This window comes from Xyrauchen texanus, chromosome 1, assembly GCF_025860055.1.
Source record: "Xyrauchen texanus isolate HMW12.3.18 chromosome 1, RBS_HiC_50CHRs, whole genome shotgun sequence".
Taxonomy (NCBI): domain Eukaryota; kingdom Metazoa; phylum Chordata; class Actinopteri; order Cypriniformes; family Catostomidae; genus Xyrauchen; species Xyrauchen texanus.
In genome coordinates, this window is record NC_068276.1 from 52725149 (window position 1) to 52869327 (window position 144179).

The window sequence follows — 144179 nt, forward strand, 5'->3', positions numbered from 1 at the left end:
TAGTCTGAACCCTGCCCCTCCACTTAAAAACTGCTTCACTAAGCAAGGTGAAAATAACTTAAACTATTTTTCATTTCACAGGCAGACAGCAATGTTTATTACCTTTGATGATGTTTGTTGCATTGTGCTGGAATATACATATGGAAAGGGGGATTAGGGAATTTTGATTAAAATTGATTTTCCGCCCCCACTGGGATGTGAAAAGTAAAAAACTGTTACTTGCACATTAATGAAAAAAGATTTAGGCTGTTGACATTGAAGGCTGCTTGATAAGTAATTAAAATTAGACAAGGTGACAGGTACTGCTTTCATTTAGCCTCGAGACATGGAGTCCTTAAGAATAATGACAGTTTTCTACCTCAGATTTTAAGTGGTTGCTGTTGTTATATTCAGCATGTCTGCAGGGAATGGACAGAATTGTTTTTGTCAGCACTTACAGCCACTGTTTATTAAAGACATCACAACTGATAGTCTCTGACAGCACACAGCATTAAAAGATGGCAACAAAAGTCATAATGTTTGTATTACTCATGTTTCTATTTACAGTAGGTATACCGTGAAATGTATCATTTTTAGCTGCCCCAAAATGCAAGTATTACATAAAAAAAAACAATGTGCAATTTGAAACTATTTATTTGTCATGCATGCAGCATTTCTCCTAAGTATTGAAGATTGATGCACCCTGCACAATTGCAGAAATAATGAGTGTTTCCAAACAGGTTTCACAAACACACTCTATGCTGTCTGGCTTGCAAAAGATGGTCTTTATGCACTTCGGAAAGCCTTCTGATTTCAGGCCTAGTATTTGGTGATGTTTTTCAACCTGGTCTCATAGAATCATGTAACTATACCTACATTTTTTCAAAAAATTATTTTACTTGGTTCGGTGTGTATGTAGCACAGCAATTTCCTGGAGAAATAAACATTAGAGGTGCTTTACACAAATCACCATTAAAGCAACAGATTATCAGTTCATAATCAAACTTTTCACCCTGTTCTTCATACAGTGCTGTCTTAGGACATCTGTAATTGTATTAAAAACACTTTTATTATAGCGCATGACTTGTAAGGCATTTTAACATTTTCATTACATAGCCGACTACATTTGCAAGCTTATTCAAATCCAGTCAAATGGTGAGGTAGCTCAGCAGATAGAGGACTGCATTTGCTATGGGGCGAAATCTCCAAAAGAGGGTGGGGTAATTTCAGAAGGGCTGTGGTTACTCCGTAAGGGGGTTGGGCCAGCTCCAAATTGAGGTGACACTTCCACACACAGTTAGGGTTAGGCAAACGTTTGGGTTAGGGGCTCTGTAGGTCTTTGCTGGTGGTTTGGTGCTCCTGCCCCTTTTTGGTGCTTGGCCTGCAGCTACGTATAATTCTGAGCAAAATGTTTTATGTTTTTTTTATTTTTATTTTTATTTTTTATTTGGAATAAAATGCACTGATCCATCATGACAGCTGGCAGTGATGAGGGCAGGGAATTATGGGAAGTGTAGTCCATGGGGAACAGATGACAGAGGCAAAATACAGGGCAGACAACAGTGAATTGTGACAATATAATTGCCATCAATTATATAGTTGATCTCCAAGCGTCACTGAGCCGCACCACATATGTCAACTAGAGCAACTCCTGTCCAGAAAAGGGTATGAACTAGAGAAGGTCATTCATCAATAATTTGTCATTCAAATATTTAAGCTCATAAAAAACGAATATTTGAATATTCTATTATTTAAATGAAGGTAATTAATGAGAAAGAGACGTTGTAAAATAATTTTTTTTGTCAAAAAGGTTGTGTCACCATTAAAAAAAACAAGGTTCTAATTATTTTCAAAACAAGCTTTTATCATGTGCTGTGTTTTTATTTAATTTATTATTATTTAAAAAAAAAAAGAATAGAATGAAAGCATTTAAGCTCACTCAAAATAAACCACTAATGAAGTAGACTGACCTAGTTAACATACAGGATGAGTATATACACTCTGCATATAATAGTTATCGTGTTTATATTGTATCTCATGTCATGTTTTTGTTGAGAAAAACAAGCATATCCATGTGCTCAGTAAACTATACTCATGTATACACACCAGTTTAAATGATGGAATGTCCCTTACCTCAGCTAGCATAGTCTTTCTAGGTAGCCATGTTTATTGTTTACAGAAGCGTTGCGGGGATTACGTTGTTACGGGGACGCTACTTTCTGACGAGCTTCACATATACGAGAGTAAAGTGAACCCAGCTTTCTCACAGTAAGCCACATTCTCACAATAACCTGCTTTTTTGGTGTCCATCTGAACTTACATACAGAACCATTTGCTTAACAAATGTGATCAACTTGTGTCCACACTCAACAGCGCCACCCAGTGCATTCTGTTGTAACTGTGATTTTTAGTTTGTGTGTTCAGGATTTAACATGCATCTCACTGTATATATGACCAGCAAAGCAAAACTTTGCAAAAATCTTAATTGTATTTTTACTATTCGAATAATTATTGCAGAACGAATATTCGACTACTCGTGCACATCCCTAGTATGAACCACTTCTCAAGCGCTCTGATGCATGCGCCGTCAGTAGAGGCTCACGCCAAACTCTCGCGAAAATATAAACGAACAAATATAAACTTTGATAGTGAATGCAGTGCTGGTTTCACTTTAAACAATTGTGTAATGGCAAATGTTCCTGGTCATGGCGGGTTCATACACGTTGTATTAATGACATGTAGTGACACAGACGAGGAGATGCACACTTTATTTCTGTGGATTGATAAAATGATGAAATTAAATCTCAAAAAGGTTTTTCTTCATGATAAATAAGGGCTTGTGGGTTTAATCAAAGAGCATTAAAATAACGTGTGAATGTGAAGAAAGTAGTACTGAAATATTTTACTACTACATAAAATAATATCATATAAATATAATAAAATATATATATTTTTTTGAATAAAAAATATCAAATATATGAGTTCCAAAAACAACAGTGTAAATGCAAAGCTGACCAAGAAAAAAAAGAAAGCGAGACATATTTTAATATTTAGAAATATTTAGATATTAAAACATTTTTAAAACCTTAAAAGGAAATCATATGAACATATTTTATTATTTGATTGATATATTTGAAGGTAAATATGTACAAATGACTTCTTAGAGTGTATGAAGCACACATGTACCTTAAGAAATATGACTATTTATATGACAATTAATCGTGAAAGCCCTAAAAGAGACAATTAATCATTATAATAGCAGTATTAAGAAATTAAAAAGAGTACATTTTGGTTTCAAATTACAGTAGGTTGCATGTTGACTTTAAACTGGGAAACTATTTTAGCATTGAAAAAATTGTAAACTTCACCTTTAAATATCGTGAGGAAAGTTTCATAGAGAAAAGGCCAAGGCCAAGGTTGAAAGGCCAACCTGCAGTTAAAAGGCTCTCATTCCCACACCTCCTGCCATATTAGTCTATAGAGGTGGGGCAGTCTGATTAATGATTCAGCTCTGTCCCTTAGACTGGCCACGAAAGAACATGCATCTGTCACTCACAACCTGCGGCGTCTCCCTGCCGGCTTGCCACCCGGCATCAAGGGCATCCCCAGATGTTCCCAAATTTCCGTTGGTGACTCCTACAATTCTTGTGCTGATAAATGGCTGCCGTGACATTGTGCATGCCTGCCCTTGGCACCTTACTAGTATTACTTGTGTATAAAGTTATAGAGATTTGCATTTGGTGTACTCTGAGGTGGTTGATTTTTGTTTGGTGAAGTTGAAATATTGAGGAAGACTAAGTCAAGTCAATTCATTTTTATTTGTATTGCACTTTTCACAACACACATTGTTTCAAAGCAGCTTTACAGAAAATCATGCACTAACAAAAAATTTAACTATGTGTAAATTGTGTATAAAAATGTAATAATTAAATAATAATTGTATCTATAACCCCTGTGAGCAAGTTGAAGGCGACTGTGGCAGTGAACACAAAACTCAATTAGATGTTGGTTAATGGAGAAAAATAACCTTAGGATAAACCAGACTCACTGTGGGGGCCAGTTCACCTCTGGCTAATCAGCATGAATATAATGTAAATATTAGTTATTTATGTGCAGTGCAGATCATGGTTTAAGATTAGTAAACTAAGTAAGTGTTAAGGTCCAGTGTTTAATTTTTGTATTTTTTTTTATGAACTGTAAGATTAATGACAAATGTCTTAGAAGTCCATCCTGGATTAACTGCAGAAATTCACATAGATGCAATGTCCTTTGTGAGTTGGTTGAAGAAGACGTAGCAGTGGAATATGACACCAAGCAGCAGGAAAGGAGCTGGATCTGGCCGGCTCTGGTAACCTCGGGATATTAATTCATGTTGAGACATATAAACAAATAGAATAATATTAGCATAGATGTCATTCAATTTTATGCATAGTTATAGATTATGATAGATGTTTCTGGCAGCCTTTTGTGAGTTGATGGATAAATTAGGTGTATGCCTGGCTAAATAGATGAGTTTTTAGTCTAGACTTAAACTGAGTGAGTTTGTCTGCATCCCGAACAGTGTTAGGGAGACTATTCCAAAGTTTTGTAGCAAAATAGGAAAAGGATCTTCCTCCTTTTGTGGATTTTGATATTATAGGAACTAGTAATAAGCCAGAATTTTGTGATTGTAATGAATGTGATGGAATATAGCAAGTCAGAAGATCACTTAAGTACTGTGGAGCTAGACCAGTCAAAGCTTTGTATGTAGTTAACAGAATTTTAAAATTAATAAAAATTTTAACAGGTAGCCAATGTAACGATGATAAAATGGGGCTAATAAGTTCATATTTCTTGGTTCTAGTCAGCACTCTGACAGCTGCATTTTGAACCATTTAAAGTTTATTTATTGAACTTGCTGGACATTATACCAGTAATGCATTACAATAATCTAGTCTTGAGGTCACGAACGCATGAATTCGTTTTTCGGCATCAGCAAAAGAGAGCATATGTCGTAACAATATTTCTTAGGTGGAAGAATGCTGTTCTACAAACATAGGAAATTAGATTTTCAAAGGACAGATTGGTATCAAATATAACAACTAAGTACTTTGCTGTAGAAGACAACGTAACAGTACATCCATCGAGAGTCAAATTATATTTTAGCTGCTTATTTTTAGAGGTTTTGGCCCAATAATTAGTACCTCTGTTGTCAGAATTGAGTAGAAGGACATTTCTGGCCATCCAATCTTTGATTTCATAAATACACTCTGCTAATTTGGAGAATTGTGAATTTTTGTTGGGTTTAGAAGAAGTATAAAGTAGGGTATCATCGGCACAACAGTGTAAACTTATTCTATGATTCCTGATAATATCTCCCAGGGGAAGCATGTATAAGGAGAAAAGCAGTGGCCCTAAAACTGATTCCTGTGGCACTCCATACTTAACTTTTGCTTGATTTGACAATTCCTCGTTTACACATTCAAAGTGGTAGTGGTCTGATAAATAGGACCAATATGATGCCTTAAGGACCTACAACATGCTATAGGAGAGGTGAGAAGTGGTGTGTAACAATGACTACATTGAGGCTGCATGCAATGTTAGTTCCTTGACGTATGATCAAGGCAGGAGCCAATAATCACTAATATCTCCTGACAAGAGAATACATTAGTTTGAATTGTGATTTCTCACTTTGTCTAGGGGAGGTGAAATCTGAAACGAAGTAACATGTTACCTTGTTGGCTTCAACTCTGCGCATCTCGATTTGCCGGTTGCAGTCGGGGGAGGAGTTGAAAAGACAGCCGTCAAGCCGGGCACTTTGCGCTTCCCTGAACCTTCACCAGTCACGTCAAATATCGCAATATTTGCTTTCTTTATTGCAGACGAAGTGGAATTCAGATATAACAACCAGAAAAATTGCTCGCTTGAAAAGATTATGTGCTGCTTAATACAGTGCCTGCTGGTGTACAAGTAGAAAGTCTAAAAAAAACCTATATTATATTAATGCTAATGAAAGAGTGTTTAGTATTGTGATATAATAATATCATGTTTATTTTTTATGAATAAACATGATATTACTATATGACAAACATATTATAAAATTATATAAACATGAACATTTTCGCCAAACTGGAGGTTTCATAATCAACACCATGGTAATGGCATACTAATATACTACTGACTATATCTGACAGACTATAGCAGAAGTAGTAGAGTACTATGTGAAGTATGCAAATGCGAACGCAGTCCATGAAACACACGCCACCATTGTCATGTTGTGAGTCTTGCCAATCAAGACTTAAGCTGTGTCGTCATTCCTCTGGTTGCAACGGCAGAGGCTGCACCAGGCGGCTGTTCTCAAATTGTACTCATGGCACTTTGATGGCATACGTAACAGTTACGTAGCATTGACCACGTCTCAAGTCTGACAACATGTCTAACCATCATGCACTGCTTCAGTTTCAGCGCAGATCGGTCTGCATAGCACTGCATGAAGTTGAACACACTTAAGTGCTTGGAACTGGGCATGTTCTTGTGGTGCCATCAGCGAATCTGCATGTCAGAATATCCTTGTCCTGCAACTCCAGAGTATTTGTCAAATGGCATTTACAGGTCAAGTGATTGGCTTAAAAATTTTCAGAATTGAGTGCCCTGCATGTGCAAAAATGGCAGCATGTAGGTTACACTTCTGTGATGATGGGAATATATATAACGGATAACCAGGAACATAAGGGAGGGCAGGGTGGGCAGCCGCCCTAGGGCCCTGGGTGAGAGGGGGCCTGCAACAGTTGACTGAAAGAAACGTCTCGGGTTACATGTGTAACCCTTGTTCCCTGAAAAACGGAACGAGATGTTGCGCTGCTAAGCGCTACGGGGAACAATCTTGCATTGTGAGCAGCTGTGAATTTGTGTGAAACACGTCAATGAACATTGACCTGAATTTATAGCCTCGGCTGGTGAAGATCATTAGATGCACCTGTGGCCAGCCTATAAAATAGAGGCGTCACCAGCATGTTGACAGATACCTTTTTCTGAAGAGCAGTCCTGGGACGTCCCAGTGCGGCAAAGCAGCGCAACATCTCGTTCCGCTTTTTTCAGGGAACAAGGGTTACACATGTAACCCAAGACGTTCCCTTTACAAAAAGCTTCACTACGATGTTGTGCTGCTAAGCGCTACGGGGAACGCAATACCCACGCCGCCGCACTTGGGGCTGTCCGGACCCCTACGGTTGTGCAGTGTACTCACAAAAACGCGAGAGGTCTCAGACATGAGCTTGAGATGTCGACTCAAGGGCATAAGAGCCCGGAGTAGCATAAACATCTAAACCATTCAATTTTGATGAATGTGTGCAGAGAGGACCAGCCTGCCGCATCACAAACTTGTTCAGGCATGAGCTGAGATGTCGACTCAAGGACATAAGAGTCCGGAGTAGCAAAGCATCTAACCCATAAAGTTCGATGAATGTGTGCGAAGAGAACCCTATCGCAACACAAACTTGTCATAAAAACTGATGAATGTGAGCGGAGAGGACCAGCCTGCCGCATCACAAACTTGTTCAGGCATGAGCTGAGATGTCGACTCAAGGGCATAAGAGCCCGGAGTAGCATAAACATCTAAACCATTCAATTTTGATGAATGTGTGCAGAGAGGACCAGCCTGCCGCATCACAAACTTGTTCAGGCATGAGCTGAGATGTCGACTCAAGGACATAAGAGTCCGGAGTAGCAAAGCATCTAACCCATAAAGTTCGATGAATGTGTGCGAAGAGAACCCTATCACAACACAAACTTGTCATAAAAACTGATGAATGTGAGCGGAGAGGACCAGCCTGCCGCATCACAAACTTGTTCAGGCATGAGCTGAGATGTCGACTCAAGGGCATAGGAGCCCGGAGTAGCATGAACATCCAAACTATAAAATCTGATGAATGTGTGCGGAGAGGACCAGCCTGCCGCATCACAAACTTGTTCAGGCATGAGCCTGTCATAAAAACTGAAGAATGTGCGCGGAGAGGACCAGCCTGCCGCGTCACAAACTTGTTCAGGCATGAGTTTGGGATGTCGACTCAAGGACGTAAGAATCCGGAGTAGCAGAAACATCTAAACCATGAAGATTGATGAACGTATGTGGAAAGGACCAGCCTGCCGCATCACGAACGTGTTCAGGCACGAGCCTGCCATAAAAAACTGAAGAATGTGCGTGGAGAGGACCAGCCTGCCACGCCACAAACTTGTTCAGGCATGAGCTTGGGATGTCGACTCAAGGACGTAAGAGCCCAGAGTAGCATGAACATCCAAATTATAAAATCTGATGAATGTGTGTGGAGAGGACCAGCCTGCCGCATCACAAACCTGCTGCAGAGGGACCCCTCTAGCCAAGGCTTTAGAGGCAGCGACCCCTCTGGTGGAGTGAGCCCTGACACCTACTGGCAAAGCTTGACCGCGTGCCTCATAGGCCAGGGCAATAGCATCCCTCACCCAATGTGACATAGTCAGCTTGGTAGCAGCTGCCCCCTTGTTGCGGCCCCCAAAGCAGACAAACAATTGCCCAGACTTACGCCACTGGCTAGTGCGGTGGACATAAGTTTGAAGGGCACGGACTGGGCAGAGTCCGTGAAGACTTTCCTGCTACGGCGTTAAAAATGGCGGGGAGCAGAAGGCTTCAAGAGTGACAGGGTGTAGTGTCGAAAAAGGCACCTTAGGAAGGTAGTCAGGATGAGGATGCAGGATAGCTTTGGCCATACCTGGGGCAAACTCTAAACAGGCCGGCAAAACAGACAGAGCCTGTAGATCTCCGATTCTCTTAAGAGAGGTAATCACCACAAGAAAAACCAGCTTGAGAGTCAGAAGTCTATCAGACGCTGACTCTAGAGGTTCAAAGGGGGTTTCGGCCAGACCCTCCAGGACTATTGATAAGTCCCATGAGGGAGTTCTGGTCCTAACAGGAGGCCTCAGTCGCCTGGCTCCAGGAATGAAGCGAGTGAGTAGAGGGTGCCTCCCCAAAGGCGCCCCGTCCATCAAGGCATGGCAAGCCGAAATGGCGGCCACATAAACCCTGAGAGTAGCGGGGCATATGCCTGCTGACAGTTTTTCCTGCAGAAAGTCCAGAACTGAAACAATTTGGCAGTTAACTGGATCTGCACCATGTACACTGCACCACCTTTCGAAGACACCCCATTTATTGGTGTAGATTCTTCTGGTGGAGGGAGCCCTAGCACTAAGAATGGTCTCGATAACTTCAGGCGACAGCCCTGTGTTCCTCAGTTGGTACCCTTCAGGGGCCAAACATGAAGTTTCCACAATTCGGGCCGGGGATGAAATATTGTCCCCTGTGCCTGAGACAGAAGGTCCCTCCTGTCCGGAATCGCCCAAGGCGAGCCGTCGAGGAGAGATATAATTTCTGAGAACCAAATCCTGTTCAGCCAGTGAGGCGCTATCAGTAAGAGGCAAGACCCTTGCTGGCGAACTCTGGCTAAGACTCCCGGGAGCAGAGAAACCAGGGGAAAAGCATACAGACACATTCTGGGCCATGTATGCGCCATCGCGTCCAGACACAGGGGGGCTGGGTGACTCAGAGAGAAGTAGAGGGGACATTGCGCAGTCTCTTGAGAGGCGAAGAGGTCCACTTCTGCTCTGTAAAATCTCCCCCAAATTTGTTGTACTACCTCGGGGTGGAGTTTCCACTCGCCCCTCGGTATGTTTTGTCTGGACAGCAAATCTGCTCCCACGTTTAGGCGTCCAGGGATGTAAATTGCCCTGAGTGACAGGAGCTTGCCCTGGGCCCAAAGGAGAATCCGACGTGCCAGCAAATTCAGGTGGCGAGAGCGTAGACCTCCTTGATGGTTTATGTAGGAGACTGCTGCTGTGTTGTCCACCCGCACAAGGACATGGCAGCCTCTCAGATGTCGGAGGAAGTATTTCAGGGCCAGAAATACCGCCATCAGCTCGAGGCAGTTGATGGGCCAATCGAGCTGATGACCCTCCCATTCCCCTTGGGCTGGACGACCACTTAAGATTGCACCCCAACCCGTCAGGGAGGCGTCTGTTGTTAGCATCCTGCGACGACATGACGCACCGAGAGTGGGTCCCAAGGTAAGGAACCTGGGTCTGAGCCACATAGAAAGGGAACGAAGCGCTCAGCGGCGTAACCCTTATTTGCCTTAGGGGACTGGCCCTTGGATGAAATCCCCTGGCTTTTAGCCACAGCTGAAACGGTCTCATATGGAGAAGGCCCAAAGGAATTACCGTGGACGCAGACGCCATGAGACCTAGTATTCGTTGATACTGATGAACAGTGCAACTTTGACCTAGCCTGAGATTGCTCAGGGAGTTCTGGATGGAGCTGACACGAGCGGGAGACAACTGTGCCCGCATCGTGAACGAGTTCCATATAATCCCTAGATAGGTAATTTCCTGGGTTGGAGCAAGAATGCTCTTCTGGACGTTAAGTCTCAGACCCAGAGCACCTAGTTGAGCCAAGACGATATCCCTGTGCTGAACTGCCAGTTCTTGAGATTGTGCTAGTATCAGCCAGTCGTCTAAATAATTCAGAATGCGGATGCCCTGGAGTCGCAAATGAGCCAGTGCTGCATCCATGCATTTCGTGAGTGTGCGGGGTGCAGTGGGGATTTCTTTAAGACTGCAAGGGAAGCTCAGCTTCCCCTATAATGTCAAAAAAAATGGTCAAATATGTACTATTGTGTAAACAATTTATTGACTAAAAATGCGTTAGAACACGTTCATCTCGAAGACGAGTTCGTTCAGAACCAGCTACATTACATATAGCAGGTCGGCTGACTCGATTTACTTCTCATACATTCCCGTAGCGTCAGTGCATTTCCCTGTTGAAGCCGAGCCTCCATTGACTTCAATGGGGCTGCTCTGAACAGTTTTTTTCAGTGCTTCGAAAATAGACGGTCATTGGATAAATGCTGCGATTATGTCCCGCCCACGGATGCTCAGCGTCTCTGGGGGTGAATGAGGAGTGGGCTGGCCCGGACTCCGGGTTTCCGCGTGATGATTGGAGGATCTGTCGAAAGACTGCATCTCCTTTTGATTGACAGCGACTCTGTACTATAAGAAGTCACTGAAGCTATTTCGCGCTCAGTCCCATCGCGGATTTCTCAAGTGTAGTCGAAAGACAAACTGCTGCAACCTATTTCTTTATATTTGTTTGGCGAAATTGCTAGTCAATTTGCATAATACATTTCACACAATTATACACCACATTCCTTGTTTCAGTTTTACCAAGTTTAATATATTTTGTTTTAGAGCGTTCCTTCATTCGTTCGTTCGTTCGTTCATTCATTCATTCATACAGTAGGCTAGGCTAGCGTCGTACGGGTGAAACTGCGCACGATGGCAGACGGTGCTAATATTGTCGACCTGATTTTGGCGAAGCCATTTGAAAGTCTTCCTTACGAGGAAAAAATTAGAATTAAACAGCAGGGCAGATCAACACCTAAGATTGATTTAGTGCAAAAAATAGGGTAAATAAGTTTATAATGTAGGCCGAAAATGAGCTTCCCCTCTTTGAAATACCAGCAGCCGCCACTGGCGGGGTGATAGGGCTAGGCCGAATGGAAGAACCCGATACTAGAAGGCTTCGTCCCCGAAAGCGAACCTCAGGAACTTCCTGTGCTGTGGCAGAATTCCAATATGGAAATATGCGTCCATGAGATCGATCGTGACCAGCCAATCGTGATGTTGGATCTGAGACACAACCGACTTGACAGTTAGCATCTTGAACTTGAACACCCTGACCGAGCGGTTCAAGCCTCGAAGATCTAGAATCAGACACAACCCCCCACCCTTCTTGGGAACCAGGAAGTATCTGCTGTAATAGCCTGACTCTTTCTCTGGAAGGGGAACATGTTCTATGGCCCCTTTTGCCAAGAGATTTTGCAGTTCTTTCCACAGTAGACATGCCTGCTCCGGTCTTACGGTTGTGGGAACCACGCCGTTGAAACGCGGAGGGCGGCGAGCGAATTGAATTCTGTAGCCTCTTTCTACTGTCTTTAGAACCCACATAGAAATACCTGGCAGAAGTTTCCACGCTGCCAGGTTCTCTGAGATGGGTACTAATTTCAACACTTCCTGTTGAGGGGGTGTTGAGTGTTCCATGTCCTGGACTAAGGCAGGAAGCAACGGTACACCCAGCTCTTTGTTGGAAGCCTCTATCACCTGAAACACCAAAGGTGGCGGGAGTGAAGAGGTTTCGTGAGGGTATCGGGAGGGCCGAAGTGGATGATACACGCGCCCCGTCCCGAAGGGAACTACCCTCACAAAGTTGGGTACAATAACGTCAGGGCTTCTTTCTTTTAGAGATCACAGTCCTGAGGTCCTTCTTGGGCGGCTGCTGAGGGCGACAAGCCTGTCCCCAGTCCCTACGAGGGGGAGCACGACTCGCCACGCTCTGTTTTTGAGCCTCTCTCCTAGCAGAGGCGGGGCGAGACTGGGTGGCCGACGGCCCCGCCCCCTGAGTGCGGCGAGGAAGAAACTGCCCAAAGGCTTCCTCATGGCTTTTCGCCTTCTGGAATCAGGAGATAACCGTATTCATGGCGTCTCCGAAGAGACCAGAAGGCGAAACCGGGGCATCGATTAAGAAAACTCTGTCCCTATCTCGGATGCCTGACAGGTTAAGCCATAAATGCCTCTCCGTACTGACTAAAGCAGACATAGGCCGGCCAATGGCACGGGCTGACTGCTTGGTCGCGCGAGAGAGACAAATCCGTAGCTCGACAAAGCTCTGAAAAGGCCTCTTCGTCGAGAGTTTTACCCGCACTCAGATCTTTTAGCAGGTCAGCCTGGTACGCCTGTAACACAGCCATGGTGTGCAGCGCAGCACCAGCCTGACCTGCCGCTTGATAAGCCCTCCCCACTAGCATGGAGGTAGTCCTGCATGGCTTAGAGGGGAGAGCAGGTTTTTTCAAGGACGATGCCGAACCCGGCGAGAGATAACCCGCAAGTGTCTCTTCGACCGGCGGCATCCTCAAATACCCTCGCGCCTCAGCACCCACGATAGTCGAATATAACGATGTCGAGGGCACGTGAACGCGCGAGGTATAAGGGTTCCTCCACGAACGAGCAAGTTCATCGTGGAGGTCATCAAAGAAGGGAAGGGACTGATGAGGTGTTCCCTTCCCTTGGCCATCAGACAGAAATCTATCCTCTAATTTGGAGCGTTTGGGGGTTTCTTGGTCACGTGGCCAGTCTAATTGAAGTCTGGCCACAGCACGAGTCACCACATCGAGTAACTCCTCAGAGGATTTTGCATCATGTTTTGAGTGCTCTGATGTGGGTAACTCGAAATCTATAGACCCAAGGGAATCGAGGTCCCCTCCTGAACTGAAGAGGCGCCGAGGCGCTTCAAGAACACGAGAAGGACCAGCCGGATCTGGGGAGAGAGCGAGCGAAAGGGACGCACCCGTCTCTCGCTCCTCAGCCAGATCCATACGAGAACCCCACGAATGAAGTCGCGGTGCTGGCTCTCGGAAGTAAGCTAGGCGAGCCGAAGCATCCCGACCGAAAGAAGGTCACAATCGCGCGCACCGCCCCGCCCCAACGCGAGAGCCGTGTGCTCTTCCCCCAAACAAACAAAGCAAAACTCATGCGTGTCCTTGTCCGTCATGAGACGTTGACAAGGAAACACGCATTGTTTGCTCTGTTTCTCCGTCATTCTCTCTTTTTTTCTTTTTTTTATATATAAATATATATACTCTTTCAGAGCAGGAGAGAAAGTAAGAAAGTTCTGCGCACTGCCTAACAATTTCTAACTCCTAACAAAGAGGGAAGAAAGTTTTCTAGCAGGTTGTGAGACACACAGCATAGTATGCTCTTCAGAAAAAGGTATCTGTTGACACGCTGGTGACGCCTCTATTTTATAGCCTGGCCACAGGTGCATCTAATGATCTTCACCAGCCGAGGCTATAAATTCAGGTCAATGTTCATTGACGTGTTTCACACAAATTCACAGCTGCTCACAATGCAAGTTTGTTCCCCGTAGCGCTTAGCAGCGCAACATCGTAGTGAAGCTGTTTGTAAAGGGAACCATAAAAATTACCACAGGTCAGAGGGGTGTTGAAAAATGACCTATGCCCCAGAAAGAGGAGGCCCGACAGGTTCTTTGCAGTGGGGCCCATTAGATTTTTTTATTTTTTTAGAAAAGTGGTTCTCAACTGGTTATGCTTCAGATGCCATATCTTAAATATTTTATATTTACATATATTACAACAAGTGGACACCAAATATTTTTTTTTTTTAAATCAAACTGGACATTTTACCATGAACGGCATTGTCCCAACAATATGCCTAATCCTTTATATGACTTTGACTGAATAGAAAAATTGTCAATTTTGTAATCTTGTAAACAGCAGTAATGTTATTTACCAGACTAACATATAAAACAAACAAGGGTGTGTCCAATCAAACTCTGCTATTTTTTTGTGCAAATTATCTGTTACTTGTTAACTTGTATAATAATAATACAATATTTGTCCCAACAAATACTGTATTAGTATTATCCATATTAATGAGTGACAGATGAATTGCACCAAAAATACTTTTGACTTTTGAAATCATCAACCAAAGACAAGCCTTTTCTCCTGCCCTTTAAAACTTGTTAAACCTATTTATTTTGCTATCCTGACCCAGCATGAATATACAGTTAGTTTTTTATTATTATTTATATTTAGCATTGAATCTGTCAAAACAGCCCACCAGTTGAGAACCACCTATTTTAGAACTCATTGGTTTGATTACTCACAATCTCTTACTGTGTTAAAGGATTATTCTGGGATCAATGCAAGTTGAGCTCAATCGAAAGCATTTATGGCATAATGCTGATTACCACAAAAAAATGTTTTTGACTCGTTACTCATTTTCTTTAAGTAAAAAATGTAGGTTACAGTGAGGCACTTTTAATGGAAGTGAATGTGGGCCAGTTTTTTAACATTAAAATACTTACTATTTCAAAAGTATAGCCACAAGACAACAATATGTGTGTAAACATGGTGTTAGTGTGATGAAATCACCTTTTCTGTGTAAAGTTATAGCCAATTTTACAACTTCGTTACCATGGCGATTGTGATTATACACACCTGGTCCCTTATCAGGCTTATTAAGCCTCCGAAAGGGATAAAGGCCGATTGCGGTCAGTGGTGTGACGAGAGAGAGATCGTTTACGGACATGTCCGTCATGTGTGTGTGTTTGTCTTTTGTTTAAGTTAATCATTAAAATATTATTTATGTTGTCAAGCCGGTTCTCACCTCCTCCTTTCCGATGTAGTCAACAAACCCTAATACAACTGTAAAAATTACAATTTAAACAACTTAACAGCTCAAATAATTCACAAGTTTTAACAGGAGAATTAATGCAAGTGCTTTTATAAAATGAAAAACTTCACATTTCTGCTTTTAAACCCTCCAAAAATAGGCCACATTCACTTTCATTGTCCACATTCACTTCCATTGTAAGTGCCTCACTGTAACTTTGATTTTTGCTTTTTTTTTTTATATAAAAGGAGGAATGTGTCTAAATACATTTTTAATAATAAAATTAAAAATAATTTGTGATAATCAACATTATGCCATAAAAATGCTGTCAATTGAGCATAACTTTATTGAACCTGGAACATTCCTTAAACAAGAAAAGTACTTTAAAGAGCCTGCACTTTTCGTGTCAAAATGAAATGTCTATGGCAGTTCCAACCTTGCAAATATGTTTTTATTCTGTACCCTTTTCTCATATTCACGTTTTGTATTGAGATAAACCTAGCAGAAATTAAAAAAGCAAATAAACAAAGAATAAAAGGAATCAAATTCAGCAGAGGCATTGGCTTATAAATTAGGTTTTCACCAAGTGCCATAACGTTATTTAGATTTATGTGTACTGAGACCTTGTTTCTAGCTCCCAACAGCTCTGCGACAGAATCAAATGTGAATATAAACTGATGTAGGAAAATTGGTTTGTTATGTGCTGATGCTTTGGAGACTAAGCTGGGGAACACAGTGTGGAAAAAAGAAATCTGTGGTGCAGAGATGTTTTAATTACTTGAATTGGAATGATAACAACATTCCTCGCATGGAATGATGCTAATTAATAGGGTGAGAGAAGAGTCACCACCCTCCGTAGAGCTAGTCTCATTTTCCAAGCTTGTGATGTTTGGGATTTCTCCCTCAAGTCTCAACGGCTTTTGAAAAAAGTCATTTCATATACAGCTTTCAAACTGTATTGTATTTTAGTGTGTGCAACCACAATGCACACTATTAGAACTGGTGATTGCAACCTAAGTATTAGCCATTCATGATGAGTATAACCATTGATGAGATTGTTCAAGCAATGAGGCTTGAATATTCTAATTTTCACATCCCACCTCAATGCCAGTTATCATTTGCATTTGATCAGTTTTTGCCTGTGTAATATTGATGTAAGTGCTGCTTGGAAAAATTTAATTGACATTTTTTTATTTTCCTAGGCAAAGATCAATGCGAAGTAGAGGGTGCATCCGCATCTATAACTGTTGTCACCTTGTACTTTTCGCTGGCAGCAATTTTTCTCAGTGTGCGCTTGTCTTTACTCAAGAGTTTATTGTAAAATGCAGAGCCGTCCGGTCCAAAATTAAGACGAATGAAAAACATTGCCTTCATGACAGTTACAGTGATTTGAGATTTATCCGTTGTCCATGCTGAGTCCATGCTCCACAGATGCAGATGTCCCAGGCAGGCATATAACAAACTCCACGACCTTGGCTAAGACTCCGAAGTTGATGGTCTTGCTCACGAAAAATGTCTGTCCATCTCTCAGACATGGCCGTCTTGTTCATGTTCCACTCAGTGATGCGACGAGTGACAATGTTTTCATGCAAGCCCACTCATCAAAGAGCGTGGTTTCATCATGTTTGAGGCTGCTCTGAATATCTTTCCACTCTGGGATAACAAGGTGTAGCAAGGTTAAGGTTGGGAAAGGAGGCGGGAACTGGCTGAACAGTCAAAATAATATTACATTTAGTTTCCCCGACTCTCTGGGGCTGGGGAGGGGGACGAGGGGAGGGGAAAAAATTAAGAGGAGAGGGAAAGGGCAAGGCGGAGAGACAGTGAGAGAAAGAGAGTCATCTGGTCCTTGATCACTCCTCCCAAGGAGGACCGGAGCCAGTCATCCGACCCCTGATGGATGGAACACCCCTCTGCATTTTGGCGGCTGGTAAGGAACTCCTCCACCCCTGGCAGTGGCTCTACCTCTCCTGGCGGCCAGCAGTGAGCTTCTTCTCCCCTCCCGGACGGCGGCCGTTCTTCCGTGTCCTTGGCCGGCAGCGACTCCTCCATCCCCCGGCAGATGGCCTCGGCTGCTCCTTTGACTGGATGGCAGTGGTATAGACTCCACGACAGCGCATCCCTTCTCCTTGCCAGGCTTTGGCACTAATGTAACAAGATTATGGTTGGGAAAGGATGAGGCGGGAACCGGCTGAACAGTAAAAATAATATTTAATTTAAACATAAAGACACACAACACACAATCTCTCTCCGTGCATAGTCACGGCGCAGCCCTCCTCCTCATCACACCGGGGCATTGAACTGCTTTTTAATGTAAGAGGGTATGAATGATTCCTCCAGCCTGGCCTGCAAGACTTTTCTCAGGTCATGAATGTGCAAAGCTATAGCCGTGCACAACAGAATGATAAGCATAGTCCTTCACTTGCATGCACCTTGTCAGAATCGCTAACACTTGGTGTGGCACACTTACTTTAGCAGCATCCACATGCATTTTTGTATGAACATGCTGTGCGATGTCAGTGCGGCTTCCATGGCCGATAGAAAAGTGAGCTCCACAAATCTCACACCTCACTTACAAGCTGTATCCTTGGCTACCTTTGATTAGAATACTCAAGTGACTGAGAAAGCCACAAAGGAGATAGAGGAGTTTTAGGAGAAAGGAAATACGGGCCAAAACTCAATAATTCAGGACACTAGATAAACTGCTTATATATGGGACTGTCATGGGAAAAATATGACGTCTGGCCACCCTAGTTATTAGCAATATTGTTTTTCAAATTGATTCCTAAACATTTTGGAATGAATTGTATTATACAACATGCAATATTTGCAACTTCTTTACAACGTGAAAATTGTGATCATAAAGCGGACTGTCTTCACCAGTTTTGGTGGCATTCATTTGCATATTAAGACTTAAAGGAATAGTTAACTCTTGTGAACTCTCTTCACTCACTGTTGTTCCTAACCTGTATGATGTTATTTTCCTGTTGAATACTTTAACATCAAGGAAGGTAGGGAAAGGAGGACACAGGAAACTTGGGCTTCAACTCAAAGGATAACTTTTAATAAACAACACAAAGGGCATTTCAGCAGTACACTCTTTAGCTCAACTCAAACTAGTCTTTTTCAGATGGGTAGCTCTCTGTCCCTCATCTCTGGCGTGGTCTCTTTTATCGCTCTCCCCAGTGCTTACTGTAATCAGAATCAGGTGTTAGACATTATAGCTCTCAGGTGTGTGCACTCTTACTGCTTTCTCTCCGGACGAACGCTCGACCACGCCCCCGCCACCACATATCCCTACCATCTGACTCAGGCCGGGGGCCAAAATACTAACCGGTGATCCTCACGTTGGCATCTGTGGTGGAGCCATTGGAGTGGGGTGAGATCTGAACAGAAGGTGAAGGCCCGCCCCAACAGGCAGTACCGGAGAGTGAGGACAGCCCACTAGATGGCAAGAAACACTTTTTCAATGGTGCTGTACTTATTCTCCCTCAGTGAGAGCTTGCGACTAATGTACAGCACTGGGCGTTCCTCCCCCTCCACCACCTGCAAGAACACCGCCCCCAGCCCCCTGTCTTAAGCATCCGTCTGTAAAATCAAAGGGAGAGATAAATCGGGTGAATGAAACCTTCTATAATAGCCAGCAAGCCCCAGGAACTGTCTCACCTCCTTTTTGGATTTGGATCTCAGGCAGGTCGCAGTCGCTGCAGTTTTATCAATTTGGGGACACACCTGCCCATGGTATGAGGTTTGTATGACTCAGCAGAGGAGAAAACATGTCTGCAAATTCTTTCAGCAACTTGGCAACCTCTGTGACTTGATATGGTGAGAGGTGGTCTACACAAGTATAGTTTGGGGCGATATGATTGGCTTTTACGTTCACCTCCGGTCTGAGCTCCGCCATCTCCGAAACTACTGTTTCGTCACAAGGATCAACTCCCTCCATAATATCAGGAGGTTTAGGTGGTATATTTGTCATGCGTCACCTTTATCTGTTCGTTTTACCTCATAATTGAGATCTCCCACTCGTTGTGTAACCTCAAAGGGTCCTTGTCACTTGGCGAGTAATTTAGAGCTCGATGTGGGAAGTAATACGAGCACTTATTATAGGATATAGGAAAAAGTCCCTTGTCTCTGGTGTGGTCCCTTTTTATCGCTCTCCCCAGTGCTTACTGCAATCAGAAACAGGTGTTAGACGTTATAGCACTCAGGTGTGTGCACTCTTACCGCTTTCTCTTTCTCTCCGGACGAATGCTCGACCATGCCCCCACCACCACAAATGCAAACAAAGACATTTTGAAGAAAGTTTATGCAAAAAGAGACTTGTAACTATTTGTAAAAAAATCATTTTCTATTCCATGGAAAAACCTAATAGTATATGGGTTTATAACAACATAATAGAAATTTTATTTTAGGGTTAACTATTCCATGAAAGTCTATTCCTCAAGTTTCACACCTTAATGAACGTCATGAATCATTGAAACAGATCTCACTTGAAATCAAGCAGGAAAAATCATCTCCAATTATTCCAATCATAAATGTGGAGCCCATAGCCTGTATGGATCTGTCTGACCTTAGCTCCATACTGTGTCCCTAAAACACATCTGTCAGTCAGCCCTTTGGAACCAATATCCCAAAAAGAGAGAAAGGTTGGCTTAGACTGGTGAGTGGTAACAAATGGCCTGTTTTTAACAAGTGCAGTCAGCTGAGTTGGATTCAGAGCCAAAGTGACAGCATGCTGAAACTGCTTTAAAGGAACACAAGCAGCAGTTCTTTCAGAGCCACTTGAAAATAACTTTATACTGTGATGCATAATATACTGAGGACCGCTGCCAGGAAACAGTGGCTGATATGCACATCAAGTCAACAGTCACTTTTTTTCTCCAAACCTCAGCTCTCCACCAATGAAATGTCACAGACTAAAACTTAGAATGCGCTAAGGTGTGCCAGAGAATACAACAAAAAGAGGATTATAAAGCTCTCAGACTCTAAAAACAGACCGCATATTTGTGCTCTCAAAAACTGCAATAAATATTAGAATAGCTGCTTTTTATATAAACGCTGTTGATTGCTGCTGCCCAAAAATGTATATATATAAAAGTATATATATATTTTACTATATAACATGTAGTGATATTTCTTTAAAGGTGAGACCTAAGATATTGGTAACACTTTACAGTAAGGTATCCTTTTGCTTTAGTTTACTGAATAGTTGACATGGTCATTGTTAGTTAATAAAACCTTAATACATTTAACTTTTAACAAACAGAACATGATTGTAAAGTGTTAACAATTATATGAAATGAGAATGCATTTTTTAAGACAGACAATATTGCCATTTGTTTTTTTTTTTAAATAAATAAATCTTAATTAATTAATAAAATTGTGGTTGTACAGTCACATTTGCTACCAATTGCTGATTGTTCAGATTAATGCCTTACTAGCATGTTGGGAGTTGCTGCCACCCATGCATAAGATGTGAACGTGTAACCCCTCTAGACAACCATCTTATGACATAACATGTTACATTATAGTATGGATTTTGTGCCTTCTCTGCCTTCTCGCCCTCTTCCATTAGAAAGTTGTTTGATGGCAACTCTGCTTTTTGAGGTTTAGGCCAAAAGTTGCTCACGGCTAATTCTGATCCTCCATTTATAATATTTAAGCCCTGCAAAAATTGAACTCTCTCAAAACTAAAAAGAGAAATCCAGTGAAATGAATTCAGTGAGATGGATTACATCTCTTGGGTGATGTACATAACCAATAGACAACCCACATTGACAGTGCAGGGAACTCTCTAAGGATGCAAGTCATTAACTGAAACCAAGAGTCGGAAATATATTCAGTAAGATATGTAAATGTCTGAGCCTTGACTGCTAGTAGTGGATTCACTCATTCTCAATCATAGTATGCAGGACTTTGATTCTCTCTAACAAAATAAAATTGGTGGCAAGATGTCACTCTTTAGATGAGGCCTAATTTTTTGTGGGTGGATTTAATCAGAATCAGAATGAGCTTTATTGCCAAGTATGCTTACACACACAAGGAATTTGTCATAGTGACAGAAGCTTCCAGTGCTAAGAGAATGCAACTACCTATATATACATACAAATACATTTAAAAATATATACATAGTGACATAGAAATAAGAAATAAGTTATAACAGATAAATAAAAAGATAAATATACAATAGAGCAATACTGTTGTTTGAATATTGTATATACATACGGTATATACAGTTATGTGCAGGTGATGAAATATATTGAAGAAGAGGTAGGATATGTTCAAAAATATTAATTAAATATAGATATATGTAGGAATGGATGGATGGATGGAATATTGCACATGGTTGTGTTGACAAAAAGATAAGTATTTGGGGGCAGTTTTAACTGTTCATGAGGTGGGTAGCCTGAGGGGAAAAATGGTTCCTGTGCATGGCTGTTCAGGTGCTCAGTGCTCTGTAGCGCTGTTCAGAGGGCAACAGTTTGAAAAGTGTGTATGCTGTGTGAATGGAGTCAAGAGTGATTTTACCAGCCCTTTTCATCACTCTGGATGTGTACTGTTCTAGCAGGGTGGGTAGGGGAGTGCCAATAATCCTCTCCAAACTATTCTTTGAAGTCTTTTGATATCTGACTTAGTAGCTGAACCAAACCAGACAGTTACTGAAGTGTAGAGGACAGACTCAATGACTGCTCAGTAGAACTGTATCCATTGGCAGGTTGAACTTCCTCAGCTGGCAAAGGAAATGCAACCTCAGCTGGGCCTTTTTCAAAACTGAGTTTATGTTGGTCTCCCACTTCAGGTCCTGTGAGATGGTAGTGCCCAGGAACCTGAATAACTCCACTTCTGCCACAGTGCTGTTTAGAATGGTGAGCGGAGTAAATGCAGGGGTGTTCCTCCTGAAGTCCACTAACATCTCCACTGTTTTGAGTGTGTTCAGGTTGTTTTGACTGCACAAGATGGCCAGCTGTTGAATTGTAATGCACACATTAGCAACAGAGGCAAACATTTGGACAACTTTAATGGACCTTTGATACCTAATGTTTAGAGGTTTCAAGCCCCTGATCACTGTCTACTCTCATTGTATGTAATATACCAACTTGAGCATTCTGTCTACCTTCTTCTATTGTGTTCCATAGAAGAAAGAAAATCATACAGGTTTGAAAAGACATGAGAGTGAATAAATGTTGACAGAAATGTCATTTTTGTTTGAATAATTAATTTAATTAATTAAAACCATCATGACTGAAAGACTCTTACAAACATTTTGTGCACATGGTGTAGATTGTGGCCAGGCAATCACCTTTTTTTTTCCATCAGATTGGGAATGGGCCAGGAAGACCTGGGCCTGGCTTCCCGTAAGACTCTTATCTTATTTTTCATCAGGGTGGCCAATCACTGAAGGTGCTTTTAAGAGTGTGTTTGTGCCGTGGACAGACTTAGTCCCTCATCAGCGCAGACAGACCCCTCCACGTTCATCAAAATCAGAGATTCTCGGTAGTGAGCACTCCTCTGCTGCAGACTCAATAACAGCCTGAATTGAGGTACACGATCAATGCCACAAACCTCACCCTAATTTATTTAATCAACATGGGAAGAGCACTAAGGAGACAAAGTACTGCAGGATTTCCTTTTTTCAGACTTGCATCCCCTCAGATTCCGAGAATTTTTTTTCCAGCCCTGCTGAAAAGACCAGCCTTGCTAGTCATTACAAGTTTTATGTTGCTATGCTGGTTGACCAGCTAGAACAGCACTTATCCAGCATTAATCAGTGGAATCATGATCTGAATCTAAAACATGATTATAGAGTGATTAAGTCGCTTGCTAAAATTTTCTGTCTAAAGTTACACTTTATGCAATGTCACAACATTTATATCTGCATGAATTTTTGGCCAAGATCTTGTATTGACGACGGGAGAGACGAACAACTACACAAAGTCTTCTCCAGCACAACACAAAGACTTTCAATGTGTGGAAATGATTCCTCATGCTCCCTGAACCACTCTTTCACAATTGAGGACCAATGTATCTTGGCATTCTTGTCCAGGGAATATGCCCGTGCGGTCAGGGATGAAAAAATCCATTGATGGTATAACCTGGTCATTATGTACATTCAGGTAGTCAGCTGACTTCATTTTATTGCTGCAAAACATTGCTGAGCCTAGACCTGACCAATTGAAGCAACCCTAGGTCACAACACTGCCTTAAATCCAAATGGCAACTTTTTTTTGACAGACAGTGTATATCTAATTTTGCAACTTTGTTGCCATGACAGTGAGTGACACTGTAAACCCTAAAATAACAACTGAAAAAATAAAGATTTTACACATTTGTGTAAAAGTCCTTTAATTAAATTATAAGCTTTACATGTCTGCCTTTAAACCAAATGAATGGGGCCAATTTAAGCGCCCAATTTAAGTGCCTCACTGTAACCTTGATTTTTACTTTTTTTTTTAAAGAAAAGAGGGATAAGTGAAATAATTTTTTTGTGGGATCAAATTTATGCCAATGCTGTCGATTGAGCGTAACATATATTGAACCCAGATTTAATTAAGATGCTGGTCTCCAGCATGGAATACTAGTGTGCTGATCCCAGCTTCATCAGAAAAGAAGTTTCCATTGTTATGCTGATTGACCAGCTAGAGCAGCACCAAACAGCACTAACCACCATTACAGTGGAACCATTTAGATGGGGGTCCCCAGCATAGGATGCTAGTATGCTGTTGTCCTCAACACTAACTTAACCAACTAGGGCAGCACCACACCAGCATTAACCAGCTTTAACTAGTGGAAAAATGCTGGTCTAAGATAGTCTTTTCAGCAGTGAGATCATCCAGTATTGAGCTTTAACGAAACCATTGCAAGTATAATTTACCACAATATGGAATAAAGATGTAGAAGAAATGCCATACACTAACAATGTGCAATGCTAACAGTTTATTAACCATCACATATGTTATTATGGGCTTGTTGTACATGAGGCTGTGATCCACATTCAGACTGCAGGCTCAGTGGATAAATATGAGTGCCGTAATTACAGAGGCATTGTGAAGATGTCAGATCAGTAATTGCTGGAGGGACAGTGGGTGAACGAGAGGCACGTCTCAGGCACATGTTCCTCACGACGGCATGTCTAACTATGATTAGATGGAAAAGGGTGAGAGGAAGAGGTTATCTCCACTCCGTTCATATGTCTTATTACGAACAGCCTTGCCTATTTAAAAAGAGATAAGATATGTGCAAGAAAATTAAGATGTATAAATACACATAATAATCATCCTGCTTCCCAGTTCTGCCCTGAGAAGCTGTCATGTACTGATGTTTAGAAACATGTAGTTCTTGCTGTAGGCTATCTGTTCTTTTCTGAAAACTTGTTCTCTTTTCTCCTTTTGTAGTCAAGCTGTGAGTATCTGACTGTCCAGTGGAGAAGTCCACGATAATGAATTATGTCCCATTTTGTTTGAAGGGTGTCCTATTATTATTTTATATTTGAAGTTAGCTTTTCCATAAAAATTACTTTAGAAGCTGGCATGGCGTAAAAAAAAACACAAGAGAGTTCACAGAGGTGCTAGCATTGGTTGCAGACCCCACAGCGGACTATTCTGCCCACCAAGGCAAAACGCTTTTTATAAAATGTCAACCACCTTAATCAGAGAGAGTCCACTATGTGCCTTGGATTCCTGTTTAAATATTTTGCATTAGATATAGCATATCTATTAAATAGAAGATTTAAATTGTGTTGGGTAATGTTCAGCAGAATTGCTCCACTTACTGTCATGGATTGGTAATTTGTGGGCCACTAGGGCAGTGGATAATAGAATAGAAAACTGAGAGTATGACTTTAAATGAATATACACTTTTTTTTTCACAAAGCAAAGATTGAATGTGAAAATTGCCTGTCATAATGTCATCAGACATTGTAATGGGAATATGAGTATAATCAGTGCCTAATCAGTGCTGTGCAGTGTGGTGTGATAGTTTAGGCTCCATTGCTATTCTGTTTGCTGCTTTCTCCTTAGCTGGTAATTGCGTTGGACAACCTAAATCACATCAATTTATGCTTGAATGCTTAACATATAGCTACCCTTGTCTTATATATCTTATTATATCTTGATATACTAAAGTGATGTGCACAAAATTAATTAAACAATAAGATAGACACCCTTACTTCAATTAGAATTACAAAATGCTAATACAGCATTAGTCATATAAGCACAATAAAAGTTTGTGGTAATGTCATTTTGACACTGTAAAGGTTAAATAGAGATCTCAAAGTTACTGCACGAGCAAGCCGCCAAAATATCTATCCAATGCACTCTTAAGAAGAGCACTGACCTTAATCAAAAGTGATATACAATTGGCTACTATTAACTTAGCATGAAATCTACGATCTAAATCATAAGCAGAGTTGTTCAAAAGTCTCAGAGTGAAAACGTTTCCTAATCCAGTTTTGCTAAAAAGGCAAAACTTGGTGAGGTACCAGCCATTGAATCTTAAAGGAGTAGTTCACCCAAAAATAAAAATTCCATCCGAGTTGTTTCTTTCTTTATTTCTTCTAACGAATATAAAAAAATATTTTAGAAGAATATATCAGCTCTGTACGTCCATACAATGCAACTTAAAAGTGACCAATTTTGAAGCTCCAAAAAGCACATAAAGGCAGCATAAAAGTTATTCATTCTCCAGTGATTGAATTAATGTCTTCAGAATAGATATGATAGGTCCGAGTGAGAAACAGATACATATTTAAGTCCTTTTTTACTATAAATCTCCACTTTCGGCCAGCCCTCCTATGCATATTTAACAAGAGGACTGAGTTCTTCTTGTTTTTTTGTTTTTTTTGTTTATTTGTGCATATTGCCATCTACTGGGCAGGTTGGAGAAATAAAAGAAAGAAGGGAAGGATGAAGGAGAGGAAAAGAATAAATAAATCATATTCGCACAACAGCCCAATAGGTGGCAATGTGCACAAAGAATGTGAATTGCCAAAGATCTAATAGTGCATAGGAGGGATGGTCAAAAGTGGAGATTTATAGTAAAATGTTTTGGTCAAAGTTTTGGTCACCATTCACTTGCATTGTATGGACCAAAAGAGCTGAGATATTCTTCTAAAAATCTTAATTTGTGTTCTGCAAAAGAAAGTCATACACAACTGTGTTGGCATGAGGGTGAGAAAATGCTAAGATAATTTTCATTTTTGGGTGATCTATACCTTAAAAACCTTTTGATAGATGGTTGAAAAACAGATTTGTCCCATTTTTAATGTTAGTTTGTTTTATCTACTGCAATATCTGGCCTTCCGCTACTTTTATTCAGTGGATAGTAGATAGAGAATAGGAAATGATTTGGAAAGAGAGAAGTGGAATGGGGTTGGAAATGTTGGAAGCTGGATTCGAACGTATGTTGCCAACATATGCGCCACAGCTCAATGTGATTGAGCTGTGGCGTCACAGCTCCATCATCACTACATATGTAAGGGATAATGTACAGTGAGCCAGTCACCAGAAATCATACACACGAAATGGTGATCAGAACCCCTAAAAAGAGGTATTTTATCATCCTGATGGGGTTTATTTTACATGCAAAAAGTGGACATGAAATATAGATTTTAATTAAAAAAAATTATTTACTATGTGAGAAGAACTGAAACACTGTGGAGGGATCCGAGTGACATGAAACTTTTACTGCTATTTAGTAAATTGGTTGCTTGAGACAATGGTCAATTATAGTGTAGCAGTCGTTTTATGAAAACATTTGACCACAGAATGCCACGCTTAACCAATCAGAATTAATTATTACATAGAGCCATTTTCTAACTGAGTGTAAGTCATTAAAAGGCCTTGGTGGATTATAAGCTGTTCAGCTTTTGACTGTTTAAATAATTGTTGGATATATGTATGAATGCCTTTGTGTCGGTTGCTCTTCAATGTCTATTCGGAGTCGTTTTCTGAAGGAAATGATCTGAAGTAGTTTTTATAAACCCATTTTCTTCTGTGTTTCTCTGTGACAAGTCTTCTACTTCGCTCAAACAGTTGGCTCTTTTTCCTCGCCAGCCAACTTATTACCAGAGACACTGGTAGCCGCTTTCCACAAACATAATGTTTTCACACATGGGTGACAATAATTGTGATCTCCACAAAGCATGGGCGCCTTGTCGCATTTGCAGAATGCCGTTCCCCTTGTCTCTTGCGAGGTGGAAGAAAGCCTCTGTTTGCGCAGCTAAAGATGAAGGCAGGCACGCTGTCACGGCAACCTAAACATTTTTGATTGCATTTCTTTAAACACCGCTTTTTGATCGGCTTGTTTTGAACTGATGTGCTGTTCCAAACAGATAAGCGGCAACCTCGTGCCACGTGCAAATGTAATTCCTGCTTCTTAATACTGTTGCCTTTCCATTTCAGATTTTGTTTAACCCAGTCTGTCTTCACAGGTGTGCAGCCATTGTTTTGAAGACTGAAACCTCATTTTTATTAGATAAGAAAAATAAAACCTCTATTTTCTTTCTTCAGAGAGTTGTGATCATAAAAATGTACTATAAACTATATTTCAGTCATGTATGACCAGATCCCATAGTGTGTGATGTTTTTTTTTTACTGCTGGTATAGTTTGATTCTAATGCTCATACATGATGTTAGGCATGAATGTTAGCATCTGTCACCATTCACTTTCACTGTATGAACAAAAGATGCAATGGAAGTGAATGGTGAGTGAGGATGTCATTTTACCTAACTTTCCTCTTTTTTAGTCAGTGTGTTCCACGGAAGAACGAAAGTCATAGGGGTTTGGAACAACATGTGTGTTAGTAAATGATAACACAAATGTTTGTGTGAACTGTATTTTTGAAGATGCAAAACCTCAGTGTGTAAAAGTGATGAAGCAACACTACAGTATACTTATTTTTTTTTCTCAAACTACTCTACTTGAAGCACACACACCAGGTATGTAATGGCCAAACAAATCAGAGTGAGTTTTTATAGACCCACATGATGGATGGAGTTGTTGATTGTATACAGAGAAAACCAGTTTAATGACATGGAACATCTAAGACGTAATATGAGTTGATATGAGTCGCCTTATAGTCTCTATGGAGTGAGAAAAAATAAAATAAGACTGCCATTTATTGCACATATGAACGATGTTACAATTTAATATATAGGGATATAAATTGGAGACCACGTTTAAAATCTTTATGATTTTCATAAATTTGTTTTATGATTTTTAAAATTTAACAACAAAGAAACTCTAAGATTTTGTACAATTTAGCTAGCCGTCCTTCTCCTGAAGGAAATAATGGCTGTATGTCTCGCTGTGTGTGTCGCAGTCTGGGGCAGTCTCTATTGTATTTTTTTTGCAAGGAGACTGTGAATCTCTGCGTGCAACACCGGCACATCCTGTGGTCAGACCACAGATTGCAAAGCGCCGATGAAATGAGGTGGCCGACATACAAACTGAATCGTATGACCGTGCTCGATCGTTTTAAACACCCAGTCTACACGCCTGTGAGGGCTTGCCACACATTCAAGCAGCGGTAAAGCAGGCTTATTAATTCATCTGAAACAACCTCTATCGTGTTCTTTCCGAGACGATTGTGTGTTTCGGCTTGTAATGGAAACGTGGAAGACAGAACACCATTGAAACGGGGTGGCCGATGTGCAAATTGGGTCGTATAACCATATTCAATCGTTTTTAGCACCCAGTCGGAAATCCCCATAAGGGCTCTCCACGCGTCTGTGCAATGGGACAGAGGGCAATTTGGTTTGTCCATTGTATGATATAATGCACCTCTCACCATTGGAAAGCGTTTATGCATAATGTGTGGGCTTTGAAGTGGGAAAGGGCTCTTTATTGAAAAGATGTGAGCCTCTCGTGCATGTGCAACTAATGGTGTAATCGTTTTTGCATTCTTTATTGCATGTGATTGAATGTGAGATAGAAACAACATATTGAACAAAAATATTCCTGTCTTGACAAACAGCAGTGGGGAAGTGGGAAACAGAATTGTGTCACCAATCGAGCCTAGTTCAGGAATGGCAAGCTCTGCATTCCGCTTCAAGACTGTAAAAAGATGGACCAATGAAGCAGAGCTGGAACTACAAGCCTGTTTTGACTGCACTGATTGGAGTGTTTTTTGATGCTGTAGCCACCAATCTGGATAAACTCACAGATACTGTTGACATTAATATCAGCTTCTGTGGGGACATGTGCATTCCTACTAGGACTTCTTTAACATCCAGCAATGACAAACCATGGTTTACATAAAAACTCAGTGAGGATAAAACTCAGTAAGAGGATGCTTACAGAAGTGGGAATAAAATCTTGCATAATCAGGCCAAAAACACACTGACAAATTAGATTAGAGCAGCTAAAAGAAGTTACTCTGAAATGCTGGAAAGCAAGTTTTAGCTAACGACACTGCATCTGTTTGGAGTTGCCTGAAAGACATTAACAACTTTAAGACATCATCCCCCAACACTGTAGGGAATCAACAACTGACTGACGACCTGAATGTGTTTTACTGTAGATATGAAAAGCCCAGTCTCACACCCCACACCCGCTCTGACCTTAACTTCACACAAACATCAACACCTGCAACCCCCCTCCTGCCACTCCTGCTACTCAACCTGCACTTAAGATCTGTGAAGAGGATGTGTGCAGGGCCTTCCTGAAACAGAAGACAAGGAAAGCACAGGGCCCAGACGGTGTTTCACCCACTTGTCTAAAAGTCTGTGGTAACCAGCTGGCCCCCATCTTCACACAGATCTTCAACACAGCACTGGAGCACTGTGAAGTTCCCAGCTGCTTCAAACCCTCCACCATCATCCCTGTCCCAAATGAAACCCAAGATTGCAGGACTTAATGACTACAGACCTTTCACCCTGACATCTGTGGTCATGAAGTCATTTCAGAGACTGATGTTGGCCCACCTGAAGGACATCACTGGGCCCTTTCTGAATCCTACAGTTTGCGCTAACAGGTCGGTGGATGATGCAGTCAATATGGGACTGTATTATATGAGGAGTGGTGGTGGCGTAGTGGCTAAAGCACAGGGCTGTTAATCAGATGGTCACTGGTTCTAACCCCACGGCCACCACCATTGTGTCCTTGAGCAAGGCACTTAACTCCAGGTTGCTCCAGGGGGATTGTCCCTGTAATAATTGCACTGTAAGTCGCTTTGGATAAAAGCGTCTGCCAAATGCATAAATGTAAATGTAAATGTAAATGTTATATACTGCAACATCTAGACAGACCAGGGACTTATGCAAGGATTCGATTTGTGGACTTTAGTTCGTCTTTCACCACCATCATCCAGTCTCCTATGTAATCATTTAACCCAGCTCTTGGTTCCCACATCTATCAGTGATTCACCAGCTTTCTGACAGATAGGTAAGAGTTTGTGAGACTGGCAAAATTCACTTTCAGCACATGTACAATCAGCTCTGGTGCCCCCCAGGGATGTGTGCTCTCCCCACTACTCTTCTCCCTGTACACAAATGACTGCACTGCCAAGGACGCCACTGTCAAGCTCCTGAAGATTGTAGATGACACTACATTCATCGGCCTCATCCAAGATGATGATGAGTCTGCTTACAAAAGGGAGCTTGAACGGCTGGCTCACTGGTACAGTCAAAACTACCTGGAGCTGAACATGCTCAAAACAGTGGATTTGATAGTGGACTTTAGGAGGAACATCCCAGCATAGACAATGCTCACCATTATAAACAGCAACCGATTCATTCAGGTTCCTGGGCACTATTATCTCACAGGACCTGAAGTGGTAGAACCACATTGACTCCATTGTGAAAAAGGGTCAGCAGAGGTTGTACTTCCTTTGCCAGCTGAGGAAGTTCAATATGCCACAGGTGCTGCTGATAAAGTTCTATTCAGCATCATTGAGTCTGTCCTCTGCACTTCTATTCAGCTTCCAAGTCAGACATCAGAAGATTTCAAATGATTGTCCAGACTGCTGAACGGATTATTGGTTCTCACCTTCCCATCCTCCAAGAACTGTACACCTCCAGAGTGAGGAAAAGAGCTGGAAAAATCACTTTGTACCCCATTCACCCAGCACACTACCTTTTTGACCAGAAGAGTCAGGCACAAGAACAGTTTCTTCCCTCAGGCCATTCACCTTATGAACAGTTAAAACTGCCCCCAATACTCTGCATTGGTACATTCATGTGCATATTCTACTATTTATTCATATTTATATTCCATTTATATTTATTTGACATATCCTACCTCTTCTGTACAATACACTAAATCATCTTGCACATAACTGTATATGAACAATATATAACATATTTGAACAACATCATAGCCCTACTGTAATTTCCTCTATACATTTATCTGTTTCATCTTATTTTTTATTCTTATTTCAATGCTTATGTACATATGTATATGTGGTGATGGGGGCAAGGCTGAGCGACGTCTGTGGAGAGCGAGGCCTCAATAGGAAGAACAGTAAGGATTGACACCTGTAGGAAATTATCTCTAACAGCTGTTTGTGTTTGCAGTGAAAGCTGAGAGGGATATATAAAAGCAGTCCATTCCATAAGAGGAGAGAAAGAGAGAGAGAGAGAGAGAGACACACACACACACACACACACACACACACACACACACACACACACAGTGGGCAGCCTGTCTCATGCCGCTGTTGAAGCCCAACTTGCGGCCCACCAACTACCTGCGTCCAACCTCCTGGTGTACGAAGATCTGAAGAAAGCCATCCTGCCACGGGTCAGCCGAAGCCCAGAGCAACATCGCCAACACTTCTGCTCGCTGACGCTCTGCAAGCTCTGTCACCCGTTCGCATTCACTTGACAGCTCCGTAATTCACTTGGCTGCTGACTGAAGATCACGGCGCCGAGGATGTACTCGATCTGGGTCATCTCGAGAACACTGATCTGGTAGTACTGGAACAGTTCATCACCTGGCTATCGAATGCACAGTGGAGTGGGTCCAGTGCCACCGACCGGCATCGCTGGATGGGGCGGTCCAGCTGGCTGAGGACCATATGGCTGCAAATTCGGGGGCCGGCGAGCACCCTTCTTTGCCTCTCTCTTGCCCTCTCTCTCTCCTTCCTCCCAGTCTCCTTCCACTCATCTTGTCCCTGGTCCTCGGAAATGGGGAATTCCTACCCCAAAACCAGTTTCCCAGTACCGTGGGACTAACCCTCTCAACTCTCCCCCACAGGCTGGTGAATTCTCTGCCTTGGGTATGGGCTTGACAAAGCGTATTGGTGTGTGATGTGTGACTCGCTAACTGGGGAGGTGGAGCCAGGGCCTTCTATGTCAGCTCCACGTCAGGAGGACATAAAGGAGGGGGAAGTCTCGGCCTTCAGTTTCTCTTCTGGGGATTTTACTCTGGAGCAGATGTGAGATGAGACACTTAGACACGCCTTTGATCAAGTGAAAGTGATTGATGGTCAACGCTTCCAGCCAGACGTTGCACTCGCATATCTGTATTTTTCAATTATTAAGGATAAGCTAATTATAATCTGATGGTGGGTCACTTAGGGCAGGGAAAACACTAGACTGTCTGATGGCCCGTTTCTATTGGCTAGGCATTCGCGGGGATGTTCGCAGGTTGTGTGCGGCATTCCGTGAATGTCAGTTGGTGAATCCCGCGGCCACCCCAAAAGCATCATTGTGCCCCTCCCATTGATCAAGGTCCATTGATTTCAGTTAACCTTTTAACTGCACACTTTAATTTGTCTTTAACAGATTGTAGTAATTTCCTGTGATGCTGAACCAGTTTAAGCTGCTCAAGCTGATACAATATGGTGAGTGTTAAAAGGGTTAATTTGGTATTTATTTATTTCTTTTTCTGCTGGCTGTTAAATATAATCACTGAGTCAAGTATAATCTGTTCTGAGGATAGAGTAGCACTGCAGGGAAAAAGCTGGAAAACAGACAAAGAAATTGGCAAATCATGTCTGTGCTTTGTTTATGTTTACATGTCGGTTTTTACAACTTGTTCCATTGGTTCCTCAGTCTGTTTTCAGTCTCACGGTGCAGACAGATGTTTTATTCATATAAATATGGCCCCTGTGTTGTCAGATAAATTGGTCATCTCACGAAACACTGCCAGTGAACTTTTCAGGCTGGGGGGAATTTAAAAACCCAGCGACCCACATTTAGCTAAAGATTGGACATACCTCCTGCTGAGAGACCAGCACATAACCCTAAGCATGAATAAATGAATGTTTACAAAAGCTTAAATTCAGGGATTCATTTGTTTTAAATTCTACATTAAAAACCTTGATAATAGTCAGTTATCAGTTCATTTGTAGTGAGAATACCCATTTTTTTCTTTCTTTCTTTTTTTTTTTTGTATTTATTTGATGCTGTATTTCGGTGGCCCTGATGTAGTGGCAGTAAAAGATGGTGCCATTTGGCTTTGTTAATTGTAATTGTTATGAACAGCACACCAAAAGTGTTTTGTGAAATGGTTCACTACTCAAATCTTCACCCAATGCGATTCTCTTCTCTTCTGTTGTCTTCTCTTCTCGTCTCTTAATAGTACAGTAAATATATCATATACTGTAAGTATTGCAAGTAATACAGTATTCATATCTGTATATTCAGCTCTTGCATACTGTAAAAATACAGTAGTCCAACTGAAAAAACCCAAAGAATATTCTAAATGAAAAACTCATGACAGTAAACTCAAAAATGTTGTGTAACTGCAAAATCAAAGTTTCCATCCACCTTTCACGCTATTTTGTTATCGCCAAAGAGAAAATTTGAAAAATGAAATTGCAACATTTGCCGCCTTCTGCCCATTTCCATTCAAATGGCCTTTTATCAATTAAAAGGGTGTGCATGAGGATGTCATGCCTAAAACAATCTACACACTACAACTGTGTTGTAGTTCTGTTTAACTTTGGGTTTGAAAAACTGTTTGCAGGAATTATTATTATTATTCACTAATTAGTCAGGAATTATTAGACATTAGTAGACAGGACGTCATGGGGAGCGTAAGGGGTAATGGAATGGGATTATGATGCTGGCTAGATGTGAACCTGCACTTTTCACATCAGCTCATCTTGTTGGAGATATGCACTAACTGCTGCACAGACCAGGGTTTCCGCTTGTCTTAAAAAAGTTCTTATTGGCCCTTCCGCAAAATAAGGACTTAAAAAGGTCTTAAATTGGAGCAAATGTTTTGCTTGTTGCTATGTGTGTCAAGCTTTGGCAAATCACTATTTATTAACACATATGTATGAAAGACAATGAAATTAGTTAAAAAATGTTAGCTGCTCTTTTTGCCTAATAAAATAAAATAAAATAAATGGAATTCGAATGAGCACTCTGCTTAGATAATTATTTACAGAGGGTGCTAACAAATGCAAAAAATTTTGAGATGATAGCTAAATGCAAATAATAATAATAATAATAATAAAAATCTAAAATAAGCAGTAATTTTGATGAATTTAAATAATCTATTTCTATATTTATATTTTTTGTGTCTATTTCCCTAGATTGCTAACTATTAGGCAAAGCAAGGTTTCATTGAACTGAATTTCTTAAAAATGTTTTCATCTATATTATTTGATTAGACCCAAGACATAATAAAGAATGACAATTAATTGCATAAGAGCATCTCGGATGTGAGATATTGCTTGACTATAATAATATTACAACTGATTTCTTCTTCTTCTTCTTCTTCTTCTTCTTTCTTCTTCTTACTTATTATTATTATTATTAGTAGTAGTATAACAGTGAATATTTCATAACTATAAAGTAGTGATATATTTCTGTCTTACTTTTTCCATTTAAATTGAGCTTTTATTTTGAAGTGTTTCTGTTTTGTCATGACCAAGGAGCACTGACATTATGATGGTAGCTTCCCACTCTGAAAAAGCCGGTCACTACATCACTCAAAGTGATTATTAAACTGCAAAAGTCTACTATTTAAAAAGATAAATATGTAGTCTGTATGTGTCTCCTGCTAAAAAGTGAATTAGTACTCTACCTAAGAGACGAGGATCTCTTAATGTTATGAGCACTATGTGTCTTTATGTCTGCACAACACTGGCTGCATATATTCACAAGCTCTCACATTTAAAATGCTGCACATCCAAACGATATATTTATCACATTAAATCGCAGCTTTTGCAGTCAAATAATATTAATAATACTAGGACATGACGTAATTTAATTTGTGCGTGAAATGCTTACACAATGACATTTGTACGTCAGATGTTATCTTGAAGGAATGTAACTGTTATTGCCTGACAAATGGTTTTCATTTAGTAAAGCTTACAAATATATAATTTATCTGTAATGCATACTGACTAAGGTTTAATGACCACACTTTAAATTGTGATAAATAAGCAATAAAGCTTTTCATACCTGAATCTCTTGACCAGTTTAGGGTTGGATTTTCTGTGTTCAACTGTCTGTGAATGTATTAAACACACAGTGTTTCTCTAGTCTCTTCAGGCTAAAGCTAAATCACTACTGGCATTCCATCAAGTTTGTCTCTTTGAAGCTTGCTCCTTGATCCACCCTTTTCATTTTTGTTTTATGTGGAATTCACCTTTACCTATTTTATATACTGCCATAAGGAATATTAATGTAGCATCTGTCAGAAAAGTGGAGCCTCATCATTGGAGAGATAACATTGTTTGGGGGCCATTGCCAAACAATAGTGCAATGGAGGGCTTTTTTCACTGGCATTGCAATAAATGCAACTTGGATCAGGATGGAATATTAGTAGTCCTATTGGTTGGTTTTCCCCTGCTGATGAGAGAAACCAAATCTAATCTTGCTCACAATTTCTTCACACAAGTGGGATGACAGCTATTACCATGCAGGATAACATTTGTTGTCGCTTGATTATGCTAATGAGTATGCACACGATATGAACTGCTTAAATATTATTGAAATTAGGCTTAATTGCTGATGGCACCTCAGGTTAATTTGTATTCCCTTGCCCAAATGTGGTGTTTGTAAATGTGGCTAAGAGTTTGTTACAGCCAAAATGCACTCTTATTCAGTTGTAAGGGGACTCAGATGGGGGCTGAGGGCATATGTTGGGGATGGGGTTCGAAAATTGGCCAGATATTCATTTACACTATGTCCTAACTAGGGGAAATGCAAGAGACTAATGATAAAAATCTCTTTCATTCAAATCAGAGTTTTTGTCCTAACCAGCAATAACAAGCAACGATCAAAAGGACCCGCCCATCGTGAAATATTCACGCTTCTCATTTTGTATATCATTTATATTGACATTTAAACATCAAACATCTTCTGATTGGCTGTAAGTGTGTCACATTGCACCAGACTGAACTCACAGTGAATTTGGTGAGAGTATGCTAAAAGATGAAATCAGTCGAATCACTATCCCCAGTCTGGACTGGGGAAGTTGCAAATGATGTTAGTTTACAGGAATGCACATTTTAATAACCATACACCCAAACCCCCAAACTAAACCTAACCGTCAATGAAGTAAAAATTTAATCTAAATTTTAAATGTTTTCAGTTGGATTAGAACCCATGTCCTATGTCATCTGACCTGTTAATGACACAATCTTAGAGTTAGAAAAGGCAGATACAGGGATGTCTATGTTGCCTCACCCATAACCAATACCCTTAGACTAGACAGGTAAGAGAATATTACAGTAGTCAGTGGAGGAGTTTCCTTTCTATATTTTGATGAGCGAAGGATCTCAGGGAACAAAGAAAACTCTAAGAAAAATACTAGACAAGGATCAGTGCTAAACCTATTGCAGATATTTCCTTGTGATAAGTGTCATAGAGTAGAAGAAAGCTGCTGTATTAATGTTTTTATTGTTTTTGTTTTGTATTGCCTCTTTAATTATTGATGTGTACTGCCTTTATTCCCACTAAGCTCCCATCAAAGAATAATCATTAATTGCAAAGGGGGGAAAACGTTCTTTGATTTTTCTTGAGAGTCTTCTGATTCCTTGATTCCTTTTAAAGCCAGAACCTGTGAGAGAAGGATAGTAGATCTCCTTGGCTGAAAACAGAGTGCACGTGAAATTGAAATATATATTATACATTAAAAAATTACATATGTGTGTATAATCAATAAACCTTGTTTAAAAGGTTAAAGAAACTGCATTTGCAACCCATTTAACCTCCAAGATTTAAACATATTTCTCAAACAGGATATTTAGCAACAAAAACATTTTATTCAACAGGAATTGATTTGATTGTGAAAAAAATTTACTAGGTTCATTTGACATGTTTTGAGTTGAGGAAGTGAAAATAAAGAGGGATTGGTGAAAAGTAATTTTAGAGGAGGATCAAGTTAATTGAGCAATGACTTGATGTACCAGCGGTACTTAAGTGTCCCCAGACCAGGCCTCAAACCATTACTGTGCCTCGAAGATTATCTCTGGGATTTTCCCAGACCGAAGGTTAACTTTTGTGATATCATCAAAATTATGAATGCACTTTTGTAACGTTGCCTTGAGAAAACATGGAATGACCCATTCATCTGACAACTACTATTGATACCCTTTCAGGCTTCCTTTGATGACATGCTACACATTCCTCATTATCATATTCTTTAATGCTTTGAAATACAGGGATGAATGTTATTATCTGTAAGGTCAAGGGTATAATGTGAAACGATTTGAAAAAATGTGTTGTGCTTTTGTTAGTTTTCATAGAATTCATGTCTCTTTAATAGGTTTGATTTGACAATAATGTTTTGTGAAGTAAAATGAATACATTTATTCACAAAGAATCAAACCTGAATTGAAAAGATAAAGTATACTTTGATTATACCTCTTAAGACAAACTCAAGATAAGATCTTATTATTACACTTCTCTTTTTACTATGGGGATTGTAGACCTTCAAACAAGTGCATCATGCGTGCTAAATGGAAGCTTTGATACACTGGCTTTTATCCAATGACTTTTCTTTTGTTGAACATCACAAGACATTCATTGTGTTGTATCAAAGTATTAGTGAACCGCTCCTGTTTAGGTGGAGACCATTAGTGTCTCTTGAATGAAGACTGAAACTATGTTTAAATGCACATGATTTGAACAATATACTGTATAGTTTATTATCTTCCTGAAACAAAATTGATCTATTTCTGTATTTCTCTCTATTCCTCTATCTGCCTGTGTACCAAGCCGAACATTTGGTTTGTGACCTGACATGAAAAGTCCAGTCTTCTTTCAACTGGCCAACTTGAGGCCATGTAGGTCTCACAGTGGGGGCACAAACAAAAGTTCAATGTTTAGAAATAGACATCTGATTATATTAAGGCTGAGTAACCTTCTTTAAAACACCTGCAAACACCTGCAAAATCCAAACATATTGTTCTTTCAGGGAATTTGTGGCTGACCACAGAAATATTCATCAAACAAGTGGCAACAGGCACTTAATGTTATTTTACTAATAACATAAAAAAAACTATTATAAGCTCTGCCTTAACAATCCAAGAATCATCTCAAATGACCGCAGTACACTGTCACAATGAAAAGTGCTCCACTTCACATCTTTAAAGCAGCATATAACTTCTGCACCACTTGCAGCATAAAATGGAATTGCAAATAAAACTGACCTTGTACCAGTTTTCAAAAGGTTCCCCAAGCACTTGCCTAATCTGGCTTTGTTCAGACCGAATGGTCAAGTTTTAACTACGTAGCATGGCCCACCTTACTGTAGCTGCTGCTGTAACTTCAACTTTGAATACCAAAATGACTATTCTGTTACTCTGCATGTGCAATGACCCAATCTCGACAGAACCTGAGAAAGGGGTCAGTTTTTCAAGTATAGGCCGAGTTAGGGGCTGTTCACATGTTTTTGTGTTTGTGTGCACTGTTATCCCAATCGTTTTTTTATATAAGCGTGCTTGATGGACGTCTTTAACTGAATTGCAAAAAGGGTTACCATGCACGTCCCTAATGTTTACTTTAACTGCTTTTCTAGATGCTGTAACTTCACCATTCTGTTGTCTTCATTGATGGCACTTTAAATATATAGTCATATATTCTGGTTATATAATTTTTCGGAGAAATCAACCTATGAATGGCTTACTTACAGTCTCTGTAGTTAAGTAGGGATAGCAGAAAGTATTTTAATTACATAAACACAGCAGCTTTAACTCAGCAGCTATGTTTTTATATGAAACCTAAAGGAGCATATTACTTTCCACAGAGAGTTGTGTTTAGAAAAGTGTAGACAATAGATAAGAGGTGGTTGCAAAATATGATTATTCACTTACATTTAATCATCATGATGGCTGCTAAAAGAGCCCCTTTCAAGCGATAAGAATAACTCAGAAAAGCCACATATCCTCTAAATATTTAGAGACATGTAGCCTCTAGTATAGAGTGGGTGGGAGGTGTTGATTATGTGGCCTTGTGTTCAGGGGAGGGGGCTGATTTTCTATTCTGGTGAGGCACCAGGCGAAAAAAAAAAGTTGCATTTCTAGTTTCAATAGCATTTGCATGAATTGTAGCTGTGTAATGGCCCAAGCCCAATTCTCCATAACAATAAAACAGGAAATGCAGACAAATATAGCGCACCCATAGATTCAGATGAGAAAGAGGAAATGTAGAAGAAGAAGAGGAACTGCTACAATAACATGCAATCTGCGAACACAACACTTTTTCTGCCTCACAGGGGCGGCAGCTGCGCTACCTCGCTATTCCCGAGAGATTTTAATGGATTCTCCCTAGCAGGAGGAGGCAGCGAATTCTGGACTTAAACACAGCGCTAGTGGCAGCCGAGCTGTGCTACATTTACACAGAAATGAGCTGCAAAGATGCCAAATCATGTAGCAGGACTCTACTTAGGCAGATTTATTTTTACCTGACTGGATTCAGACCGTTCTTAATTATGCTGGGCAGATGTTTGTGGATACTGTCAAAGGAAGTCTGCAGTTCAGATATTTACTGATACCTGCTCCCATCTTTTTTGTAACCTGCCTGGGTCACATTTTACCCCAAAATCAAATTAGTGCAAACATAGTTATGCTTAAAAGCAAATTAAACCTATTTTTAGGTCGATTTAGATTTTTTTTGCATTGTAAAATAAATTTCATGACCATTTTCATGACAAGCTAAAAGAGTCTGATGAAAATAATGGGAGTTACAATACAATGAAAAGTAAATTGTTCTGACACATTATATATATTTTTGTGATTGAAAATGAGGCTGTAAGAGAGAGATGTACAGTCGTTTAATAGCTTGTAATATCAAAGTATCATAGCCTTGGAACTTTTTGTCAACTGGATTTATTTATGGCATTATCTGTTTTTAGTATTTTGTCAACTTAAAGGGATAGTTCACCCAAAAATATTCACCATTATATCCCAGGTGTGTATGTCTTTCTTTCTTCACCAGAAGACATTTGAAGAAAAATAAAAAAGTTTCTTAGCTCAGTAGGTCCTTAAAATGCAAGTGAATGATGATCATCATCGATATGACTCCAGAGGTTAAATTAATATCTTCTAAAGTGATATGATTGCTTTTGGTGTGAAAAAGATAAATATTTAAGTTATTTTTATAATCACTTTAACTTCACTAGAGGGTGTAGTCCAAATGGTCTCTCGTGTGACGTATTCGTGTTGCCATGATATAGAGGTGATCTCACGTTCTCATCTCGGTTGAGACATCCAGGATAAGCACACAATCGCACCATTGTGAGTAAAGAAACAGACCAATACAGATCTAAACCAGAACCAACCAAGCTACTGTACAGTGTTCCTCCTTTTCACTTGTAAATAGTGCTGCTCTTCTGGCTGTGACACACGTGCATCAGTTCTCGCGTTTCAAATGCCAACTCGATTACATCACACATGCATGTTGGGCCTCATGTATAAGACATCAGATATAAGACACAGTCGTAAAGCCTGACTGAGGCCTACAAACAGTCATAAAACCTTACTGATAACAGCCGTGCCAAAATCAAACAAAGGGTGTCCAAAACAGACTACAAATCCCATGAAGCCCTGCTCACTTTACATCTATGTATGAAATTACAAAGGATCGAACTCTCAACTCCTATTTTTACGAGGCGCATGACAGAACGCACCCTCAACCATGATGTCATCGGGAGAAGAAAAATCGGTAACACTTTAGAATAATGGTCCGTAGTTAACAAGTAGCTATGCAGGAAGTAATAGGTAGTACTGCATTAACACCGAACTTAATACTATTAACTAATATGGAAGCAATATTAACTAAGCAGTAAGTAATAGGTAATTTAGTACAAAGGTAGTTCCTTGGTAGGTATTTGATTATTACTAAAGAAATATATCCTCATTGAGAACTACTTGTGAACTAAGAAATAATAACCAATTAATTACTAATCACAAAAGTAACATGTCTAAAAGTGAACAATTGTGGGGGTATGGTCATCATGGTCATAACATTTCAGAAGCATGTGCCTCAATTGGGTTCTTTGTGGAAACCAGTTTATGAATATTATCTCCCCCCAAATACATTAGCTACAGGTTGAGATTGTGACTACTACTCTTGCCAAAGGATGGACGTATGTTCTCTGTTTATTTCAAACTAAAACATAGAATAATACTAATAATGATATATTTTTTTAAATCTTAAATAATTAGGAAGTGATGTTGACACTCTCATGATTGGATTAGTTCACTATCATGAGCTCTATTGAGTGTCAGTTCAATATATCTCAGACTCCAAAGACCTACCTTTATGTTACAGTAGCTGCCTGAGGAGGACTTCTCTTTAGGATATGAATATAAACATTGATGTTCTCTTGTCAAAAACAATTTGCATCTTTATTGAAGAAATTGGCTGCATTTATGTTGCGATAAGCGTAAAACCACATCTTCCAGATTACAGTGTTTGTTATAGTGCCTCACAGAACCTGTACAGTATGAGTCAAATATAAAATTAAATAACTTGGGTAACACTTTAGAATAATGGTCCGTAGTTAACAAGTAGCTATGCAGGAAGTAATAGGTAGTACTGCATTATTCACAAGTAGTTCTCAATGAGGATATATTTCTTTAGTAATAATCAAATACCTACCAAGGAACTACCTTTGTACTAAATTACCTATTACTTACTGCTTAGTTAATATTGCTTCCATATTAGTTAATAGTATTAAGTTCGGTGTTAATGCAGTACTACCTATTACTTCCTGCATAGCTACTTGTTAACTACGGACCATTATTCTAAAGTGTTACCGAAAAATCTTCTAGATCCTTCTGGGCGTTGCTTCCAGCAACATTGTAGCTCATTTCTGCTCTCAGGTGTAGCCTCATCCGAAACTGTGGCCATACACACGGATCCGAAGGAGACTGCTGAGCAATCTGCATCTTCATCTGTTTGCCTGCAGATGTGAAGAAAGAAGATTTCTCTTCCCTCTTCAACCAAGTCGACGTCACTGATTTCTCCGCCAGCCCGCCGAGAATCAGCAGCCTTACTTCCCACCAACAGAGCGAGGAAATGGCCTCCCGTCATCACCCGAGCTCTGAGGAGTCGGATTCAAACACTGGATGAACACACATTCTACCTGCGTCCTCACGCGATCCAAGTAACAGGTTTACGTCTGGGCAGAGATATATTATTGTCGCGCGTGCACAACCACACACATCCATTCACACACACACACATACCTTCCTCTCGTGTATTATAGGCTCATTTTGTTACCATATCTAATCATGTCTCTGTTTAGTTTGTAGTTTATTGACTGCATTGAATTGATTATTAATTGATATTACTGCATCAATAAACCTTATCATATTTCAAGGAGAAGTGGTTTAGTTTGTTTTGCAGACACCTATGTCAAGGCATTCAAAACTTCAATGTTTCCCTTTTGAATGTTGATGTTTTCCAGACATCGACTTTCCTAATAGAACAATCCTATATTGAAACTGTTATACTGTCTTATTATAACTTCCTGATTCCAGGGTGGTGCCCCGGTGATATTAATCCTTATTAATATTCTAAGAATATTCGATTCTTATTAATTATTGCTAATAACCAAACCCGCTCCTGAACTTAGTGCACAACAGCGTACTGTTGCATGCCCGGAAGCATGAATTAGATTCTTTTTCACGTCAAAAGCGATCGTGTTGCTTTAGAAGACATACATTTAACAGCTGGTGTTGTATGGATGATGTTTATGCTGACTGTCTGTGACTTTAGGAGCTTCAAAAGAGAAATCTCCATTCACTTGCATTTTAAGGACCTACTGAGCTTAGATATTATTCTTCAAATGTGTTCTGGTGAAGAAAGAAAGTCATTCACACCTGGGATATCATGGATCTAAATAGTTATAAAATCTTTATTTCTGGGTGAAATATCCCTTTAACAATTGACACCAAAGTGTCTTTCACAGCATTGTTTTAATTTGTCAAAAAATAAATATGGTTAAAATATGTAAGATATTAAATTAAAAAAGGTGTATTTTCATTAAAATAATGTCACATTGCAAAAAATTAAAAATATTTAACAACATCCTGGAGATGTTTTTGTGAGATTCGTCAGACACGTACACTGAATGAACTGTAATTTTACTCCATTCTTTTTTGTTTTGCCCTCAAGTTGTCTAATTGATTGGCATTCTTGACCTCAAGCAAATCGTGTTGTACCACTCCCCAATTTGATTTCCCAGAAGATGGGGTGTTCATGTTTTGATATCCTAGCTTAGGTTGTTATTGCCATGGTCTGCCACTTCATTTACTTTCCCTTAGTTTTTCAGGCTAGTTACACGAAACAATGCCATAACCAATGTGAACAGAATTGCGGCACATTTCCAGGAGCTGAGATGTAATGGCTGCCTAATTTCTGGAAGAACTGTCAGAGACATCATTAAAAAGCACTTTCATGCTGAGAGAATTCTCATATGGTTTATCCACTGACAACATTTGTCAATTAACACATGAACAACCCATATCAAGGACGTGTTCTGTGTTAAGTGAAAGCAAGCCTTCTAAAACCCATGCATTATTTAAAATGGTTTCAATATTCGTGTGCTAAATTTGGTGTAATTTAATGAAAAATAAAAACATACTGATGTCTCCCTTTACGAAAAAGTGCCCAACAGATAAATAATATATAGGATGGTCAACGACTAGGGACAGCTGATACTAAAGGCAGCCTCTGGTCCTGAGATTACAGTAGACCCGTTGACATCCAGTCATGAAACATTTACATCAATGTTATTGAGCTGACTTTATGCTTTATTTAGTCTGTATTCATATCATCTCTCCCACAGTGATGAGTTTGACTGCACTTAAGGTTGTAAGTATATACATCGATATAAACTGGTATCCAAAAGAGACCACTATTGACAGTGCTCCGATTTTGTATTCTTCTAATTTAATTTTTCGTTACAAATGATAGTATCAGTATAACAATTTGAGTGAAAGTTGAACTGAGAAAAACATCCATCCATCCATCCATCCATCCATCCATCCATCCATCCATCCATCCATCCATCCATCCATCCATTCATCCATCCATAATATTACATTCTTTTAAGACACAAATCAACAAGTAATCCGTCCAATAGAATCTGCAGTTTCCTACTAGCAAAAATGTATAATTTTTACAGAGACTTTTCCTAAGCAGTCTGTTTAGAGCATGTAGTCCTTCTAAAAATGTATCTGAAACTCTTTAGGTGTGACATCTGACCATCAGAGATGATATCTGAACATTTTAACATTGTAGAAAAACAAGAACTAGTCCAATCCCCTTTGTTACAGAATGAGATATACAGATGAAAAATGCCACATTAAACAATGACGATGTCAATCTGTCAGTAAGGTAATGAAGTTGGCCAACACCATTTGTCTTATTTTGTCACGGCTTTTCCCCATTAGTCATAGTGCCTTGCTATTAACTCCTCAGAAACCCCCTTCACCCAAGGACACTTAAACTCACTTTCAGTGTGCATACATACACTAATGTCTCTAAAGTGAAAGAAGAGAGGTAAAGTGTTACAGAATGTAGTCAAAATTACTCAGCAGCTAAAAAGAGGAGTATGTGATTAATTCAAACATGTTACTCCTTGAAACTTTTATTATTCTTTCCTATTCATACTCCTCCCCATCATCTATTTACTCTTTACATTTTTTCTTTTTCTTATCGAAAGACCAGGGAATGATCATCCCTATCCATTTGAGTTAGGAACTGTTCACACATTATTTTCATTTTAGTTTTAAAACAACTAGACTCTAATCTCTAAAAAGTTTAGTTCAAGCAACTGCATTTGTGTTTATTACCACAAAAATGAATTACTTACCATTTCTAAGTAAAGTTATATAAAAAGTCCCATTCACTTCAATTGTAAGAGCCTCAATTTAACCTATATTTTTGCCTCTTTTTAGACCAACAATTAAAATACAGTGCATACAGACACAAAAATGGGGCCTGTGTGAACAGCCTTTTAGACGCAGGACAGTAAAAATGAACTCTTTACTTCTGAACTAATCTGCAAATTAACAAAGAGCAGCCAATTAAAGTCAAGTCTCTTATCCTGGTATTGTTATGCTCTAAATTAACTAATATGTTAGTTTAAGTGTCTGAGTGAGTGTTTGTGTGCTTCTCTCATCAGTGTGTGCGGATGCCGTTAAATAAGGCGTAATGAATCTTATTGATGTGTGTCCCACAGTGCTGGCTAAAGGCCACCATCATGAAGTGGGTCTGCTCTTACAGATGCCAGGGGCCAAGCACCTGAGAGGGGATTAATTACCAGACAGCTGCCCAGAAGCTCTTAGCTTACTCTTGGGAAGGCCATAGCATCCACCCCCTTCAGAAATTAGCCTTTTGTGGATCCCCACCTAAATGACAAGGGTGTAGAACGCTCTCTCTTATTGCAATACATTTATGGTTAATCATTTAGCATACATTTTTATCCAAAGCAGAATACTGCAACAGACGCATTTTATTCTAGGGAGTCAATAAAACGAGAAGTGCTGCAATACAAAGTTACAGAATTGTTCTGAAAAGTACAAAAGTGTGTGTTGGTACAGAGATGCTGTACAGAAGTGAGACTGTTAAACAGAAGAAAGAACATTTTCAAGTTTTATTCCCCATTTGCATTAGTGCAAGTGCTCATGCAAGAGTTACGTCTTAAAGGCATACTTCACCCGAAAGCGATCCCATTTGGTGCAAACATTATTAATTTTTAAGTACTTTTTTAACTCTAAATCATGCTTCCGGTCAGGAGCGGTATACACGTGTGACGCAATCACATTGGCATTTGAAATACGCGAGAACTGATGCACGTGTGTCACAGCTGGAAGAGCCGTGCTGTTTACAAGTGAGAAGGAGGAATGCTGTACAGTAGCTTGGTTGGTTTTGGTTTAGATCTGTATTGATCTGTTTCTTTACTCGCAATGGTGCGTTTGTGTGCTCCTGGATCCTGGATGTCTCAGCCAAGTAGAGAATGTGAGATTACTTCGGGATCATGGCAATGCGAATACGTCACATGAGAGACCACTTGGACTCCACCACCTTGTGGACCTTACCCTCATTCATTTAACCGCATTCGCCGTATTGATGACGTTTATGCTGACTGTCTGTGATTTTTAGAGCTTCAAAAGAGAAATCACAATTCACTTTCATTTTAAGGACATACTGAGATAAGATATTTATAAATTTTTCTTTAAATGTGTTCTGGTGAAGAAAGAAAATCATACACACATGGGATATCATGAGGGTTAGTAAATGATGAGAGAATTTTCATTTTTGGGTGAACTATCCCTTTAAGGTACTTTTTGAAGTTAGAGAGGGTCTACCTGTTCTGATGGAGTTGAAAAATCTTTCCACCATCTAGGTGTTCAAGAGTGATCTTGCCTCTTTGTGTTGGTACCTTGAGGAGTCATTCACTCACTGATCGCAGATTTCTGGTGGGATCATACATAGATTTGCAGAAGTTGGTGGAGCTAGGAGGGTGCATATCTATTGAGTGTTCTGTACACAAGCATCAGTGCCTTGAGCATGCAGGCATCAACTAGCAGCCTGTGGAATGAGACAAAGAGAGGGGAAAAGTGCACGCTCTTCTACATTCTGGATCATTTGCAGGGATTTGTGTGTTCTTGAAGGCTGGCAAAGACCCTGTTAACACCTGGTATTAAGATGTGTCTTGGGTGATCTGATCATATGTGGTCAGGCGAGACATATCGCTGTTTACACCTGATCGCTTGAATGTGTCTCCTATGACCGTGTGTTCGGATTTCGAGGGGAGGGCCTCTGATTTAATGACGACATGCATCAATCACTATGTCTTTGTGCTACTGCATGATAATAAACTGCATGATAATAAAGTCATAAAAGACAAAGAACGGGAGAAAGCCACTCTGTTTCTCCCGGATGCAGTTTAAATTTAATCTAAGCACAATGGCATCATTTCTAGCAGTATTCTCTGTTATTTTATGGGAATAACTGAATTTGCAGAGGGTGCTTCTCACCAGTGTCCCTGCATGTTGATGTCAGACATACTGAATAAGATCCATTAAGTTCTTGTGCTTATATATATACTATATATAATAATTTTCAATCTGACAGTTATTTCCTTTTAAAGCGGCTCGTAACAGGCAAAGTTTAAACTCTTGTTATAGCGAAGCGGTTGATTAACAAGTGAGGTGGTGGTGGTTCACTGCTGTCTGGGACACATTTAGGATGGATTATATTTTACACCTCAAATGTGATGTGGCCACTTACATTTTTGACTACCTCTGTATGTAGTTTTTGTGATCCTATTGTAAAACAGCGTTCAGGAGCATGTCCATTCTTTAGATGAGCACATATGTTTGCACTCACAAAGTCTATTTTCCATAATATGTTTACTTTTCTTAAAATAATAATCCAAAAAATTACAAAAAATTTATTAGGCCTTCAATCAATCCAGAATATCAAGTACCAAAAAAGAAGCTCAATACCATAATTCATATTAAGTCATAATTAAGTCATAATTACTAGAGAATAAAGTTGACAAAAATACAATATCTTGTGATAATATATGTATTGTGAGAGATGTACAAAATATTTTTGTTAGGTGGTAACACAACACAAGGGTTAACAAGACAGTACAAGACATTTTGGAAGGAAAAAACATTTTTTTTTAAGATACATGACAATTAAGTTCAATTAGGAAACTCTACATGGTGCAAGCTAGGTCAACCAGGCACACCTCTCTCTACTCACCCAGATCTAGTCCACCAGTACCAAACCTACTGTACTCCACTGTCATTACCAAAATAAAAACTTTGTAAAGTTTTTGTAAAATGTATTTCCAAGAGTTGTCCTTACTGAACTTATAGTTAACAATGGAAATCGGTATTACATTTAACATAGGGTTGTCAATTTTCAGACATTTTCGTAACCGATCGTCATGGAAATGAACGAGAGCAATATAAGGTGATGATGACAGCTGCATGTGCCTTTGTGCTTTCCCGGCAATCGCTGATGTAATTTTAGGTTGGGATGAAACAAGGAGGTCAACAGTGCTTGTTGTCATGTTTTACTTAACAAACTATCACGGTGTGTGCAGAAAACATTAATGTTCATTTATAGAGAAGCGCTGCAACACTTTTTACATTGGGCCCGTTTCATCTCTGATCTGTGCAAGTAGGTACAGTATAGCTGCAGGCATCAAATAGGGGCGGAATCTCCAAAAGAGGGCAGGGTTACTTCAAAGGGGCGTGTTTCTCCAAAAGGGGGTTCTGCCAACTTCAAAAGGGGGGTCACTTCCACTCACGGTTAAGGTTAGTGAAAGGGTTAGCTAAGGGGCTCTCAATATCTTTAATGACGGTTTTGAGGGACCGCCCCTTTTTGGAGCAATGCCTGCAGGTATACCCTTCTCTATCTGGGCCTCGTTTCCCAATAACAATCGATCTTTGCAGTTAAGAGCGTTTTCTACAATCGATTTTATGAACGTTCGTTATTTTTTATGTGCATTTCCCAAAACTGCACTTAACTTGAACATGCGAGGATGCGATTTAAGTGCAACTTAAGACAGTCGCTGTCCGTACGACAGTGGTGAAATGTTAATGTTTAGTGCTGTTCGTCAGTGTAACTTTATTATATTTGTGCATAACTTTACAATCATTTGTAAATTACCTTGCTAATATTTGTTTAAAAATATTTTTTTTTTATATTCAACCTAATTAACTACATCTTTACATATTGTTGTTATACAATAATTTTGTGCAGAACATTTTATTTCTTTTACACAATCTGCTGCCATAATCAGGCGTGCATGTGTAATATTTAGTTTTCACACATTTCTCTCTTTATGAAAGTTTCCAGGATCAGTGAAGATAGTGGAGGCCCTGTGTATGATCCTGCTAATTACAAGCATTCATTGAATATTATGAGGTTCAGTGTGTTATCATGCGGCGCAAAATAAGGAGACGTTTAGACGATGGCTTGAAGCGAGCCACAGCGACACCGGCAAAAGCTGTAATGATCACGAATGTGTAGGGAAACCCAGCGAGGTGACTGTCTGCAACAGAAATGCACATTAAGGTTGTGCCGACAGACAATGATCTCGGGGATCGACGATGGTCAGAGTGATCACCAATAGCTTATGCCTTTGACCATGTCAAGATGATATTTGGCTCATTTTCCCATCTATTAAATTATTATTATTATTAGACTACTATTATCAAATTAATATTACAAATAATTTGCCCATAGACACACGGACACGTGCTTGAAGAAACACTTTATTATATTATTAAGAACAGATGACAGAAAAGCATCTATGTGTATATATATGACGCGCTGATACGGAGGCATGTAAAAGGTTCTCACTCTTTCTTTGTTTCTGTCTTCTGAATATTATTTTATTTATTTTTTTGAAAGAACAGTATCGTGTAACTATGTAACTATGAGAATGTTGCAAATGACCTCAAACATCTCAGCTCAGAAGGTTTGCTTTATTTCCACAGAGCAGTTCATTGTGACCACAACTCTGCAGCTGTGATTAAAACAAAATAATACAAAAACACGTTCACCCTGAACCAAGATTTATAATTCAGTGTTTATTATCATCATTATAATTATAATTTTTTATTTGTGTGAGTAATTTTCCACCTGCATGTTTAGATGGATACTTGCCTGACGGTAAATGGAAAGGTGGTTACTTATATATATATGTATTAAAGCAATATGGCCCTACATCAGCACTACTGTGATTCGGCCATAGGTAATTACAGCAGTGCTGATGTAGGGCCATATAGCACGATTGTGAGTGTGATATTGCTTATATACAACAGTTCAATGAACAAGTAGATTTAAAAAAATTTGGAAAAACCAAGTAAGGTCATAAAAACGCATTTGTGCATGGAACTACTTTCTTATGCGACGAATCAGAATCTGCCGTTGGTGGTTCAAAATACATGATGCGTCCAAGCCTCCATTAGTAATTCAAAATGTTCACTTCAGAAATAGTATCACGGCTTGTGCTGTTTCTAACAAGTCATTGGATAAACAAGGATAGACGGATGGATGTGTGTGTTTGTCTCTGTGTGTGTGTGTGTGTGTGTGTGTGTGTGTGTGTGTGTGAGTGAGTGAGTGAGTGAGAGAGAGAGAGAGAGAGAGAGAGAGAGAGAGAGAGAAATGGAGCATGTGCGATCGATCACCTGTTGCCACACCCAATCAGAGATGCTTACAGCTTTTTCTCAGTGGAATATAGAGGTCCAAGTGGGGTATTCCTCTCTATTTTGGCGTATCCATGTCCTTCTGCATTTTAAACAGTATGTATACAATTTGGAAATTAACAGAGAGCTGTTCTATGTAAACAATGACTAACGGATTCACTTTACGTCACTTTATTATTATTATTATTTATTTTTTTTTATTATTAGACTTGTCTTTTAAAATAAAAAAAATCAAACATAGGTATCCTGATATTAAAGTTTTAGCATTATAGGTTTTTAAATTGTAGCAGGTGTATTTTCTGCATAAGTCTGTGTGCTTACAATGCTAACGATTACTCCAGAATTAATCTACGAGCATTTCAAGTACTACTTAAGTTACGATGAATTTGGGAAACGGGCCACAAAACTAAGATGAATCGTAAGATGGATCCTACGGTCTACTTAGGTTTACGATGCTTTTGTGAAATGAGGCCCTGTGTGGGACTGCTGTGATTTGGATTAGAAGTGACATTGATTCAGCGCCAAGTGCCCTCTAGTGGCTGATGACTGTATAGACAGCCTTATCAAAGTCTGCCATCATGATTTCTGAACGCATTTGTCCTGAAATTAATTAATTGACAATCGATAAACTGAATCGATCAAATTATTAACATCAGTTAATCGATTTTCAATTAATCATTAACATCCCTTGTTTAACATGAAAATACTCATATTGTTGAAATTAAAGTGAAGTTACAGTTTCCAGAAGTCCCTGCTTGACCCATCACATTTATATTGTATTGAAATTTATGCTTCTTTAATTAAAGTTTTTTTTTCTTTCTTATATTTGATATCAGAAATGTACATTGCGGTGTTTTATGTTACATTTTATCTAGTTTAGTTTATTGCATTTTGTTAGCGTCACATGTGTTACCCTGTTGGTGTTTTGTGTTTGTGTGGCTGACACTGCACTGTCAATACATGTTTATCAGCCTTGTGCCACTATGCTATTTGCAAGTACAAAGCAGATTTTTTGTGTTCTGGTAAATTGGCATGACATAATATGATTTAATCATATATATAGTTGTGAGCTATAAAATATAAAGGGCTGTCATTATCTGTATATCGCGGCGTAATTTTGCGGTCCGTTCTGCATAACATGGCGGCTCATTTTAGCTTATCGTGACCCATTCGGCCCGTTTCGCGGCCGACTCACCGGCCCGCACGGTTCTCCCGATGGCCAGTCCGGCCCTGATCGGCCCCAAAGTGCTTCGGCCCACTGGGAAATGCCTGGTATGCCAGATTACCAGTCATGCCCTGGGTTGTAAGGGCCCTTGAAGGGGACATACACATTTTTTTTTAATCTTTTAATTAACTGGTTGGCATAGCAAGAGTGAGTAAGAAACTGTAGGAAATTCCAGAATAGGAGGCTAGCATGTGTATCCGAAAATTAAACAAATTAATTTGTTTTAGGATACAATTTATATATTTTGGCATTGAACTTAAGACCATTGCCTCTATCTGCTATGTAATGGCAGCAAACCAGGAAGCAATAGGTTAAAATGTAATGCCTATAAAAATTGTGGCCCTTGCCAATGCAGGGGTAACAATAATTAAGCGGCACAATAAAAATGATTGGGACTGCTTTTGACATTCTCATTGCAAGTAACTTTACTTTGATTGCAATTACAAATTTTAATGCCAGTTTTATGTGCCAGGACTATGGGCTGTTTGAAGTTCAGCAGTTATACTCTTTAAATCTGTCCCATTTTCTTAGGTGAGCGGGGAGAGACTGAGACAATGGCAGTCATGAATCCCCCCTGAACATTAATGGAGCAGACTTGCGGCTACGGCCAGAAGAAGGCCTGCTCTGCTCCAGGCTAGTTAGCTATTCAGCCGCAGCATCTGTTGAGGGCTAATGAATGTTATAACCTCATAAACATCATGAAATTGGACATTATCCCTTAATTAAAAGAACAGAGATGCATTGCAATGATTACATTGGCATCGCACTGCATTTCCATTCAGTTGCACCACAGCGCTCGAAGCGAGGCTAATGTTTCTCCGCTACGTGGGGTGGGGCATGATGGGGAAGATTTCAAGCCAAAGGGGGATACGGCAGCAAACTTATTAAGCACCTTCAGAGACATCCAACTGCCTCTGCAGAATACACATGGGTTAGTGCCACTTCAGTTAACCTAAATGCTTTATCTTAACATTTACAGATGTACAGTTTTTCTGTAAAATGAAACGTTTATTTTTTTCCAATTACAAATGCATGGTGGTGGCAGGGGTATAGATTCCAGGGGTGATGGAGGGGAGGTAACCCCCTCAATAATCAAAACAAGCAAGTACAACCAACCCCCCCCCCCCACCAATGATCAATGGAAACATGGGTAAATGCTTCACGCTGCAACCCCCCCAATGTTCAAGCCAAATCTACGCCCTTGGGTGGCGGTAACTTTTGATTGGCGCCAGTGGTCTCTATCATCAACTTAAGCTTGTGATGCTTTTGGGAAATGCAGCCCAGATCAGTCGGATCATGCCCCTGAGCCTTACGATCAAGCCGGTGTGTGTGTGTGTGTGTGATCTGCATTCCCGCTGCTGTTTACCAGGAGAGAGGGGGTAAAGCGGTTGTAATAAAGGAACAGCAGCTCAAAACAGTCTTTTCAACGTTACAATATCTTTATTTTTGTGTTGTCCAACATTCAAATAATCCCAGAAATAAGCCGTTGCTGTTTGAACTGTCTGTTTTGATGCGTCAAAGATTTATTTATTTATTTTTACATCAAACTAAGAATGTATTTCTCCCTGCCTTCTCCCCGTTTGTTATTTTCACCACTTTTGGAGCAACAAGTGGAATGGCTAGTTTTTAGGAACCACTATGACAAAATGTATTAAGAATTAACACTATCGTGTGGTATCATGATACTACTTGGTATCGTGATACATTAGCTGTTATAGTATTTATGGTTGCTGCAGAGTTTTTAAAATAAAATTTAAGAAGACAAGAAATGAATACCATATCCCCATACCAAAACAAACCACACAATCTCAAAATAAATCATATATCACAGACCCCTACTTAAACAGGCAGGGGCACACATTTAACATGGCCTTAACATTGTTTATCAGTAAAACTGGGTACGATATCAGCAAGTTTTAAATGCTCAAGACATGTTTTCAACATATATATCACATTAAATTGGTGTATGCACCATTATATAAAAAAATACAAATTAAAAGTCGACCGATATTGGATTGTGCTGATTCGATACAGTGTTAAACGAAGGTTAATCAGCCAATATATATATATTTTAATTAGTAGCCTATATTATATGTTCTTAGTCTTTTCTTCCTGTAATGGGTAGGGCCGGAGAGAGGCTACAAGAGTCCAAATTTAATTAAATACCAGATGCACTTTATGGGGTGCATAAATAATCTAATCGACAATAATTTAGTTTTTACTTAAAAAAAAATGCTTTTAAAAGATCAAACTACATTTTCTTTCATCTTCATTTGACAAAAAAGGTTTTATTTAAAAATATATTGAAAACTGAATGAAAAGTTAAATTTCACTCCAAGGGGTGCTTGGCCACTTAGAAAACCGAATCCTCCATTCATCCACATTTAACTACCAGACAGTTTTATATCTCACTGGATACAATTTTACACTAGAATAGTTTATATATATATATATATATATATATATATATATATATATATATATATATATATATATATATATATATATATATATATATATTTATATAAACTGATAATTGCAAGGATTCATACCTATGAATGGAAATAAGCTTCAGCAGTCTCTAAATGTTTTTTTTTAAATCCTCATCCAGTAATAATAAATGACTGTGATTATCGCATCCTAGCCAGCGCTAAAAAAAGTAAGAAGTATCACCTGACAGCGCTGTCTATGGGCTGTTTCGGTAGCAGTCAGAACTTCTGGACAATAATTTGCACCTGATTAATGATACTGATAAACTTTAATAAAAACTGACCTTTCTGCCTTCATTTACTCACCCTCGTCTTTCAAAATCAGTATGACTTTTCTCATCCACGAAACACTAGATTGAGGGACGAGAGGATCGTGTTTGTGCCTTTCCAAGCTCTGAAAGCACTCATAAAAGTTCCAATAAAGTAACCCATATCACTCGTGCCTTAGATTTAAATTATTCTGAAACCATACGATAGTGTTGTGTGAGGAACATACCGTAATGTACAACTACAGTATCGCCTTCCAAAACTGTCAGAAATCTAGGTGTAACCATCGATAACAAGCTAAATTTCACAGACCACATCTCAATGACTGCAAGATCATGTAGATTTACACTCTACAATGTCAGGAAGATAAGACCCTTCCTCTCTGAACATGCCACACCACTTCTTGTTCAGTCACTTGTCATAACTAGACTGGACTACTGTAACTCTCTCATTGCAGGCCTTCCTGCATGTGCTATTAGACCTCTGCAAATGATCCAGAATGCAACAGCACATCTGGTCTTTAATGAACCAAAGAGAGCACGTTACACCACTCTTTGTCTCACTCCACTGGCTGCCGGTTGATGCACGTATCAAAATTAAGGCTCTGATGCTGGCATACAAAACAGTCACTGGGTCTGCTCCAGCATACCTAAAATCATTTCTGAAGAACTACAGGCCCACCAGAAGCCTGCGTCACCTTGTTGTACCAACACAAAGAGGCACCAAAACACTTTCCCGGACTTTCAGTTTCATCATACAACATTGGTGGAATGACCTTCCCAACTCCATCCATGGAGCTGACTCACTGTCTGTCTTCAAAAAACGACTTAAAACACTTCTTTTCCAAGAGCACTTAACCAGTCACAAAAAAAAATGTTTTGAAAGTTGCACTTACTATTATGCTATTCTGATGCTAGTGAAACTTTGTAATATGGCACTTTTGTACCACTGTCTCCTTAAGATGATTCGCTTATGTTTTCCTCTTTCGTAAGTTGCTTTGGATAAAAGCGTATGAATAAATGTAAATGTAAATGTAATGTAAGTGTTTATTCACCTCGTCACTCATTTGAAACTGGCGTGCATGCAAGAATGACCTTGTTTACGTGAGCGCACCTGACATCAGCGTTTTGGGCTGTCAAGAGCTGCGCATGCAGGATGCGCTGGGGTGCCATATGAAAGTTTAAACAAGGAAGAGTATTTTAAAGTACAGACATATCTGAGACAAAGGTTAGTGAGACTTTTTGGAGTTTACTATCAAAGACACATCAAAGATGTATTCAGGTTTTTAATTTAAGTGTATTATATTCTGATATTTCATCAAAGGATGGCCCCATATCCACAGAGGTCTGGGCTAAGCCCTGAATGTCCACTGACCCTAGTACCACCCCTGGTGATAGAGTGTCATACATTTCCGATATGGCCTTATGATTGTGAACTGCTCTGCAACAGCTGGAAACGCTCACATGCCCCTGCGTGCTTGGAGAAAATACAACAGTGCCACTTTGAAGGAAGCTGCGCATGCATTTATTTAATTAAATCGTATTCTTTAAAAGTCTAATAATCATATAAGGGCATATCACGATTCTTGTCTTTCCAACCTCAAATTTAAGACCTTTAAATAAAAATTAATACTTTTGTTACATCATTCAAGCTATTTAAGACTTTTTAAGGATCCATGGGAACCCTAGTATCGTAATATATTATTATGGTGTCGTGACAACCCTAGCACCTGGGCCAGAGAGGCTTTAAATACTTGATGCCCACTAACCTGTCCAGGGAGGTTTATTGGGCTCAAAGTGCATCAAGGCTGCATCTGTATGTGTGGATGGATGTTTATGTCTTGAAAGCATGGATAGCATGGTATGTGTGACTGGACAAATGCTCATCCTCTTTGTAAAAACTAGCCCAGCTGACTCATAGGGCCAACCATTCTTACACATCACTGGCATAGAATTGGGGAGACAGTGGCACACACATGGAGTGATTTGATATAGCTTGCAATTGTACAGCTGTGCATCTGTCATATTGAGACAAAAAACTGAAGTCCCCCCCCCCGTTGAACGAGTTGGCATTGCCCAACTAGATGGAGGAGTCATGTGGTACTTTTGTTACCACAACTTCTGTTACTTTTCTCAGCACTGGCCAGGATGCATGAACTCATTATTATTACTGGATGATGATTTTTAAAAATACTTTTATAGATAATGCTGAAGCAGATTTGAATCCTGGTATGAAACCTTGCAATTATCAGTTTTATTAAAAATAACTGTCCAGTGTAAAATGTCTCCAAATGGATATAAAGCATTCTTAGATTTAAATGCAGATGAATGCAGGATTCTGTGTTCAAGCGTCAAGTGCCCCCTGCAGGAATAAAACACCACCATGTTACCCACACAAAACTTTCATATGAATTTAGATAACATGAAATACATCACATGAGTCATATGTGGAGTCAATGAAGATGTTAAAGGTGTCCATAGAAATGATCATTTGTTTTACATGGTGAGGAAAGCAGACAAGAATAAGAATTCAGATAAGAATTAAGAATTCACATTTTCTGAAAGGGTACATTTTTTATGAAACATTAACCCTAATGCTTGTTCTGAATATTTAAGAGTATGCATTGAATTAGGGATGATGCGATCATACGGTTAATTTAACTGCATTAATTTAGAATCCATGGTTAAAAACCATGAAATAATTTATATACAGAACATGTGACAAATTGTTTTTATAAATAATGTATAAATATAAAATATAAAATAGTTTTTCATAAGATTTTGGAAGCTTAAATGGGAAAACTCTTACTACGGACGGTGGCGTGTGGCTTTAATGGCCAGGTGTCGTGAACTGAACATGAACTTTCATTTGATTTGAAACTGATGCTTAAACACACAAATTCAGAAGTAATAGAAAGAAACACATCCTTGGGACAGCATGCTCCGCTAATCATCCAACAACAAACTAGTACATTTAATATTTTTAGCTGTGTTGATTTTAAATTGATGAATTAAAGATTCCACTTTTTGTAATGTTTAAGTGTGCTGACAGTGTGCGGTGCATTTGCATGTAAAAGCAATGCATTGCTTCAGTACAAATTCACCACATTCAACAATAAATGGAAATTTTATGTCACGATCCAACATTAAATTGCCTGCTGTAAGCAATGTTCCCATTATTATGCATATTCCAAAAGGTTTATTTTGTGTTGTGGACAGTATTTAGAGTCGTTTGTTGCCGATTCTTTATATTGGGGTGTCTGACAGACAACGGATTGCTTTAATAGACTAATGCAGAAGAAAAAACTGTTTAATGCCATGAACTACATGTTGCGCACCCACAATAATCTTATATTAATGCACTTTTGAAGCACTCTGGTTGCATTAGCACATCACTGAGCTTGGGATGTGCATAAGCAGTTGTTGTGCCAGAGATTAAAGCGTGTCTTATTACCTTTTATTTAAATTTTTGGTGTGTGTGTGTTTATCAGTTTAGCATAACCCCCAGAAATACATCTACTTAGACGTTTAGACAGTTGTTATGTGATATGCATTTTTTTGCATCAGTGCTGTTGCATAATTAGCAAATGTGCTTCCCCCCGGACCCACATTTGGCCCCCCTCAATGTTCAAACAAAATATAAGCCATATAAGGCATTGGTTATTATGCTGGTTTACAGTTGGCCAAAAATGAACCCTATACATTAATTTGTGACCATGACCTTGCAAGTTGATTATGCAAGCTACATTCAGTCAGTAGGTGACTGCACTGCCCCCACCCTCTATTTACATACATGAACATCTGGCACATCTGAATGAATTAAAGTCTCAGAATCATCCATCCTTTTCAGAATCATAATGCATTTCCACTATTCACATTGATCCATGTTTATCCATGACTTTCTGTATAACTTCTATTTTGCATTCAATTGAATACAGTACCATAATTAAATGTGCTTGAAGCATTTTCTTTAATCTAATGGCATGCATAATATATTAATATTGAATGACAGATATCACTGAATTAAATATAGTCTTCATGATAGCCTTAGGCTTTGTTAACAGAAACATGCTCACACTCTTTGTTTAGACAATCAGAAAACCTTAAGGTGCTTTCAGCCTGTCAATAATTTTGAACATTCATGGGGCAGGTAATATATGGGCAGCAGGAAGTTGAGAGAGTGTAAGTTTAAGCTGATCATAGACCTAATTTACAATTCCGGGTTTTGGAACTCTTCCTCGACTTTCTACAAGAGGAAAAAATAAAGAGTGGTGGATTACATTGTCAAACTAGCAGATTTAAAGGGATTGTTCAACCAAAAATTTACATTCTCTCATCATTTACTCACCCTCATGCCATACTAGATGTGTATGACTTTCGTCTTCTACAGAACACAAACAGAGATTTTTCTCAGATCCATAGGTCCATACAATGCAAGTGAATGGTGACCAGGCAGTTGAAGCTCCAAAAATGAGATAAAGTCAGCATGAGGGTAATCCATAAAACTCCAGTGGTTTAATCCATGTCTTTTGAAGTGGCCCAGTTGGTTTTAGGTGAAAACAGACCAAAATATAACTCCTTTTTCACTATACATCTTGCCATTTCAATCTCTTAGCACAATCATGATTTTAAGCTTGATTGCAAATAAAGTAGTGCCATAGCAAGGATAATCAAGCTTGAACCCATGATCGCAAAGGAGACTGCTGTCAAGAGTGTGGGGGTGCGGGAAATGAAACAAAATGGTTGCTCATTCAAATAATCACTTAATCTGCTTAAAACAGTGGCTATTCTTTAATATCTTTCTAAGTTTCAATGCCATAAACTTTGCAAGGTTTGGCAAATATAATAGCAAGTTTTAGACTAGTTCTTCCGAGGTGCTCATTGTCACTCTCTGGTAACGTTTAAGCAAAACAGAACTGATAAAAACCTGCACACCTGTATTAAAAGAGTTGCCTAAAGCATGCCAGCCAGTCAGAAAGGATTTTCATGCCATTTTTGCAGCAATAAGTATCACACTTGCAGTGAATGGTCCGTGGACATATAAACCTGAGATTAACCTTTAGCATTGAGCCTTTCGCATATGTAAAAACACATATCCATAACACATTTTTAAATAATAATTACATGTTTTATTACTATAAATATAAATGTTAAGACAAATGATAGCAATTTCTAAAACTCCACCACAATAAAGAATGTATTTTATAAATTCCTGCTTTGTAATAAAAAAACAACAACAACAAAAACACATGAATACATACATTTGTAATGAATGATTTTATTAACATATACATCATAATGGTATATACTGTAAATAGACCACTGAAGAATCCATATCCGTCGACCACTTAGGCTACATCTAAATTAATCCGCATACATTTGAAAACTGTGTTTTCATTTTCGAAACACTCTCCATCCAGACTGCCATTTTCAAGTGTTTTCCAAAAGTTGCTCCTACACACTGAAATCTATGAAAATGCCTAAATCTCCTTCCTGCGCATGTGGAAAAATTGTCATTGCATGTACAGTCTGAAATGCTATTATCCTCATGTTCTGTTGCTGGACACCAGTTCCGAGTAAACTTCCAGTCGCTGAAGGAATGCAATGCGAATGTTGTAAAAGTAACACTTATCTTTAACAACGCTATCAAAGTGAATATCAGGCACAACAGCGACACTGCAACACGGGCCGCTACCTTACATATTTTGGTTGAATGGATCACATGACAGCATCACATGACAACAAAAACATTATCGTTTTCAGATACATACATTTTCCCAGTCCACACTACAATATGAAGACGGCATTTACAAATGTATCCAGTTGGGAGAGCATTTTCAAAAGGTTCAGTTTTTGCTGACAAAAACACCATCTCAGTGTGGACGGAAGCCCAAAATGTAGAGAAAAAAAAATGCATTTTCTAACTAAAGCATAGTGGATGTAGCCTTCCTGTATCTGAATAGACTTTTTGAGGAGCTCATCTCACTGGGGTGTTTCTCTGAATCTCAGAAACATGAAGAATACATTGTTTTTCAGCTCACCACTCTTAATACTTGTCTTCTAGAAGACAAGCATCTAGATATTATTTTATTTGATCGCCTCGCAGTTTCTGCTGCTATCTTTTATAATGTGTTCAGTTGCAGTACATAAAATTGTAGTTCGCATCCAGCACGTTGCGCAGAGGGAACGATACTTCGACACTATAAATGTGTTCATGGCCATGTGCTAAAGTTTGAGCACTTAAGATTTCACAATAGAAAAGTAGACATAAAAAGAATTGTACTAATTGTAGGCCTAATGCATTGATTCGTTGTGCATGTTTTTATTACAATGCTCTTAATATGAATTTTCAATATTCCCTATTCAACTGAGGGTGCTCCAATGTTCATTTCAGGGTGCTTAGCACCTCCATAGAACCAGACCTGGCACTGCTGTCTTGGGGTAACCCGTACATTACAGTCCAGAGAGAGCATGCGCTGTTTAACCACAGCCACTTAGACGTGCATAAACAAAACACGCCGATTCTGTCAACCGCTGCAAACTAAACATTTTCGGATGATAATTCATCTCTGGTGGATAATCTCTTTGCTAAAAAAAAAGTGAACACAAAACAGATTAAACTGGTGGTATTCGTTATTCACAGGTGCGAGATGTTGCATCATTGCTATTGTTATCACTTGTCAGTCATCGCAATTGCGGGAGCCAGTCCTGTATTCCATACACATATGGAATGACAATTTAGGGGATTCACTCCTGTGTGTATGTGGCCTATGTCTTTTCCAACAGATCATACTAACTGTATGTTTATTCCTGTAGTGGAATATCCAAAAACTCAAAAATCACATAGATATACATTGAGAAAATGTTTAAACAGGCCAAGACTATTGAAACACCAACTGTCATTTTTTTTAAAAATGTAAACAAATCCACAAAAGGCCTTTGATCTGCTTTCAAACTCTACCTTTCCAGTTCAAATGTATGGCCATATTCAGCTTCTTAAGCAGTTGTCAGTTGTTAGTTTGTCATGCTAGTACACTATTTTACCAGAGCTGCTTAAAAAACTGTTAACTACTGTACATAATTTAATAGCATTTAGATAATATTTGTGTCCATAATATTTTATTAAGCAAATTCATGCCATCCTTCTGTTAGAAAATAACATCCGAATCCCTGACTTAATATAACTTTTCTATGCATCAATTATAAAATTTGCTATGAGAGTTACAAGAGACTATTAAGCAGAGATCGGCCACAATGCCCAACCATGGAACTCTAAGCACCCAATGGTCAATGGATGTGGAAAGGACGTCCCACCTTACTGGTAAAAGAGCCAATCACCTTTTAGATACAGACTTCGCCTGTCAATTAACTCGGGAAGGCTCTTGCGCATTTGCTATACAAGCCGGGAAAATTGTTTTTTAGTGTAATATGAGGTAAAGAAGCACAATTTATGATACCAGTGTTTGGTTCGAATCCACATTAATCGGGATGGACTCAAGACCGAGACCATTACATGCCGAGTGGAGAAAGCTCTTTGAAAACAGCTAAGGTTAAATATGTAAGCTATATAAGCGTATAAGTGCATATAAGTACAGACCATTTGTTCACATGTCAATTATATTTATAACAATAAAATTACAATATACGTATACAATAAAACTGGAAATGCACATAGGACGATGTTAAATTCAGATAAGCCAGACTGAATAAAGGTATTAATCATAATTGTAACTCAGTTGTAATAAGTAAAAGAAAGCACAAAAATGTCAATTTATAGTAAATGTTAATGTGTATATACAAGTGTTAGTCAATTAACAGCACATCATATGATTATGAAGCACAGACTTTATTCACACCACCAGATTACAATGTAAATATACAGTATTAGTCAAATACATTAATATGCCTCGGTTGCTTTCTGTGTATTCTTCACGAGTTAAAATCAGCTCTTACATTTATACAGACTCATCGTTACAGAAATTTTCTGATATTTTGACCAAAATCAGAGCAGAAAACAATGGCGACAACGTTTGTAACTTCTGAATTAGAGATGTTTAAGGTGATGTACAAGTTGGCAATACTTGTGCTGACTTCAGACCTGTATAAACTTTACTTGGTACTTGACATGGACCAAACACACACACACACACACACACATATATATATAAATATTTTCTTGATATCGATTCATAGGTGTTTTTTCCATACACCGCCATTGCTTCCTCCTGCTGATGGTCACGAATATGGCAGCTCCGAGGAAAAAGTGACGTCACTGAAACTGGTCAATACTGAGGATTTTAGCAATACTGGAATGCTGTATTCACCAATCAGCACATCCCAGTATGGAACTATGTTTTATAATAATAATAATAACCAAAAATGTCCAGTTGTACAATACTTAAATATGAGTAAATAGACATAACATAAAAATAATAGTCACAGACAAAATAGCCATTTTTATTTGGAAATGTTGCTTCCCATGGAGAAAATGAATATAAAGTACCACTCCCTGGCAATGCAAAGGCATTAAATATTAATATATACCCAACAAGGGCAAAAAGCATGTAATTTAAACAGAGATGGCTGAAATTATACTAGGTGTCCCCTCGTTTTACATTTGGTGGAAGGACCTTCAGAAGGCATTTGTTTCAGGTTTCTTTCCTTGTTAATTGCCTTTTTGCATGTTGAAAATTCACATTGGCAGTGTTTGGTTGCTGCTGGCATATTATTTATAACCTCTAGTTTCTGACAGGAAGTTTTTTTTTCTCTTTTGCTCACTCTCTCTCCCTTTTGCCTCATGGACAATGATTGATTTATTCAGTTTAACCTTGATAAGGAAGGCAATAGAAAAACAAATTGCCATATTGACACAGACGTGATGGCACGCCTGGCTCAGGTGACGGGGGAGGTGAAGCAGAGGTCACTATGTTTGGAAATGAGAGAGGAAGTCATACATGTGTCTTAAAATTATTGCCTTTCGTGTCACTCATCCCATGAACACATAATATCTGTTTTAGAGAAAGACAGTTGACATTTTTTCTGTCTGTAATAGTGGAAGGAGTTTGTATTCAACCTGAGACTCAACTCAAAATACTGCCAACAACATATTTTATGAAATAGGACAATCAGTTCAATCTTTTCCAAAGTCTTTCACAATTTTTGTCACAAATTCTGTGCAGAGTGTCAAATATGCATCTCTCAATCAATTTGCATCTGTTTTTCAAAGATGGGTTGGTAACTGGGTAAGCAGGCCCAGACAGAATCAGTGGAGTTTTTTTGCATTTTCTGAGATTTGTGGAATGCATTTGAATATGGTTAAAATGTGTTAAAAGAAGCTGAGAATACTACACTTTTATTATTGGCACCTTTTTAAGCGAGTGACAGTTGTCAAGTATTCTGTTTTCAATAGTGAAAAGAGTTAGCAGATTTTGAAAGAATCTTAGGCCAGAGTCAATAAACAAACTACATTTTTTCATGTTTTTTAAAACATTGCAAAATTTGACCTGATTTCTGTGGTGTCAAATACGTATCTCTGAGCTGGATGGTTAGCAGGCCCAGACAGAATCAGTAAATGTTTTCTCTGGTACTATACTATATTTGGCCAAAAGTGTGGACACCCAAACAGTACATCAATACATGTTTGTAAAATATTTATAAACCCATGAACATTAATAATTGGTTAGATCTCCCTTTGTTGCTATAACTGTTTATACTCCTCTGCAAGGGTTTTTAATTTGATGCAGGAACATGGCTGTTGGGATTTGTTCCCATTCAGACACAAGAGCATCAGTGAGGAAAGACCCTAATATTGGACAATGGACTCTGGCTTACAGTCGGTGTTCCAATTCATCCCAAAGATCTTCAATGGGGTTCAGGTCTGGGTTTTGAGTAGGCCAGTCAAGTTCCTCCAGACTCAGTGAACCATTTTATTGTTGGTTATCTAAAGACAGTGCCATGTCAAAAGTCACTGAGCTCTTTGGTACACCTCATTCTACTAAAACATTTTCTCTAAGGAGATTGCATGGCTGTGTGCTTGGTTTTATGTATCTGTTAGTACAACATGATCACACAGAAAATAAACATGTTGCTTCTATAAGTTCATGTACCCTGAAATCAACCCCATTCTGCTGAAATACTGACAAGTGCCATGCCCCATCTGACATTTGTGCATCCATTCAAATGTGATCATCTTTCTCTTTGGCGTGACTAATGTGCAGTACGCGGACAACGTTGACCTGAGTTCTGGTCTCTTGGGAACCAGGAAGTAATGAGGCTCATGTAAACAATGTTGAGCGTGACTCAGAGGTTGCATTTTCTCTTTAAAATTACTCCACTGACGGTTAGGTTTAGGGTTGGGTTTGGGTTAGGGAGTAGCGCTCATAAAATATGCATTCCTGTTGACTGTATTATATAATTTAAACTCGCTTTTGGTGCCATTTTGTGGACATTGTACCCATAAAATGGCGCTCACACGTCATGTTTGACAAACTTTCAGCTTCAGCTTAACTGGGGCAATGATTCGAATATCGGTAAGCACAGAACGATTTTAGTAGCAGAACAAATAACCTACTGTTGCCGAATTCACAGTGAGATCAGTCTGGGTAGTAATGGGTGTACCTCAGACAGCCAAACCCATTAATTAGAATGGGATGTCCATTTCCATGTGGCCATCTATCAAATTATCCACAATATTTAAAGGAATATTCCAGGTTTGATACAAGTTAAGCTCAATCAACAGCATTTGTGGCATCATGTTGAATAAAAAAAAATTTTTTTTGGCTCGTCCTTCCTTTTGTTAAAAAAAAAAAGCACAAATCAAGGCTTGAACCTGGAATATTCCTTATTAAAGGATCACACAAGAGGTGAGGGATGTGTACGTAGAACTTTTAGGAATGATGGGTGTACCAATTCTATGCTAATATGTGGAGCTTTCTGTGGAGCTCTGTGGGCACACATTCTGTGTGGGCCTACTAGTAAGGACTTTTTAATTTCCACTCTTTGATAAATTCATGCGCTTCATTTTAAATCTTTGTTCTCCCCGTTCATCCACTGATCGTATCACCATGATCATTACAATAACCACAGCAATCCATCACAAAACCAAAAACGATTAGCATATTGTATTGCTATTCTGCTCATAAAAGACCAAACGCTTGTAATGTTGTGTCTCCTACACTTTGGCATGCATGTAAATATGCTACCAGTCCCATTTGCTTTCTTGTGCCGTGTGGAGTGTCTGTGTTTGAAACACCTGCACTGCATATTGTAATATTTTGCTGTATTTTCCCACTGCTATTTCCATGCATTGTGATTTGCTATCAAGAAAAAAACCCTTTTTTCACCCAATGGTATATGATGTTAAGACATTAAGACATATGCTTATCATTCAAATACCTTGGTAGGAGGGGGGATCAGGCGTGAGCTATTTTGAGATGAGACCAGGACCAGAGCCCTCTGGCCCTTTTATGGTAAAATGGGGGGTGCTAAACCTCTGTGATCCAGTTAAAACACAGCAGGGAGGCATAGTTACTTGTTTGCCCCCTCCCATTTGGAGGTATACCAGTAGCCAATAAATGTCAGCTGATTTTTTTATTCCGTGCCATGTGCTGCAATAGGCAGGGCTTCCATTATGGCCCCAGAGTGAGCTGGTTCTGAATGATTTTTCTCCTGCAGAATGTGTGCTTCGGGTCCATTGTGCGGGAGAGAATAGCTCCATCTTCTTTTCTTTCTCTTTCTGACTGTGTGTTAGCTGCGGGCAGTGGTGGATGAAGTATCTAAAAGCCATACTTGAGTAAAAGAACAGATATCTTACCAGAAAATAGCTGGTAGAAGTTAAAGTCACCTATCAAGTATCAAAAGTAATTTTCTGATATTAAATGTACTCAAGTATTGAAAGTAAAAGTACAAGTAAATGCTGTTAATGGAAAAGTTTATTCTATTTAAGCATGTACACCTCCATAAAAATGGAGCCTACATTACACTTGATGAAAATGAGGTCTTCAATCTGAAGATTTATTTGACTTCCTCTCGAAAGGTACAAAGAGCTCAGTCTCTACAAGCTTTGTCAGGGGCAAAATGTCAGTCATTTGACCAAATTGCAAAACTTTCAGTGTAAACAACTCACCATAAAGCTGAACGTCTGTCTTCTGCTGTATGGCAGAACCTTAATCTCGTACTATACACAGTTTGAGCAAAAAACAGCAACAAGATTGTGTTCAGTTTTAACTCAGTTTCTTCCATTTGGTTTTCTGTTAAATAAAAAATGGCAAAATGTTTATGGTAAGTTTTATGTAGTAAAGAGTAAAAAAATATTAATAATGCAGTTTCAAATTAAAAAAATTAACTGTTTAATTTGAATGTGGGAAGACTCCATGCAAGATTGTTCATCTAAAGATTTAGAGTCACACACTGCTGCTAAAACAGGCTAAATAGTCTAAACTACTGTCCATCGAGTCCATTGTGTGACAAAAAACACAAACAAACAAGCACACAAATGACATGCAAACAGTTATTTGTCTTCCAAAAATCTTGCGTCTCTGCATAATGGATAGCAAACACACTGATGTGGAGCATCTTTGGCTGCTTCTGCACCCCGTGCATGTGTATGCATAACTACAAGACTGATTGTTTGCTCAAACATGTCAACATGACAAAGCCATGACTGAAATTTACAACAGGAATAAAACAAAAATATCAAATGTTGTTTCAGCAATCATGTCTTCATGTCTTCACAACTGAAAGAATTTGAAGAACAAAATAAAATGTTTTCTTCCCTCCCATTCCTTAATTCTTCTGTCCATCCCTCCCTCCTTCCTTACATCCTTCCCTACAGTAACAAACCAGTAATTTCTTGAAACTGAAATAATCTGCTGTTCATCAATTCAAGTTCGAGAATTCAGTCTCGCTCTTCTTGGGCTGAAGACAAGTCCTGCGACGCTAAATAGCCTTTCACGGGCCACTGAGACAGGTAGAGGAGTGTTCAGCTTCACAGACAGCTTCCACACAGCTGGGAAGGATTTCAGCAAGTCTATGAGATCTGCTGAACAGGCCAAGTATCTGTCCAGTTGTTTGGAACTGTCTAGTGCTCGAGACAAGTGCAGGGCAGAGAAGAAGTCATCTTCATCAGATAAACTGGATCTAGTTTCTTCACCACGCTGCAGGGAGGGTTCATCCATGTGCTGCTTGATGTAGTCTATTCCTGAAATATAGTGAGGATGAAAATATAAATTATAGGATTAATACAACTTTCTAACATGCCATGAACTCAACCTAAGGTTTTGTACTATTTTGTTTAAATTTGAGGTTTAAAAATGTAGTTTCATGCACTATGCATGCATCCATAAATGATTTGTGAATTTGCCAACATTACAAAGTGTCAAAATGTACACCCATACACTTATTTGTCATAATCCCCATGTTGTCTTACCCATTCTGATTGTGACATCATCCTTTGTCCAAGTTGTTTGGAATTTTGGAAGAAGAATTGCGGCTGTGATCAACTCAGGTTTTTCTAACATGTGGCCAAAACAATTCTTTATTCCCACCTGTAGAGCATCCACCAGAGGATTACAGTACTTCAATGGCAACTTGACTCTGTCAAGTTTGACGGTCAGCAGGTTGATTGTTGGAAGTAGCCACCCCATCTGGACATTCGCTTCTGCTTGCAAGATGTTGGTTGGCTGGGCGACTGGGCTCGTGGCAGCAGCATACTCTGTGAGGAATGCGAGTTCGGCTGGATTAAACCTGTGATGAAAACAAAAACAACAGCAACAATGTTGCTATATAACCAGCAAACACTATATAACCATTTCATTGGATTCAAAAAAACATTTCTGGATGAGTAATGAACTAAAATGGGCCGATGATAAATGTAAGTTGGGATACAATGTGAAACTGTTAGTGCCCAAGAAAGGTTGGGGAAACACATTGACAGTTCTAAAGACATTCAAGGCATTATTTTCATGTTATGATGACATAATAAAACATACATAATTCTTACTTGCATTGGAACCTTTAAGTCTATGTAGATGACTCTGATGGCCCACTCACCCTTGTCTTTGATTATCCTCAGCAGTATTTCCACTGCCAGGAACAAGGAGATCCACTTGGTAGTATTCGGGCGCAGCAGCTGGAGGGAGCTAGCATCTTCAGCAGTTTCGGCTGCAAGTGTAGATCTTCAAAAAAACTTCAAAAGTGAATTACACTTGCCAAATGTTAAGCGGTACACTTTCTTGTATGCCTCATTGGATGTTACTTTTATGGATTCAACAGTAGCTATTAGGTTGAGTAGGTGACAAGCACAGTGCTGGAACATCAACAAACACCACTTCTTCACCCCCCACTTCATCCTCTCCACCTGGTTGAGATCCTTCACCATCACTTTCGACTGCAATGTTGATCTCATCTTCTGTAATTACTTGTAAAGCTTTTATGAAGTTAGAGACGTAATCTGTTGTTGTTCTCAGAATCTTCGCCCAAATGTCAAACTCAGAATGGATGTCACTCAGTGCACTTGCCAATACATCAGATGTGTTCAATCCTCTCAGTTGTTTAAAGGCTATGGCTGCTGAGCATCTTTTGAGACATTCGGGGTCAGTCCAATGGGCAGTAACACCAATGAAGCTCCGCCTTCTAAAAGACCAGCAGTCAGTTGTGGTGGCAATATGGTCATCTCCCCTCAAGGCCTCAGTCACCGCCGCCTTCATTCCTTTGGAGGCATCATCAATCATGGAGCGCATGGTCAGCTGTGACATAATTTTTGCATTACGCTGCAGTTCTTTCACAAAATATCTAAATGGTTCTTGTTCAACAACACAGAAAGGCTGGAGATCTTGGAAGAAAAAAGCTACTCAACAGCACTAACAGTCAATGACCATTATTTAACATATTACATTTACCCAATCTGTAACTGCAAGCAAGTCAGTACTGTGCATCAATTTGCCCTAGTTTTATGTCACTGATGTAATCATTGTTTCATTTTTAAAAAAATTATTAACTTTGATTAATAACATAAACCTATATTCGATTCATAGATAAAGCCCAAACCTATAACCAATGAATTTTGACAGTATGGCACTTTTGAGGACATGCATAATCCTGAACACTCTTCTGTAACCTGCAACTTCCACAAATATTTCCTCCATCGGTGTAAAATATAAGTTACATTATGCTGCTGATTACAGCAACGATTAGCTAACATTGTTGGTTACATATCTGACCAGGCTTAATGTTAACTAAATAACATTAACACTGCAGCTTCACGGGCGTAATCTTAATTTACCTCAATGTGTTTCTTGAGGTTGGACGGAGAGTATTTAAATGCCAATATTTCCGTATCTTTGGGTAAGCATAAAAGCCACTTCATCCAGTACGAAAAATCTTTCATTCCAATATGAGAAAACATTTCTTGCAAATATGGCCATGGGTGTGAGTGTTCGTCTTCGTTACAACAGTCGTTTGTCACCGAATTAGCAGGGGCTGCTGCTTATTCTGCTTCCATCATGAAATCGGTCTCATTGTCATTGTCCATTGGAACTCTACTCATGTAGTCAGGACTCGCTAGCATCTGACATGCCTGGGCTTGAGTGGAAATTGCACCTTTGAGATCACTTGTTTGCACTTGCGCATTAATGTGATTAATCAATGATCTAACTTATCAGCTAGGACCGGACCACATATAAAAACTCAAGTAAAGTACAGATTCTCCCAAAAATTACTTAAGTACTGTAACAAATTATTATTACTTTGTTACATTACACCACTAGCTGAGGTTTGATCTTTTCTATTCCATTCTGCAATTAGTATTCACATGAAAATAAACTAAGTTTAACAAAGCAGTATCCTTATTAATAGGGTTACCAATTGATAGGGCATAGACAGGTTCCAAAAGGAACACAAGCCAAGCACCAAATATGAGTAAAACTTGTCTCTGGTGAGTAAATAAAATGTTACATACCAGTTGGCCGGTAAATAAGAACTGCAACATAATATATGGTTTAAGTCGACATGTAAGAATGATCTGTCACTGATGTAAGAGATGTGAGAGACTCAAATAAAATGCATACAAAGAAAACATCTAGTAGAAAATTTACCATGAGAAGAAATCTAGGATACTTATATATTTTTTTCAATAACTCAATTTGGCATCACATATGTGATATATTACTCGCCTTTAGCAACCATATGTGTTATGAGGAAAATATGAGGAACAAAATCAAAATCATGGAAAAATAACTAAATAGTCCCATTGAAATGCCATAGAGGTTGTTGGGGGAGGGTTAGTGGATGAGCTCATGGGCACTAAATTAGGCATCTCCTTTAAATGTTCATTTGATGTACATTAATCTTTTGACAGTAGACTTTATATTAACTGCTAATTAACACCAACATTAAGGACCAAGAAATGTAAGTACATCCTAACAGGGGCTAAAAACTGTTTGATGGGTTCTAAGGTAGTAAATTATTCAACCTAATTGTAAAAATGTATATTAAATCAATTACAGTTTTGGTAACAATAATGATAAAGCATAATTTGCAGTAGTAATTATAGAGATTTCATTAATTGCTACTGTTTTTCCACTAGGGTTGTGCAGCGAAGCCATTATCTGTATCTTTATATGTATTTGTTCAAATGACAAAATTATCTTTATCTGTCTCTGTATTCGGATACAACCAGGTGTGGGCGGGGCTTAAATGCCCGTTTTTAATGTTACTCTTACATTTATAGTTTCTTTCAATATAATATGCCTTGTATATGCCTTTTCATAATAATAGCCAAATAGTAATACAACTACTGCTAATAATAATAATAATCATTATTATTATACAATTATTATTTAATTAAAAAAAATTCTTACCAAATGTAGCTGAATTTGTAGGCCACATTAATTGTGGAATATGTTGTTAACGGTGGTTTCTCTTGATATTTTTTATATTAATATCTGCATAAAACAGAATGTTTGTTTGTCTGTGCTATAATAACAACATTATTCTGTAGGCAAGAGGTGTAAAGCAAAATGTGAAATGTCAAGCTCACATTTTGCCATGAATAAAAAAATGCAAATTCAAACACTAAAAGAACTGAAAATAAATCAATATAGGCTACAAACTGATGAAAGTTTGGCAAGTCTATCAGGATTTGTTTATGATAGGACACCAATATTTTGTTAAATAGTAATAATAATAATAATAATAATACATTTATATAGAGCCCTTCTGGAGCTTAAGAACATTCAACATTCTCAAATTTAGCACAGTTTAAAGAAGAATAAGATGTATGTTTGTTTAACGTAAACAGGTATGTTCCGAATAGATGAACACTCTATGGAGCATTTAAACCTTTATGGAGCATTTGAACTGTTTTCTAAATAAAGTCTTAACCAGATAATTAATTGAATTGCTGATGTTGATATAAATGTGGTCAACTTTAAGAGACGGATCACAAGCTCTGACTAAATACATGGGAATCTCGTGTGAATCGTTTGATACATTAACATAAACATATGATGTTGTATCGTAATGTTACTCTTGACAAGCTCCAGATGCACCAAGTGTCGAGACCATGCCCATCCGATCTGAAATCACACTGTGTGTAACGATGCTGAATGATGAGGTAAACAAAGAGACGATGGAATGAAGAACCCAAGTGCAATTTGTTTACGTAAGTGATATCCAAAACCCTAACTATAAACATGAACAATTAATATGAGAGTTGAGTTGAGTCGAGTCGAGTCTTAGCATGAAACATTACCAAGCCCAATACCTGACAAAGGACAATGGAAAACATGAGGGCTTAAATACTTGGACATGGGAAAACACATGACAAAGATGACCAATGGCAAGACTAAACTATAAACAAGATAACAAGACTAAATTAACTTTAACCAATGAAAAGACAAGACTAATAACAAAGTAATCAAACAATGAACCAATGAAAACAAGACACATTAACAGGGGAACCACATGACAAGATCACATGAGGGAACAGGAAATCACATGACATGACACCACATGACCTGAACAGAAACTAAACTTGAAAATAAAAGACATGAAAGCAAGAACAAAACACATTATAATGAATGTGTGTTGTATTGGAAGGATGTGTTACTAGGCTTTGTTGATTATGATCAATCTAAAAAAGGTCAATTTTATGTAATTAATCTGATCTTGTTACTCGCCAATTTCCACATACATAAATCTAAATATCTAAATGCTAAACCTCTCTTTCTTGTTTTTATGAAAGAACTTGAAAAATACCTCATTTCAATTAAATTGTCTGAGAACAAAAAAGCCTTAAAAACATTATCTGTTTGCAATTCTTTTCCTTTTTTAAATATCATTTAATTCTCATAATTTGTCAAGTTGCTCAATTTATATTATGTCCCACCCCCAGCTTTTAGTTTAGTTTTTTCTCTTTTTTTGTATGTATTTTGTTGTTGACAGTTGTTAATTATGTACTTATGTAAAAAACAAACGTGACAGTGTGCATTTTCATTCATAAGGTTTACACTTATAATGATTAAATATTGAAATATTGGCTGCACAGATTCATAAATTTGTTTATTTAAAATGTCACTTTATCCTTGTGCTTCTTGGATTTTCAGTAAAAAAAATATTTGTTCTATTATTCGGATGAATCCATTATATATTTTTAAGTCATTATTCGTGCCTTTCCGAATAGGGTACTTGGTTCCCTATTTTCACTGTATTTTGATTTAGTTATAAAATAGGATGTTTATATTCAATTGAATTTTGTCAGCCTATTTATTCCTTAATCCCAACCATGACTGTAGTAACAATGATTAATTTTGTAGATATTTTACTTTAAATACCATGGTAAAACTATGGTTACTGTAGTAAAACAATGGTTAATTTCATAAGGAAATGTACATAACAATCAGGTGATAGTATTGAATTTTGCAATCAGAAGTGAATGTTAAATTAAATAATAGCTTCGATTGTTAAATATCTAAAAATATTTTCATCTTTAAATAGCTCCAATGTATTTAGCTTTTTTTGTTAGAAACTTAAAATGTACAGTAGCTAACTACTTCTTTTAAAGAGTAGTTACACTTTATGGCCAAAAGTTTATTGACACCCCATTTAAATAACATGTTTGGCTATTCCATTAGTTCCAGTGTAGACAATTCTTAATGCTGCAGCACAGAGTGGCATTCTAAAGAATTATGTTCTTCCAACTTTATGGTAACAGTTTGGGGAGGGCTCTTCTTTTGTTGCAGCACAACAGTGCATCTGTGCACAAAGCGAGGTCCATAATGAAATAATACACTGATTCTGGTGTTAGAACTGCACAAAGCCCAGACATAAACCCTTGGGTCAATAACCCAACATCAGTGTCTGACCTCACTGGACTTTACATTTTGTATTTATTGCACATTTTACAATATTTTAACTGTTAATTTTATACTCTTTGGCAAGTCGTAGTTGAAGCAGTCTGGTCTGTTAATTTAGAGTTTTTGATTTTAATATAATTTATTAAATATAAGAAATATTAAATATATTAATTTGAGTTTAAAACAAATCTTTCTTCATCCATACATTGTTTGTCTTAATCAAATGTATCACTAGTTTGCATGAAATACGAATAACAACATTACCTGCCCCCAGTAGTAGGATTCACTCACAGAAGACCATTGTGCATGCTCAAAGATTACAATTCAGGATTTATGGTGGCCCTCAATCCCCCGTGAAATCCACAGGGATACAAAGGGATCATGTGGAATCAATGGATAAAGTTTATGTAGCTGCCCACCTCTTGGCCTTTGGCTCATGCTCCTCTGTGGAGGTTGTGGTGGTTTGTAGGCTTCCTTCAATTAATTAAACAGAGTGGGCCATGCTATTGAAAGCTTTAACATGGAATAATGCAGCAACTGTCTTTTTTTTTGAGGATCAATGGGATCTAATTTTCAAAGAATTGTCATATGGGCTTCCCAAAACTTTACAGAGTGAGAGTAAAAATTATTTCTTCAGGTACAGTATTCAATAGGATGTTAATGCCATCTTGCAGTTGGCTGATATATTATGTACCTAAAACAAGGGCTAAGTTAAGAAGGGAGGTGTTCACATCTGTTGCCTTAAAAAAAAAACTCTAAAAATTACACTCTAATGTCTTTAATGGTAAATGGTCTGCACTTATATAGTGCTTTTTTATTAACCTTAGAGGTTACCAAAGCACTTTACGCTGTGTCCCAATCACCCATCCACACTCACATTCACACACCAATGGCGGCAGAGCTGCCATGCAAGGCACTAGCCTGCCATTGGGAGCAACTCAGGGTTCAGTGTCTTGCCCAAGGACACTTCAGCATGTGGAGCCGTGTGGGCCAGGATTCAAACCACCAACCCTGCGATTGGTACCCGACCTGCTCTACCATCTGAGCCACAGCCGCCCCTAATGGCTTTAGGGTTACCGTTTTTAAACATAAATTATGGCCAGTGACAGTGTTTTAATGTATAGTTAGTCACTATTTTTCTTTTCATATAGTCCCATGTTTTGTGCTTGTTTTCACTTCCGTTAGAAAAAATAACCTTAGTTTTACAACAGTAACCATGATATTTTTGTAAAATTATAGTAACCACAAAATGAACAATGATTACAATTAGTTGTAGACCGATATATCGCTGAGGCCGATAAATCTGACGATATTCTTACTTTTGTAATTATCAGCATGATACATTTTCCCATTTGGCCAATTTGTTTCTTGAGGGCAGTGAGAATTGCCTGCTTGCATGTGAAGCGTCTGTGACATATAAACGATCAGTCACGCTTCGTTTTGTTGTTACGTGCCATCTTGTTACTACAATAATAGACTGGTGTGCAACACAGTGTCATTTAAATGGTCCACATATCAGACATACGCATTTGAGCTCATAATGTTAAAGTGCTCTCCTGTTTCATTCTCCCTCTCTCTCCTCAACAGTTCCCTGTAACTTTTAACTGTCTTGACTAATGATAAAAAGGCAAACATCAATAAAATGAATTTCATATATTGTCTGCAAATATGTGCATATCTCATTTAAACAGATGTAATAAACAAACCTCACAAAACTTGAGCAGATCCAGCATCCTGTGGAGCGCTCAAATATTTACATCTAAAGCATGTATTCTATCAGCCTCACCTCAGCAGTTAAAAGTGACAGGGAACTTTCTTTTCAAATGATAAAAAGCAAAAATCAATAAAACTTCTATTATATGCCATTTGCAAATATGCAGATATCTTGTTTAAACATTTACATTTATGCATTTGGCTGACGCTTTTATCCAAAGCGACTTACAGTGCACTTATTACAGGGACAATACCCCTGGAGCAACCTGGAGTTAAGTGCCTTGCTCAAGGACACAATGGTGGTGGCTGTGGGGATCGAACCAGCGAACTTCTGATTAACAGTTATGTGCTTTAGCCCACTATGCCACCACCACTCCACTAAACAGATTCACGAATCTCACAACAATCCATCGTTTAATAATATCTTCCTCTGAAGCATGTATTCTATCAACCCGAATCAAAACTTCAGGATCAAAAAGTTCCTTGCATACAGTGCACAGACAAGTAAATGTCTGCACTGTATGTAAAATTGGTTTGATTCTGTATTTTTTTTTAGAAAATGCAATTGCTAACATGGACATGCCATCCATGGTTGCTGGACTACTGTGTGTAGTGTCATTACTTTATTCCTAATATTTTTAAAATGTCACCAATTTGATGATTATACAGAAATCAGAAGACACTGCTATATACCATTTAAAATACAATATAATTTTGTTATATTCTTTTTAACAAAATAAAAATTTTCTGTGAAAATTTGTAAATGTAGTGCTAAATAAGGGTTTGTAAATTGTTTTGCAATTTTATGTTTAAGTTATTTTCTATATTAAATTGTGTGATATTTCAGCATTGTATTGGCCTATCAGGCACCCTGCTCTCTGTATATTGACATTGGCCATTAAAAAACCCATATCGGTTGACCACTAGTTACTATATTACAACCATATTACTGTAGTAACACCATGGTTAATTGCATTACAACTATGGTTTCTGCCAAAAAAACATGGTTACTATAATATTAGGCCTACTATAGTAATACAGTGATGCAATCTACACACAAGCAATGCCGAGCCGTGGGAGTTCTCTTCACTCCCCAACATTCACCGTGACAAAATGTTGTAATGCATAGTTGTAGAGTGGTAGTGGCGTAGTGGGCTAAAGCACTAAACTGTTAAGCAGAATGTTGTTGGTTCGATCCCTGCAGCCACCACCATCTTGTCCTTGAGCAAGGCACTTAAATCCAGGTTGCTCCAGGGGGATTGTCCCTGTAATAAGGGCTCTGTAAGTCGCTTTGGATAAAAGCGTCTGCCAAATGCATAAATGTAAATGTAGTATTGAAGGAAATATTAAGAGTAGAAACAAGAAATCAGATGGTAAAAAAATGTGGGACATAAGGTGGAATCGATCTAGGGTTGCTAGGACGAGGTCCTATGTCTTTACACCCCACGCTACTGCAGCGACACCTATTGTCAAGTGTGTTGTATATTTTTGTGGTTCCACCAGACTATTGGGGTGCAAATAACTGCATTGTGTGGCAGATGCTATTTACACCAGGGTGAAAATAGTCATTCCGTTGTTTTTTGGTATTATATTTAATGCTGATATCGTGGCAAAGCCTCTCTCAAAAAAGAGGTTTTAATCTCAAAAAGCTAACCTGTTAAAATAAAGGTTTAATACTTATTAAAAAGTTTAGTTTCACTTCAGTTTCTTTAGTAAATTATTGACAGATCAGATCATTAACCGTTGACCCAACGTGTCTTAACTCAATGAAATGTTGAAAATTGATGCTCTCATAGAATGACAATCATGATGATATGTACAGTGCATAATTACCATTATTAAACCATTCTCTAATCACAGTAATAATCATCTTCCGTAATTCTATATCTAGAGATTCTTACAACACAATGGAGCCAGGAAAACATTTAATTGCTGTAAACACATACTCTAATTATTAGCCAAATAAATAAAATTAATAACCTATCACCCAAGATGCTGTGGGAGGCACAGTCTTTTCATGGTTCAACTTCACAAAGCAGATGTCTCAAATTTGTTTTCGAGTCACCAACCTGCCATGATGTTTTCTCAGAAGCATTACTGCAATTACAACACCTTAGATCCTTTTATTGTTTTGATGTATACAAAGTGTAGATGGAAAGGTGTGACATGCTCATTGGTAGATCACTGAAGATTTAATGTTACCTGGAAAAGATCTGGAACAATCCTGGCCCATGATAAACAAGCAGGTGTACGGGGTGCAGGGTCGTTAAGTTCAGTCACATCATTGGAAATTGACTTGCTCTTTGAACACATCCAATGTGGCAAGCACTAAAATGGATGCGGTGCTCCCCCACACAGAGCACATGTAAAATGATGCCTTTGGAAGCAAAACAGCTGCCTTCACTGAAATGCACTGAAAAACACATGATTTATTTTACCACAATCTCTCATTGGTGGAAAAGCTGTGTTGTGTTTTCTCAGTTTGTTAACAGAAAGGAATATACCTTATTCACGCTAGCACCATCTTTGATTTTTAATGGAAATGACAACAAGTCTGTGATGGATAGACTTACAGTCTCTTCAATGGGCTATACTGCAGTTTAAAGTGTTTTTGGATCATTCTGCGGACATTGATTAAATAAAACATTGATAAAATATCTGTCCAAGAACATCCAGTAAACAAGAACTCCAGACAACATTAGTTGTGGAAAATCAGATGTGATCTAGTAGCTTTATACAGCTTTATACCATTCGTGCCATTGAAGAGATGGTAAGTCTATCCCTCACAGTCATTCCCATTAAAAATAAAAGATGTTGCTAGCGTGAATAAGGTCTGGAGAAAAAACAAAAAGGCTGTTTGAGTTAGTTTTCATCATTGGCTTTTTTAAAATACATTTGTACTACTTTTTCTATTACGTTTTGTATTCTTACTATTATTAGGACTATAGTAATTAATAGAATATGTTGTTATGTTTCACTATTATTATTAAATCTATTATATTTCTACTATTTTCTAAATTTAACATAAGTCAGAATTGACTCCACTAACTTTCTTAATACACATCCTTTGTTTTATTGTGAACAGTTAATCAGTGTACATGATTCCATAGAAGAAAAATGTCAATAGCATCAAAATGGGATAACTTCCTCTGCCTCTGAAACAACTTTTCTTTTCTGCTGACGTTACCAAGCCTTCTGATTATTCCTATCCACCTTTTTCACTGGCAGCGAAATTACCCATTATGCTTAGCATGTTCTTCCAATGCGGATGCTACAGACTTCCGCTTCGAAGCTTATTCCCATTACCAAGCAATGCCATATCAATAACAGCAATCAAAAACAAGTGAACAGTCTGTGTTTACTTAACATAAATCCCTTTCTCACTAAAGGCCTTGTGTGGACATTCGGTTTTGATGGCAGTCCCTGAATAGATAAGTGCACAATCACACACATTTACATGGTAAAGTTACTGGGCTCTAGCGATCTCTGCACATGCCCTATGTGTGTGTGTGTGTGTGTGTGTGTGTGTGTGTGTGGCGTATTTATCACTTTGGGGACAAATGTCCCCATAAGGATAGTAAACCGAAATTTTGACCTTGTGGGGACATTTTGTGGTCCCCATGAGGAAACAGCTATAAATCATACTAAATTATGTTTTTGAAATGTAAAATGCAGAAAGTTTTCTGTGAGGGTTAGGTTTAGGGGTAGGGTTAGCGGATAGAATATAAAGTTTGTACAGTATAAAACCATTATGTCTATGGAAGTCCCATAAAACATGGAACACACTAGTGTGTGTGTGTGTGTGTGTGTGTGTGTGTGTGTGTGTGTGTGTGTGTGTGTGTGTGTGTGTGTGTGTGTGAAAGAGAAAGAGAAAGAAAGAGAGAGGCAGACATACAGCACACAGAGAGATAGAGAATTCATGCCGTTTATGATGCGCTAGATTTAATTACGTATTTTGTTGAGCAGTTCAATATGAAAACAGCCAAATAGTGGACATTTAGGGAATCTAGAAATCTTGACTGGCCACTTTTTGAGGTTCAAAAAAAGAGGAAACATCCAAGATTATAGGTTCCATTTAAAAATCTTCAGACACGCACTCTGCCGATAACAACTTGTTCTCTCCCTCATTCACATACACTCAAGCGCGACATGAGATGTGAACCTTGTCAAAATTATTAATAAATCAAAGGCTCGGTTTAAATGTTTTTCATCCTTTTTATCTTCCAAAATGATGGACTATTTGGAATTATCTGTCAATGTTTTTATTTTATTTTTTTTTAAAGGCAAGTGATGGAAAATTACTTTAGTGCAACCTCTGATTATTAAATCAGGTTCAACTCGGAATGTTTCAGCACTGGCAGCTTTTGGGGGGCTTAACATTGTGACATTCATTTTACAGTAGTTTTTAAGCCACCTGTAGTTGTTGTAACACCCTATAACAGTGTGTAATTATCCAGACCCATAGCTGCTCGCCATCACCAGTAATGGTAGTCTAGCTGATAACAACAACTAAGGGGAAGTGTGGAGCATCCGAGAGGAACTCTCTCACTGCAATGGCTCCACCCATGGAGGAGTCAGGAAAAAGATGGAGAGTATGTCATACAGAGACACTTCTGTCTCGATCCGATCATTTCTAGATAGATAAAATCAAGTTTTTGTCTGCATTTATTTTCTTGTTAAATCTCCTGTTCACTTTAACTGTCACATTAAAGAAGTAAAAGGGATTGTTACTTTAAATGTTGACTTTAAATGCTGAACAAATCTTGGGTAACATCTGGACTTCCCTGTTTTTTTATTGTTACATAATTACTGAAATATTAATCATTTCTCAATCAGATACTCAAATTGATCAGAATTAGTGACAATAGCATGGCATAGGACAAAAACCTGCATAGTCTGTACTTTTGTGCACATATTTCTATATTTAACACTTTGCTGCTCTGAGCCTGTGTGTGATTTTGTTAATGTGGCTTGACTGAATTACAAAACGTCAATGAATCCTCATTGTGGATGTGTTTGAGACATCTCTTTTATTCCAGAATGCAGTCATATGCTGTGAGGCTTTACAGAGAGACAGTGAGAGATAAGAAAGAGAGAATTAAGGACATGTGAGAAAAAGGTTTTTGGGAGCAGGGGCCAGCACCTGGTCGGTGAAGTGGAGCGAGTAGGAGAGAACGGTGAGCTTTGGGAAACAGATCACTACCTTGGAAAAGGAAAGTAATGCTTATGTGAACATGCTCACCTGGGGACGACATAAATCACTGATTGGCCAGAGGAGCAGACAGTAGGCTGAATACACAGCAAGAGATAGAGAGGAGAATGAGGGGAAAGGATAAGAGGGAACTAGAGTGGCTGAGTAAGAAAGGGTCCCTGTGTATGTGATAAAGAAAGAAAGAGAACAAAAGATAGAGAAGTAAAATGTTTTAAATAATGAATTAAAATGAATAGGTCCCTGAGGAACATTATTTTACTCAAAGCTTGCATTATTATGGCTCAGGATACTTAAAGGAACTCTGTAAAAAAAAATTATATTACATTTACAGTAAAAAACTGGCAGCTGTGGTTGCCAGAAATTCACCGTAAAAAATACGGTAACCAGGTGAGGCTTTACGGGATGTAATTTTGATGCCTGTATATTTTACAGTGCATTACCATCATTTACACTCACCTAAAGGATTATTAGTAACACCTGTTCAATTTCTCATTAATGCAATTATCTAATCAACCAATCACATGGCAATTGCTTCAATGCATTTAGGGGTGTGGTCCTGGTCAAGAAAATCTCCTGAACTCCAAACTGAATGTCAGAATGGGAAAGAAAGGTGATTTAAGCAATTTTGAGCATGGCATGGTTGTTGGTGCCAGACGGGCCGGTCTGAGTATTTCACAATCTGCTCACTGGGATTTTCACGCACAACGATTTCTAGGGTTTACAAAGAATGGTGTGAAAAGGGAAAAACATCCAGTATGCGGCAGTCCTGTGGGCGAAAATGCCTTGTTGATGCTAGAGGTCAGAGGAGAATGGGCTGACTGATTCAAGCTGATAGAAGAGCAACTTTGACTGAAATAACCACTCGTTACAACTGAGGTATGCAGCAAAGCATTTGTGAAGCCACAACACGCACAACCTTGAGGCGGATGGGCTACAACAGCAGAAGACCCCACCGGGTACCACTCATCTCCACTACAAATAGGAAAAAGAGGCTACAATTTGCAAGAGCTCACCAAAATTGGACAGTTGAAGACTGGAAAAATGTTGCCTGGTCTGATGAGTCTCGATTTCTGTTGAGACATTCAGATGGTAGAGTCAGAATTTGGCGTAAACAGAATGAGAACATGGATCCATCATGCCTTGTTACCACTGTGCAGGCTGGTGGTGGTGGTGTAATGGTGTGGGGGATGTTTTCTTGGCACACTTTAGGCCCCTTAGTGCCAATTGGGCATTGTTTAAATGCCACAGCCTACCTGAGCATTGTTTCTCACCATGTCCATCCCTTTATGGCCACCATGTACCCATCCTCTGATGGCTACTTCCAGCAGGATAATGCACCATGTCACAAAGCTCGAATCATTTCAAATTGGTTTCTTAAACATGACAATGAGTTCACTGTACTAAAATGGCCCCCACAGTCACCAGATTTCAACCCAATAGAGCATCTTTGGGATGTGGTGGAACGGGAGCTTCGTGCCCTGGATGTGCATCCCACAAATCTCCATCAACTGCAAGATGCTATCCTATCAATATGGGCCAACATTTCTAAAGAATGCATGTTCGATCACCTGTTGATGATGCTGTAGTCTGTTAGTAAGCTAACAGACCAGCTAATCACCAGCTAATTTTGGTGAAATCCATCCTATTTTCTCAGTGGTAAAATAGCCGTCCAAGCGGGGATATTCCTTCCTATTTCACGGTGACTGGTGCGCATAAGTCTTTCACTATAGAAACCGCAATGTCCTCCCCCATTTTGAACAGTGTTTCCTCTCCAATGTGGAAACTCCGGTTTGCTCCGGTGTAATTAATCAGTCTGTTGTCTTTCAGCTGTGATGAGCCTTAATTCTGAAGTTGTTAATTTAAAGCTGTTTTCTAGCTTTAGTAGTGTAGTAGTAATACGACCGATCATGGAGTGCTGTTGATTGTAAACACTGACTGATGCTGACTGACTTTACGTCACCAACTGGCTCATTTTACACACAAAAATTGTCTTTTTCCCCCACCTGCTGGCTAAAATATGTAATGTCACAAAATTAAATGTAAAGAGACAGATAACTCTTAACATATCTGCACTGCTCTTACACTTTAGTTTAGAACGGCATGAATGCAAGCGGAGTGATACATAAAGTGAAGTGTCCAATAGTGATGGGTCGTTCGCGAACGAGTCGGCTCTAAGACCCGGCTCTTTTAGGTTAATGTTGGGAGCCGGCTCGCATATCAGAAGAGCCAAATCTATTTATAAAAATATAAAAATGATGATATGAATAATCAAAAGATTTAAATGAATAGATTTAACTAATTGAAAGTACGAAAAAAGAAATAAAATAGTATAGGCCTAAATGCTCAAGCGCACACACATTCGTTCTGACTGTCTGCTCAGACTAACAGCCTCATCTGTTGTTCCTGTCAATCAGACAGGCAGTGTCAACCAATGAATCAAAGTTGCCTGAGGGAGGGCAGAGCCAACTTATTATGTAGTTCAGATTGTATTAGTTTTGAATTGTTACATTTATATGCCCTTTGTTTATATACATTTTAAAAAGTTATACTTGCAGTACCGCCGCTCCCTATAAACAGATTATGCAATTTGCGTAGGGCACCAACTCCCTAGGGGGCCACCAGAAATCCACCGGCTACCCTTACTCTCACGTTATACATTATTTAAGGACCCGAAAGCAATTACGGAACACAGATGATCGCTTCACGCTCATATCATGCCGTTTGGGAACCAAAAGAGCCAGTTCTATTTGGTGAGCTGAGCCGAACGATCCGGCACACTTAAAAGAACCGGAATGTCCATCTCTAGTGTACATAACTGATAGAAAAAATAAGAAGAATCATAACTATTCCCATAAAATGTAATGGGTCATGCAGGGAATTCTGGGAACACCGATTACTGTTTTTTTACCTTAATTTTAACAATAATGTACCATAAAAATACATGTCTACTTAACGTCTGTTTGCTTCATGTCAGACATGACTTTATCCTTTTTTTATATTTGTTTAATAAATAATGTAACAGTATTATTTTTCTTTCTTTTTTATTTTTTATTATGAACCAAACCTCCCTGTACTCCATAAATACAAAGAATGTTCAAAAAAGGTTTTGAATCGTCTTACAATTGTGCATTCTTCTGTTCAACACAATGCATTACTGATTAATTTCTTATTCACAATTACGTTTTTAAACCAAATAATGTAACTAAAACCTGGTGTATTTTTGTACAGTTTTCTGTATTGTGAAAATTGTACCATGATTTATATTTGCGTCTTTAGAAATAATGATGAATCATTCCAAAAAACAGTTTTAATGACGAATTATTAAGCCTCATATTTTGATATATTACCAGGCCTACTTACTCCATCTATTTGTTTTTTTTTTAAGTCATTTAAACATAACACAGAGCATAAAAACGTATAGCCAAAAAGAAACTGATGCAATGGTTGTTAATGGTAATTTTATTATAGTTCACTTAATTGTGCATTAGTTCTATCAGGAAGACTTGCAGTCTTGAGTGAAATTTAAGATGACATTTATTTGATGAATATAAAACAGAAATGTAATGTCTCTCTTTGGCGTAGGCCCCATATGGCGGTCCGAAGAAGTTGTACTCTGAACATTTCTTGCACACCCAAAGTTTTGTTTGGTTGATATTGGGATATCTGACTTTTGATTTTAGATTATGGTACAGTATCTTGGCAAATCTGAGCATAGTGTAAGACATTGTTGAGATCTCTTCTGAATTTCTTGAGGAGATAAATAAGAGATGACAGGGGTCTTTTTCAGAAATATTTCAAAAGTGAATTCCTCTCCATTTGATCTCATTACAGTCTAGGACAGAATATTTAATGTTAAATTCATCCAAAGTAACTAAAACCATGTCATCATTTACTCACCCTTATGTTGATCCAAACCGTGAGATCTCCTTTGTTATTTTCCTTTTCTATGCAATGGTTTGGAAGCAGCACATTTAAGCAAGTGTGATTGAAAAGAGAAATCAGCAGAATGGCAGTCAATGAAAAGGAGGATGTGATGGAATAAATGACTAGGATTGTTTTCTCACTTCCTACTGTGAGTTGATCACATTCAAATAGTCAGATGCACTGGGCCGGTTGCATAAACTTGAGCCTATTACTCTGCATGTGTTTATTTGGTGAGCATTTACCACTCCTGAGAACAAAGCATGACTCATAGTGATTGAGTTGATTTTACAAGCATGTCTAGCATTAAACAACCCCTCTAGTCATATTAGACTGAAAGAAAATGGCCACTGCCACCACACCAGTGGATCATAATTATGCTCCAGAAGTGTTTTCACACAGTCTGGTTTTGCGTTTACTCGAATTGACTTTGCCCAATAACACAGTCAATAGCACTACCTGGCTATCCATTTCCACTGTCAATTACTGAGAACAAGAGCATGGCATAATACTAATGCTGGACAGAGGATTCAATAAATCAAAAGCATGAAGCTATTTCCCAAATTTAATTTGGAAAAATACTGCATTTTATTTGCAATCTTGTTTACAGTCAATGTTACAAATATTTTGTAGGACACATGTGTTCTTTGGCTTTATTAGTTGCAGTTTATGTTTTAAATTTCCTTTCGGACATTATTCAAAGAGGGTTTCTGAACGAATGAGAATTTATGGTCCATAAATCATGTTAATGAGAACGATTAGTTTGCACTTCTTTTTTCCCTCACTCATAAGTGGTGTATGTAGTCCCCTCTTGGCTTTATCACTAGTGGAATATGGAACAAATGGCACCAGAGTGGTTAATCATGCTTCTTTTACCAGGGTGAAATGGCAGCAATTTATAATTAATCCATCCAGCTTTACTTCCTTGCTCGGCATAACTCAGTCAGTGCTCATTCTGCTCTCTCTCTCTCTCTCTCTCTCTCTCTCTCTCTCTCTCTCTCTCTCTCTCTCTCTCTCACATCACACGCACAGAAGGATTGTTATGTGTGTTGGAGGTCAGATGTATAGTACCGCTAAGGTCACAGGTTGCCTGTGGGCTGCTGTTGTAGATAAGAGACAAAAGAGACACAGGGAGAGTATTTCTGCTGATAACTCTGCTCACTGCTTCCATACGGATGAACCAGTGATGAATTTGTGCTCAAGATACACAGGCAAAATCCACTTCACCTTAAAAGCCATTTGCAGCCATATAAACCATTTCAAGGACTGTTTGTTGGTTTAAGGAAGTGACAACTTTGAACATTTCCGGCAAATTGTCGAACTCATTGATAACAACAGCGGGAGGCACTTCATTCACAGTGACTTTAACATGATTAGTGTTAATTATTTTAATATGATTGTAATAGAATATCATTATTAAAATTTGGACTGTGTGTTGTTTTGGTGGCTGGATGCTCCCTGGTTGCCTGAAACTAACGAAAAATTAAAGTGTTTAGATTGCCAAAAGAGCAAACACATATGGATGCATGAACCACTGCAATGACACGAGACAGCTGTATACACACAGTACTAACAACTGAAGCACACATCTTATCTCTAGTCAGTGTGCTAAAGTGTTGCCAACTAACAGTATGTTAGTAAGGAGCGAGCTAATATTCCCGACATTTCCACTGAGGAAATAATTACAAGCATCTAAACTACGAAACACTTTCATCTCCTCTCGCGCATAGACGCTGCGTATCAACAACATGTCTGGATGATATTCTAGTCTGGATGGAAGTCACTAGAGGCAAACAATTGATGTTTTTTGAGAAAATGTGTTGACCCAAACTCTTATTTAAAGGATCCTTTAATGACACCTCATTGTTTATTTTCAGTGTTTGCTCATATCTTGTTTGTTGTGTTTTAGCTAGACTCTAAAAGTATGTGCTAGTCATTTTATTTTGACAGTTCTGGGTTATAAAAATTCCGCTACTGGAATGCTTCAGGGCAAGTCATGCGCAGTAGCTTTCTAATTCCTTTTTTTATTGTTCACGTCCATTAAATGGTCTATAGAATAATGTCTGCTTGCAAAGCATATGGTTTAAGCATTTACTCTGGTTTTCAGATGCTAAACATAAAAAAAAGAAAAAATGGTAACACTTTACAATAAGGCTCTTATTCATTAAGTTAATGCATTAGATATCCTGAACTAACTATGGACAACAGTTTTTATAGCATTTACAGTATTAATCTTGTTTAGTGCTAATTTATGAAAATTAAAGGTCCCCTGACATGCTTCTTTTTGTAGGCTTTGATATAGGCCTTAGTGGTCCCTAGTACTGTATCTGAAATCTCTTTTACAAAATTCAGCCTTGGTACAGAATTATAGCCACTACAAGCCAACCCATAATGAGCTTTCCTTCAGACGTGCCGTTTCGGTGTCTGTAGTTTTAAATGCTAATGAGGAGGAGAAAGATGGGGCAAGGTGTAGTGTGGGTGTGGTCTTGACCAGCTTGCGGCAATGGTACCATGCATGTTTACATTGGATATATTGCAATGGCACTTAGACACGCAGTCGTTCAAGCGTTTCAGTTTGAATCAGAATCAGAATGAGCTTCATTAGCCAAGTGTGTGCAGATAGCATGGGGAAAAACTGTTTTTTTGTGCCTAACGTTAGATGTTCTAGTTCGCAGAGATCTGAAACGTCTGTAATTTTGTAAACATATCACCAACAGGAGAACGGATATCCAAATAAAAAAGAAGTGTACAACACTTGTGTTACAGTGTGTGTATTCACACATATACCTGATGCTATCTACCTTTACATTAGCGACAGTAACTCGGCTGTTAGCTGCATAGCTAATGTTACAGCCACATTCTACGTGTAACAAGCTAGGTAACCATAAATAGTAAAGCAACACAATTATATATAATTAGTTGACTTACTTGTCCGAGGTTTGTAGGTGAGCCAAAGAGAGTTGGTACTGATCCAGACTTCAGTTTCAGACGTTCAGCATGCCCAGCTCTGAACTGACCCATGTTGTGAAAACAGTCGTCTGTGAAATGTTTGGCGCAGACATACAACAATTTGGTGTGTTGTGTCGGTGCATTCCCAGAGTAAATGAAATGTATCCATTGATCCTTCTGGGGATTGGATGAAGGAAGTAAAAAAAGACTTCTGTGATCATTTGTGCATTCAATTATTGAGCAACTTTTGTGCTTCGATCGGTCACACGCCATGATATCTCTCGAGGATAAAATAAAATCGCGCGTGTCCGTACTTCCTAGCTCGAATTCTCTGGGCGGGCAAAGCAGAGAAGGGGGAGGTAACCTTTCCCCCGTATGACGTCATACAGGGGAGATTCAAGATCAGCCCGACTGAGATCTCATTTTCTCACAGGCAGAGAAAGATAGCCAAAACTCTGTTTACACCGACTGAAATTTCTAGACACGAGGGGACCAAATACAGGCTAGGGGAACTAATATTAATGTTAAAAAACCTCAGAAAGTGAAAATTTCATGTCAGGGGACCTTTAAGAATTTAATTACTTAAAAATATATTGTGGTGTAACCATCAAGTAAAAGGTTTTTAAATATGTTCCTTGCACCTTGAAAACAAGAGAATAATTCATTTCAAAAAGGTTTTCAAACATATTTTTCAAAGTAAAAAGTATTTTTTACAAACATTGTGAATTATTGAGTCAAGAATATCAAGGCGTTTACTCTTGGTTACGCCATATGACGTGAATAAAATGCTAAATATTATGTTGTCACATGACAACAACATGGCAACCTACAGTACATGTTGGTAACGCAACAGGACTTTGATTTTCAGTTATTATTTCAATTATTAATGATATTTTAAAGTAAAATTCTTTCACTGCTTATTTGTAAAAACAGTATTAATGAAAGATTATTCTGCACTACTGTTGCCAATAATTTCTAATTTTTTACACCACATGCCATTTTTTTACTTTAAGCCCCAAAAGAAAAAACAATACTATATATATATATATATATATATATATATATATATATATATATATATATATATATATATATATTTAAGCAATATCACACAAGCAAGAGTGTGAAATGGCCCTACATCAGCACTGCTGTGATTCGGCCGCAGTTATGTAATCACAGCAGTGCTGATTTAGGGCCATATAGCACGATTGTGGGTGTGATATTGCTTATATACAGTACATTTTTAAAAAAAATTGAAAAACTGAGTACGGTCATAAAAACACATTTGTGCATGGAACTACTTTCTTACGTGACGGATCGGTATTTGCCGTTGCTTGTTTAAACCAAATTATGCGTCCAAGCATCCGTTAGTAATACAAAGATTTCCCTTCAGAAATAGTATATCGGCTTGTGCTGTTTCTAACAAGTTATTGAATAAACAATGATGTATGTGTGTGTTTTGTGTGTGTGTGTGTGTGTGTGTGTGTGAGTGTATGTGAGAGAGAGACAGAGAGAGAGAGAGAGAGAGAGAGAGAGATGGAGGTTGTGTGATCACCTGTTGCCACTCCCAAGCAGAGATGCTGTCAGTTTTCTGAAGATCAGCTTTCTCAGTGGAAAAATAGCATCCAAGCGGGGGTATTTCTCCCTATTACAGGGTAGCCGGTGCATAAGAGTTGATCACTATAGAATCCGCAATGTCCTCCACCAATTTAAAAAACACCCATTGTGTAATTAATCAGTCTGTTGTGTCTCTCAGCTGTGATGAGCCCCAATGCTGTAGTTGTTCGTTTAAACAGTTTAATGCTATTTCTTAGCTTTAGAAGTAGTAATACAAGCGATCACGAAGAGCTGTTTTATGTAAACACTAGCTGACATGGATTCACTTCACATCACCTAACTGGCTCATATTGCACACATAAATTGTCTTTTGCCACCACCTTCTGGCTAACATATGTAATGTAAAAAAAAAAAAAGACAAACAGAAGCTCTTAACACATATGCACAGCTCATATACTTCAGTTTAGAACCAGATTAGAGGACCGGAACTAACTGTTTTATATATATATATATATATATATATATATACTGTATATATACACTGCGTGCACAATTGTATTCCTCAGGATTGATTTTATTGTTGGACAAACACAATGCTCTCAGTCAATTCAAAATATTATTGAACCTTAAACCTGAATGTTTAACAAAGGAAAAGTTAGTTGTCTTTCTCAGGGGGGTATATAAGTGTGCACAATTATTAGGATACTATTAGTGTGCAAAATTATTTGGCAACTAAATTACAAAAATAATTTCTCCCAACTCACCCAAATGTTGATTTACTCAACATTTTTAGAGTAAGTGCAAAAAACAAGTAACACAAAATGACAATTAAATGAAATGTTTGGCCTTTCAAAAATATTCATTGACCACTATAGCCACCCTTCTTTTCAATAACTGCCATGAGCCTTCCATCCATGGTTTGTCAGTTTCTTGATCTGTTCACGATCAACTTTCACCGAAGCAGCAATCACAGCCTCCCAAATGCTGTTCAAAAAGGTGTATTGTCTTTACTCACAGTAAATATCACATTTGAGAAGAGCCCACAAATTCTCAGTAGGATTTAAGTCAGGTGAGGAAAGGACCAAGTCATTATTTGGGCATATTTGAGGCCCTTGCTGGCTATCCAAGCAGTGGTTACTTGGATGCATGTGATGGAGCATTGTCCTGCATAAAGATCATGGCCTTCTTGAATGCTGAGGCCTACTTCCTGTACCAGTGCTTGAAGAAAGTACATTCCAGAAAGTGGCAGTAGGTTTGGAAGTTGAGTTTCAATCCATCTTCAACTCGAAAAGGTCCAACTACCTAGCAGCCCATACCAGTACCCCTCCTCCACCTTGCTGATGCCTGACTCAAAGTGGTTCCCTGTGTCCATTAGTGATCCAGCCATGAGCCCATCCATCTGGTCCATCAAGAGTCACTCTCATTTCATCTGTCCATAAAACCTTTGAAATATCTGTCTTTAGGTATTTTGTTTCCCAATCTTGACGCTTCAACTTGTGAATCTTATTCAATGGTGGTCGTGCTTCAGTCTTCTTGACCTTGGCCATGCCTCTTAACTCTTGACACCTTGTACTTCTGGACACTCCAGGTAGGTTGCAGTTCTGGAATATGGTAGCACTGGAGGATAATGGGTTCCTGGTAGCTTCAGGTTTAATTCTCCTCATGTCTTTTGCAGTTAATTTGCACCTTTTCTACTCCATGCATTATATGCCACCCAGTTGAATATTCGGAACAAAACGTTTGATTGTCTGGTGGTCACGCCTCAATAGTTTAGCTATTTCGAAAGTGTTGCATCCGTCTGAGAGGCATTTTATAATATTTTCCCTGTAAGTCTAGACTTCCTTTCTAAATACCTTGACTGTAGGCTGCCGCCAGTCCATTTTAATAGAAGTCCCCCATCTCTGCTGTATAGTCTCTGTTTTGAAAAGCAGGGAATGTTCATGGAACAATGACGTAATTTGATATCACCAACAAGCAGTCCTTGAAATGGACTATAGACAGGTATGTGCCTTCCAAAATCATGTCCAGACAATTGAATTTGCCACAGGTGGACTCCAATCAGTGTAGAAACATCTCAAAGATGATCCAGAGAAATGGGATGCACCTGAGCTAAATTTCAAGTGTCATAGCAAATGTTCTGTATACTTATGTCAACGTGATATTTCATTTTTTCTTTTTAATACATTTGCAAAGTTATCAAAAATATATATTTTTTTGCTTTGTCATTATGGGGAATGGAGTGTAGATTGAAGTGAAAAAATAAATAATTTAAAGCATTTTAGCATAAGGCTGCAAAAACAAAATATATATTACAGCTCTTTAGGTCCATACAATACAAGTGAATGGTGTCCAGAACTTTGAATTGCCCCCTAGATTTGACCCCCCAAACTTCTGATACCCCTGCCCTGACCGACAGCAAAACAACCATGTGCTACTCTGCCCAGTGGTGGTGAAACTAGAAACTTGCATCCTAGTGCAGGCCCTGGTTGGAGGAAAGCAATTAAGGAAATAAGTTGAACAGAAACTTGAGTGCATTGATAATGACAGGGTGTCTATGGCCCACAAAAACATAATGGCTTCCTTAATTTCATTGTGTGGCTCCCTCACCCTGCTGTTTGTAAACAATGAATTGGACTGGATAGCCGCAGCTCCTTTTACATTTACAAGGAATTATTTTTATGCACCCAGAATCAGAATTCTCATGTTTGTCTTTGGTGATTTTCCCTCTTTTATTCTGCTTGTTCTCATGTGGATTTTGTTTGCAGCTTAATTAATTCACATTTTTTCCCCTCAACAAAGTGCTTACAAAAAGATATGTTTGACTTTATGAACAGTTTCTTTAGCAGCAGATGGTCTTCTGCAGGCCTGCCATGTTAAATTAGTGATGACGTCTCTTTATGTGCTCTCTGCTGTGGCAACCCATAAAAATCCTCATTAGGCCACTAATTAATAGTACCTTTTTCCCCAGCATTACTTTTTTTTCTTCCAGAAATTAGTGCAAAAAATGTGTTAAACTGTGTACATGACATCCATTCAAATCCATATTTTTTACTAATAGTAATTGTATTAGTAGTTATAATCATTCTTATTATGTGCTATATTAAAGGTAATTAAATACATATTAAAGATGCCAAAACATTTTTGGCCTCATTTATGTTTGTCTTGCAAAAGAACAAGGGCTTCCTGGCTGTTTAAATCACAATAAAGCTCTAATCGCTTAATCCTCACAGCGTTTGTTTTTTATTTTTATTTATTTTTATTTAACACAAATGATGTCCTACTGTGCCACCAGTAATCCAGCATATTAAGTATCGGTAACCCCATAAAGGGAACGCATGAGGGCTTTAATTACACGCACAAATATTGAGCCGGCAATGTGAGGGATTAACATGTTTGCTTGAAAATGTTGGTTTTGTTTGAAATGTTTCTTTGGATGCATTCCAGTGCACAGTAACTTTACATCTGTTGGCAGAGATACAGCACTGCATGTGGAGGTAGATATACTGAGTCAAGGAATGTATAAAAATGGGCAATACTAAGTGCTCTCCTGTGCTGTCTGTGAGCCACCTAGTTGTCTTGCAGCAACAGATTACAGATTGTAATATTGTGACGTAATGTTGATTTCTTTAAGAAATTAAGAAATGACAACAGTAACGCTTAAACCGTTGGTGTTTATGTAGCTGAATTATAAGAGCATGGTGATACACTGCTGCAAAACCAAGATCATGGGTTTTGATTCACAGGGGACACTGTGCTGCGATAAAAATAATATCTTGAATCCACTGTAAAGCCTGGTTTATACTTTGGAGCCAAACTGTTTTCTCTTGGTCAAACAAACGCACCCTAGGCAAACAAAGCTGGTGTTTGTTCTGAAGCGTGGATTCAATTTAAACTTAGTTAGTTTAGGGTGATGTCACATGGCTAAACATCAAGTAAAGCCAATAATGCAGGGTTTTCTCTCTGTGGACCACCACTTTTAGTGCTGTGTTTCTTTGTCACGGCCCCTTCCACTTTTAAAAATCTCTCTACTGATTTGTCGTGGCTGCGCTGTCTTTGTAGAGTTTGTGTTGCAAATCATATAACAAATTTATACTCTCGCACAATCTCTGAGAGACTGGCTACAAAGTTATCAATTTTAAGACAGTAACCTAGGTAACAACTCCTCAGCTGGCATGCGCAATTGTAAATAAAAAGCATTACATCCAAACCACACCCACAATTAGTTTTAACCAATCATCAACGCTCTTCGATGAGACGAGTTCTCCTAGGTCAAGAATTTCAGAGATTTGTGCGAACAGGAGAAATATCAGCAAACGAATACAGAACATAAATGTCACTACATTTCATCATCATTTGTTGGTGAACTGTTCGACAAGTAAGTATTAATTAACCTTAAGTCACTTCAGATAAAAGCGTCTGTCCAATGCATAAATGTAAATCAAATTTAACACAGTAGTTAACATAAACAAACAATGAGCAGTAGTTTTACAGAAATTATTTATTTTGATTAATGTTAATTTGTAGGATCACATTTTTAAATTAAACTTTGTATACTGTATGTTAAAATTAGTAAATGTAAAAAAAGGGTTACCATGTATTATTTAGCATTTAACCAAGAATGTATTAGGCTACATTAACCAAGAAGAATATATACAGTTGTCACGATCCCTTATTGTCTGTCCCGTGTTTTCTGTTTCACTCGTCACTGCTCATGTTCCATGTCACATTTTCCTTGTTGTCCGCCCCGTGTTTCACTGTCTTTGCATCAAAACTACATTTCCCATCTTTCCCGGCTCTCTCTGCCAGCACAGTGTTATTGTCCGCACCTGTTCGTGATTTTGTTATCACCGTGTCCAGTCTATTTAAACCTGCTTGTTTTCCCGTTCCTTTGTCGTTTGTTGAATGTTGATGTTCGCTCCCATGCCTGTATTCCCGTGTTCCCAGTTCCTGTGTTTTCGTGTCTTGTTTTCATTTTGCCCATCGCGGTAGTTTCAGTTGTTATGTCTGTTTATCTCCTTTGTCAATAAACCTGCGTTTGGATCCTCATCCCTTGTCTGCCTCCGTCTGCATTTGTAACAGAACAAACGACCAAAACAATGGATCCAGCGGTTTTACAAGCAAGCTGCCGTCTGCTCAGCCATATGCAGGGAAACCGTCCGGTGGAGGACCACATCCGCGATTTTCTCGCGATTGCGAGTGCCACCGACTTCCCTGACTCCTCCCTGGTGGTGTTTTTCCAGGCCAACCTGAATTGTGCGCTCCAGGAGCGGTTACCACCGGTGACGCGCGGCTGGACGCTCCGCGAGTTCATTGAGGAGACTCTGCTGGTCTGCGCTTCGCCGTTCACTGTGGGCGTCATCGAGGAGAACCCTGCCACTCCTCCCACAGTGGTAACCCTCCATTCGCCCGTGGTTCGTCCCTTCACACCTGCCTTGGTCAGTGAGCCTGCACGGTCCATTTCGTCTGCCCGGAGGAGGAAGAGAAGACGGGCTTCCGCCTCCCGGCCCACGCCTGCCCCGGTCTGCATCCAAGAGCCAGCGCCAGCAGCCATGACCGTCCAAGAGCCAGCGCCAGCAGCCATGACCGTCCCAGAGCCAGCGCCAGTAGCCATGACCCTCCAAGGGCCAGCGCCTGTAGCCTCGACCGTCCAAGAGCCAGCGCCAGCAGCCATGACCGTCCCAGAGTCAGCGCCAGTAGCCAGGACCGTCCAAGAGCCAGCCTCCTAGGGCTCCGCCTCTCAAGTCTCTCGAGTCTTCCAGGGCTCCTCCTCCCGAGCCTCCTAGGGCTCCGCCTCTCAAGTCTCCCGAATCTTCCAGGGCTCCTCCTCCCGAGCCTCCCAGGGCTCCGCCTCCCAAGTCTCTTGAGTCTTCCAGGGCTCCTCCTCCCGAGCCTCCCAGGGCTCCGCCTCCCAAGTCTCTCGAGCCTCCCAGGGCTCCTCCTCCCGAGCCTCCCAGGGCTCCACCTCTCGAGCCTCCTAGGGCTCCGCCTCTCAAGCCTCTCGAGCCTTCCAGGGCTCCTCCTCCCGAACCTCCCAGGGCTCCGCCTCCCAAGTCTCTCGAGTCTTCCAGGGCTCCTCCTCCCGAGCCTCCCAGGGCTCTACCTCTCGAGCCTCCTAGGGCTCTGCCTCTCAAGCCTCTCGAGCCTTCCAGGGCTCCGCCTCTTAAGTCACTCGAGCCTTCCAGGGCTCCGCCTCTCGAGCCCCTCGAGCCTTCCGGGGCTCCGCCTCTCAAGTCACTCGAGGCTTCTAGGGCTCTGCCTCTCGAGCTTCCCGAGCCTTCCAGGGCTCCGCCTCTCATGCCTCTCGAGCCTTCCAGGGCTCTGCCTCCAGAGCCTCTCGAGCCTTCCACGGCCCTTCTCCCCGGGCCTCCTACGGCTCAGCCTCCAGAGTCTCCTACGGCTCCACCTCCCGTGCCTCCTCCGGCTCTGCTCCCAGAAACTCCATAACTTTCTAGGGCTCTGCCTCCTGAGCCTCCTACGGCTCCGCCCCCGAGCCTCCTACGGCTCCACCTCCTGAGCCTCTTACAGCTCTTCTCCCAGAAAGTCCCGAACCTCCTACGGTTCCACCTCCCGAGCCTCCTACGGCTCTGCTCCCAGAGACTCCCGAGCTTTCTAGGGCTCCGCCTCCCGAGCCTCCTACGGCTCTGCCTCCCGAGCCTCCTATGGCTCCACCTCCCAAGCCTCCTACGGCTCCGCCTCCAGAGCCTCCTACGGCTCTTCTCCCAGAAAGTCCCGAACCTCCGATGGCATTCCAGGCCTCCGCCTCTAGAGCCGCCTGCGGCACCATCTCCCTCGGCTCAGTCTCCTGAGCCTTCCACGGCTCCACCTCCTGAGCCACCAGGGCTTTCAATGGTTCCGCCTTCCTTGGCTCCGCCTCCTGAGTCTCCCTCGGCTCCAGCTCCTGACCCTCCTACGGCTCCGCCGCCAGAACCTCCTTCAGTTCCACCTCCTGAGCCTCCCCTGGCTCTGCCTCCAGTGGCTCCCTCAGCTCCGCCTTCTGAGCCTTCTAAGCCATCACCTCCCTCGGTTCCACCTCCAGAGCCTTCTAGGCCTCCGCCTCTAGGACCTCCTACGGCGCAACCTCCCTCGGCTCCGCCTCCAGAGCCTTCCAGGCCTCCGCCTCTAGAGCCTCCTACGGCGCCACCTCCATCGGCTCCGCCTCCAGAGCCCTCCAGGCCTCCGCCTTTAAAGCCTCCTACGGCGCCACCTCTCTCGGCTCCGCCTCCAGAGCCTTCCAGGGCTTCGCCTCTAGAGCCTCCTATGGCACCACCTTCCTCGGCTCCGTCTCCCGAGCCTCCCTCGGCTCCACCCCCCGAGCCTTCCTCGGTCCTACCTCCTGAGCCTCCCACGGCTCTGCCTCCTGAGCCGCCCACGGCCTCCCTCGGCTCCGCCTCCCGAGCCTTCCACGGCTTCGCCTTCCACGGCTTCGCTTCCCAGGCACCCCGAACCGGTCCTTGCCCTACGGCCACCTCCTAGGCCACCTCAACCAGCCCCTGTCCTGTGGCCACCTCCCAGGTCCCCGGAACCGGCCCTTGCCTTGTGGCCAGCTCCCGGGCCACCCAAACCTGTCCCCATAGCGTGGTCGCCTCCCAGGCCACCTAAACCAGCCTCTGTCCTGTGGCCAACTCTCAGGCCCCCAGAACCGGCCCTTGCCTTGTGGCCAGCTCCCGGGCCATCCAAACCTGTCCACCTATTGTGGCCGCCTCCCAGACCACCTAAACCTGTCCTTACCCGGTCAATACCTCCCTGGCCTCCTCAACCTGTCCCTACCCGTTGGACACCCCCAGGCCACCTGACCCGGTTCCCTTCACACACCCCCAGAGTCTGCCTGTCTGCCCCTTGTACCCCCATGGACTGCCTAATTGCCCCTTGTGCTCCCCGTGGACTGCCCTCTTGCCCTCTGTGCCCCCCGGACTTCCTGTCTGTCCCGTGTGCTCCCCTTGGACTGCCTCCTTGCCCTTGTGCCTCCTTGGTTTGTCTCTGTGTCCCCTGTGCCTCCTTAGTCTGTCTTTGTGTCCCTTGTACCCCTTTGGTCTGTCTGTTTGCCCCTTATGTACCTTCTTTGTCTGCTAGGACCCCCTTCACTTCTTGGATTATTTTGTTTGTTTTCTTTTGGATCGTCTAGAATCCGATCCTTTTGAGGGAGGGGGCGGGGTTATGTCACGATCCCTTATTGTCTGTCCCGTGTTTTCTGTTTCACTCGTCACTGCTCACGTTCCATGTCACGTTTTCCTTGTTGTCCGCCCCGTGTTTCACTGTCTTTGCATCAAAACTACATTTCCCATCTTTCCCGGCTCTCTTCCAGCACAGTGTTATTGTCCGCACCTGTTCATGATTTTGTTATCACCATGTCCGGTCCATTTAAACCCGCTTGTTTTCCCGTTCCTTTGTCGTTTGTTGAATGTTGATGTTCGCTCCCATGCCTGTATTCCCGTGTTCCCAGTTCCTGTGTTTTCGTGTCTTGTTTTCATTTTGCCCATCGCGGTAGTTTCACTTGTTATGTCTGTTTATCTCCTATGTCAATAAACCCGCGTTTGGATCCTCATCCCTTGTCTGCCTCCGTCTGCATTTGTAACAACAGTAGGTAACACTTTACAATAAGGTAAACAATGAACAATACTTTTACAGAATTTTTTTGTTGCTGTTTTCTTTAATCTTGGCTAATGTTAATTTCACCATTTACTAATACGCATTTAAAATAAAAAGTTGTAACATTAGTTCATCCACTATGGACTAACATTACCTAACAACGAACATTTGTGTTTTAAGATTAACGAAGAATAATAAATACTGTAAAAAAAAAAAACACATATTGTTCTTTTCCATTTGCTGTGCCAGACTAGTCAGGATGCCACTTTTTAGGGGAATCAACCTATAAATTGCTAACTTATAGTTTTTTTTGCATAAAGGGTAGAATAAAGTATTTTAATATGGAAAAAAAAAACTGTTCTCAAGGCAAGGAGAGTTATTTATATAGCACATTTCATACACAATGGCAAATCAAAGTGCTTTACATATAAATTTTAAAGAAAATAAAAATTGTAAAAAAAAAAAATATATTAAAATTAATAAGAATAAATAAAATTAAAGAAAGAGTAAAGCAAAATGATTCAGTTAAATCAATAAATGCAGCACAATGCTCAGTCAGAAAATGCACAGCTGAACAGATATGTTTTAAATGTGGCTACTGTTGGGGCACATTTAACCTCTACTGGAAGTTCCAATTGCAGATGGTATAGTAGCTAAATGCTGTCTCACCTTGTTTTGAGTGAACCCTCTGTATGTCTAACTGACTTAATCCTAATGATGAGAGGTCTGTTAGGTTTATATTCAACAAGCATATCTGAGGATTCCATTGCTGTAGTCTACCCTTCAGGTGATGAATGTATGAACAAGTTTCTTTAAGTTTGGCTGAATACAAAACATTTAATTCTATCAGGAAGGCTTCCAGTCTTGAGTGAAATTTAAGATGACATTTATTTGATGAATATAAAACAGAAATGTAATGTCTCTCTTTGGCATAAGCCTCGTCTGGCGGTCCGAAGAAGTTGTACTCGGAACCGTCATATCCTGCCAGAGATAGGAGGCAGGGGCGAGGAGCCTACCCCCAAAAGAGAGAGAAAGTAGAATACTACTATCAAAAGAGAAGATCCAGTCAGGTACGACCCAGGTCTTGTGTTCATTCTGGAGAAGAGGTGAAAGAAAAGAGATGTGAACACCTAAATTTGACATGAAATGCGCAATATCTCTGGTATGGTTGTGCAATACCTTTACAATAGGAAAAGTAGTGTGTTTTTTTTAGTTTGATTTTGTCCTTGTGATTTTTTTTTTCTTCTCTTTTCCTTGAGTGTGATTTTTGGGCTCTCCGTTGAGGGCCCCTGGTTGTGCAGAATCTTTGCCAAAGACAAACAACGTGGTATGCAGCCTTACATTAGGCCAGCGTTGCTGTGCAGTATCTTTGTTGAAAGATAAACAACATTTGATTATGAAAACCCTCCGACAAGGGTTGAGTTGTTTGATGGTTATCTTTGCCGAAAGGTGAACAACATGCGTAAAGCCATACGATAATGGCGGCATTGCGTGCAATACCCTTTTGATAAAGCCCCAATGCTTGAAGATCCCCATAGATTGAAACATGGTCTGAACAAAGATGAGTGAATGATTTACCATACACATTTCTGCACTTTAATGATGCCTGAATGAGTAATAAAACATAAATATGCTGTGAAATAGGAATGACCCACTGTATGACCTGATCATATGGCGACATGCATTACGATGGTAATTAAATAATCTGATGAATAAGGGAATGCGGTGCTGAGCCTACCGCTAGGTGTCAGATGTGCGCCACAACAGTGGTGCTTCTGATGAGAATGTGGATGTATAGAGTAAGAAAACGCTGCGTTTTACGGATCGGCATTAATGTACCCTTGGAGATGCTCGGGTAGGGAACACAGCTCGAAATGTTGTACCGAACGAAATAAGTTATTTATTTCACCAAGGACCCTTTCACAAGATTTTAGTGAAGGCTATATTAAACTGTGATGCCATGCTCTGTCTTTCCTAGCAAGTATGGCATATGGATGATAAATTGTATTGGAAAGCACCCACTACGTGATTTAGAGAGAAGGCGACCAACACAACAGGGATATGTTACTGAATGGAGTGATGGGACCCCGTTCAATAAGCACTGACTTTACAGGATGATATGCCTGAATAATGATCTTAATTCGCCGATGGGGAACACTCGGAAAGGGAAGGTGGGCTTCATCCAGAGATGTTCTGTGCACTGGTTCTCCTGTGGCCTGGAGAGGTCGGAACATATCTATTATGATTCCAAGAGGGCGCAATCCCACTGAGAATCTGAAAATTTGCAGACGTGTGTTGCGGCTTGGACTGCTGATACTGGATAAGAGGTAAGGAGCAGTGAATAAGTCAGTGTACATGCTGGATGTTAACTAGTCAGAGAGCGAATTGGACTTGATGTCAGACAGTGCCATAGAATGATGTTGCCGGGTTGGCACACTGAAACAGCAATGTGATAGATTGTGAGCAGATTTATAAAGCAATGTCTTACACGTGATTGGCTAGGAATTACCCAGCTAATGGTTCGATGATGTACAGCTGCTAGTCTTCCCGCTAGAACTACGCTGCACTTACATTTCTGGCTATATTTTTTAGATGATAGTAGGCTTATTTAGTTATTGCTTTCATGTGACCACTGAAACTAATGCCTGACAACAAAATTACACCAATATTTCTTACTTGATTTTTTTTGTCTTTAGGCCCTTGGAGTCAAGGTATGTATTCAACTTTGGAATTTCACCTTTGTTGCCAAATACAATGACCTCTGTCTTGTCATTGTTTAACTGAAGGATGTTTTGGCACATCCAACTGTTAATTTCATCAATGCACTGACACAGAGAGTCTATGGGGCTGTAGTCATTTGGCGATAGGGCTAGATTTATCTGTGTATCGTCTGCATTGCTATGGTATGCAATTTGTTTTGGCAATTTGGTTCTCAGGAAAAGTGATTACGATTAGCTCTGTATAGATGATTGTGTTGAATTGAACTCAAATTTTGTTTAAACTTAAAACAATAAATAAATAAATACATACTACTATATAAATTCTTGTTACAGTTAGCCACACCATATAGAAACCTTCAACTAGGTAATTTCCCATACCCCGATGAAGGCTTTGTAAGCCACAACGCATCAGTTTATGGTATGTATGAATCCAATAGCCATGACTTATTCAAGGCTTTTTAAAATTTAAACCCTACTTGGAGTACCTTGGACTTCTAGAGCATCTGAACAGAATATTCTTTATCCAAAGAGCACCAGTCGGAATTATTTTACACCCAAGTAGCACTCCTTGCATGCTGTGTTTCACTGAAACATTCCTTTAATTAATGCATTGTTTTAAATCAATCTACACTGACGTCATGACCTCCATTCTCACTCGTTTATTGGTAAGTCGTGACTCAAGTCTTTTCTTCTGATTGTTGTCCTTAATATCACTCCCTAAGTCAAAGTTATTAAGATTCAACAAAGTCACTAATATAGACTGCTCTTCTACTGTCTCACTGAGCCAAAAATAATGAGAAATTATATCATTAGAGTTTACATCAGGATTTTAGAAAATGTTTTCCCATTAACAGAAGTTTTGTGATTAGCTCCTCACAGATTCTCTCCTGCAGAAGGCTATATGCAAGGGTATAGAAGCATTTACATGTTTCCATTGATTACTGTATAAATATTGGGGGGGTTGTACTTGCTTGTTTTGATTATTGGGGGATTACCTCACTCCATCCCCCCTGGAATCTACGCCCTTGGTTATATGACTTATTCATAGCTGTTTTCTTGTCCATGTGCTAGAGGAGCGGGTGATGTGGGGCTGATTCTTCTCAGAAATCGGGCTGCACTTCTCCCCTCTGATCTTCAAGCAGTAAAAATCAACTGCATCATTAAGTGCCTGCCGTTTCATCAAAGTGGGAGTCAAGCAGAAAGATTCTGGGGGCATGTAATCACTCTGAGCGAAGATACATTTTATTCAAAACAAAATGAAATGATGCCAGTCTGTCCGACTGGTGTTTGTAGGAACACTAGGTACCAGTGGCGTCATTGTTTACATAATAATGATGCTAAAACAGTTTGTCAAGCACTTTAAATTCTGACTGCAGCAGACAGTACCAAACACACACTAAGTGATTGTGAATATCCTTTGGTTTATTTTCTTTCGTCCATTCGTTCTTACTTCAAGTAGCCTATTCCTATCAATTATATGACTATGAGCTAAGCCATGGCTAAGCAGAAATTTTACTGTGAAATGATATCCTTGTCCATTGTGTATATTCAGAGTAGCGGAGTACGAAGCACCACCCACACAGAGATCAAGGCCAAGGCTTCCTATTGATTGCCATTTTTGACCTAATATTGACCTTAAGACATGTCAGTCCATTGCATTCGGTGGCAATTAAAAACAAACACAAAGACAATGTTAAGCTTCATTTAACAAACCAAATATCACACCAAATAGTTTGATATAATGGCAAGTGATTTTCGAGTACCAAATTAGCAATTTAGCTTGATTACTCAAGGATAAGGTGTTAGAGTGATGGCTGCTGGAAATCTTGATCAAGATTTGATCAAAAATGACTTTTTTCAAATAGTGATGGTGCTGTTTTTTTACATCAGTAATGTCCTTACAATACTTTTTGATCAGTTGAATGCCATTTTGGTGAATTAAAATACCAAATTCCTTCCAAAACAGCAAAATTTGTGCATTATTCCAAATTTTGGCCACCAGTGTGTGTATATTTATATATAACAGTTTGTACAGTATATTTAACCAATATCACAAGAGCAAGAGTGGGATATGGCCCTACATTAGCACTGTTGTGATTCAGCCACAGGTAGGTAATCACATCAGTGCTGATTTAGGGCCATACAGCACAATTGTAAGCTTTGTTTGCTTAAATATAATGTTATATACAATAGTTCAATGAATGTGTGTGTGTGTGTGTGTGTGTGTGTGTAAGATTGACCGTGTGTGATTATATGTGTCCGTCTGTTACCACTACCTATTTTCTCTGTGGAAAAATAGCCGTCCAAGCGGGGGTTTTCCTCCCTGTTTCGCGTAGCCAGTGTGAAAGACTCATATAGAAACCTATAGCTATTGGTGTTTTTCCTCTAGAAAAATTTCAGATCCTCAAGTTAGGATTTGACGACCACAATCTATGTAGATTGAACATAAAGAAAATGAAACAAGATTACAAGAGAATAAAGGATCATAACATAATTTGGATTCCATGATTATTTTGTGTTCAATTTGCATTTTGTGTTTATTTTGTATGTATTTCGCTCTTGTTACCGTTCAGTGATTTGAACGTTTTACTTACCTTTTTGTATTGCCTCGTTTGCGATGTAGTTTGCACCTTTTAAAGGCTTCACTGATTGCATTATGCAGTAATAAAGACATTTTTACTTTCCTCAATGTTATAAATGAAAATGTTTACATTTGTAATGTGTACATACTATTTATCCTACCTATCACTGCGTTGATTTAAATGCTAGTTACAATAAAAGCTTCATACACAATAGTTTCTAGTGGCATTGTATTTATTGAAGGCACTTGTTTGATCACACAAAGAAAAAAATCAAACTACAAAATGCAGTTTACTTCAGCTGAAGGTAAAGCACTAAAGCTGTCCCCTCTTCTCTGTATTTTCTTTCATGTTATTTTTCATCTTCTCTGACAAATCGGAGCACATCTTGTCCAAGTTAAGTTTTACATAATAAAACAGGATGATAAAATGAGTCATCCATTGTTTTTGTTTTGAAGTGAGTTGGTTTTGCCGTTGTCACATTAAGTTCAGGCGTCGCTGTTACAACAGCGTCACATACTTACCTCAAAAAATATTTGAATAAAGTTCTTGCTTTCTGTGTCCCTGGTGCAAAAACAATGTAGTCATTTTATCGGAACGGGAAGAGTTCCATAAGAAACTGATATTTGTTTAGGTACTAGTTCCACAATTTATCCGATTTATTCTCCAATTTATTATGTCAAAGAATGCACTTTTATAAATAATTTCTGGGCAGTTTTCCATCTATAATTTCTATAAAATCTATAACATTTTTGATCTAATTGGTCAAAGTCATTACATTTGTATATATGCTGTCAAGTGTTGGGGAGTAGTTAACTAAAAGTAACGATGCTACAAGACTATATTTTTCAGTAGTGTGACAGTGATCTGCTATTTTCACAATAGTATAGATTTTTCAGTAACAAGCTACACTTTTCAACAAGTAGGGCTGTAGCGTCACAAAATGCCACATTTGTCACAATGTATTGTGAATGCAGCAACTGAGCTGTGGCAATAATCAAACGTGCTCACATAAACCATCCTCTTTCTCTTATGTAATGTTGGGAAAACCAAATCATTTAAGTGAATCATTCTTTTAGACAGTTCATGTAAATGTACCGGTTAAAATTAAATGTCCTTATATTTAGCATTGTGTCTGAGCTTTCGGCCGTTCATGTAAATTAACTAGTTCACATAAATGATTCACTGATTCACTTGAGCCCTGCACAGCTTTAAGGGACTTTGCTTTCTTTCTGGATATAGAATTAATTGCTGCTGTTTTTCACTGTTAGTTGACAACTATATACAGTACAATTAGTGTATATACATGATCAATTTATGTTTAATTTAATTTTGTCACCCTATTTGTTTAACTCTTATGGAAGAGTTATTGTTTTAATAATAATATTGTAGTAACCAGGGCTGGACTGGTATTCTGGCATACAAGGCATTTTCCCGCTTGGCCGATGCACTTTGGGGCCGATCAGGGGCGAACTGGCCATCGGGAGAACCGAGCTGGCCGGTGGGTCGGCCGCAAAATGGGCAGAATATGCTGCGATAAGATAAAATGGGCCACTGCGTTATGCATAACGGACCACAAAAGATATGCAGAAAAGCACCTGCTCAACAACTTTTGGGCTAGTTGCTATGTAAAATCACAGGCCGGTTTCTCTTCCCAGTCCAGCACTGGTAGTAACCATGTATAACCATATTTGGGTTTTCTTTCTTTCCTTTCTTTTTTTTTTTATGTTTTAATATAGAAATATTGTAGTAACCAGGACTGTATTAACCATCTTTTTAATACAATTAACCATGGTTTTACTACATTAATACTGTAATATCCATATAGTAACCCTGGTTTATTTTGTTAATTTTGTAAATATATTGGTTAAACTATGGTTACTGTACTAAAGGCATGGCTCATTTTCTTAAGAGAATGTCAAACTAATTTTAAAACAACATGTAACAATCAGGTGATATTACTGAATTCTGCAGTCACTTGCAGAATTGAATAATATCACCCGATTGTTATATATTTCTGAATATTTTCTTCTTTATATGGCTTTAATGTTGTAAACTACTTTTGTTAACTGCATTTTAATAGAGTAGCTTGACTGTAATTTTACTTCTTTAAGGTATGAGTAGCGTGTTGCTAGGGAAGCTAATGTTTTAAATTACTGTAGCTTCCCCAACAACAGTGATGTCTAACGTCTACCTAGATGTTGTATTTTATATATTCTACATAGAGAGATTATAATGCATATAATATATTTAGACAGAGAACAGGCCAAAAATGCCTCCAAGAAGTATAAAAAACACATCACTAATCTTAGATACACCTTCTTTGTCTAATTCTGATTTTTGCATCCAACTTAAAAGGAATATTCCGGGTTCAAAACAACTTAAGCTCAATCGACAGCATTTGTGGCATAATATTGATTTACACAAAAATTCATTTTGACTTGCCCCTCCTTTTCTTAAAAAAAAAAAAAAGCAAAAATCATGGTTACTTTAAGGCACTTACAATGGAAGTAAATGGGGACAATGTTTGAATGTCAAAATACTCACTTTTTCAAAAGTATAGCCACAAGACATAAACAATATGCATCTAAACATGATTATAGTGTGATAAAATCACTTGCTAACTTTTTCTGTGTAAAGTTATAGCCCATTTTTAACAAAATAATTAATGTAAGTGCTTTTATACAATTATAAGCTTCACATTTCTGCCTTTAAACCCTCCAAAACTTGACCACATTCACTTCTATTTTAAGTGCCGATTTTTGCTTTATTTTTAAAGAAAAGGAGGGATGAGTCAAAATAAATCTTTGTGGCAATCAACATTATACCAAAAATGCTGTTGATTGAGCTTAACTTGCATTGAACCCACAATATTCCTTCAAAGTGGTAGAATTAAGTATGCTGTAATATAGCAGCAGACATTATACAGCACTGTTGAGTGTATTAATCCAGTTTAAAATAGTATGTGAGGTTTGCAGTTGGGGAGGAATCTTCTGCAATATGTTTCTCACCTCATTTAATTGATGACTTTCATGATGTGTGAAAATAGCAACTGTTTCCTAATTAAAATGAGTGTTTGATGTTGTGGCTGTGTTTGCAAACTGTTTGCACTTGGAGTGATGCTTTAGAAACCCTTGAATGTTAGTAAAATGTGGCTGTTAAATGGCAAGGATTGAAGAATGGAAAAAGACAGGAGATTGGAATATCAGTATTTGTTGTAGTGTAGTAATATACAGCTCCTCCCCACAGACACATACTGTAAAATGTTGAGAATCTCCGCCCATTATCGCTTCAATTTAAAGTCACAAATTAAAAGTGCAATTATACTGAGGGATAAGTTGTCATGCATAGAGGCATGCACCTCATATCTACACAGATCTTCACAAAAAGCCCTTTTCCCACTGCCTCAGCCTCCCCGCTTCCCTGGCCTTTTTGTTTGTTGGAGAAGATAAATATCCTCATAACAGAAAGGGCCCTGCTCTTGATGCATTTTCAACAGTCCACTGCTTCAATTACATGTATTTACTTACAAGTCAGAATTTATTTTCTGCTCGGTGCAGTCCGATTTGTTTTCATGGGTAAATGAAAAGGTCTCCGGCACTATTGTGCGGGCCATATTTTAATGTGGTGCTGGCAGTGTCGATTACCCTAACTTTTTACATGCAAATGCCTTAATAAATCAGAGTGTCGCATGGACGTGTTCACAGCCTTCCATCTGTAACTGCACCTTATATACAGCGGCGCATACCTGTGTAGGACTTTATGGGAGAAGGCAACTTGGTTGTTGCCATGGAGATGCACTGACTTCATATCATTCTTTCGGAAGATAATTTGAAGGGATTCTCGTAAAGTAATACACTATCATTTATGATGGACTTTTTCCAGCAGCCGAGTAAATGAGGTGGATAAATGAGGTAACTGCATTTATTGAACTCAGCCAAAATCTTGCCGATTGACCGGGTATGGCTGTTACTATTGGACAAAGCTCTTGGTGATTAAGTCGCCCTTCCAAATCGCCCAAGCCAATGTTTCAGTCTGTCAATTGGCTCATCCCTTCTCACTCAGTATTTTTCAACCTGGTTTCATAGAAAAATGTTACTATACCTACATTTTTGCTAAATTATTTTTACATGGCTCGTTGTGTGTATCGTGGCAGTTTCCTCAGTTTCATCAGTGACAATATCAGTTCATAAACAATTACTTTTCACCCTGTTCCTCACACAATGCTTGTAAGGCATTACATTTTAACATTTGCATTATATTATCAACAACATTTGTAACATGTTTTGTCCAATTGCAATCAAACTGCATGGTAGCTCAACTGATAAAGCTTTGCACTCAGATGCAAAAGACCAGGGTTTGAGCGTAGTTGCTTCAGCTATTGTGTTTTTCATCTCACACATAATTTGTACCCCACTATATGGGTTTAAGGTTTAGATTTCGGATGTCAGTTCTGTCTGTTTTTTTGGAACATGTGCACAAAAGCAAGGCAAGTTGCAGTTTAATAAACGTCTATACATGCTGGACAAAGCCGAGCTACAATTGTATTATCAAGGTCTGTTAGTTTCAGCTGGACCAAAGCATGACATTAGGCAAATTGTTGTTTTAGTCTGACTGAACTGAACTCGAAAGTGCATGTAAGTGTACCAATTGTCTTAGACCACTAATCACACTTAAAATACAGCACTTATTACCCACCAGTCACCTTTCCACCTCACAGATACAGCTAGTTTATTTGGGGCTTAACGTTGATTATCCAATAATAATTTATTTTAGAACACTTTGTTTAATTGTACAACTCGATGACGAATAGAAAGAAATAGAAAGAGAACAATGAAGGGGGGTTAAAAAAGGAGCTTGCAAAATCACTTTAAATATTAAAGTAGTTGCCAGAGGGCTAATGGAATTAACAATGCAAGAAAACAGCCCGGCGTGTGCCACCTTATAGACACTTAAAAAGCCTCATTATGGAGGATTTGGCTTTGGGGGATTCTGGGATAGCAGGAGAGGGGGGTTGGAGAGTGCCTCAGTGTCAGTTACCACAATATGACCATATGTATACCTCTTGTCGCTCTTCTTTGGTTTATAGCTTTCTTCTCTTAGGTTGTAGAATTAATATGGAGTTCTTTTCTACATTTCATTGCACTTGTTCTCTATCCCTCTCTCTCGACCCTTCCCCCTTTTTAGTATTTCCCCAGTTTTCTTCAATTAGCTCAAATTATTGCTATGTGTCATTCAGAATATGAGGTACATCTTGACTATAACTCATTTCGTGGTTCTGTCTCCATTAATGAAATCCAACAGCAGTATAAATAATTTTACTACATTCTCATGTTTTATTCAACAGGTTTCATTTGAAGAATTATGCTTTTTTTTTGGCTATGTGTTTCCATTACATATGTGCTCAGCCTATAATTTTCAAGATGAACCATTTTATGAAACCATATTCAGTTTTACCTCTTTTGTCAATGCTTGAAATGGCTGTCAGTGCTATTGAAAGAATGTATTGAATCTTACTGTTTAAAGACCGGAATGATTTTCAGTGACAGATCCAACACACTTATAGATGTACAGCAAATATATGACTTATTGGTAATACTTTACAATAAGGATCAATTTGTTTATATTAGTTAACAACCAGGGCTGGATTGGTTATCTGGCATACTGGGCATTTACCCGGTGGGCCAACGCACTTTGGGGCTGATCAGGGGCGGACTGGCCATCGGGAGAACAGAGCATGAAATGGGTCTAATGAGCAGCGATATGCAGAAAAGGACAGCAACCCCCCGCCCCCAAACAACTTTTGGGCCAGTTGCAATGTAAAAGCCCATGCCGATTTGTCTTCCCAGGCCAGCCCTGTTAACAATATTACATGAACTAACAATGAACAATATTTTTATAGCATTTATTAGAGTTAACGTTAATTTCAACATATACTAATACAGTTTTAAAATCATTATTTGTAAGCATTAATTAATGCACTTTGAACTAACATGAACTAACAATGAACAATTGTATTTTTATTAACTAACATTAATAAAGAATAATAAATGCTGTAAACAATATATTGTTAATTTTTTGTTCATGACACCTAATGCGTTATCTAATGTTAACTAATGGAACCCTTTAGTAAAGTGTTACCAATTTTCTTTTTAAGGTAATTGAAAATGTTTAATTTGGCAGTTTATTTTAATTGTATATTTTTACTATTAGTTTACAGCCACTATTTTCTTATTACTTTCTCATTTAAAAGGACTCTTTAGTTGTATTTCCCTAACAAACAAGAACTGTGATGGTCCCATGGTACAGTTTTGGTGCAATGTAAAAATAAAAAGATACTTGAGGCTCCCTATGGGGTTCCTCAGATTGCAACATTGGCAGAATCCTCTAGAGAACCTCTAGGCACCCTTTCAAAAAGGGCACTTCTCTGGAGAACTTAAAAGGATTAAGTGTTTAATGGAACCCATAAGAGTTACCGCAAGCACTCTAAACACTGTCAATTGTTCCTCCAGTTACCCCAATCATAAGATTTTTTTTTTGAGGCAATTAAAATATGTATTGAAGTTCCTTGGTTACACAATAGTATATTTGAGACACATTAGATTATATGATAATATACAAGATACACATTGAAAAATCAGTAAATGATCCATCATAGTCATAGTTATAGGTGTACTTCAATAAAAAAAAAAAAAATAGGCCAATAATAGAAACGTGGTTCATCTCACATGACCTTTTTGCAGTTGCTCATTTAGTTGCAGTGCACATGTCGGCCATACTGTATGTATATATAGACCATTTCAAGAATGTAAACAAAAACAAAGCAATTAGAACAATCCAACCTTATTTCCAGATGCTTTAAACAAATTCTCCTTTTTAATGTAAGTCAGTACACTCAGCGGCCGTCTTTGGAAAGCTCTTGGGCAGTTTGGGCAGCTATTTTTATACAGTATGTAAACAAGTGTCATGAAAGTGCAGCTCCTATTTACTTGAATGGGGAAAGACCGAAATCTCTCTCTCTCTCTCTCTCTCTCTCTCTCTCTCTCTCTCTCTCTCTCTCTCTCTCTCTCTCTCTCTCTCTCTATATTATCGTTTTCATTGGACAAGAGGCTCTCAACATGTACATTTGGTTACTTATTCATCTGATTATTTATTGAGCATTGGGCTTTCAATTACAATGTTTTGTCCAGCCTGTAAACCTGGCATCTAAGATGATTGAGAGAGTTTTGAAATTGGCAGTACTTTGCAGCAAACTGCCAATTTTGTGACTGATGCAGTTAAAGAAAGGAAATGTTAAACCAATGTTCGCAATCTGTCATAACACAATTGTTTTACCTTTCATAATCCTTAAATTTTACTGTTGGCATTTTTAAATATTGCAAAAACACTTCTGAGTCTGATCAATTATTTGCATCAAGTAATTTAATGGTTTTGAGTAGCTTTTGGAAGCAACATTGCAGACACCAAAATAATACTGTAATAATAATACTAATAAAGCAGCCTGTGCTTCATCTCTGTTGACCAGAAAAAACTGCCACTGGTGTAGGATACTGATGCTCAATAGGAACGTTTGGGTCAGAGGGACACATGCTCCTCTTTGACAGGACGTACTCTAGACAGATGGGCTTTCTCAGGAGTGAAGGTAAATCCTATTTGACTGGCTCTATGCTGAGCAGAGAGAAGCTTAAGAAATCAATTTCAGCCCCATTAATCTCCTTTTTTCTGCTTTTGTCATCTGTGGCTCATGTCTAGCCTGTTTTGTTTAATGCAGGGACTGACACGCTTCACAGTTTTGTGAAGCGTATCAAGAAAATGTTTTATTTGTTTTGGGACAATTAACACGGTTAGTTGTACAGCGGTGCCAAGCAAGTGTGCCAATGTCATTTCAAATAGATGGCAATATTTTAGCCTGTTGTTACTGAATTTGCATTAGTTTGGCAGAATTTGCAATCAGCTTCAAGACTTCAGTATGTTTGCAGCACAAACGAAGAGACTACACGGAGAGCTAAAACTGTGACAAGTGCACAACCAAATGAATCAAATTATTTTGTCATTGTTTTCCAAGCTATCTGACAGCCCATTTCAATACCTCCTAGTTTGCTATTCAGCTAGAGCAAACACTCTGACTAATTGGTGATGTTGTCGTATAAATATTCAAAACTTCTAAAAAAAACCCAGCTCCAGCTTGTGGACTGGGGGTCTTTTAAGGTACACATAAGAAAGAACTGAACTAAGTACAGGAAACAAGGGATCTGTATTTTGCACCAGGTGTTTCCTGACTGAAGATGCAATAACACTATTTATTTTTACTAAGGCACATTTTTGCAGAGCTGAGGAGTGACAGAGGGATGCTACATAATTTCATGCTCATTATCTTGTGTGTTATTGCAACTGGCATGTTTAAGTATGTGGATTTTCAAGTATTTATGGACTTGTTCCTCAAAGCTGCTTGTCATATTAAAGGGTTAGTTCACTCAAAATTTAAATTGTGTCTTAATTTCTCACCCTCATGTTGTTCTAAACCTGTATAGCTTTCCGTGGAACACAAAAGGAGATATTAAGAAAAATTATAAACTAAGTTACCATTCATGTCCATTGTATGGTTAAAAGATGAAAGTAAAGGGTGACTAAGACTGACATTCTGCCTAATATCTCCTTTTGTGTCGCACAGAAGTCAGTCAGTCATACTGGTTTGAAGCAACATGAGGGTCAGTAAACTGTGGGAAAATGTTTATTTTTGGCTCAACAGTTGCTGTCAAGAAACACAGTTGGTTAAATGTCAATGTGTACAATTTCATCCTTGTGAGGATGTCAGTAATACTAAACAGCATATCCATAATCCCTTTGTTTTTCGTTCATATCACAGTAGGAGCAACATTTCATAAGGCCCATTGAGCCAAGTCAGTCTGCCAAATGAGGTCAGGCTCTGCTGGAAGAGCCCTCAAAACACAAGCTGTTGATGTAATAAAGTGAGTGTACGGAGTGTGGAGCTGGAGAACCTTCCAGCACTTCCTCTCCATCTGGAACTTTAGGTGGTCAGGGGGATATCAGGTCGAAGGTTATTGTCAGTTTTCAAAGCTCCCGCTTCGTGCCCCTCCCAAAAGAGCTGCACACGCTCCAGGAGAACGGAGACTAAAACTGGGTTCATAATTGGCCACACAGAGCTAGATCTGAAAGATAGTTGACAGATAAGATAGTAGGTAGGAAATTCATTGGAAGCACAGGTAATGATTAAAGAGGAACTGCTCTTTGGTATTATAGGAAAGAAAGTTAGAGTGTGGATAAAAGCTATTAGCTTTCCACATACAATAAGTATTGTGTAATTATTTATTCATTAGCACAATTGTGTATTTTTCACCTGTTTATCCAATAAACACAAGACAGGATATACAGTAGACTTTCTGTCTATTCAATGGAATGCACTGAATAAAATTGTATAAAGGTCGTACATCAAATATTACAACTCGAGTTTTCTGGAGTTTTTTGTCTAATGCAAAAACTTTTTCAATGTTTTGACAGCGGAAAAATAAAAAAACAATTTAAATAACAGAACAACCCATTGTAGAGACTGTACTTTTTTCCCTCACAGCTTCATTTACATTCCCATAAAAAATTAGATATGACGTTCTCTGAATATGGTAAATTCAGAGTTTGTATTCACTATATATTAATTAATCAACCCAAATTAGATGTTGAGCCAAATTATTAAGTTAACCGTGCACTTAAATGGATAGTTCACCCAAAAATGAAAATTCTCTAATCACTTACTCACCCTCATGCCATCCCTAATGTATATGACTTTCTTCAGATCACAAATTGTGATTTTTAGAAGTATATTTCAGCTCTGAAGGTCCATACAATGCAATTGAATGGTTACCAACATTGTAACGCTCCAAAAATCACATAAAGGCATCATAAAAATAATCCATATGACTCTGTGGTTTTAATCCACATCTTCAGAAGTGATATGATAGCTGTGGTTGAGAAAAAGATCAATATTTAAGTCCTTTTTTTGCTAGAAATTCTTCTCCCTACCAGTAGGGGGTTATATGCATGAAGAATGTGAATCACCAAAAAACACAAGAAGAAGAATGTGAAAGTGATCTGTTTCTCACCCACACCTATCATATCGCTTCTGAAGATGTTGATTTAACCACTGGAATCTTATGGATTACATTTATGCTGATTTATGTGATTTTTGGAGCTTCAAAATCTTGGCACCCATTCACTTGCATTGTATGAACCAAAAGAGTTCAGAAATTATTTTAAACATCTTAAAAATTAGAGTTCAGCAGATGAAAGAAAGTCATAAACATCTGGAATAGTACAAGGGTGAGTATGTGATGAGATAATTGTAATTTTTGTTTAAAGATTCAACATTTCTTGGTGAGCAGAGTCTCCTCTCCTTTTTGACGTATTTCCTTTTGAAACAGGAAGTCTGGGTGGGAAATACTAAAGGACTTGTGTAGCCAATAACTTATAATTTGAGCTCCAAGATTGTTTATTGATGGTATATGCCTCTGTTGAAGTGTTCATGTTATTTCAACTTTATTGTTTAAAAATCATGTGTATTAGTGGAATTCCTTGTTAATAACTACATTATTCATGATCCAGCAGAGAAAGATCCAACAATCTTTGCGGCCAACAAAGCACACAAAATGCGGCCAACAAAGCACACCAAACAAGCTCATAAGCGACTGCCTGCTCTCATGATTCACTGTGAAAGACGGAAATGAGTCGGTCCACCTTCACTCTCAAATTACTTATACTGTATATTTGTAAATATCTGAATATTGTTCCAACAACTTTAAATTAATTGCTTAATTTTTTCCACTGTCTTTAATTGGATTATGTCATTTGAAATGCCTCATGAGATTGTAGCTAGTACCTTAAAATATAACGCACACTGATATATTACTTTTATTGATTAAAAACATCAGCAACGTTTTGATCTATTTGATCATCGTCAGGCCTCATTAATGGTTTTTCCTTGATCCAGCATCTGCTGAAGAAGTGTTGGATTTGCGTACATTTTTCCCCTATTGAAATCTGTGCCCTCATGAAAGACGGTAAGTACACAATCTTGTACCTTTGTCTTTTGTTTGATTTCTAAATACTTTTTTGCTTCAAATCAAAGTTGTATAATCTTGTGATTCACCTTAGAGCTGGTTGGGTTGGTTCATGGCTTAGAACTCTTTTATAATGGATTTCATGAAATCATTATTGAAAAATTAATGGGAAAAATACTTTCGGAACCAAGATGGCTGGAAAAGTGGGTGGGCACTGTTGTGCTCTAAAGGCTTAAGTTGCATCACACCCATACAGATCCATGATACAATACAACATGAGTAATCAATATTTCCGGCCCCTTTTCCCCAGAAGAGAAAGACTGTTAATTTGAAATGTGTATATGAGCTAGAAGTTATATAGATGCCCTCAAAGCTAATAGACATGCCCTAAAAGCCATTGCCACTTTTTGCATGTTTGACTGCATGTTTGTGCAGCTGTGCGCATTTGTTGGGGTATATAATCCACGGACTGGGACACCAAGCTTTTACATTAATAAATGCATGACTTGAATGAGTGCTCCACCAATTTGCAATTCCTTAGATCTTCACAGCCATATTTTCCATTAGTAAGACAGTGACTTATTACCCTCACATGTTTATGGGCTCAGATTAGCATGGCACAGTTTTATTTCTTCATCTGATAGCTTTCAAATGTCTCTGTATTGAAATAGAGGATTGAATTTTCACGCTACATTAGACACCAGTCAAAATGAAGATGCAGCCGAGTCTCTAGGGAGGCAGAACTACAGGCCTCTCTGTAAGAAGAAACAGAGATGGGACCTGTGTTTCTCATGTTGATCTAACTGCATAGAGCCACTTATACCTATTTATTTCTCCCCTCATTCCACTCAAAACATTTCTGAATTAATTTGCTTGTCTTGACTATAGAGTTAGAGGAAAATACACTTTCATGAAGAAGAACTATTGATGGAAATTCCCAAAGCCATCAACATTCATTTTCCTTTGCGATCAGAGAGGAAATAAAAATGGAACATTATTTATTTATGACTAGCACAGATCAACTTAACCAGGGAAAATGTTCTGTTTGAAGAAATGCTGGTTGTCAAAGAACACAATATTTTGGGGTCACTTACTCATTCTTTGTTATAATTTTTTCTTCACATTTTAGAATAATAGTGAAGTCATCAAAACTATGGAGTAACATAAATGGAATTATGTTGTGACTAAAAAAATAAAAAATAAATAAAACATTTTAGCATCTTCAAAATAGCCTCCCTTTGCTTAGAATTTGCAGAAATGTACTCTTGGCATTTTCTCAACCAACTTCTTGAGGTTTCACACTGGGATGCTTTTAAACAGTATTAATGGAGTTCCCATCTATGCTGGGCACTTGTTGGCTGCGTTTCTTTATTATTTGGTCCAAGTCGTCCAAATAAATGTAAATACAATTTTTGTTTTGTAATTAAATAAATTTTTATGTTAACAAATTTCTTTTTTGTATACAAATATAATTTCAAACATTTAAGCAAATGCCTTCAGATCAAAAGGTTTTTAAGATCACGTGAAACATTTCAGTCAATTGACCCCAAACCTTTGAATGAGAGTGTATACATTATTCTATAAGGCATAAAAGTGACAGAGCTCTAGCTGTCAAAATGTAAATGTCTTTTTTGACAGATCTTAAGACACTTTACTTGTCATTCCTTTCACATTGTAAGAAAATGTGACATTGATACTTCTGGTATGCAAGGCTCTATTTTTGTTGTAAGATACATTTGCTAGCTCATTGCGTTTGGGGTCAATCTGGCAGTTTAACCCTTGTGCATGGTCGATACAGCTGGGCAGGCTTACACAACCCCTGACCACATAATTGACCTGTAAGGTCACCCCATTTGACCATGACTGTTGCATGGATTTTTGCATGACAACATACAGATTTGTTTATAGCAGAAATAGCATAATATAAAAAGCTGCAATTCATAGTTTAATATGCTTGGTTGCAGTTTAATTTGATGATCTGAAAGACAGCATGACTAAATTAATTGCAAACAAAATTTATATTTCTTTCTGTTCTCGGATTAATTCAGATTTAACTTAAAGATCAATAATTTTAAGGATCACTTAATAGAAATCAAGGATGCATTTTGATTTGGAACTTTACTGAATTTTACACTTTACAACTTTAGACTTCAAGAAATGTTTAATTCATTAGCATTAGTAAATGTATCATGGACTAACAATGAAACAATTTTTCACAACATTTATTCATCTTTGTTAATGTTCATTTACACATTTACAATTGTTCATTGTTTGTACATGTTAGTTCCTAATGCATAAGCTAATATTAACATTTACAACTTAAAAACATTACAGATTTCTTGCTGATGTTGTATTTAACGTTAACCAAGATTAATAAGTGCTGTAAGAGTTTAATACCCAGCACATACTGATTTCTGGTTCAGAAATGCTTGTCAGGTGGAGACAATGCAAGTGCATCAGCCCTCTTGAACCCTACATACATCCCCCAGGTGAAGTTTCAGGTTAAGGTGTAGTCAGGGTCTTTGTATCAGTTGTGGAAAGCTCCCTGCTGATGTCACAAAAGGTCAAGGAGTCATTGAGGCTTTAACTATAAAAGCCTGAATCCTTCTGTACAAGGCCAGGGGAGGTTCAAAGGGTAATGAAACTACAACTCAGAGGATCAACATCAGGAAGTCAAAAATACATGGCAACAAAAATAGTTGACGCATAATATGTTTGTTTGTGGCCTTCATACAGAAACTATTTGGACAACCAATGACTATGAGTTTTCTGAAATAAAATAAGAATGTATTTTAAATATATTAGTGATATTAAAGTGAAAAGAAAACTTCTCCGGTATCTATATGTTGATTTCTGTTCTGTGTAGAGGGAAAAAAAGTGCTAAAGCCGTTATCAATATGAAATAAAACAAATTATAATAATAAATTAGGCAGATACTATTTGCACCCTGGTGCAGATAGTGGTGGATACTATTTGCACCCATATTTAAATACTAACATACAGTTTATGGGCATAACTGCATTATGTTTGTTGTGTTTATTTAGAGTTGATTAATTGCATTACATTGCATTGCCCACAGCCACCACCATTGTGTCCTTGAGCAAGGCACTTAACTACAGGTTGCTCCGAGGGGATTGTCCCTGTAATAAGAGCTCAGTAAGTCACTTTGTATAATAGTGTCTGCCAAATGCATATATGTAAATGTAAATGCATTAAAACTATGGTTTCTATAATATTACTATATTAATACAGTGCAATCTACAAACAAGCAAATGGAACAAGTGCGACAGATTCGACAGACCCCAACTCTACATCAAACACTTTTCTGCAATCCCCGACATTCACCATGACCAAATCACTGCTATGAAATCAACATTTAAATAAATTTTATTTATTATTGTAAGTTGTATTAAAGGAAATATTAAGAGTGGAAACAGGTAGGTATGCACCGATACTGATACTGCTATAGGAATCATGTCCGATAACATGCTCATTTAGTTGTACTCGTACTCGTACTCGTACTCAACATGTTCTGATACCAAAAACCGATGCCATCTGACGTTCGAATGTCACAAAATCACATCATGTTCAAGTGATATTATTTAACAGCAAAAGCTGCGATTTAATGAGATAAATATATAGTTTGCACATTCAGCGTTTTCGGCTCATCCATCTAAACCTGTCCAGGCCCGGTCAACACCTCCCAGACCACCTAAACCTGTCCCTGCCCGGTCGATACCTCCCTGGCCTCCTGAACTTGTCCCTTTGTGCCCCAGTGGACTGCCTAATTGCCCCTTGTGCCCCCATGGACTGCCTAATTGCCCCTTGTGCCCCCGTAGACTGCCTAATTGCCCCTTTTGCCCCCATGGACTGCCTAATTGCCCCTTGTGCCCCCGTGGACTGTCTCATTTCCCTTTGTGCTCCCATGGACTGCCTAATTTCCCCTTGTGCCCCCTTGGTCTGTCTCCGTGTCCCTTGTGCCTTCTTGTACCTTCTGCTCCCTTTTCTCTGTCTGTGTTCCCCCGGGTCTGCCCCCTCACTCCTTGGATCTTTTGTTTTTGTTCTTCTTTGTGGGGTTTCTGTTTGCGGTAGGACCGTCTGGAATCCGGTACTTTTAAGGGGGGTTATGTTACGTTCCTGTGTTGTCTGCCCTTTGTTCTCGGTTTCACTATCACGATTATTTCACGTTTCCATGTCCGCTCCGTATTTTTCATCTCACCCGTCACTGATCCCGGTCCATGTCACGTTTTCCCTGTTATCCGCCCTGAGTCTCACTGTCCGTGTGTTAAACTACATTTCCCACAATTCCCGGCCTCCCTCACTGCCTGCACTCATCATTGTTTCCACCTGTGTCTCGTTCAGTCTCCACTTTGTCTGTGTATTTAAACCCCGGTTCTTTGTGTAGTCTCTGTCGATTGTTTTTCGTTTCTTGCATGTTGTCAAGCCTGGTCCGTGTTCCCTCCCCGAGTTCAGAGTTTGTTTCATCGTGTTTATATCTGTTTCGTGTGCATCAGTTTCCTGTTTTCCCCTCGTGGACTTTCGTTTGTGTTGACCTTTTGTTTCTTATTTGTTTATCTTTAATAAACACCACGTTTGGATCTGCACCTCTGTCTGTCTTGTCCTGCTTCCACACCCAGCATAACAGGCATCAGTTCATCCTCTGAAGTCCATCGTACTAGACTGAAGTGATGTCTAGCTGGCACCGGCTGCATTTAGTCGTCATCACTCAGAGACACGTAGCAGTGGAGTTCGACACCAAGCAGGAATGGAGCTGGATCTGGCTGGCTGGGATATGAATCCCGAGGTTGAAACAGGGAACAAATAGAATAATTTAAAGTTAAAAATCCTGATAAATATTTCTGGTTCCAGCAGACCTACCTAAAGCAGCCTAATTGTGTGTTGATGGATAAATTAGGTGTATGCCTGGCTAAACAGATGGGTCTTTAGTCTAGAATGAGTGCGTTTGTCTGTGTCCCAAACAGTGTTAGGGAGACTATTCCATAGTTTAGGAGCTAAATAGGAAAAGTATCTACCTCCTTTTGTGGATTTGATATTCTAGGAACTATTAACAGGCCAAAATATTGCAATCTGTCACACCACTGGACATGTCAACTTTCCAAAGTTATTTCATCTCAGCTACCCTCATACACAGTGAGTGCAAGTGTTTGTTTGTGTGTGTCTATACAAGCTGTCAAAGTTCTTGTAGTCATTAGGAATTAACTCATTGTGGACCATTTATGGAAGTAAAGCCATTGTGGAGTTTGCTGGAGGCAACACTAATGCTACCTCTCTGAAAGAGTCGTCTTTGTCATTCACTAATTCTGTTGTGTGTGTGTGTGTGTGTGTGTGTGTGTGTGTGTGTGTGTGTGTGTGTTATAGCAGCATTAATGTAACATCTTTCTTTCCCCCCATATTACTTGAGGGCTTTCAGAGACATATATAGCATACAGCCAACCAGTGGTTACATTTGTCATGTAAGTTTCAGAAGCGTGCAATATAGTCATTACTTAGGACTTATGTTCCCGCTCGTCAAGGATTTGCTGCGCTCCTCACGAATTGCTACATTTTATGGCACTGGGGATACACTAGGTTCATTAGGGTAGCAGTGCTTACGTGGGTGTCAAAATTGCATTAATTTTTGGCCATTTCTCAGGCCTTTTTCCAAGTCAATTTGTTGCTTTTGTCAATCCCAGAGGAGCTCTAAATGTGTCACGTCAGCTGTAATTGCTCTGGATGCAGAAAATCCCCCTGCGGCTACGACACAAATGCGCCCTTACAGTTCTCGCTCTTGCTTTCTTATACTGTGTCCCAGCTGCTGCTACTCTCCATAAAAGCTTGAGAAACCGCCTGCCTGGCTGTCCGGACGATCAGACGCCATCTTGGCTCTGGTTTTGACAGGTTACAAGTTTTACATAACAAGGAATTCACAGCAGGCTCCTGGTTGTCGCAGCTGATGCAGTGAGATAAGCAATAATGAGAGACACTCTCCTGAATCATATGCTGTTCCTGCGAGTTTCCTGTGCCCGAGACAAAGACACTACATTGAGGTCTGTAGGAAAGAGGAAACACAGGTAGCGAAGGTTCGTGTCAGTCTGCAGGAGCCCATGTCGCCAGCGAGGGGCCTTTCTGCACTTTTTAATTAAGCATGGAGGAAATTTAACAGAGTGCTCCATGTCCTTAACAAATCCCTGTAAGGTCATTGCTGCAATCCCTAAAACTGAGCCAGGGGCTCTATTTAAGATTTAAGAATATGAGCATCCACTCATTTAGTGGTCATTTTATGCCAAAACTTAGCTGCTTCCTGTATCTTTCATAATCTAATGCAAAAAGTATTCAGCCATTGTAACTACCACAACGTCAATCCTTTTAGTGATGACCACTGTTGGGTAAGTTAAAAGTAATTGTTCCATATAATGAAAATGATTAAATAAAAATCACTTGGCTATGAAATCATTAGGCTACTGCTGCAAGATGTGGAAAAACAGATATTCACTGATTCACTGAATGCTCCTTATCACTTGGGCGACAGTGCTAAAGAGGCACCTACAGTTTCTTTTGTTTTCTTGTTTATAAGCAAGGAGAGCTGATTTGTTGTGTAGTGGGCAGTCTTTCAGCACAAGGTAAAGCATTTCAAGTGGAACGCTGTTTCCTTTCCAATTTCTGTGCGGCTTTATTTGAGTGATGAAGTGTGTTCATTCAGGTAAAGCCTTGATTGGGGCTTTATTTAAGTTTCTGCTGAAAATAAAATATTTAAGATGACGGGTTCAAAGTGAAACATTAGGTGTCAATAATCTAATGTTAATCAATCATGCCTTTGTTTAATAGGTTGAATGTGGCTATTAACCTCTTCCAATCTGCTGCTGATAATTATGATGACATGCTATTCATCATGTTGTCAAAGCAAGTCCCTGTTTTGGGCCACGTTTGAAACTGATTTTAGAAAGTTGGATAGTAAAACTGTCTATAAACCTGTCATTATACATCTAAAGATGGCTCCTACACTGCACAGAATATGAGGGTGCATGGATCTTCTTGAGGTGAGGCATGATTAATAGCCATGGTGGAGGTCAGAAGCAAGTCAGCTGTTAATATTTTGACCAGGTGGGTGAGGACAAAGAGGGCATTCCCCCTCTAGAAAAGGCCTGAAATCGAGTCTGCATTGTGCAAGGGTGTGTTTAAATTAGCAGCCCTCGCCATATCACAAGGACACTTGTTCTCACGCTTGGAACAGCACTGTTCCTCTCTGGACACTCATTCTTTATATGTTCATAACAATTATAGCAATTTTTCTCCCAGAGCATTCCACAGCATGCTATTTTCATAAACTGGAGGTCCGCTCACAAGATTGATAATAAAGAACTGGCTCATTAACAGAGCCTATTAACCATGTCCATGTGTGCATTCCCCAGAGCAGCATGAGGGCAAACTGGATGGACATGCCACAATACGAAGACTATTTACCTTTGAAGAGGGACTGTATGGAAGCATTGAAGACGTTGCTGGCTCGAATTAAATCGCGATTGGTGTGATTGTACTGTTGTATCATATGTATGTTTAATCCTGTACAATGCAGTTCTTCATCCAACTTTCAACTGGTTCATCTAAAAATGGATGAGTTGGTCTAATAACAGATTTTATGGTGCTGCACCTGCTCATAGCTTTGTTTGAATTCCAGATCAAGAGAGAGGATATTATAGTTATATGTATTTCCAGAACTAATGTCGAAGTAGATGACAAGTGACACATTCTGAAACAGTGTAATGTCAATGAAGCATTAAATTCAAACCTGTATTATTGCAATACACATCACATATCACACTTCATAGATAGGTCCACGTCAAAGTTGACATGAAATAATAAATATAATAATGATGATAATAATAAAAATCATATATTTATGTATAATATATTTAAGATTTGTATCACTATATGCATATTAAAATATTTATAATTTTTATTAATAATTTTGTATTTACTGATAAAATAATTAAATGATGTATAAATACATTAATAATAATAATATTAATAACTATTATTATTATTATTGCTGTTGTTAAAGTGCTAACTTTAGAATTGATGTTTGGTATAATTATTTTATATTTTATTGTTTTTATGATAACAAAGAACAGATATAACACAATATAAGTAAATATAAGTATAATTATTAGTAAATATAAAAATATAATTTATTAATTATATTTACTGATCATTATACAATTATTAAACATTTTATAATAATAATAATAATAATAATTATTATTATAATTATTATTGTTAGTGTCATGTTTAATTATGACACAATAATACATTATACACACACGAAAAAATAAATGGCAAAAGCAGCAGGAGATTAACATATCCATCATGCACAAACTCATATTTTTCAGAGAGTCTGAATACTGTATATTTACAAGTTCTCCAAAAAAGATCCCCATATCTTTAGAAAAGGTATTGTAATTGTCAATATTTTACTGTACATTAGTTCTTCATATGCAGCAGTTTTATCAGTGTCCTATTCAAGGATTGTATTTTGTTTTTTTTTAATAATTTATCCAATTTGTACAGTTTTGTTCTATTTTCTTAAAGATTTTAGATATTTGAACAACACTGTATTTTGATCTTCTTCATGATATTAACTCTTTTCTGTTTGACTGATCCATGTCAGTTACCTGAAACATGTGAATGTGGGCTGCTCATGCCTCACATGGCGAGCTCATGAAAGTAGCCCAGCTTTTGTTGTGCCTGCACTATATGTCTGTATTTCCAACTCTTAGCCTCTTGACCTAACACACACAGAAACTAAAATGCTGACAGATGATGCCATCTAGAGATTTGGAGAAGGAAGAAAGGGCCGGAAGCTTTTCTTGTATGTTGCTTTTGCTGTTTTTATAGCAGCATATGGCCACAAAGCTGTAAAACCTTGGAGCTGAGAACAGACAGGTGGCTTCCACTCTGCTGTTCCTCAGCAGACCTCTTTCAAGGTTGCCATGTTGTCTTTGTGAAACACACTAAAGTGTTAATGTAGAAATACCAGTAGATTCTCACAAGCTTAGACATATGCTGGTTTTAATCTTAGTATTAATGGTCATAAAAATGCAATCTGTTTAATGCCTATGTGGCGGGGCAGTGGTTGGACAAAAATTACACTAAATGTACGAAATGAAGCAAGATAAAGAGCAGACTACGCCACCCCGTTTCTATGAACGGGGAAATTTCATAAGACACACAGGTTCGCTACCACAGAGGACAAGAGACGTGGATATGAATGCAAAACTATTTTTATTTTCACAACAATAATAAATTTAAAATGTATAAAAACAGGTAAGAGTTCTCACTACTTCAGTGGGCGCCAGACCAGAAAAATGGAAAATAAAGAGGAAAAACTTTCAGGCTGAGGCTTACCAGTAGGGTGGCTAGCTGCACAGTGAGTATCCTAAGACCACACCAACACTCACACACACACACACACACACACACACACTCACACACGCCAAGTGAGAGAAAGGCAAGTGCCAACGGCAAAACACTCTGTGAAGGAAACACCACAAAAAGGACAAGGACAGCTAGCTTCCCTACACCGGGGGCCTCCAGTTCCTGAAACAAACAAAAAAACAATTTATTTCACAATCAACAGACACTCAATTATAGTAAAAGGAGGTTCCAACCCTGAAGAAGGTCAATAACTGGGGAATTACTGGCCACAAGTTCGACAGGTGGGTGTAACCCAGAAAGGTTTAATACCAAATTGCCAGTAAGGCCTGCACAAACCATAGAGCAGCCAACTGCGATAAAGCAAAAAAATAACAACAAACAAAATAAATCAAACAATACAAAATGGAAATGACAATTAATTATGCTTCAAACAAATTAAATCACAAAACAAAAAGTAATTAGAAAATTCAACTAGGAAAAGCACAGACCAAAGAAAACAACAAATTAACAAACAAACAGTTGGTAGCGATATCGCAAAAGGTGGGGCTAAGGTGCAACATTGGAAAGTCTCACGCTTAGTGACGGCCCTGAGACTAGCCACCCTTCACCAAGACCACCAGTATTAGCGTAAAGCTGTTTACAAAACAAAACAGATAATCACACTGTAGTATAGAAAGCAGCAGAACAGACAGTGCAGTCTAAAAAGGTTGTCTAGGAAGCATTTGCCCCGCAGTCCACAGTGACGAACCGCTCCAGAGCAGATTAACGCACTAAAAATAAACAAAATGAATGAATAAAAATACTCAACCTCATCATGCTGAAGTGGTTAAATATACATACCGGTAGAAGATCGCTAGAGCCACAGATTATTCGGTTACTCACAGCTCACATTCATAAGCAAAACCGCCAATTTACCGGTGTTCCATCGGAACGTACATGAACTGTAATACGATAAAAGCATAGGTTACCGGGAGTCACACCAAAACAAACATTAGTCCGTTGAAATAGACATACCGGAGAAAAGACAGCCTGCACCCCAAAAGCAAAGTCGCACCAATCCTGGTCAGAACCTGGCTACAACAAATACACCACCACTTTAATAGTGTGTGTGTGTGTGTGTGTGTGTGTGTGTGTGTGTGTGTGTGTGTGTGTGTGTGTGTGTACTAGCAGTAACATTAGCCAAACAGCTAGGTACATACCTCCCACAGAGCTGCGCGCGCACACGCAAAAGCGAATCTGATGATGACGCATACCCAGGTGGCCCGAACTCCACCTTAAATAGGTCAGGGACAGCAGCCCATTGGCTGTCACACCCATCAGTCATTTAATAATCACACATAATAATAGGGTGGGTTCTAACCCGCCTTGCCACACCTATTTCTTTCCAATAGATGTGCAGAGAGTGAAGTTTGCCCATTTATTTTGTCCCACATATGGTCACATGAGAGCAAGAGAAGTTGGCACAATGAAAGTTAAGAGATATTTTTAAAGATAACTAATTCTTTATTTTCGAAAGTACATTTATCAAGTAGACGAATAAACAGAGAAAGGCAAGTAGGTCAAATTTCTTTCTCAGATCCACACTGATTTGAAGTACTGGCCTGATATCACAGCTGGCACATAGGTAAATGCATTGATCAATTCTAAATCAATGAGAGCAATTGGACAAGCTTGCTCATTTAAAAGCATTGTCCTCTTTTCAATAAACTCTCAAATGCTTACATAAATGCAAGTAATCTCAAAAAGTGCATCTTCTTCAAAACCAGGCAGAATGATTTGAATAATAATGAAGACCATTTTAAAATTCTTGGTCCCTAAGCCTGCTAATCTGTTGATATGGTTGGCCCTGCTGGTAAATGCTGTAACTAAACCATTGTGTGTCCAACACACATCCTTCTCCATTGGCGGCCTTTCAAAAGGACTTAAAAGCATGAAATGAACATGTATATGTTCATGCTACCTTTGATGTCACAGCACATGAATCTGTTGGATAGTCGCTAGTGAAGGGCTTGAGACTGTTTGAGTTCTTGAGGTGTCATCAGCCAATCAGTGTTTTCAGGGCATCATTTTCCTGTGGCTTTAGCGTAATTAGTCCAGCTTGATCTAAAAAAAAAAGTGACATTTTTGCTAAATGCACTACATGGTTTTATTTCCCATATAGTGACAGTTCCGAGGTGAAATATCCACTGAGTGGTGCTAAAAGCTAGTTTTAAATCAACCAAACATACCCCCCCTACCCTTAACCTTAAACATAAACATAACAAATAATGTCAATGTGGTATGGGGGCGTGGTCATGTGTCTGTCTGCGTGAGAGAGAGTGTGGTAAGGCTTATAACCTGGGTTGTGATTACTGTTACACCTGTCTCACATTATAGTGATGTTGGAGGGAGTCCTGATAAGGCACGCCAGAGCGTGAGTGTGGGGGAGAGAGACAGCAGAGAGAGTTGTGGCTGCATGTGCCCGCCTGACTAACAAAGACTTGTTTGTGTGTATTTGGCCACTAAGTGCTCATTGTTTGTTCAAGTTTTTGTTTAACGCTGAAGAGTAATAAAATACTCATGCTGACAGTTCATTGTCTCCTGACTCCTCCATTGGCCACAAACTTAAACTTATCACAGTCATAAAACGTAAATGTGAGATGAAAAACAGATGAGGTTTTGAAGGTTAATGCTTTTAAGTTTTAAATAAACAAAACCTACCTCTCTACCCTTTACCTTCAACCTAATTCTAACTGATAGTGTCAGAAAGGCAAATGTGTTATGAAATCACAATAGCTGAAGTGACTTTGTAAATTTATGGTGCTTCTATGACACTTTTGTCTCATGTATCGACTCATGAGTACCACTGCAAATGCAACAATCTTTAAGTTGAGCTGGCACACAATTTGATCACACTTGAGCAATTGAATGTTGTTGGTTATATCATGTTAAAGTTAAGTTAAAATATGCAAAATTATTTTCGATGTGATAAAATGATATTGTTTTAAGAACATGGCAAAAATGAAGCGTTTATCAACTGATTATCTGCCGTTTTACTTGTGATTTGTGTGAAAGTGAATAAAAGTAATGTTTGTTTAAATTTATTTAGCAAAATGATAGGTATGGTAATGTGATTCTATAAGACCATTTTGAATTAATCACATGGCATTTACAGGTAAAAAAAAAATGTCTTTCAGAAAATGGGGATTGGCAAATGAGATCTACAGTATACTGAGATAAACCTCCACATTTGAACCTTAGGAGCGAGTGTAACAGTCAACTAGTGTGTTATGACAGAAAGTCAACATTAGCGGAAACCATATAAATGAACGGGGAGTGCCGTAAACTGACACCTACCTGTCAAAAAATTGTCTGTGTCTTCTAAAACAGCAATTTTATCAGAGTAAAAGCCACACATCCATTTCATTCCAAAAGGATTTTTTAGTGTAAAACATGTTGAAGATTAGCGGACATTCAATTCATTAAGTGATTAACTGTTTCCTCACAAATTTATGATTTTTAGCGCACTCAAGCATCTCCATAAACATCCATTCAAAAAAAGTGGCCTCTTGTCTCCTCGCCAGTGTACTGCCCATAGAATGTCTATGGGACCACCACAGTATGCATTGCTTGTCTAACATTGTAGGCTCAACTTTATAGAAGGACTCTGACCACCAACAGTACTGTTTTGTAAAGTGGTGGTGGCGTAGTGGACTAAAGCACATAACTGGCAATCAGACCCATCTGATGGTTGCTGGTTCGAACCCCACCGCCACCACCATTGTGTCCTTAAGCAAGACACTTAATCCAGGTTGCTCCGGGTGGATTGTCCCTGTAATAAGTGCACTGTAAGTCGCTTTGGATAAAAGCGTCTGCCAAATGCATAAATGTAAATGTAAAGGAAGTTGTAGAATGTTGATTTGCGGAAGGTGATTTCTTTAAAATTATGACTTGTGACCATGCATCCCTTTACAGTTATCCTGTTGAAGAATCTCTGAAGGGAAAGCGGTTTAATTCAGGTTAAAGGATGAAGGTGCTTGAAATGACTAGATCAGATGTGCGAAACAGAGAGTTCAGCCAGGAGGCAGGAACAGAGTATAGCCTGGATGGGTGGGGTCTTTGATTATGCACAGTGCTCTTGTCTAGGAGCGCATGTTGTTTAGGTCTTCAACAGCTGGTAGCTGGATGCCAATGTTGTCTTGTGCAGATTTGACAACACGCTGAAGGGCTTTGCGGTCTACTGAGGTGCAACTAGTATTCCAGACAATGATGCAGTATAGCAGAATGCTTTCAACTGTACATCTGTAGAAGTTTTCCAACAGTTGACGGGGAGGTGGAGTTTTTTGAGCTTTCTAAGAAAATAAAGGCACTGATGTGCATTTTTAACCAGTGTAAAGGTGTTGAGGGTCCTCTGTGATGTGGATGCCAAGGAACTTGAAACTTCTGACCCTTTTCACTTCGACCCCACTGATGTGTATGGGGGAGTGTTCTGTGGCTCTGTGCTTTCTGAAGTCCGCAATTAGTTATTTTGTTTTCTTTGTGTTTAGGCTCAGGTTATTCTCAGATTAGGTTGTTCACGAACTTTTGCACCTCTTCCCTGTAGGGTGACACATCATTGTTGGTAATCAGTCTGGTCACTGTTGTGTCATCTGCTAATTTAATTATGTGATTTGAGCTGTGGCTGGGAACACAGTCATGGGTGAAAAGTGAATACAGGAGAGGGCTCAGGACACACCCATATGGTGCTCCAATATTCAGGGATAGAATCAAAGAGTACTGGTTTCCTAATCTGACAGTCTGAATGGTCTGCACTTATATAGCGCCTTTTTAACCTTAATGGTATTCAAAGCACTTTACACCATGACTCATTCACCCATTCACACACCAATGATGGCAGAGCTGCCTGCCATTGGGAGCATCTTGGGGTTCAATGTCTTGCCCAAGGACACTTCGGCATGTGGAGTCGTGTGGGGCGGGATTCGAACCACCAACCCTGCGATTAGTGGCCGACCCGCTCTACCAACTGTGCCACAGCCACCGGACTGCTCTCCAGCTTGGTGGGGAGAATGGTGTTGAAGGCAGAGTTGTATGAACAGCATTATGACATATGTGTCAGAGCGTGGAAATAGCGTCATCTGTAGACCTTTTTGCACATTATGCAAACTGGTGGTGGTCAAGACTTGCAGGGATCTTGGTTTTGATGTTAGACAGTACCATTCTCTCAAATCACTTCATAATGATGGGGTGAGTGCTATTGGTCAGTAGTTGTTAGGGCTGGTCACAGCAGACTGTTTCGGCACTGGGATCATGGTGGCTGATTGCAAGCCTTTCGTCATGAGTGGAGTGTGTGAGAGACTGTTCATTGTCACTGGCATTGTTATTGTTGGTAGGGATAGTGTACATTAGCTCTTTGCTCACCCGCCCCCACCTCGGCTACTCAGACAACATCTCTGTTATGCTAATTCCAGCATACAGACCGCTCGTCAGGCGCACAAAACTGCTTCAGAAGCAGGTGAAAACCTGGCCAGCAGGAGACATCTCTGCTCTTCAGGACTGTTTTGAGTGTACTGACTGGCACATGTTCAGGGAGGCTGCAACATATGGTGACTCTACCAACTTGGAGGAATACTCAGCATTTGTGATCAGCAACATCAGCAAGTGCATTGATGATGTCACTTTCTCCAAGACCATCACCACACACTCCAACTGGAATCCGTCGATGACTGCGGAGGTGCGTGCGCTGCTGAGGACCTGAGACTCCGCCTTCAGAGCAGGTGACAAGGCAGCCCTAAGAATATCGAGGGCCAAACTGTCCCGGGCCATCAGAGAGACAAAGCGTGCACACGCACAGAGAATACAAAGTCACTTCCAGGACAGCGGCGACACGCAGCGCATGTGGCAGGGCATCCAGGCCATCACCAACTACAGGACAGCATCAGTTGCCTGTGACAAAGATGCCTCCCTTCCAGATGTGCTGAACGACTTCTACGCTCGGTTTGAGGCACAGAACGACGTGGTGGCGAGGAAGACCACCCCCTACTCCCAACAACCAGGTGCTCTGTCTTACCATGACCGAGGAAAACTCTATGTAGAGTCAACCCATGGAAGGCTGCTGGACCAGACAACATTCCTGGCAGAGTGCTTAGAGGTTGTGCAGACCAGCTGGCAGATGTTCTTACATCTTCAACATCTCTCTGAGCAGTGCCGTCATTCCAACATGCTTCAAGGGCACCACCATTGTCCCCATGCCAAATAACTCTTCAGTGTCCTGCCTCAATGACTACTGTCCCATCGCACTCACACCCATCATCATGAAGTGCTTCAAGAGGCTCGTCATGAGGCACATTAAGACCCAGCTGCCCCCCTCACTAGACCCACTGCAGTTCGCGTATCATCCCAACCATTCAACCGTTCAACAGACGACGTCATCGCCACCACCCTCCATCTGGCCCTCACCCACCTAGATAAAAATGACTCATATGTTCGAATGCTGTTCATAGACTTCAGCTCAGCATTCAGCACAATCATTCCTCAGCACCTAATTGGAAAGCTGAACCTGCTGGGCCTGGACACCTCCCTCTGCAACTGGATCCTGGATTTCCTGACTGGGAGACCTCAGTCAGTCTGGATCGGGAACAGCATCTCCACCACCACACTGAGCACTGGGGCCCCTCAGGGCTGTGTGCTCAGTCCACTGCTGTTTACTCTGCTGACTCATGACTGAGCAGCAATGCACAGCTCGAACCACATCGTCAAGTTCTCCTCATCAGCAAGAACGATGAGTCAGCATACAGAGAGGAGGTGCAGCGGCTAACGGACTGGTGTAGAGCCAACAACCTGTCTCTGAATATGGACAAAACAAAAGAGATGGTGGTTGACTTCAGGAGAGCACATAGTGAACACTCTCCGCTGAACATCGATGGCTCCTCTGTGGAGATCGTCAAGAGCACCAAATTCCTTGGTGTTCACCTGGCGGAGAACCTCACCTGGTCCCTCAACACCAGCTCTATTACCAAGAAAGCCCAGCAGCGTCTCTACTTCCTTTGAAGGCTGAGAAAAGCACATCCCCCATCCTCACTACATTATATAGAGGTACCAGCTGCATTACTGCCTGGTTTGGGACTTACACCATTTCAGACCGCAAAGCCCTGCAGAGGATAGTGTGAACATCTGAGAAGATCATAGGAGTCTCTCTTCCCTCCATCAAAGTCATTTACACAAAACGCTGCATCCGTAAAGCAACCAGCATTGTGGATTACCCCACACACCCCTCACACATACTCTTCAACCTCCTGCCGTCTGGCAAGAGGTACCGAAGCATTCGGGCCCTCACGGCCAGACTGTGTAACAGATTCTTCCCCCGAGCCATCGGACTCAGGGACTGGACTGACACACACACACACACACACACACACACACACACACACACACACACACACACACACACACACACACACACACACACACACACACACACACACACACACACACATGTTGTGTTTCCATGTTTTATGGGGACTTTCCATAGACATAATGGTTTTTATACTGTACAAACTTTATATTCTATCCCCTAAACCTAACCCTACCCCTAAACCTAACCCTCACAGAAAACTTTCTGCATTTTTACATTTTCAAAAAACATAATTTAGTATGATTTATAAGCTGTTTTCCTCATGGGGACCGACAAAATGTCCCCACAAGGTCAAAAATTTCGGGTTTTACTATCCTTATGGGGACATTTGGTCCCCACAAAGTGATAAATACACGCTCACACACACACACACACACACACACACACACACACACACACACACACACACACACACACACACACACACACCTGTACACCATCCAACTTTTGCACATGTCCAGAGTTGCACTTTAATTCATTGTCAATTTATACCTGGCTGCTACCTTAATAACTGAACACTATTTCATAGTATGTTATGTTTACTTTTAGCATTTTAGAAAGTGTCATCTTTTTGCACTACTCGATTACAAATGAGTACTGGTTGGCGCTGCACTGTCTCTTACTGTGCCTATTGTCCTGTTCCTTTTAGTAATTTATTGTACTGTCCCATACTTTTTTGCACACGTTTGCATGTGCACTTTATGTAGAAATGTTATTTAGTCTGTGTAGTCTCATGTGGTTCTGTGTTTGTCCTATGTTGATTTATGTAGCACCATGGTCCTGGAGGAACGTTGTCTTGTTTCGCTGTGTACAGAACTAACTTTATATGGTTGAATGACAATAAAAAACACTTGACTTGACTTGCTTGCTGTGTCAAAGCATGCAAATAATTTTTTTGAGTTCATCTGGTTGAAAGGCATCACTGGTTGGGTCGCTGGTGTTTCTAAATTTGTAGTCAGTTAGAGTTTGAATGCCCTGCCACATACTCCGTGGACTGGTGTTAGATCAATCCTGAGTTTATGTACATGTTTGGCTGACTTGAGGTTGGATCTTGCAGTACTGTATGCCTTTATGTCTCCTGATTTTAAAGCTGTGTTGCATACTCATCTCTGTTCATCCATGATTTTTGATTTTGAAAGACACAAATGGTTTTATTGACTGTGGCATTTTCCATGCACCAGCTGATGCAGGACAGAACAGCTGATGTGTACTCCTTGATGATAGAATGGGAGTCTGTAGTAGCCTTATGTGCAAACAAGCTCCAGTCAGTGTAATCACAACAATCCTGGAGTTTTTGTCTAGCTTTTACAGGCCATACTTTCACATTCTTGATAGATTGTTTAATTATTTAATTAGTGGTCTGTATGAGGAGGAGAGGAGAAGAGAGAGGTGGTCAGACTGCCCGAGGTGGGGGCAGGGGGTGGTTTTGTATGCATTATTTATGTTGGTGTAGACATGATCCAGCATGTTTTTATCCCTGGTGGGACAGAACACGTTCTGATAAAATTTGGGGAGAATAGTCCTGAGGTTTGACTGGTTGATGTCACCTGCCAGAACGAAAACTCCCTCGGTGTGCAGATTGTTGTTGCTAATGGCAGGGTAGAGCTCTTTAAGTGCTTGCTTAGTGTTAGCATCTGGTGGGACATAAACAGCAGTGGTCACCACTACCATGAATTTCCTCAGTAGATGGAAGGGCCTTTTGCTATTACCAGAGTTGGTTGTTTTGTCTGAGCAAAGACAGAGAGGCCAGCTAGCTGTTTGGCAGAATCGGGGATGGTGATGTTTTGCCAAGTTTCTGTTAAAATGGTAATGTAGCAGTTCTTTAAATCCTTCATTGCAGTGAATCGTAGTCTGAACTCATCCATTTTATTAATCAGTGTACACACATTTGCAATGAAGAGGAGTTTTGTAAGGAGAGGCCTTTAGCCTATAGTATGCACACGCTGGCCCGCTTGCCCCTGTTTTGTTTACGTTCGTTCCCCCACCTGTGTTGACTTCAGCTCGGCGTGGTGAACCATGCTGGTTCCGGTGCTCTGTCGATCTAATTTGGGATGACATTTGTGAAGATAAACTCACTAAAACGACCCGAAAGTGTTTAGAACCAATGTCTACGAGCTCTTTGCAGCTATAATATATACTAAACTAGTATAAAAATAATACATAACTTGCAATGCCACAGGAGACAAAAAGTGACTGCGACCTTGCGCACCACCATCTTAGGAAGAATTTTAAGGAGAGCATTTTCGAAAGTCTCCATTTTCAATGAAGGAAAACTGCATTCGAGTGTGGATGAGAAGCATAAATGTTGCGAAATCAATGCATTTTCAAATGCAAACATATTTGTATGTGGCCTTTTTTTCTTTGTGGAACATAATAGGAGATGTTAGGCAGCATGTTAGTCTCAGTCACCACTCACTTTCATTCTATAGAAAAATTGAGTGAACTCCTTTTAACACACGTTTATGCACACACTGCTTGTGAGGGTTTCTTGGTCTTATATGGGACAGCATGTGGCCTATATGTTCACTAAATGTATTCCTTTGTGAAGGTTGTGTGTTAAAAGTATCATTAAAGCAGTCATTTGCACTGCTTATGCATTTAGCATTTACTCATACTGTGATAAATGGCTTTTTAGAATTCTAAAAGCGTTCTTAATGACACCAAGGTTTAGTGTATACAGTACATACCCCATGTTGCTCTTAACACCACCTTAACATAATACATAAGGGGTCCTGGCAGGGGTGGACTGGGAAGAGAAATTGGCCCAAGAATTTACATAGAAACTCGCTGTCCTTTTCTGCTTATTGCTGCCCCCTTTGGCATATCGCAATGCTGGTTTGTGGCCCGTTCTGCATAATGTGGCAGCTCATTTCAGCTTAGTCCCAGTTCTCCCGATGGCCAGTCCAGCCCTGATTGGCCCAGTATCGGAAAATACAGTGAACCTTGCTGTAGAAGTCAGGTCTCGAAATCCTGACCTGATAAATCCAGTTAATGCAATATTAAAACATTTAAATCAGTCCAAGCCTTCTAAGGACACCTAGCATTAAACATCATGAACCATTACATAAATGATGTAAGGAATAATGTATAGTTAGTCCTTCATTATCGCAGATTAAAATTGCATGAATTTGGTGACATTTTTGCTGAAATATATTACAAGGATTCTTACATGTATGGTGGCAGTTCCGACTGAGTGGCAATAAAAGCAAGTTCTCCTTAACAGATGTTTTTTTTTTGGTTAATATTCTATTGAGTTTAAAAATAAATAAAAAATACCTCCCTACCCTAAACCTTAAACCCAAACCTAACCAATAGTGTCACAAAAGGCTCTATGACACTTTGACACATATTGACTCACATGGTCTTTTGTGCCTGGTCTTTGGCATCACAAGTGCAACACTCTATAAGTTGAGCGACTGTGCAATTTGGTTATACAAGCTTTTAAGCGTAGTTGGTTATGTAATGCAAACATTAAAATGTATTGCCTTACGAGTCATGCAGTATAGTGTTTCGTTTTCACGGTTAGCATTGTATAAGTAGGATGGAGAATCAAATGATTAAATACTTTTAGCGCTTCTCGTGTTCATTTTACCAGGACACTGCTGCAATATGTTCAACAAGTAAAAAGCATTTTTTTTTTTTTTTGATATAGTAATACATATAAATGTAGGTATAGTAATAGTAATAGTTTATAAATTAATCAATGGAAATAAAATATTGATGCTATTTTATTAATTGTATTGCGTTTATTATGTGAGAATAAAGAAACTGTTTACTGATATTAGAAAAATGAAATTAGCACAGCTGTATAGGAAATTGGTTGCCAGGGACAACAGTTAATTAGTAAGAGATAATTTCAGCCGGTTGTTTCTGCTAAATAAACCCTGACAGGGAGGTGGAGGGGCCTTGTTTAATCCTGATGGGGTTTATTTTTCAATAACAACCGGCTGACTGTACATTATCCCACTTATTACATGGTTACTAACAAAATAAATAAATACATGTGCATAAATTATTGATTTGCATTGAAATTATGTAATTAAGTGAGAATAAATAAACCGCTGAACAGCTGCGTTGGAGTTCTGTTGGTGTTTATTTAGTGAAAATGATCGTCTGACTGCTCATTATGAATCTTATTGCAAGACTACTTGCCAAATACTGTAAATTAATAAATGCACATAAAACATTGATTTGAGCTGAAGTTATTTTATAAGCTTATTTGTAGATATCGCACAGTGATCCGAGAAGCAGGAAAGATACCTGGATGAGCAGTCTGATATACTTGGATGTGCGGTTGTTACTAAGAAACATCAGACCGCTAGATGGTGCCATTGACCAATCAGAATCGAGTGTTCCAGAGAGCCGTGTAATAAAACAGTTTATTGCTCATTGTACAAAAATATTTGACTGCAAAATACTTTCATCTCTTACTTTATCATGCTTCAGTTGGATCAGTTAAGCCCTTTTCACCCTGTTTGTTTTTTCTTGCATATCATGAGGTGATATGTTCCCTATGGTCTAGCTTGTTCCCTGTTATCTGACAGCTGCGCTTTTAACTTTTTTACTGAGGTGAGAAATTCATCCGACCTATTCTATATTCAGCATAGTTTCTTTCAGCCAAAAACAAACTCTACAATATGTTACTTTGTTTCCAGCTGCATTTGTCCAAACTGACATAAGTTTGATTCTCTTAAAGAAAAAGAATGAAAAAGAAGATGAAGTAGGCAAATCCAATTTAATGCAAACTGTATGTGCTCTGTCAAGTTTCTGCTAAATGCACACTCCTACAAAAGACCCAGAGCTCTTGAGATCCAATTTCAATCTCCTTTTTACTTGGCTTAAAAATTTAGTTTTGTAGCCGCTGTAAATGCAAAGGCAGCAACACTGGTAAGCAACAGCTGACAAACGTATTACTACTTACAACTGAAGCAGCAAAGTTCTATGTGCACAGCATCACTATGGGATAAATAGATGGCATTATGATGGGCTGTTTTGGATTATAGACCATTTGAAGTTAGTAACAAAGGAATTAGAAAGCTACTAGCCCTGAACGATTTTCTTGGGTCATTACTGGATATTTAAATAAGGCTCTGAGTTTACATATTTTCCCAAAGAACATCAAACTTTTACCTGAAGTGTCTTATTGATACTGAGTGAAAGAGGTGATGAAATTGTATTGTAGTTTAGATGCTCATAATTATTTTCTCAGTGAAAAGATCAGGAATATTGGATCGATCCTATTATAACCAAATAAAGCCGTTCTATAAAGCTGTCTGCATTACCTGTGGACAAGGTAAGGATTTATTTTTTAATTATAAAAATAAATGTATTGTCTCTTTCTTCTGCTCTAGCAATCTATAGTCACTTTTAGAGCTCTACCTCGTAAACGTACAATTAGTTGGGATACATGTCATTCACCTACCAGATAAGATGTGTGCTACAGTTGTTTGTACTGCGTATCCAGCCGTATTGCTTCACTCCTATGATTATGCATCCATTTGTGGTTGTCCTTTCTGAAATCTAAACACACAAAATGAAATGCATACCCAAATGAATCTGAATTGAATCACATCATATCAGAATTAAATAAGAGCTTGTGAAATGTAGATTAATCAAATGAGTGAATCTGTATTGTTACCATCACTACTTAAAAATATATGATTGCCAAAGCATATAGCAAACAAAATCGAATGGCCTGTGGCCTCGTGCCTTATGGCCAGATCACATATTTAATTCCACATCACTTACTTGTGTGATGTTGTTAAAATTATATTATTATTATTTTGTTGTTGTTAATATTATTACTACTGAAATAATATTTTAATAATAATATATTAGTAATAATAAGTAAATAAAATATATTATCTACTCCACTTTCTCCAATAAAAAAAAAATGTTTTATTTAAACAGAGATTATTTGTTGATGTTTCGATTTTCTGTTGGTCATGCAATTAACCACTCCTGTGGTTACTTTGTCATTCACTGAAAATTATTGTGTTGGTTTTACTCAAAACTCAAAACAATTGTGGCAACTATTTGCGAAAGCTTTTTGAGTAAAAATTTTATACAAATTTTTGCTTGATATATTAGACTTCACACGTAATGCCATTTTAAATGTATCCATTTACAGGCCAGACGTTTTAAGTTATAAAGGCAATATTTATCTTGTTGGGAAATGTAAGTGCAGCGTAGTTCTAGCGGAAGACTAGCAGCTGTACATCATCGCACCATTAGCTGGGTAATTCCCAGCCAATCACATGTAAGACATTGCTTTATAAATCTGCTCACAATCTATCACATTGCTGTTTCAGTGTGCTAACACGGCAACCTCCACCACCCCACCACCACCAGTTGAGTCCCGTCCTGCACGGGGGTAGGCTCCTCACCCCTGCCTCCTTTCTCCGGCAGGATATGATGGTTCCAAGTACAACTTCTTTGGACCGCTAGACAGGGCCTACGCCAAAGAGAGACATTACTTTTCTGTTTTAAATTCATCAAATAAATGTCATCTTAAATTTCACTCAAGTCTGGAAGTCTTCCTGATAGAACTACCATTATCAAGTAATAAGAATAATAATAAACTTTATTTTATATAGCGCCTTTATAGAGGCCTCTCAAGTAATATTTACTTATTTTTTTCAAATGCATTTATATTCCAAGGTTCCTAATATAGGCTATTAATTACAAAACAAATGTGTCAACAATTGTTTCAAAATAAATTCTAAATATTTATTCATATTACAATGTAAAAAATTCCTTAAACAGTTTAACAGCAATACAATTGTAAATGTATACAAGAAAAATAGAAAAACACACGTATATAGACTAAAACATAAATGGGAGTACAAAGAAACAAGTTTGGTATCAAAATATGTACAAGACAGGAAAATAACCTATTATTTCACCACAAACTAGTTACATTTGGTCTTAATGTTAAACACTAAATATAGTTTTGAAAATAGTACCTGTGAAGTTTACATTGTTGCAGCAACATCACATACAAATGTAAAAACAAAGACAAATGCATTTTGCAAACTTCAAAATTTAGCAGAATGTGCAAAAATTATTAGATACTTATTTAACTAGCGATTTTTACATTGGAAAAAAAATATAATAATAAAAAAATATATATAATATGCCACACTAACACATTAAAACATGACTACAAAGACACACTTGTAGACTGTGAACACAACATAATTCGATATATATTATATGCAAGAAATCCTAAAGGTAAATTTGTCGTCGCATCTGCTCCCCTTAATGACTACCCAAACTGTTGGACTGTTGTCGTCATTAACATTGCAGCAAAATCATTGCAGCATACTGGGTTAAAATATACCCAAATTGGGTTGAAAATTTAGAACAGAACAGGCGTCATTTGCACGGTGCTGGAAATCAGCCACTGGTACCAACCTGTAAAATCAGAAATGATAGTGTATCAATGCATTATCAATGCAACTAAGTTTCAAAACTTTAAGTACACACCTTTAGGAGCAGTAAAATCATTATGCATTTTTCAGGATATTGCTAGATCTAAGGTCAGTTTTAATGGTGGGGCATCATGCAACTGAGCGTGGGTATGTGTACATGCAAATGTGTATTTGTAAGTATTTATTCTTTGAGAAATGTCTGTGGTAACTTACAGGCTTTATGTCAATGAAGGCTCTCCTGGTTCCTGTGAAGCTTGGCCCGAACATTTTCCTTCCAATCGTGTATCAATGTAGAGAGCACAATATGGACCAGAAAGGCGATGCCAACATGTTTGTCTAAAATAAAACGAGAACGTACAACTGTTCGATGTAAACTAAAAAAGTTTAAGTCTTGTTAAGAAAATTTGACTGCTGATATTTGGATGTGTGATGTGAAATTCATTTATGTAAAGTTTTTTTAAAGTAACAGTTAACGCTAAAATGAAAATTATCCCATAATTTACTCACCCTCAAGCCATCCTAGGTGTATATGACTTTCTTCTTTCAGCCAAACACAATCGGAGTAATATAAAATAATATCCTGGCTCTTCCAGCTTTATAATGAAAGTGTATGGTACCTTAGATTTTGAAGCCCAAAAAAGCGCATCCATCCATCAAAAAAGTAATCCATGTGGCTCCAGGGGTTTTTTAAAGGCCTTCTGAAGCGAATCGATGCAGTTTTGTAAGAAAAATTTCCATATTTATAACTTTATAAACTATAATTACTGGCTTCCGCTAACGGCTGTCCGCGCATTCACAAGAGAGTCGAGTTCCGGCGTATGACGTAGCACACACACACACACACACACACACACACACACACACACACACACACACACACACACACACACAATTAATTTTTTATAAAAGTACTTTATTGGCATCATTGTGTTTACATACAATATTATCAAAGCATTAATTTACAAAACAATTACAAGAAAATTAAATATGATAATAAAATAGGACATAATAACAATAAACAAAGGTTAAAATAAGGTGCCAAGCAATGAATAAAATGTCAAACTTTTCTCCCACAATCACAAACAGACACAGACACTGTGGACGCAAAGCATTCTCGCTGGATGGTAGGGTTTTATTGTAAATAACTTAAACCATTACTTTATTACCACACACTGGTACATTCATTACATTACATGCGTACATGTGCGTGTGTGTAGACGGTGGCGGATCACAAGAGAGGCGCAAGCAATGGTGACGGTGCAAGTTGGAGCTATCTGTGATGCTGATGGGCCTGTGAGAACTGTCTGCAGCAGTGGTAGGACGAGTGATAGCCGAGTGAGAGCTGCCGTTGGCGGTGGCAGGTCGATTGAGAGCTGCCTGCAGCGGCGGCAGGTCTCTGCCACGGAAATATTTTAATCCCTCTCCAGACAGTGATCAACCCAAAGATGAAAACCTGAAAATATGTTGAGAAAACAAACAAAAGTTTTGAAAGTTAATGCACACCTGTGGAGTAACGGTCACTGTGCTTCAAGTCCGGATTAACACCTCGAATGTGTATTCATTTTCAGTAATTCTACGGTCAATTATTCCTTCATATCTTAAAAAAATGACTACATAAACAAATAAAATAACGACTTGCCGCTTACGTCTTCCGGTGTCCTCTTTCAGTTTGGCGTTCTCTCTCGGGATGGCAGTCTTGACAAAGATGTGAAACGTGCATTGTTTCTTTAATGTCTGCATTTCTAGACTGTTGACACAAAGACACACAAGAACATATTGAGCATATTATTAATCCAAATGACAGAGAACAAACAAAGTTATATCAGTGAGTTCACAACTAAAGCTCCTTGGCTGAATTCATATAAAATTCCAGCAAAATTATATTGTTTATATAACTCAAGTGACAGGTAATCATTGATTTATGGCAGGACTAGCATTAACAAATGCACTTAAAATACATGGCTCATACATTTATGAATCAGCTCATTTAACAAGCATTTTTCCTCAACATAACTTATGTAACAACATTAAATCTTTCTTAAGTAAATTTGTTCACCTTTTTTCCCCTGTTGTTTTGACTCTTCTTGGACGAGAGCTTTGTTTTGACAAAGGAAATGTTACTGAGCGTTCAGTATCAGGTTCGCCTAAACACTTGTATATAATAAAATGAGAAATGGAGACAAGTTAAAGTTTGAACAGAACTTCTCCTGCATTTATTTAATGCACCAAGTTGCAACTCTCTACTGAACTGCCCACCGCGTATCTGGCCTGCATGCATTTATAACTACCTACGGCAAGCCCTGAGGTAAACACACACACACACACTGTGCACAATCACTTAGCGTAACAAAGAAAAAATTATGAAGTTCTGCAAAAGATGTCACTTGGATATATATATACCGTTATCTAATGCAATAAATTCATAAATTTGTATGTGTGGCTTAAATGTCCATATACTTTTTGGGGCCAATTAGCAAATGCAGTGAATATCTAATATTTCTCAAGGTAAATGCTTTAAAATCCTCACTATAAATCTACAGAACAGATCCTCTGGTCTAGCACACAAGCTTATTGTTCATATGGTCCAAATTTGGCTGCCTCTAAAAATCATTTGTTTTTGTGGATTCCCACATCCAGTATTTCATAATAGTGGAATCCAATATGTTTCTGGTGCTGTGCCTTGATTATTTACAAATAGTGCCGTATGTCAGTTCAATGAGGATAATAACTGAGCTACAGTTCTCATCCATATTTTTGTCATCTCTGTGCCTAATTATTATTCCATGTAATCTTACAAGCATCTGTCATTCAGTCTTACCCTACTGGGTCCACATATGAATACTGTACTTCACTTTAAACTTGTAAAGAGTCTTTAAAGTGATAAATCAGTTGTTCCTGTATCGTCAATTTTTATTTTGCCATTTTTGGAGCTCGACAGTCTCACTCCCCACTCACTTTAATTTTCTTTTGTGTTCCACTGAAGAAAGTAGAGTGAGTAAATGATAAAAGAAATTGCATTTTAGTGTGAAAAATTCCTTTAAGTCTGCTGTTCAAATGCACTTTGGATCGCATCATTTATATGTATAAATGTTTTCCATCTGAAAGGACTAAATATTAAATGAAACAAATGACAATAAAATGCAAAGTAATCTCTTCAGTAATCAAATTTTTGAATGTAACTAAATACCAATTGTTTAAATTGCAACTGTGGTGGAATACAGTTACTTATATTTTGAATTTTAAATACATAATCCTGTTACATGTATTCTGTTACTCCCCTACCCTGTTCATGCCTGATATGTGTCAATAAACTATAATGACCATGCAAGGTAGTCTGCAAGTCCTTTTCTTGGCAAACAGCACTAGAGTTTCCACAATTCTCGCTGAGTTTAGAACAATTTTGCCCACAAAACAGCTGCCATTTTTGGCTTTGCACCATCCTTGTCAGGCAACATACGCCAAGCCCCATTAATAGAAGCCATTGCCACCCCACTTCTGTGTATGTCTGCATACAAGCACAGCCATGTTTTGCTCATGACAAGCTGTTGTAACTCAAAGTTCTTTGTATGAATTGCAAAGCTTTTGGTCCTGTTTTTGCAAAGTGTGACAGAGCCCATGTCTGAGACTGACATTATCACATAAGCAATAAAACCCCACCTGTTTTCCACCCAATGCTAATCTAATCCAGTCTTCAGACGCCGCTTTAGAATTACTCATATGTCATATTCCATCATGGGCCCTACAGTCTCTGGGCAAAAGAAGAGACTGTTGTTAACACAGTGGCCTGATATGCATGGTGACAGTTTCACACTCTAGTATAGTCCCACTAACACCATACATCAGACTCTCTTTAATTGCCCTTTTCTCTTGAATGCATTGCTGGAGAGAAAAGAACATGCAAAATACATGATAGTATTATGGGTTTACAGTGTATAAAGTACAAAAGATGGATTTGGCTTTGTATGCAAAGAGGGATTGGCAAGGAAACAAAGAGCATTTACTGCAAACAGCATGCTTATTGTGTGTTTATCATGGGATGAAATCCATACAAAGAAACATTTTGAATGTTACTTGTATGTTGTTGTTGGTTTTGTGTGCGTGATCTATGAATTATTTATCACAAAAGTCTATTATTGGCTACTAGGGCGCAGTCATCTAAAGTTCATGTTTTATTGTTTGTATAAGCCTTTCTGAAAGTTTAAATGACTTGCTCTGAATTTGATGTTGGTATCTTTTGCCCTTTTAAGCACTAATGCAATCATGGGATTTTAACCTGTGTTGACCCCCCCCTCATCGTGTGAATGATGTAGCTCATGCAATGTTCAGGTGATTTGGTTCCCGCAGGCCAAAATAAGGCTACATAAACAACATGGCCAAAATCTGAAGCAATCAACCTCTCACTGGGGGTCCCAACAAAACGCTTGCACTGAGCACATACCCTGATCAATATCAGGAATTAGGGTATTATGCACCTTTAAAGTGCTACTTGTGAGATCGATATGTTATTATTTTTCATCTGTTGGCTATATTTAATTCTCTCATTATGGTTTTCAATTTCCGACAGGGCTCCTCTTTTTGGCCATGGTGCTGCGATTCTCTGTTCCCTTTTATAAGACCTGTCTTATATTTTTAATTTGAGCATTTGGAGGCCTTTTGATGTGTGAATATTTTTCTGCCTTCAGAAACTTTGTTTTTTTTTATGCACAGCAGCAGTGGCTTTTTAACATTCTTTTTTGTAGTAGTGCTTTCTAAGGCAAAACATACATGTAAAATCTATGCTTTTTTAAAAGTAACAGAAATTAATTATGAATGCCTGGTAAAAAGTTTCAAAGTCAGTTATACTGTGACCTTCACGTAAGAGAAAAATGGAAATAGTGAAAGATGCAGTGTCAGATACTTGTTGCACTTCTAATAAAATACTAATATACAGTATAGGGGCATCACTTCAGTGTGTTTATTTAGTGTCCCACAGACACCCTTCAGATACCCTACACCAACCCCTAACCCTAAACCTTACTTTAACTGTCCCTTACAAAAATGAATATAAACATGACTGTGGCAGGGCGGAGGGCGGGGCCGGGTCGTGATCCTACGCACCCGGTCCCATATTAGGCTAATCAAGCCTCCGAGGTATAAAGGTCGACTGCAGGGTGTCGTGAGAGAGAGATCGTTTACGGACATGTCCGTCGTGTGTGTTTATGTTGTCTTTTGAGTTTCTCATTAAAACGTATTATTTATATTGAAAAGCCCGGTTCTCGCCTCCTCCTTTTCATTGAATACCTTTACACTGGTGCCGAAACCCGGGACCGGGTGCGTAGGATCACGACCCGGCCCCGCCCTCCACCCTGCCACAATGACATAAAAGAAGCTGGAATATTCCAATCCGAGCGGTTGTACTATCAGCGAGCTGAATACTACGTTGTTCCATTCACCTCTTAAGAAGTGTATGCTGTTGGATATAT